Here is a 142,781-nt window from a genome sequence, read left to right on the forward strand (position 1 = left end):
TTTTTTCGCTTCATAGCTTATTTGTTCTCTTTGATCTACAAACAGGTCTGAATCTGAAAGCCTGAGATCGATTGCTTCAGTCGCCTAGTCCCGCCCTACTGTGTCCTACAGTGCTCTGATTGGCTTGAAGTCACCGACTCGACCCATGCTCTCACCTTAGCTTCCAATCACAAGGACGCGTAGAGACTACTAGCCAATCACAGCACAGCAGGGCGGGACAACACAGAAAGTCGCGGCATATTTAATCTTTGCTGAAGAAAACATCTCCACTCTCTCGTGACTCTTTCTCGACACTTTCAGGGATGTTGTGGAGAAACAGCGTTAACTTGAATGTCTTGCTGACATGTTAAAGGGTGTTAAGACAAGGTTAGTGTTACATTTTGAGGACGATTTAGATTAGTAGAGTGTGTATATGTGTGTGTCTGTACATTTAGCTGAAACTGGTAGCGAGTGTAGCCGCCATTTGGTGCCGGCTGAAACGAGTGTTTGGAGAGTTGAAGCCAGTTTTTGCATCGAGAGTAAAAGTTACATTATCTGGTAGATACTGTGAATATTTTTGTAACTTGAGTGGAGTACTTTTTGCTGTTTTTATTTGTATATCTGTAAGAAAGTATTCTTGTAATGAATGACAGAGTTCTTTAATCTCATGGGTATTTCTGATTTCTCAGGAGAGCAACACTCTCAAACACAACCAGAGGTGAAATGGCGCAGAAAGGAGTTCAGCTGGAAGAGAAAGTGATTTCCTGTTCCATCTGTTTAGATATACTGAAGGATCCGGTGACTATTCCCTGTGGACACAGCTACTGCATGAACTGTATTAAATCCCACTGGGACATAGAGGATGAGAAGAAAACCTACAGCTGCCCTCAGTGTAGGCAGAGCTTCACACCGAGGCCTGTCCTGGTGAAAAACACCATGTTAGCAGATTTAGTGGAGGAGCTGAAGAAGACTGGACTCCAAGCTGCTCCTGCTGATCTCTGCTATGCTGGACCTGAAGATGTGGCCTGTGATGTCTGCACTGGAAGGAAACGGAAAGCCCACAACTCCTGTCTGGTCTGTTTGGCCTCTTACTGTGAGAAACACCTCCAACCACATCATGATGTACCTCCATTAAAGAAACACAAGCTGGTGGAGCCCGACAAGAACCTCCAGGAGAACATCTGCTCTCGTCATGATGAGGTGATGAAGATTTTCTGTCGTACTGATCAGCAGATCATCTGTATTTTGTGCTCCATGGACAAACATAAAGGCCACGACACAGTGTCAGCTGCAGCAGAGAGGACTGAGAGGCAGAGAGAGCTGGAGGGGAGTCGACACAACATCCAGCAGAGAATCCAGGACAGAGAGGAAGATGTGAAGCTGCTTCAACAGGAGGTGGAGGCCATCAATGGCTCTGCTGATAAAGCAGTTGAGCACAGTGAGAAGATCTTCACCCAGCTGATCCGTCTCATGAAGAAAAGACGCTCTGATGTGAAGCAGCAGGTCAGATCCCAGCAGGAAACTGAAGTGAGTCGAGTTAAAGAGCTTCAGGAGAAGCTGGAGCAGGAGATCACTGAGCTGAAGAGGAAAGACGCTGAGCTGAAGAAGCTCTCACACACAGAGGATCACAACCAGTTTCTACACAACTACCCCTCACTGTCACCACTCAGTGAGTCTACACACTCATCCAGCATCAAGATCCGTCCTCTCAAGTACTTTGAGGATGTGACAGCAGCTGTGTCAGAGGTCAGAGACAAACTACAGGACGTCCTGAGAGAGACATGGACCAACATCTCACTGACAGTGACTCAAGTGGATGTTTTACTGTCAAACACACAACCAGAGCCCGAGACCAGAGCTGATTTCTTAAGATATTCACGTGAAATCACACTGGATCCAAACACAGCACACACAGAGCTGTTATTATCTGAGGGGAACAGAGAAGTCACAAGAATGAGTGAAGAACAGTCTTATTCTAGTCACCCAGACAGATTCACTAACAAGTGTCAGGTCCTGAGTAGAGAGAGTCTGACTGGACGTTGTTACTGGGAGGTGGAGTTGAGAGGAAGAGTTTATGTATCAGTCGCATCCAAGAAAATCAGCAGAGCAGAGAGTGTGAGTCAATTTGGATTTAATGACAAATCTTGGTCATTAACTTGTGACAATTACAGTTATAACGTTTATCACAACAGTGTCAAAACTCCCGTCTCAGGTCCTCGGTCCTCCAGAGTTGGAGTGTACCTGGATCACAGAGCAGGTATTCTGTCCTTCTACAGCGTCTCTGAAACCATGACTCTCCTCCACAGAGTCCAGACCACATTCACTCAGCCTCTCTATGCTGGACTTTATGTTTATTCTGACTCCACTGCTAAGTTCAGTAAAGTCAAATAGACAGAGGTCATTTAAGGGTCAGTGAGTTAAATTCAAGTTTTAACTCTTAAACTTATTCTGTCTTCATGTTTGTGGCTGATTGTTGTGTCGTGTCTTCATCTGTCAATCAAACATTGTGGGCGGTACTTTGTCATCTGTTGTTGTGTAAATGTCTGAGTGTCTTTAGGTGGCGCTCCTTCCTGTGTGTGTTTAACCATGGAGGCTCTCACTGCTCATGATGACTTTTGTTCAGCTGAACTGACATTTGTCTGCATGAAGATATAAACTTCTCTGTGCTCTAAATGTGTGTTGAATATTTGTACTGATGTGTTTGCATGTTGTTGTTTCTCTTCCACTCCATGAGTCTAAAGAGAGAAAGCAGCAGAGCTTCATTTATCCTACATGTTTAGTTCTCATCACTGTTCATTTTTTAAATTCATCTAGAATCACATTTACATTTATTTGTTTGGCAGAACAAAAGCTGTCGTTCCGATTGTCACACAAATTCAATAATATGTGAGGAAGATAATTTATTATGTTCTTGTACGTCGCTGAGATTCAATTGTGTGGATGAAGTGAAATCATTGAACAAGAGTCATTGAACAGATTTTACTGATGGGACGTGTGAACAAATTGAAGTTTTACATCATGAATAAACCAACATGAACAAAGTCTTTTCTTGTCGTCTTCATTCCAGGGTCTCACACAGAGCTGATGGAGAACATGTGACACTAATATGAAAGTATAACTGAGGCAGTTTTCCTCCTGAAACACCACAAAGTTCATGTGTAGAACAGAACAGCGTGTTCCCGTCTGTCCTTTTAACTGTCCACACTAAAGAGTTTTCTTATCACTTCAGTTTTAACAACGTTTTGTTCAGTCTTGACACACAACACAAACATATTGTGTGCTTGAATATTATATTCCATTCTTACTCCTATTGCCTCCTAAATCCTACAGACTGGACCTTTACATGTTAAATCACTGGTGCTTTTTGAAGCTGCTCAACAAAGTTTGTATGTGAAAAAATAGATGTAAATCACAAGAGGGCGCCATCCTCCTGCTGACTGGGGATGTAAGCACAGGTTAAAGCAAACTCTAAATATGTTCATACTTTATTGTCAAACTCACATGTTAAAGAATAGTAGAAAATACATATTTTCCTAGTTGAACTTTAGCTAATGACAGTCTGAAACGAGTTTGCGGACGACACAACTCTGATGGGTCTCATCACCAAGGGCGACGAGACTCACTACAGGAAGGAGGTTAACCATCTGACCATGTGGTGCAGAAACCACAATCTCCTACTGAATGTCAGCAAGACCAAGGAGATTGTTGTCGACTTCCCGAGAGGCCTCACCCAACACCCACCACTGACCATTGATGGTGCTGCTGTGGAGAGAGTGAGCAGCACCAAATTCCTGGGGGTGCACATAAGTAAGGACCTCTCCTGGACCACCAACACTGCATCATTGGCGAAGAAAGCCCAGCGGCGCCTCTACTTTCTGCGCAAACTCAAGCGAGCGAGGGCACCACCATCCATCATGTGCACATTCTACCGAGCCACCATCAAGAGCATCCTTTCCAGTTGCATCACTGTGTGGGGCGGGGGCTGCACTGACTACAACAGGAAAGACCTGCAGCGCATAGTAAACACAGCTGGAAGGATCATTGGTGCCCCACTCCCCTCCCTGCAAGACATATACACCACCTGACTCACCCGCAAAGCAACCCCATTTGTGAGCAATGCAAGCCACCCCACACACAAGCTGTTCAGTCTTCTGCCCTCTGGGAGAAGGTATAGGAGCCTCTGTTCCTGCACCACCAGACTCACCAACAGCTTTATCCACCAGGCTGTCAGGAAGCTAAAAAAACTCTCCCCCCCTCTCACCCTCTAAAATCTGGTAAAGGTACAGGGGACACTCCAAGAAGCTGCTGCGCAAATGTCAGAAAAAGGGACCCCCGCAGAGCAGCCCAGGAGGTGGCTACACTCCTGGTGGAGTGAGCAACCACTTTTGCTGGGACCGGGAGGCCCTGCATAAAATATGCCTCAGTGATAGTATTGGAAACCCAGCGGGACAGACATTGCTTCAACACGGGGAGGCCCAACTTGTCACCACGGAAACACACAATTGCTGAGAATGTGAGCACTTCAGAGATTGAGTACGTGCAATGTAAGCGCTGAGTGCCCGCACGGGGCACAAAGTAGGGTCAGGTAAAGCACTGACCTCAATAACCTGGTTCACTGTCTGAGTGTTTACGACCTTAGGCAGAAATGCTGGGTTCGGCCAAAGAGACACGCCAGTGTCATCGGCCTTTCACCTCAAACAATCCCCACTCACAGACAGAGCTGATGTTTAGCTGAACATATAGCCAAGAGGAAAGAGGTTCTGTGAGACAGGAACTTGAGGGCAGACTGATCAAGGGGCTCATACGGGGAGGTTGAGTAAGGGACCTGGAGCTGGATGGAGCTCTGGGGGACCTGGTCGGACGCAGGCGGCAGGCCCCTTTAATGAACTGAGACACCAAAGGGTGCCTGACTACGGTAACCCCATCCTCTGCCTCATGAAAGAAAAAGATAGCAGCAGTGTATACCTTAATGGTGCTAGCAGCCGTCCCTGAGTCCAAGAGAGACTGAAGAAAACGGAGGACCAGTCCAATGGGGCACAAAGACGGGTCAACCCCTGCACATCGACACCATGTCCAAAACATCCTCCAATTCTGGTTATAATTGGCACGGGTGGAGGGAGCTCGGGCATGTCCTATAGTCCTCAGAACAGCTTCATCAAATCTCTGAGAGCGGGACTGAGGAGGGGCCATGCCCAAAGCTGCAGAAGAGCAGGTCTGGGATGCCAAATCTGGCCCCCCGCCTGTAAGAGGAGGTCCATCCTCCCTGGTAGGGCCCAGGGTTGACCGTGGACCCGGCAGAGAGAATGGGAAACCAGTGCTTCCTCGGCCACCAAGGGGCTATCAACAGCACTCTGTAACGGCCCATGGTGACCCTATGGAGCACCTGGGAAATCAACGAGAGTAAGGGAAAAGCGTACAACAACCCGTCCGAACATCACCTCCATCCCCCTGACCAGGCTCTCTCAAGCACCCTTCCCCCGATGTGCCTGTCATGGCAGGCCACAGGCCCTCCACCCTGCCCAATCTCTCTGACAGACCACGTATGGCAGCCAGAATTTGCAGTTGGGTGTCTCCCTGGCCATCCTGGCCACCTGGAGCATCCACCAGGTCGTCTGAGGGCTGGACAGCCTGCTTCCCGCAGGAGCCACGTCTTCTCTTACGGGTAGGGGAGCGATCAGGTTTACGCTTCCTGGAGCGTGTCTTAGAAACATGCACCCCCTCACCCAACTGGGAAGGATAAGGTTGCACCGCCCCCACATGAACGGACAGTGCCAGTCGCCTGGCTTTGCAAGCCTGTTCCTCCCTGGGCAGCTCGACTGCCGCCACACAGGGGTTGGCAACATCCTCCAACACATGGGCCATGCCCAAACAGGAGGGGCACTCACAATGGCCATCACGGGGGTTCTTAACACCCGGGCAAAGGTGACAAGCATGAGAGGCCATTCCTCTGTGTAACCAACAGCTACAAGTAACTGCTCAAAGGGAAACCAAAAACCAGGCTGCACACAACAGGAGAACGAAAAACAGCCTGCCCACTGCAAAAAACAGGGATTTGGGGCGAACAAAAACTTCTGCTTGCGCCTTTAGGTTTATGTACAACAGAAAATAACCCAAAAATGGGAGAAAACTAAACAAGCCCGCCTACTGCGCACAGAGGCAAGGGGGCTACCTATTCACTTAATTACCAATAAGCGGGGTTGGCAAAAAAGCACCACTTGCGACCAAATTAAGCTCACCAGCCCCACTCACTGTGCGTGAACGCATGAGGGGGGGGGGGGGACACTTGCCCCCACCCACTGTCCGAAGCGGGTGGGGGCAAGTGTTAAAAAGGGGAGATCAACAACAATACAAACAAAGGTGGAAGTGGCTTCTTAGAACTAGCTTGAAAATGCACACCTATAGAGGAGAAAAGGCTGTGAAAACGAAACCACTTACCACAAGCTGCGGGTAATGACAATCACCTGAAACAAAGAGAGAGGTTAAAATGCTGTGCACGTAGTGCAACCTCTGTCATGTTTAAAGTACATCAAATGCGCCAAGGACACAATCTACATACAATCCTCTGGGGTGCAAGGCACCTGCACAGCAGTGAGGGATTGTTAATTGTGGAGTCCAAAAACGCTTCTTAACTGCATTCTCGGATGAGGCGAGTGAGGCAAAGAGGAAGAGGCATGCTCACCTGGATGCTTTTGTAGGGGCGGCGAGTCAGTCTTCCTCAAGGTCAGTCACATGACTTTGTTGTTATATATGGTCTCGAGGATAGGGAGATGATGCATCATTCAAGGTGAAGACCATGGTGACGGTCTGAATGAGGTGGAAATAGATCCGTAGTTTTTCACTCATTTTAGTTCTAGTAAGGCTACATTGTGATTCTGTTTGCTCACAAACCAAAAATGATGACTATATTCTTTATTACAACATTCATTTAGGTTTTGACACTTGATAAGTTCCTTCCCTCCAGGTTGATTCACAGGTCCATGTGGAGGTTTCTTAAAGCTGGTTTTGTAGCCAAAGTGAATCAAGTCTTGTTTTGCTTCATGACTTCGAGACATAATCCAATCACAGTGAGGATTACAGACACTTAAAACTTTTTAGAACAAGAAAGGAAGATTGTTACCAGAAGATTCAGAGCACAGTCTCTCAATCAAAACAAAACATTGAAAAGTAACCTTGTGGGATCATGGGAGTTTCACCCCTCATTCTTAAACAACCAGAGCTGTTCACAGATTAGTTTTATATACTTTTTACATTTAGCATCTTCCTTCCTCACGTTCTGAAGTGGTGACAAAAGGTGACCAAATTGGAACACACTTGATATAACTAAAATAAATACTGTATATCTAGCAGTTTTCATGAGTTTTAATTGCAGTCGTATTCAAGAATATCGGCAGAGCAGGCTCCATGAACCAGTGCGCACTTGGATTTAACGACAAGTCTTGAGCGTTAGAGTGTAACTGCAGTAATAGTTATAAACTCAGACACAACGGCATCAAAACTCCTGTCTCAGGTCCTCTGTCCTTCTTTACGTCTTCTAATTGCGTTAATATAGCTGCAAACAGGATTTTTATCCTGATTGTTAGACAACATGTGGCTATAAAATGACCTGGTGCCAAAGATACCAGACTCCATATGCAGAAACAGACAGTTTGTTATCCTTAAACACACTGAATTTAAACTCTAAATTATCTTGTGATTTCTTTCAACTATTCCATCAATTATCAACTGTGCTTTTATCAAAATAAAACCTTAATTCATTGTGTAAGATGTGAAAATAACCAGAGAGGAACGAGAGGGAGGTCAGAGAAACACAATGATTTCACAGCAAATGATGTGCAGTGAGGGTTTAGTCAAACTAATGCAGAGTTGATGATCGTTGAAATAGTGTAAAATTCAAAGCCAAGGTTATTTTGATGAGTTTCATTTTGAAGTTTGTGTTTTAAGATATCTTCATGAAAGTGCTGTTTCTGCAAATGGAGTCTGGTGGCTTTGGAGAGCGTCTCTTTCTGTTACAACAAAAAGGAGCTTCGCTGAAAGATCTATTGCTGTAGTGCTACAAACAATTTAGCATTCTTTTATTCACTATTAGCTTCTTAATGGTCATCGTCAATGGCTCGGTGCTACCAGCAATGCATAGTCATCTCACCTTTACTGGCCAGAACCTGTCTATCCAGTCTCCCCTCCTCCATGCATGTAAATTGTGTCTTTCAGCCTGTTGAGAGCAAACATTCATTTTCTGTATGACTTGTTTAAATGCATTGAAATTACATTCTTAAAAAAAAAAAACAACTCCAATCAAATAACATAGTTTCATATGTTATATATATCTATATATCTTATATTATTGGAGCTTCATTTTTTTTACAGCAGTTATTATTTGTATTTCTTAGAGGATAATTGTACTGAAACTGCTGTAATCAATAAAAAGTTTGACTAAACTGATTTGACAACGCTGAAAACAAGGGAGCCATCTCCAAACCCCCTGAAACCATAAATATAGTTTCTAAACACTTTAAGAAATTATTAAGATGCTGAAAAACAAGTAAATGTTTGAATTTTTTGCCTTTGTTTTAATTTGTTCTCTTCGATCTACAAGCAGGTCTGAATCTGAAAGCCTGAGATCGATTGCTTCTGCTGCCTAGTTCCGCCCTACTGTGTCCTACAGTGCTCTGATTGGCTCGTACTCATCGACTCGACCCAGGCTTTCAGTTTAGCATCCAATCACAAGGACTCGTAGAGACTACCAGCCAATCACAGCACAGCAGGGCGGGACAACACGGAACAACACAGGAAGTCGCAGCATATTTAAGCTTTGCTGAAGAAAACGTCTCCACTCTCTCTGTGAGTCTTTCTTGACATTCTTCAGGTATGTTGTGGAGAAACAGCGTTAACTTGAATGTACTAACTTGCAAACTTGTTGAAGCATGTTAAGATGAGGTTAGTGTTACATTGTGACGACGATTTAGATTAGTAGAGTGTGTGTATGTGTGTGTCCATACGTCTACCTGAAACTGTTACCGAGTGTAGCCGCCATTTTGTGCTGGCTGAAGTGATTTTTGGAGAGTTTAAGCTAGTTTTTGTATTGAAAGTAAAAGTTACATTATCTGGTAAATACTGTGAATACTTTTGTAACTTGAGTGGAGTACTTTTTGCTGTTTTTATTTGTATATCTGTAAAAAAGTTTTCTTGTAATAATGAATGACAGAGTTCTTTAATCTCATGGGTATTTCTTTTTTAGGAGACCAACACTCTCAAACACAGCCAGAGGTGAAATGGCGCAGAAAGGAGTTCAGCTGGAAGAGGAAGCGATTTCTTGTTCCGTCTGTTTGGATCTACTTAAGCATCCGGTGACTATTCCCTGTGGACACAGCTACTGCATGAACTGTATTAAATCCCACTGGGACAAAGAGGATGTGAAGAAAGTCCACAGCTGCCCTCAGTGTAGGCAGAGCTTCACACCGAGGCCTGTCCTGGTGAAAAACACCATGTTGGCATTTTTGGTGGAGGAGCTGAAGAAGACTGGACTCCATGCTGCTCCTGCTGATCTCTGCTATGCTGGACCTGAAGATGTGGCCTGTGATGTCTGCACTGGGAGGAAACGGAAAGCCCACAACTCCTGTCTGGTCTGTTTGACCTCTTACTGTAAGAAACATCTCCAGCCACATCATGATGTACCTCCATTAAAGAAACACAAGCTGGTGGAGCCGTCAGAGAAGCTCCAGGAGAACATCTGCTCTCGTCATGATGAGGTGATGAAGATGTTCTGTCGCACTGATCAGCAGTGTATCTGTTATCTCTGCCCAGTGGATGAACATAAAGGCCACGACACAGTGTCAGTTGCAGTAGAGAGGACTGAGAGGCAGAGAGAGCTGGAGGGGAGTCGACACAACATCCAGCAGAGAATCCAGGACAGAGAGGAAGATGTGAAGCTGCTTCAACAGGAGGTGGAGGTCATCAATGGCTCTGCTGAAAAAGCAGTGGAGCACAGTGAGAAGATCTTCACCCAGCTGATCCGTCTCATGGAGAAAAGACGCTCTGATGTGAAGCAGCAGGTCAGATCCCAGCAGGAAACTGAAGTGAGTCGAGTCAAAGAGCTTCAGGAGAAGCTGGAGCAGGAGATCACTGAGTTGAAGAGGAAAGACGCTGAGCTGAAGAAGCTCTCACACACAGAGGATCACACCCAGTTTCTACACAACTACCCCTCACTGTCAGCACTCAGTGAGTCTACACACTCATCCAGCATCAAGATCTGTCCTCTCAAGTACTTTGAGGATGTGACAGCAGCTGTGTCAGAGCTCAGAGACAAACTACAGGACGTCCTGAGAGAGACATGGACCAACATCTCACTGACAGTGACTCAAGTGGATGTTTTACTGCCACAACCAGAGAACAAGACCAGAGCTGGATTCTTAAGATATTCACGTGAAATCACACTGGATCAAAACACAGCACACACACATCTGTTATTATCTGAGGGGAACAGAAAAGTAGCATATGTGACTCAACCGCAGTCTTATTCTATGCACCCAGACAGATTTACTTACTGGTCTCAGGTCCTGAGTAGAGAGAATCTGACTGGACGTTGTTACTGGGAGGTGGAGTGGAGAGGAGGACGAGTTGATGTAGCAGTCGCATACAAGAATATCAGCAGAGCAGGGAATGTGAGTGTGTTTGGACGAAATGACAAATCTTGGTCATTAGTTTGCGGCAATGACAGATATAAATTTTACCACAACAAAGTCCAAACTCCTGTCTCGGGTCCTCGGTCCTCCAGAGTTGGAGTGTACCTGGATCACAGTGCAGGTATTCTGTCCTTCTACAGCGTCTCTGAAACCATGACTCTCCTCCACAGAGTCCAGACCACATTCACTCAGCCGCTCTGTGCTGGACTTTATGTTTATTCTGACTCTGCTGAGTTCAGTAAAGTCAAATAGACAGAAGTCGTTTAAGGGACAGTGAGTTAAATTCTGAGTTTTAACTCTTAAACTTATTCTGTCTTCATGTTTGTGGTTGATTGTTGTGTCGTGTCTTCATCTGTCAATCAAACATTGCGGGCGGTACTTTGACATCTTGGATGATCATTTATTTATTTTATTTTTTTAAATTTGAAGTATTTTTTTAGCTAAACGGCGCCCCTTGGTAGATCATTTATTATGTTCTTGTACGTAGCTGAGATTCAAACAAACTGATTGTGTGGATGAAGTGAAATCATTGAACAAGAGTCATTGAACAGACTTTACTGATGGGATGTGTGAACAAACTGAAGCTTTACATCATAAATAAACCAACTTGAAAAAAGTCTTTTCTTGTCGTCTTCATTCCAGGGTTTCACACAGAGCTGATGGAGAACATGTGACACTAATATGAGAGTCCCTTTTTAACTGGCCTCACTAGAGACTAAAGAGTTTTCTCATCACTTCAGTTTTAAAGAAGATTTCTTCAGTCCTGACACATGACACAAACAGATACAGTGTGCTTGAATATTAGATTCTATTCTTACTCCTGTAGCCTCCTACAGACTGGCCCTTCACATGTTTTATCACTGGTGCTTTATCAAGCTGTGCTGTGAAGTTTGTATGTGAAAAAACATATGTAAATCACAAGAGGGCGCCATCCTCCTACTGACTGGGGCACAGGTTAAAACAACTTTTGAAATGTGTTCATACATTATGGTAAACTCACATGTTAAAGAATAGTAGAAAATACATATTTTCTTAGTTGTACTTTAGCTAAAGATAATCTGAGACGAGTATTTACTGTATGCATTTCTTCAGTATGTAAGGGTTAAGGAAACCCTCACATACTGTTCATATTTCACACCTTCACAGTATGGTCCGCGTCAATTTTGACGCTCTGACACGTCCTCCTCCAAATCACTATCCACCTCACCTTGGAAGACTAAATCAAAGGCCTGTATGACATTGAGTCTTGCTGCCATGACGTTAGTCACTGAAATGGCAGCTCTGGTACCTTTATTATGTTTTAGCCCCCCACCCCACCCCACCCTTCAAATTTCAAAATTGTTACTTTTATTTTGTTACATTGCAGGTGCGGGTGCAGCTGTGCTTGCAGGTGCAGATCTTGTGTCTGTGTCAAGGCACCCCCTGACCTCTGATGACTTCTGTTCCCTTTGTGCATATGATCACTCCTATGCTGTTTTACTATTTCACTGTTTTGAGGTTCCCCCATGCCCCCTCTAAGACCAGCAGGTGTCTTTCGCAAATTTGGTAGGAACACAGGCAGTTCTCATGACAGTGTTGAGCTCCCCTTGAGCCACTGTCACCACTGTCCCACACAGAATGCACAGAAAACATACCCTGTATAGTTTTACAGTTTCAAAATTCCCTAAAACCACAATTTTCCTTGATTTGACCCACACTGGTAGATCTATAATCCATCTAAACAGATACGGGTCAAATTTGACCCGAAACAGCCTCAGTGTACAAAAATTTGTAGCACCTGTACAAAAGTATGACATTTTTGAATATTTTCATTTTTGTGTATTTTGGGTCACTTTTAGAAAAGTCATCTAATTTCAAGCTAAAAGAATGATGTTTAGAGTATTTTTACTGCTGTCAAATGTCTAAACAGGTCAAATTTGACCCGAACAGTATGTAAGGGTTAAGATCCTCCCCTCAGGATTGATTCACGGGTCCATGTGGAGGTTTCATGAAGCTGGTTATGGAGCTAAAGTGAATCAAATCTTTTTTTACTTCATGACTTCGAGACATTATCCAATCACAGTGAAGATAACAGACACTTAAAATTTTTTAGAACAAGAAATGAAGATTGTTACGAGAATCTTTAGAGCACAGTCTCTCAATCAAAACAAATCAAACAAGGCAACCAGTGTCGGATTATGGGAGTTTCACTCTTCATTCTTAAACAACCAGATTTGTTCACAGATGAGTTTTATATACTTTGTGTCTTACATTCAGCATCTTCCTTCTTCATGTTCTGACTCCTCACGAAGTGGTAACAAAAGGTGACCAAATTAATATGCACTTGGTATAACTAAAATGAATACTGTATATCTAGACGTTTTCAAGAGTTATAATAGCAGTCGTGTACAAGAATATCAGCAGAGCAGGCTTCATGAACGAGTGTGCACTTGGATTTAACAACAACTCTTGGGCGTTAGAGTGTAACTGCATTAATAGTTATAAATTCAGACACAACCGCATCCAAACTCCCGTCTCAGGTCCTCGGTCCTCCAGAGTTGGAGTGTACCTGGATCACAGTGCAGGTATTCTGTCCCTCTACAGCGTCTCTGAAACCATGACTCTCCTCCACAGAGTCCAGACCACATTCACTCAGCCTCTCTATGCTGGACTCTGGTTTAGTGGTTATACTGGAGCCACTGCTGAGTTCTGTGAGCTGAAGTAGATGATAGATTGTAAGCTGTTTAAGTTTTATCAAACAAAATAATAATCCCTGATTTTAAAGAATGTGTTTAGATCTGCAGGTATCACAGCTGTCACAATCAAAAAGTATTTGACTGTGTTTTCATTCAGGGGAGAAATAAAAAGCTGCAGCTTCACCTTTTTCAGACTGCAGAAATCTCTGTTGTGTTATTTTGTTATATTGTTTAACTAACATCTCTGTTAATGTGATATTTCTTACATATCCACCATTGTAGGGTCTAATCATGACCAGATGTGGGTGAGATACTCAGATCCTTAACTGAAGAAAAGTCATCATAAAGACGAGACAACAAATGTTTTGCATGCAAAATCCTGTTTCAAGAAAAGTACAGAGCAGTTATCAGTAAAATTTACTGAATAAAAGTTTCATGTCTCCTGCAACTGATGTTTTATTCTTTGTGTTCTCTTGAATTGTTATTGAAATGAAGTCGTCAGGGAAGTTTAGAGGGCGAGTCTCTGTTTGGTGGTGCTAACAACTCATTAGACGTCTAAAACATGATTATTAGGCCAGACGGTTTTTTGTGCACGAGATCACAAGCCAGAAACTGTTAGAAACAAGTGATTTAATCACAAGAAACACACTGCATTTTATGTATGTTAATTTGACCTGGTATCTTTGTATCCTGGTATCTATGACCTGATTTAAAGTGTGTTTCAGGACACTAAATTGTTTCTGAAATGGAGTCTGGTATCTTTGGCACCAGGTCGTTTTATAACCACATGTTGTCAAACAATCATGATAAAAATCCTGTTTGCAGCTACTTTACTTTTGAAAGTCTAAAGTAAAATAAAAGCAAGGTAATTTAGCTGTGAACAGGATTTTCATCCTGAGTGTTTAACAACATGAGGCTATAAATTGACCTGGTGCCAAAGATACCAGACTCCATTTGCAAAAACAGACATTTTATGTCCTTAACACACTGAATTCAAACTCTACAGGAGCTAAATTCACCAACATTATCTTGTGTTTTCTTTCAACTATTCCATCAATTACCAAAATAAAACCTTAATTCATTGTGTTAGATGTGAAAATAACCAGAGAGGAATACTAGGGAGGTCAGAGGGTTTATTCAAACTAATGCAGAGTTGATGATCGTTGAAATAGTGGAAATTAAAAATCAAGATTATTTTGATGAGTTTAATTTTGAAGTTTATGTTTGAAGATATCTTGATGAAAGTGCTGTTTCTGCAAATGGAGTCTGGTGGCTTTGGGGAGCATCTCTTTCTGTTTCAACAAAAAGGAGCTTTGCTGAAAGATCTATCTCTGTAGTTCTACAAACAATTCAGCATTCTTTTATTCTCCATTAGCTTCTTAATGATCATCGTCAATGGCTCAGTGCTACCATCAATGCATAGTCATCTCACCTTTACTGGCCAGAACCTGTCTATCCAGTCTGCCCTCCTCCATGCATGTAAATTGTGTCCTTCAGCCTGTTGAGAGCAAACATTTGTTTTCTGTATGACTTGTTTAAATGCATCCAACTTACATCCTAAAAACAATAAAACAATTAAACAACTAGTTTCATAACACTTTCTTATATTATTGGAGCTTCTTTTTTATTCACAGCAGTTATTATTTGTATTTCATGGAGGATAATTGTACTGGAACTGCTGTAATCACTAAAAAAGTTTGATCAAACTGATTTGCTCAACAACTCAGTAACACTGACAACGAGGGAGGGTCCGTGTATCTCCAAATCTTCCTAAACCATAAAAAATGTTTATAAACAGTTTTACAAATCATTAAAATGCCGAAAACGGGTAAAAATGTAAATATTTTGCTTTATTTGTTATTTTCGACCTACAAACAGGTCTGAATCTGACAGCCTGAGATCGATTGCCTTTCCCGCCTAGTTCCGCCCGACTGTGTACTACAGTGCTCTGATTGGCTGGTAGTTATCGACTCAATCACAAGGACGCATGGAGACTGCTAGCCAATCACAGCACAGCAGGGCGGGACAACACGGAACAGCACAGAAAGTCGCAGCACATTTAAGCTCTACTGAAGAAAACATCTCCACTCTCTCTGTGAGTCTTTCTCGACGTTCTTCAGGTATGTTGTGGAGAAACAGCGTTAACTTGAATGTACTAACTTGTTAACATGTTGAAGGTTGAAGCTTGTTAAGACAAGGTTAGTGTTACATTGTGAGGACAATTTAGAATAGTAGAGTGTGTGTCCGTACGTTTACCTGAAACTGTTGCTGAGTGTAGCCGCCATTTTGTGCCGGCTGAAGTGAGTGTTTGGAGAAATTAAGCTGGTTCTTGTATTGAACATTATGTGGCAAATACTGTGAATACTTCTGTAACTTGAGTGGAGTACTTTTTGCTGTTTTTATTTCTATATCTGTAAGACAGTATTCTTGTAATAATGAATGACAGAGTTCTTTAATCTCATGGGTATTTGTGATTTTTCAGGAGAGCAACCGACTCAAACAAAGCCAGAGGTGAAATGGCGCAGAAAGGAGTTCAGCTGGAAGAGGGAGCGATTTCTTGCTCCGTCTGTTTGGATCTACTGAAGGATCCGGTGACTATTCCCTGTGGACACAGCTACTGCAAGAACTGTATTAAATCCCACTGGGACAAAGAGGATGTGAAGAAAACCCACAGCTGCCCTCAGTGTAGGCAGAGCTTCACACCGAGGCCTGTCCTGGTGAAAAACACCATGTTAGCATTTTTGGTGGAGGAGCTGAAGAAGACTGGACTCCAAGCTGCTCCTGCTGATCGCTGCTTTGCTGGACCTGAAGATGTGGCCTGTGATGTCTGCACTGGGAGAAAACGGAAAGCCCAAAACTCCTGTCTGGTCTGTTTGGCCTCTTACTGTGAGAAACACCTCCAACCACATCATGATGTACCTCCATTAAAGAAACACAAGCTGGTGGAGCCGTCAGAGAAGCTCCAGGAGAACATCTGCTCTCGTCATGATGAGGCGATGAAGATGTTCTGTCGTACTGATCAGCAGTGTATCTGTTATCTCTGCCCAGTGGACGAACATAAAGGCCACGACACAGTGTCAGCTGCAGCAGAGAGGACTGAGAGGCAGAGAGAGCTGGAGGGGAGTCGACACAACATCCAGCAGAGAATCCAGGACAGAGAGGAAGATGTGAAGCTGCTTCAACAGGAGGTGGAGGTCATCAATGGCTCTGCTGATAAAGCAGTGGAGCACAGTAGGAAGATCTTAACCCAGCTGATCTGTCTCATTCAGAAAAGACGCTCTGATGTGAAGCAGCAGGTCAGATCCCAGCAGGAAACTGAAGTGAGTCGAGTCAAAGAGCTTCAGGAGAAGCTGGAGCAGGAGATCACTGAGCTGAAGAGGAAAGACGCTGAGCTGAAGAAGCTCTCACACACAGAGGATCACAACCAGTTTCTACACAACTACCCCTCACTGTCAGCACTCAGTGAGTCTACACACTCATCCAGCATCAAGATCCGTCCTCTCAAGTACTTTGAGGATGTGACAGCAGCAGTGTCAGAGGTCAGAGACCAACTAGAGGACGTCCTGACAGAGACATGGATCAACATCTCACTGACAGAGACTCAAGTGGATGTTTTACTGTCAAACCCACAACCAGAGAACAAGACCCGAGCTAGATTCTTAAAATACCCACGTGAAATCACACTGGATCCAAACACAGCACACACACAGCTGTTATTATCTGAGGGGAACAGAAAAGTAAAAAGAATCAATAGAAAACAGTCTTATTCTAGTCACCCAGACAGATTCACTGACTGTCATCAGGTCCTGAGTAGAGAGAGTCTGACTGGATGTTGTTACTGGGAGGTGGAGTGGAGAGGAACAGGAGTTGAAATAGCAGTCGCATACAAGAATATCGGCAGAGCAGGAAGATCTGATGAATGTGTGTTTGGACTAAATGACAAATCTTGGTCATTATATTGTGACAATGGTGGTTATAACTTTTATCGCAATAATGTTGAAACTCCCGTCTCAGGTCCTCGGTCCTCCAGAGTTGGAGTGTACCTGGATCACAGTGCAGGTATTCTGTCCTTCTACAGCGTCTCTGACACCATGACTCTCCTCCACAGAGTCCAGACCACATTCACTCAACCTCTCTATGCTGGAATTTTAGTTTATTTTGACTCCACTGCTGAGTTCAGTAAACTCAAATAGACAGAAGTCGTTTAAGGGACAGTGAGTTAAATTCTGAGCTTTAACTCTTAAACTTATTCTGTCTTCATGTTTGTGGCTGATTGTTGTGTCGTGTCTTCACCTGTCAATCAAACATTGTGGGCGGTACTTTGACATCTTGTCATCTGTTGTCGTGTAAATGACTGAGTGTGTTTAGGTGGCGCTCCTTCCTGTGTCTGTTTAACCATGGAGGCTCTCACTGCTCATGATGACTTTTGTTCAGCTGAACTGACATTTGTCTGCATGAAGATATAAACTTCTCTGTGCTCTAAATGTGTGTTGAATATTTGTACTGATGTGTTTGCATGTTGTTGTTTCTCTTCCACTGCATGCGTCTAAAGAGAGAAAGCAGCAGAGCTTTATCAATCAAACTTTTTTATAGAGCACTTTTCATACATTGTAATGTAGCACCAGTGTTGGGGAGCAACGAATTACATGTAACGACGTTACATAATTTAATTACAAAATTAACGTAATTGTAATCCGTTACATTACTGGGAGAAAATATGTAATTAAATTACAGTTGTTTATAGAAATTTCAATGATTACAACTTAAGTTACATTTGAAAAATCACCGCAAAAGCTCGGATTTATCAAATTCTCGGATTCATGTTTGTTTTTAGTTTTTTTTATATCAACATCCTCCTTCCAAAACTGACGCTTGTGATTGGCTCTGTCTGGTCATGTGCCATTTGATTTAACCGACAAACCGTACGGCGGCAGTCAGACTCAGCAGCAACAGTGTCGGCGGCGCACAAGATGTTCCTGGGCTGGAAATACAAAAAACACTTCATACAGACAGAAGCCAGGCTTCCCTGTATTACAGAGGTGGCTCTCTTTTAACCCGGCTAGATCACCATGGTAACTTATGCTTAGCTCATAACCTGGTCCCGACCAGGTTCTGTTCAGAGTTAAATCATAAAATCAACTGTTTCACTATTTAACTCATTTACAGCTGGCATGACCTTTACTTTGAAAGTCCAGTGGATCCGCTGCTCTTTACTTTCTCTCTGAGCGTCTTCGCCTACAGATGTTCAGCTGAGGGGACACGCTGCTCAGCTGTTGATCTGACTCGCGTCAGGAGGTCATTTATTAGGCTATAGCCTGTTTACTTTTATATACAGTCAGTAACCACTGAAAGTGTGCTGCAGCTCGCAGCAGGACAGATAATTTAACTTAATGTGGCCATGATTGATTGTCAGCCCGTTGTCACTCCATTTAGTGAGGAAGTGAGCCTCCTTCAGTACAGGCCTAAGATCAGACTCATAATATATGGTTAAACCTTTGAGCTGAAAGGTTTATCACACTATAGGTCTTAAAATGTGAAAATGGTTAAGAAAAGTTCAAAATTAAGAAAAGTAATACAATTTAATTAAATGTAATTAGTTAAATTACTTTGAGAAAGTAACTGAAATAGTTACACTACTATTACATTTTCAACAGGGTAACTTGTAATTGTAACCAACTACATTTCCAAAGTAATCTTCCCAACACTGTGTAGCACAAAGTGCTTTACAGAATTAAAACAGCAACAATTTCAACATCCCTCCCATACACACACACACACACACACACACACACGTATCCAGCTACTTAAACACAGTAAGTGAACTAGACAAGAGAGTGAGTAATAATAAATGAATAAATGGTAATAAACAAAACAGGGCACTACAACAGGTATTGCAGAACTGAGGAAACGCTATTATTGATGTATTTCACTGAGGAGACACTAGAGGCAGTAAAATAAGATGAAATAATAAAACACTAAGCCTAAGACTGATAAAATAGGTTTTAGGTTAAAAGTCTAAAACCGCTGTGAAATCAATAATATAAGTAAATCATGAATAAAGTAAAACAAGATAAAACAGAATAATTCAAGTAAATAGATGAGTGAGTGAATAGATAAATAGGATAAAACCAGGTTTAAGCAGAATAAGAACCAATAAATAAATCAAATTTAGCTAAAAGCCAGCCTAGAAAGGAAGGTCTTGTGGTTGCTCTTAAAAGTATCAACATTCTCCAATGCCCTCAGGTCCTCTGGGAGGCTGTTCCACAAACATGGACCGTTGTAGTGAAAGGCAGCCTCATTGTGAGTTTTTGTTCTCACTTTTGGAATAGTTGAATGGCCGTAACCGGAGGACCTGAGGGTTCTGGAGGGTTCATATGATAAAAGCAAATCTGACAAATAAGTTGGCCCATGGCCATTAAGAGCTTTAAAAACTAATGAAATGATCTTAAAATCAATCCTGAAGCAGAAAGGTAGCCAGGTGCAGAGACTTTAATATTGGTGTGATGTGTGCTGTCTTTCTGGTCTTAGTCAACACCCGTGCTCCAGAGTTTTGGAGCAGTTGTAGTTGAGCTATGTTCTTTTTTGGAAGACCAGAAAGTAGAGCATTACAATAGTCAATACAACAGGTGATGAAAGCATACATTAGTGTCTCTCTACTGGCTTTGGAAAGGAACGGTTGTACTCTGGCAATATTTTTTAGATGATAAAAAGCTGCCTTAGTTATGTTTCTGATGTGTGGGTTAAAACTGAGGTCTGAATCTAAAATAACTTCAAGGCTTTTTACTTGGCTAGTCAGGGTTAATGCCAGGGCATTCAATTGTATATTAATCCTCTGTCTTTGAGCTTCAGAACCAATAAATAAGACCTCGGTAAAAAAAAAAAGGAAGTGTGAATGGGATCTAAAATGCAGGTTGTTGGTTTTAGTTGGGAAGATACTTTGGCAAGCATCTCAGCATCAACCAGGACAAACTTCTCTAGTGTGTCTTCATGTAAAAATAAAGGTTATGTAATAATAAAATTGAGATTCTGATGTTTGGATAAAAGTGATCTAATATCATAAATTTTACTACTGAAGTGATCTGCAAAATCTTCACATATAGAAATGGACGACTCACTGCTAGACTTGATAAAAACAGGGTTAATAAGATGGTCAATTGTTGTGAATAGGATTTTGAGGTTGTTCTGGTTGTCAGCTATCAGTTTGAAAAATGTGAGTGTCTTGAATCTTTAATTGCTTTATTATAGGTGTTATGATGTTCACGGGAAAATTTGGTAGTTCACTGTTAATTTGTCTTTTCTCCACCTTCTTTCGGCTTTTCTACAGTTTCTCTTTAGTTGTCTATTTTTTTTTTATTTCGCCAGGGAGGTGTTGGAGTGGTAATGGTCTTTTTCAGAGTGAGTGGAGCAACTGTGTCAAGGATTGACCTAATTTTACTGTTAAAACTCCATCCATCCATCTATTTTAGTCCGCTTATCCGGAGCCGGGTCGCGGGGGCAGCTGCCTGAGCAGGGACACCCAGACTTCCCTCTCCCAGGACACTTCCTCCAGCTCTCCCAGGAGGATCCCAAGGCATTCCCAGGCCAGCTGAGTGACAGTCACATGTCCTGTGTCTTCCTCGGGGTCTCCTCCCGGCAGGACATGCCAGGAGGCATCCGAAACAGATGCCTGAGCCACCTCAGCTGGCTCCTCTCTATGTGGAGGAGCAGCGGCTCTACTCCGAGCTCCTCCCCGCTGACAGAGCTCCTCACCCTATCTCTAAGGGAGCGCTTTGCCTGGGATCTTATTCTTTCGGTCATGACCCAAAGTTCATGGCCATAGGTGAGGGTACGAACATAGATTGACCGGTAAATCGAGAGCTTCGCTTTTTGACTCAGCTCTCTCTTCACCACGACAGATGATACAACGACCGCACTACTGCGGCCATTGCACCACCCACCTGTCAGTCTCACGTTACATCCTGCCCCCACTCGTGAACAAGACGGTCGTTTTCCGGTTGAGAACCATGGCCTTAGATTTTGAGGTGCTGATTCTCATCCCAGCCACTTCACACTCGGCTGCAAACCGCCCCAGGACATGCTGGAGGTCCTTGCGCCTAGAAATTCTGTCCATAAAAATAATGAACAGAACTGGTGACAAAGGGCAGCCCTGCACAGGGCCCTGCACTCTGGTCATACAGGGACCATACAGCCCCAACAGAGGGCCTCCGAACCTGTACCCCTGAAGCACCTCCCACAGAATGCCACGAGGGACACGGTCGAATGCTTTCTCCAAGTCCACAAAACATATGTGGACTGGTTGGGCAAACTCCCATGAACCCTCGAGCATCCTGTGGAGGGTATAGCACTGGTCCAGTGTTCCGCAGCCCGGCAAAAACCTGCATTGTTCCTCCTGAATCCGAGATTCAACTATCGGCTGAATTCTCCTCTCCAGTACCCTGGAATAGACTTTCCCAGTGAGGCTGAGGACTGTGATCCCCTGATAGTTTGAACAGCCAAGACAGACTTGAGGTACTCTGGGCGGCTCTCATCCACCCCCAGTGCTTTGCCACTGAGGAGCTCCCAGACTACCACAGTGACTTCGGCTTGGATGATGAATGGGTCAAGCTCTGAGTGAGGTCAGATGACATGACCACAAAGTCGATCATTGACCTCCACGCCCGCTGCCACGTGCACATGTGGACACCCTTATGCTTGAACATGGTTTTTGTTATGGGCAAACTGTGACTAGCACAGAATTCCAGTAACAAAACACCACTCGGGTTCAGATCGAGGAGGCCTTTCCTCCCAATCACACCCCTCCAGGTAACACTGTCGCTGCCCACGTGGGTGTTGAAGTCCCCCAGTAGAATGACGGAGTCCCCGGTTGGAGCACTCTCCAGTACACCTCCCAGGGACTCCAAGAAGGCCGGGTACTGTGCACTGCTGTTCAGCCCATAAGCCGAGACAACAGTGAGAGTCCTATTCCCAACCCAAAGGCGCAGGGAAGCGACCCTCTCGTTCACTGGGGTAAACTCCAACACATGGCTGCTGAGCTGAGGAGCTAAAAGCAAGCCCACACCAGCTCCAGAGTAGAAGAGAGTCCAGCCTCTCTCAAAGAGTTGGGGAGATCTGAGGCAGACCGGGATGTCCAACTGTTCCTACCACGGACCACCACTTCGGCCCATGACTCCAGATGGTTAGGAGTTGAGCAGGAAGAAAGTCGAAGGTTGGCGGCAGGGTCCTATTTAACGGTGTCCTGGATGGTTGCGTTGAGGGAAGTGATTTGTTTGGAATGCTCGGATGCCACTTCCATAAAACTGGACAGAAGTGAGTCCTTCTTTTTCAGTTCATCAGAGAGCTGACGGATGTCCTCTTTCAGGTTAGCAATCTTTTTATTTGCTTTATTAAGGACTTTAAAGTCCTCACATGGCATGGTAGGCATAGTAGCTTTGGAGTGTGAGTGCGTCTGCCTGTCTGTGAGTCAAACCAAGCTAGTAGCTAATAGCTACACACACACTTTGCGTCTGCCTCATGACGTCCCTTGGCTCTTGATGATTCTTGTGGTTGAAATGTTTCTTTCTTTCTCGTTACGCTGTGCTTAGGTTTGCACACAAAATCCACTTGGTTAAAGTTAAGACAGCATTATGGTTTAATACCTGTTCCGCTGTGAAAGTGAATGAAGTGAAACCATTGAACAAGAATCATAAGTAGGTTCCTCCCCTCAGGGTTGATTCACGGGTCCTTGTGGAGGTTTCATGAAGCTGGTTATGGAGTTAATGTGAATCAAATCTTATTTTACTTCAGGACTTCAAGTTATTATCCAATCACAGTGAAGATAAAAGACACTTAAAACTTTTTAGAACAAGAAATGAAGATTGTTACGAGAATCTTTAGAGCACAGTCTCTCAATCAAAACAAATCAAACAAGGTAACCAGTGTGGGATCATGGGAGTTTCACTCTTCATTCTTAAACAACCAGATCTGTTCACAGATGAGTTTTATATACTTTGTGTTTTACATTCAGCATCTTCCTTTCTTACGCTCTGACTCCTCAGGAAGTTGTGACAAAAGGTGACAACTTAAAATGCACTTGGTATAACTACAATGAATACTGTATATCTAGAAGTTTTCAAGAGTTATAATAGCAGTCGTGTACAAGAATATCAGCAGAGCAGGCTCCATGAAGAGTGTGCACTTGGATTTAACGACAACTCTTGGGCATTAGAGTGTAACTGCAGTAATAGTTATAAATTCAGACACAACCGCATCCAAACTCCCGTCTCAGGTCCTTGGTCCTCCAGAGTTGGAGTGTACCTGGATCACAGTGCAGGTATTCTGTCCTTCTACAGCGTCTCTGAAACCATGACTCTCCTCCACAGAGTCCAGACCACATTCACTCAGCCGCTCTATGTTGGACTCTGGTTTAGTGGTTATACTGGAGCCACTGCTGAGTTCTGTGAGCTGAAGTAGATGATAGCTTGTAAGCTGTTCAAGTTTTATCAAACAAAATAATAATCCCTGATTTTAAAGAATGTGTTTAGATCTGCAGGTATCACAGCTGCCGCAATCAGAAAATATTTGACTTCGTTTTCATTCAAGGGAGGAATAAAAAGCTGCAGCTTCACCTTTTTCAGACTGCAGAAATCTCTGTTGTGTTATTTTGTTGTATTGTTTAACTAACATGTCTGTTAATGTGATATTTCTTACATATCCACCATTGTAGGGTCTAATCATGATCAGACGTGGGTGAGATACTGTTGAGAGATGTGCTCTCATTAATTTACTATTGTGCCCCTTTTGAATGAGATTGGTTTTGTTGCAGCAACCGCTGATTTATGTTGATAGCGTAATGTGGCCATGTGACCACCATGTGACCACCTGTTCTGTTGATTACCTGCAGCTGTACAGAATTAAACCAGTTTGTGCAGTGATTGCGGTTGTTCACACAAAGAGTGCAAACGTGTGCAGTGTGATACGTTAAGCTGTGAAAGAAAACTCTGTTAACAGATACTCAGATCCTTAACTGAAGAAAAGTCATCGTAAAGACAAGACAACAAATATTTTGCATGCAAATTCCTGTTTCAAGAAAAGTGCAGAGGAGTCATCAGTAAAATATACTGAATAAAAGTTCTATGACTCCTGCGACTGATAATTCATTCTTGTGTTCACTTGAATTGTTATTGAAATGAAGTCGTCAGGGAAGTTTAGAGGGCGAGTCTCTGTTTGGTGGTGCTATCAACTCATTAGACATCTGAAACATGATTATAAGGCCAAATGGCTTTTTGTGCACGAGATCAAAAGCCAGAAACTGTTAGAAACAAGTGGTTTAATCACAGGAAACACATTGTATTTTATGTATGTTAATTTGATCTGGTATCTTTGTATCCTGTATCCTTAACACACTGAATTCAAACTCTACAGGAGCTAAATTCACCAACATTATCTTGGGTTTTCTTTCAACTATTCCATCAATTACAAAAATAAAACCATAATTCATTGTGTTAGATGTGAAAATAACCAGAGAGGAACAGGAGGGAGGTCAGAGGGTTTATTCAAACTAATGCAGAGTTGATGATCGTTGAAATAGTGGAAATTCAAAATCAAGATTATTTTGATAAGTTTCATTTTGAAGTTTGTGTTTTAAGATATATTGATGAAAGTGCTGTTTCTGCAAATGGAGTCTGGTGGCTTTGGGGAGCATCTCTTTCTGTTTCAACAAAGAGGAGCTTTGCTGAAAGATCTATCTCTGTAGTCCTACAAACAATTTACCATTCTTTTATTGTCTATTAGCTCCTTAATGATCATCGTCAATGGCTCAGTGCTACCAGCAATGCATAGTCATCTCACCTTTACTGGCCAGAACCTGTCTATCCAGTCTGCCCTCCTCCATGCATGTAAATTGTGTCTTTCAGCCTGTTGAGAGCAAACATTCATTTCTGTATGATTTGTTTAAATGCATCAAACTTACATCCTAAAAACAAAAAAACAACAATTAAACAACTAGTTTCATAACACTTTCTTATTATTATTATATTATTTTACAGCAGTTAATATTTGTTTTTCATGGAGGATAACTGTACTGGAACTGCTGTAATCAATAAAAAACGTTGATCAAACTGATTTGCTCAACAACTCAGTAACACCCCCTGAAACCATAAACATTTTTTTATAAACAGTTTAACAAATTATTAAAATGCTGAAAACGAGTAAATATTTAAATGTTTTGCTTTAACCTCCTGACGACCAGGAAAAAAAATATTGTCCAATCACAATTTTTTTAAATTCCCCAATCTTTGTAAGGTAATTAGAATACTGAAAACATTTTCTTTGAAAAAAAAAGCTTTTATTTTTAAGATATCATATGTCCATGTTACGACCCTCTAGTAACAGTCCACTACAGTGGACATCAGAATGCCATACAACTGAAACTGAACCTTGATGGCAACCAAGGTGCTTCTGAGAACGACTCACTTTCTTTTCATTTGAAAAAAACAGAACAAAATGGAGGAAATAACTACAAATGGCCACTACTGGGGACATTTTTAAACACTTAAATACTATGCTAAAATACAGTTAAAAAATTCAGACAATGTTTTAATGTGTTGATAATAGACTTATATAAAATATGCCAAAAACATTTCAAGCCAAAATTTGCTCAGTAAGAAGTTTTATGCGCTTACTTTTCCTCTTCCCATAAAATGTGCTTGCCATTTTCCTAAATAAGGAAGAGAAAGGTACCAAAGCCCCACCCCTTCACATTTGGTATTATTGAAAAGCCCTAAATGTCCTCTGTAGATAGCGAAAGGAATTAATTTAGTAGTATCCAGTGGGTGGGAGATATTCAGGTTTAGAAATGTCCTCCACAGAGGACAAATTTGAACTACCAGAGGATTTATAGTTTATTTGTTCTCTTCCATCTACAAACAGGTCTGAATCTGAAAGCCTGAGATCGATTGCTTCTGCCAACTTGTCCCGCCCTACTGTGTACTACAGTGCTCTGATTGGCTGGTAGTCATCGACTCGCCCCATGCGCTCAGCTTAGCTTCCAATCACAAGGACGCGTAGAGACTACTAGCCAATCACAGCACAGCAGGGCGGGACAACACGGAACAACACAGGAAGTCGCGGCATATTTAAGCTCTGCTGAAGAAAACGTCTCCACTCTCTCTGTGAGTCTTTCTCGACGTTCTTCAGGTATGTTGTGGAGAAACAGCGTTAACTTGAATGTCCTAGCTTATTAACATGTTGAAGAGTGTTAAGACAAGATTAGTGTTACATTGTGAGGATGATTTAGATTAGTAGAGTGCGTGTATGTGTGTGTCCGTACGTTTACCTGAAACTGTTGCCGAGTGTAGCCGCCATTTTGTACCGGCTGAAGTGAGTGTTAGGAGAGATTAAGCTAGTTCTTGTATTGAACATTATGTGGTAAATACTGTGAATACTTCTGTAATTTGAGTGGAGTACTTTTTGCTGTTTTTATTTGTATATTTGTAAGAAAGTATTCTTATAATAATGAATGACAGAGGTCTTTAATCTCATGGGTATTTGTGATTTTTCAGGAGACCAACCGACTCAAACACAGCCAGAGGTGAAATGGCGGAGAAAGGAGTTCAGCTGGAAGAGGAAGCAATTTCCTGTTCCGTCTGTTTGGATCTACTTAAGCATCCGGTGACTATTCCCTGTGGACACAGCTACTGCAAGAACTGTATTAAATCCCACTGGGACAAAGAGGATGAGAAGAAAACCCACAGCTGCCCTCAGTGTAGGCAGAGCTTCACACCGAGGCCTGTCCTGGTGAAAAACAACATGTTGGCATTTTTGGTGGAGGAGCTGAAGAAGACTGGACTCCAAGCTGCTCCTGCTGATCTCTGCTATGCTGGACCTGAAGATGTGGCCTGTGATGTCTGTACTGGGAGGAAACGGAAAGCCCACAACTCCTGTCTGGTCTGTTTGGCCTCTTACTGTGAGAAACACCTCCAACCACATCATGATGTACCTCCATTAAAGAAACACAAGCTGGTGGAGCCGTCAGAGAAGCTCCAGGAGAACATCTGCTCTCGTCATGATGAGGTGATGAAGATGTTCTGCCGTACTGATCAGCAGTGTATCTGTTATCTCTGCCCAGTGGATGAACATAAAGGCCACGACACAGTGTCAGTTGCAGTAGAGAGGACTGAGAGGCAGAGAGAGCTGGAGGGGAGTCGACACAACATCCAGCAGAGAATCCAGAACAGAGAGGAAGATGTGAAGCTGCTTCAACAGGAGGTGGAGGCCATCAATGGCTCTGCTGATAAAGCAGTGGAGCACAGTGAGAAGATCTTCACCCAGCTGATCCGTCTCATGGAGGAAAGACGCTCTGATGTGAAGCAGCAGGTCAGATCCCAGCAGGAAACTGAAGTGAGTCGAGTCAAAGAGCTTCAGGAGAAGCTGGAGCAGGAGATCACTGAGCTGAAGAGGAAAGACACTGAGCTGAAGAAGCTCTCACACACAGAGGATCACACCCAGTTTCTACACAACTACCCCTCACTGTCAGCACTCAGTGAGTCTACACACTCATCCAGCATCAAGATCCGTCCTCTCAAGTTCTTTGAGGATGTGACAGCAGCTGTGTCAGAGCTCAGAGACAAACTACAGGACGTCCTGAGAGAGACATGGACCAACATCTCACTGACAGTGACTCAAGTGGATGTTTTACTGTTGAATCCACAACCAGAGCCCGAGACCAGAGCTGGCTTCTTAAGATACCCACGTGAAATCACACTGGATCCAAACACAGCACACACACAGCTGTTATTATCTGAGGGGAACAGAAAAGTAAAAAGAATCAGTAAAAAACGGTCTTATTCTAGTCACCCAGACAGATTCACTGACTGTCATCCTCAGGTCCTGAGTAGAGAGAGTCTGACTGGACGTTGTTACTGGGAGGTGGAGTGGAGAGGAGCAGGGGTTGAAATAGCAGTCGCATACAAGAATATCAGCAGAGCAGGGAGATCTGATGAATGTGTGTTTGGACTAAATGACAAATCTTGGTCATTATATTGTTACAATGACGGTTATAACTTTTATCACAACGATGCCGAAACTCCCGTCTCAGGTCCTCGGTCCTCCAGAGTTGGAGTGTACCTGGATCACAGTGCAGGTATTCTGTCCTTCTACAGCGTCTCTGAAACCATGACTCTCCTCCACAGAGTCCAGACCACATTCACTCAGCCTCTCTATGCTGGACTTCATTGTAATTACATTGACACCACTGCTGAGTTCATTAAAGTCAAATAGACAGAAGTCATTTAAGGGTCAGTGAGTTAAATTCTAAGTTTTAACTCTTAAACTCATTCTGTCTTCATGTTTGTGGCTGATTGTTGTGTCGTGTCTTCACCTGTCAATGAAAGACTGTGGGCAGTACTTTGACAATTTGTCATCTGTTGTTGAAAGGTGAAGGAGGGGAGGAAGTGGGAGAGGGAAAAGTCAACAGTCAGTCACGTGCAGCAGATTGTACAGCATACTGTACATTAGCCACAAACATGCGGCTATCCAGCGTGTTGGGATGGAGTCCATCACTCCTGAAGAAGGCTGAACGCCCCCAAAACAGGTTAAAATTGTCGATAAAACCAATGTTGAGGGCTCTGCAGGCTGATTGGAACCAGCTGTGGAGACTGAGCAATCTGCTAAAACACCCTGCTCCACGAACCACTGTGGGGATTGGGCCAGAAATAAAAACAGATTTTCCACGGGCACTTAAAAAGGATAAAAGACCATTAAAATCCTTTCTGGTCAGCTCTGACTGCTCACGAGCTAAGTTGTTGGTCCCGACACTAACTATCACCTGACTGATAGAGGAGGGGAGTGAGAGCAGCTGTGTCAGAGGTCAGAGACAAACTACAGGACGTCCTGAGAGAGACATGGACCAACATCTCACTGACAGTGACTCAAGTGGATGTTTTACTGTCAAACCCACAACCAGAGCCCGAGACCAGAGCTGGATTCTTAAGATATTCACGTGAAATCACACTCGATCCACACACAGCAAACACAAATTATTACACATTATCTGAGGGGAACAGAAAAGTAACATTTGTGGGTCAACAACAGTCTTATTCTAGTCATCCAGACAGATTCACTTACCATCGTCAGGTCCTGAGTAGAGAGAGTCTGACTGGACGTTGTTACTGGGAGGTGAAGTGGAGAGGTGGAGTTGATGTAGCAGTCGCATATAAAAATGTCAGCAGAGCAGAGTACTCCAATGAATGTTTGTTTGGAGAAAATGATAAATCTTGGACATTAGATTGTAACAATCACAGTTATAACTTTTGGTACAACCGTGTCAAAACTCCCGTCTCAGGTCCTCGGTCCTTCAGAGTTGGAGTGTTCCTGGATCACAGTGCAGGTATTCTGTCCTTCTACAGCATCTCTGAAACCATGACTCTCCTCCACAGAGTCCAGACCACATTCACTCAGCCTCTCTATGCTGGAGTTCGGGTTTGTTATTCTGACTCCACTGCTGAGTTCAGTAAAGTCAAATAGACAGAAGTCATTTAAGGGACAGTGAGTTAAATTCTGAGTTTTAACTCTTAAACTTATTCTGTCTTAATTTTTGTGGCTGATTGTTGTCTTCACCTGTCAATCAATCATTGTGGGCGGTACTTGGACATCTTGTCATCCGTTGTTGTGTAAATGTCTGAGTGTCTTTAGGTGGCGCTCTTTCCTGTGTCTGTTTAACCATGGAGGCTCTCACTGCTCATGATGACTTTTGTTCAGCTGGACTGTCATTTGTCTGCATGAAGATATGCCAAATCCTGTTTCAAGAAAAGTACAGAGGTGTTATCAGTAAAATATACCGAATAAAAAGTTCCATGTCTCCTGTTACGTATTATTCTTTGTGTTTACTTGAATTGTTATTGAAATGAAATCGTCAGAGAAGCTTAGAGGGCGAGTCTCTGTTTGGTGGAGCTTACAACTCATTAGACGTCTGAAACATGATTATTAGGCTAGACGGCTTTTTTTTGCACCAGATCACAAGCCAGAAACTGTTAGAAACAAATGGTTTAATCGCCAGAAACACATTGTATTTTATGTCTTTACACCTTCTAATAGTGTGAATTTAGCTGCGAACAGGGTTTTCATCCTGATTGTTTAACAACATGAGGCTATAAAATTACCTGGTGCCAAAGATGCCAGACTCCATTTGCTGAGCTATTTTATTGTCCTTAAACACACTGAATTTAAACTCTGCAGGAGCAAAACTTACCATAATTATCAAGCCTTAATTTATTGTGTTAGATGTGAAAAGAACCAGAGAGGAACAGGAGGGGGGTCAGAGGGTTTATTCAAACTAATGCAGAGTTGATGATCGTTGAAATAGTGGAAATTCAAAGCCAAGATTTTGATGAGTTTCATTTTGAAGTTTGTGTTTGAAGATATCTTGATGAAAGTGCTGTTTCTGCAAATGGGGTCTGGTGGCTTTGGAGAGCGTCTCTTTCTGTTTCAACAAAAAGGAGCTTCGCTGAAAGATCTATCTCTGTAGTTCTACAAACAATTTAGCATTCTTTTATTCTCCATTAGCTTCTTAATGGTCTTCATCAATGGCTCGGTGCTACCATCAATGCATAGTCATCTCACCTTTACTGGCCAGAACCTGTCTATCCAGTCTCCCCTAAAAAAAAAATCAAATAACACAGTTTCATTATATTTTCTATATTATTGTAGCTTCATTTTTTACAGACAACAAGGGAGCCATCCCCAAGCCCTTTCAAACCATAAAAATAGTTTATAAACATTTTGACAGATTATTAAAACGCTGAAAACGAGTAAATGTTTGAATGTTTCGCTTTATATTTTATTTTTTTTCTTTGATATACAAGCAGGTCTGCCAGTCCGCCTAGTCCCGCCCTACTGTGTCCTACAGTGCTCTCATTGGCTCGTAGTCACTAGCCGGTTTAGACAGAGCACCAAGCCTCCAATTTGTCCGTCCTTTTGGCGGCTCGGTCCGCGGTTTTAGACAGAGGGCGGCAAATTGGGGGTCTGTTGTTGTCCGCCGATTTTCCGCCTCGGAGGGTACTATATTTCCGCCTGGCCTGCTATCTAAAAACGAGGCAGCAATGTGCCGGCCTCTGCTTGAAGTGGGCGGAGGTGTCGATGACCTGCACTTTCACGCGACCCACAGCCGGAAGTTTTAAAACCAAGAAACAGCTGATCACAGCAGTCAGTCCATCACTTCATCCGAGGACATTAAGATGAGCAACTGGACAGCCGCTGAGAGCCAGGAGATGCTAGCATCTCCTCGGTCTCTGTAGCTGTTTAGTTGTGTTAGCTTGTTGTTGTGTCCGCAAACTAGACCGGTCGCTACTTTCAAATTAAAAGCCCCCCGCTAAGAACCCAGTTCTAAACTCCAATGGGGTGCAATGTAAAGCTCTTATTTTGAAGACAAATTCGTTGTCACCGTTCACAACGCAACTTCGAGCTTCACGTCACGTCACATGTTTACGCCTACCTCAGAGGCGGCTTTTGGAGAAGGAGGAATATTGCACCTCGATTTTAAAAAGACAGGCCGGCACATTGACGTCCTTACCTTGGAGCAAATATGCCGCCTTTTCTATCTAAAAAGGGGCTACTGACTAGACCTATGCTCTCAGCTTAGTTTCCAATCACAAGGACGCGTAGAAACTAGTAGCCAATCACAGCACAGCAGGGCGGGACAACACGGAACAACACAGAAAGTCGTGGCATATTTAAGCTTTGCTGAAGAAAACGTCTCCACTCTCTCTGTGAGTCTTTCTCAACGTTCTTCAGGTATGTTGTGGAGAAACAGCGTTGACTTGAATGTACTAACTTGTTAACATGTTGAATGGTGTTAAAACGAGATTAGTGTTACATTGTGTGGACGATTTAGATTAGTAGAGTGTGTGTGTGTGTCCGTACGTTTACCTGAAACTGTTGCCGACATGCCGAGTGTGAGGGCGGCAAGATGGCGGAGGGAGCAGACGCGATGTAAACTGCTCCGAGTAGCAAAACCTTTAACATGTAAATACCGTCTCAAAACTCACAAAACTCTTCTCTGTTCGAGACTGAAAAGTCAAAATACTGAAGTCAAGTTAAAGCCGCTCAACTTCTAGTAAGTAATTCCGGACATTTAACAACACAAAAGACTACATGGCTAAAGCTAATATCAACGCTAAAGCTCGCGCTCTCCCACAACACGACTACTGCGGTCCAGAGAACATGGAAACAAACGCCAAAGGCACAAAAAACGAACTAACATCGCCTTCTAAGCCACCAGCTCCGCAGAAAAAACAACAAGGAGAGGAGAGCACGTTTGCAGGAACCCGTGCTGAAGATGCTTCAAACGCTGCTATCCTGGCTGCAGTTGGGACACTTCAAAACATGATGGAGAACTTCAAAAAAAAGAACAAAAACAAAACACACTCACCATGGCCAGCATCACAAAAGCAGTAGAATTTAACTCGGCTGAAATCAAAGAATGCAAAGAAAAAACGAGTTGGGGAATAGAAGTGAAACACCATAAGAAGAAAAACACAGAGCTGGAAATGAGAGCTGGAGAGTTGGAGAGATACAAAAGTTTAAGACTAAATGGCCTGAATGAGGAAAAAGATGAAAACACACGTCAGATCATCAAGGACATCATCGTAAAAGATCGTGCCACACTGGAAGGAGAACATGGACTTCATCATAGACTCTGTGCACCGTCTAGGACCATATAACGCCGACCGTCCTCGCCAGATCATCATGCAGTTCACTGGAAGACACTTCAGAGATGAACTCTGGCGTACTACCGAACATCACTCAGTCTGCAAGGAGCTCTACATCTGCCTCACAGAAGATCTCAACAAAGAAGACAGAGAGGCCCGAAAAGCTGTATGGCCAAAGATTGAACAAGCAAGGAAGGCAGGTCTTAAGACTATGTTCCGAGGCCCCCATGCCTTCATCAATGGACAGAGAGTCACACCATGATCAAAGTAACATGGGATTTCTAATCCTACAAGCAAGTGAGTTTTGATAAGCAAATTGACATGCTTACGGTTTTGCTACCATAATATGCTAGTATCCTTAAATAAGACCGCAATCTTGTTTCTAAAACAGTTAAGTTAATTCATCTCAATTTTTGTTTGATTTGACTCATGTTCCAGTTGAAAAATGATATTTCTCTGATGTCTGTTAATGCAAGAGGTCTAACAAACATGACCAAAAGAAAAAGCTTTTTTCTGTTTTGTAAAGGGAAAAATGCTAATATTTTTTTTTTTTTTTACAAGAAACGCATTCCAAGATAGAAGACATCACTTTCTGGTCTAAACAATGGGGAGACAAAGTTTATTTCTGCCGTGGTACTTCAAGATCAGCAGGGGTCGCCATCCTACTGAAAAAATTCAAAGGTCAGGTTACTTCTCATATGGCAGATGTTAATGGTCACTGGCGAATGCTCATACTAACCCTTGACAATTTCAAATTCATATTAATCAATATTTATGGGTACAACGGGAGCACTGAAAATAAAAACCTATCAGAACAAATTGGCTTACAATTAGATAATATGAAATTAACATACTCAACTGATAACGTGATAATAGGTGGTGATCTTAACTTAGTCCATGATGAATTTTATGATACATTTCCTACTAGATTCTCTGCAAGTCATCCAAACAACACCTATAAACTTCTGCAATGACCAAAGCTTAACAGATGCTTGGAGACATTCAAATCCAGGAATATTTAAATTCTCATGGTTCAACTCCAATTATAAATCCAGAATTGACCACTGGTTAATTGCAACCCACTTGCTATGCTATGATATCAGTTCTGATATATCTGCTGCTCCACTTACTGATCATAGTGTTATCTATATATATATGTGAAACCTAACAACAGTAGAACTTGTTCTAACAAATCTTGGAAATTTAACTCTAGCCTAATTAAGAATAATGATTACTGTCAAAAGATTCAATCACTTATTACTGAAGTTGTAAACTTGGAAGAACGAACAACGCCCGTAAAAAAAAATAAAAAAATACAAAAAATGGGAATATCTTAAATATAAAATACGCCAATTTACCATCTCATTCAGTGAAAAAATTAAAGATTTAGAAAAAAAAGAACTAGACATTATCAAACAATTGAATGCTTACTGCAATAAACTCAACCCTACTTAAGACGATAAACAGAAAATACTAAGTCTTCAACTTAAACTGGATGAAATGTATATTCAAAGAGCACAAGGGGCTTTCATTAGATCGAGAGCTAAATGGATAGGGGCGGAGGAAAAACTCAGCATATTTTTGTGGTCTTGAAAAAAGGAGACAAGGAAAAAAATAACATCAGTTCCTTGATAGCAAATGATATAGAAATCACAGAACCAAAATTAATCTCCTCAGAAATCCTCAAATTCTATAAACAGCTTTACAGCTCTAAATTCTCTAATGAAGACTGCCATACATTATTAAAGGATATAGAAAAATATATTCCTAAAGTTGAAGATAACTTCAAACAAATATGTGATAGTCAAATAACAATTACTGAATTGACCGCCTATCTCTTAACAAGGCACCGGGTTGGGACAGACTCACAGGAGACTTTTATAGACATTTCTGGTAAGATGTTTAAAAACTGCTACATCAAATATTCCTGGAAATATTTGAAACTTGTATACTTCCACCCACTATGAGACATGGGCTCATCATCTCAATTCTGGATCAGAATATCAACAGCTGTGTCATGCTACCTTGTGGCACCACCCCGAGTTTTAATGTTAATGTAGGAAATCCACAAGGTTGTCCAATTTCACCATATTTATTCACATTAGTTACAGAAATGTTAGCAATTTACATTAAGAATTGTAATGAAATTAAAAAAAAAAAAAAAAAAAAAGTCAGAAATTAAATACCTAGGAATACACCTTACAAGTCAATACTTGAATGTAGAAAAAAAAAGGGTAAAGCCAAATTAAACTCATGGCTCCAAAGAGACCTCTCAATACTCGGCCGAATTTACCTAACCAAGATGGAATGTTTATCACGGTGCATTTACCCAGCCTACTCTAATGCCATTTCAAATAAACTAATCAAATCTATTAACCAAATTAATCTGAATTTTATGTGGAAAAACAAGCCACACTATATGAAAAAAAGCAATATGGTTAAAGAAATTAAAGATGGCGGTTTAAAAGTTATTGATTTTGATTGCCTCAATGGAACCTTCAAGATTAATTGGCTGAAATCTTGGATCAAACATAGCAACTCATTTTGGTACTCTGTTCCAAATTCCCTATTCAATAAGATTGGAGGTTTAAAATGTCTTCTTATGGCAGACTTCAACATCGATAAATTGCCTACCATTGTCGGAGTTTCATAAACAAATTCTATTATATTGGAAAATGCTATATGGCATAACTTTTCACCCCACACTACTATGCTTTGGAATAATAGACATGTGTTATACCGAAATAAATCATTATATTATCAGGATTGGTATCGGAGGAATATATGGTCTGTGATTGACTTAATGGATGCCAATGGTAATCTCTTAGATTATTAACAATTTTGCACTAAACATAAATTCAACCCTTCCAAATCAGACTTTATTGAATTACAAGAAGCACTTCCTCATGGATTTATATTTCTACCAAAAAATATATTGGCCCACCAATTTATAATACCACAACTGGGCCCATTGTCAATACAGGGGATTTTAATCCTGGACAAAAAATGTAACAATCATTTTATAAGAAACTGCCTCACTGAAACGTTGTTCCCCCGGCAGACAAAACAAAAATAATATCTTACATAAATTTGATAATAAATCAATTGATAAACTAAGAACAATGGGCCTCATTCACCAATATCTTCTTAAGAATCTTCTTAGATTCTTTCTTAAGTTGTTCTTAAGAGGTTCCTTAAGAAAACCCTACGTCAGATTCACCAACGCGTTCTTAAGCCTCAGAATTGTTCGCAGCTGTGTTCTTACATTGATGAAAGCCGCAGGAGCAATATATATGCCATTGTTTTGCGGGCCTTGGATGGAGAAATGCCACGTATAAATATGGTGGGGGGGTTACTAATTGATGGCATGTTTCCAATTTACTTGATTTATCTAAAATCATTGGCACATTTAAATTCTTTGTAAATTACCAAAAATATGAAATAAAGAAATGAATGAATAAATATGACAGAATTATCACTGTAATATTGCATTTTATTGAACTACACAAGAGAAGAAAACACAACCATGCCAACATTTCGGCACTGAAATGTGCGTAAGAGTACTCCTGAGTGTTCGTAGGATTTGTTCTTGTCTAAGAAAAAATCCTAGATAAGAAAAAATTCATGAATGCCACAATCTTCGTAAAATCTTCGTAAGTGGGACTTAACAAATTTGTTCGTAAGAATGGTTCATGAATGAGGCCCAATGTTCCTAACATTTCCTATACCCCCCAAAATGAAAGAAACACACTTTAAAATTATGAACAACATTTATCCTTCTAAAGAATTACTTAGACTATGCTTTAATATCGGTGACAATTTATGCACATTCTGTGAAAATGACATTGAAACCACGGACCACATCTTCTTCTTATAATACAAACATTCTGGCCTAACATTCACAATTGGTTCAAACAAAAAATAGTATTATTTCCAGCTGCTATCTCTAGAGATGATGTCACTTTCGGTATGATCTTGCAAAACAAAAATGACGAACTCTGTTGCAATGTAATACTTTGTCTAGTCAAATTTTTCATCCACAAGAATAGAGTTATGAAGTCATCCCCCAAATGTATTGTTTTCATGAATGAATTTAAATTGTACATGAAATCTTTAAAAGAGAAATGAAGGCACAAAAATTACATAACTTATTTTCCCACTGAAATACATAGTTAAAACTGATTTGAATCCCCCTTATAAAATCAATGTTTGTTCTATTTTATATATTTTTTTATTTTTGACTATTTATTTTGATTTGTTTGTTTTAATTTTATTTCAGTTGCTCTGAATGTATTATATTGAAGCACTAATGTGTATGTTCTTATTGTGAGTTGACTTGCACTAATGTTGGATGATGTTCACCTGGCATTCTCTTTACACTTGCGCAATCTATGTACTATGAAAAACATGCCAGATTTATTTATTTTTGCACTGTTTCAATAAAGCATAAAGAGAGGGGAAAAAAACTGTTACTGAGTGTAGCCGCCATTTTGTGCTGGCTGAAGTGAGTGTTTGGAGAGATTAAGCTAGTTTTTGTATTGAGAGTAAAAGTTACATTATGTGGTGAATACTGTGAATACTTTTGTAACTTGAGTGGAGTACTTTTAGCTGTTTTTAGTTGTATATCTGTAAGAAAATATTCTTGTAATAATGAATGACAGAGGTCTTTAATCTCATTGGTATTTCTGATTTTTCAGGAGAGCAACACTCAAACACAGCCAGAGGTGAAATGGCGCAGAAAGGAGTTCAGCTGGAACGGGAAGCGATTTCCTGTTCCGTCTGTTTGGATCTACTGAAGGATCCGGTGACTATTCCCTGTGGACACAACTACTGCATGAACTGTATTAAATCCCACTGGGACAAAGAGGATGAGAAGAAAGTCCACAGCTGCCCTCAGTGTAGTCAGAGCTTCACACCGAGGCCTGTCCTGGTGAAAAACACCATGTTGGCATTTTTGGTGGAGGAGCTGAAGAAGACTGGACTCCAAGCTGCTCCTGCTGATCACTGCTATGCTGGACCTGAAGATGTGGCCTGTGATGTCTGCACTGGAAGGAAACGGAAAGCCCAAAACTCCTGTCTGGTCTGTTTGACCTCTTACTGTGAGAAACACCTCCAGCCACATCATGATGTACCTCCATTAAAGAAACACAAGCTGGTGGAGCCCTACAAGAAGCTCCAGGAGAACATCTGCTCTCGTCATGATGAGGTGATGAAGATTTTCTGCCGTACTGATCAGCAGTCTATCTGTTATCTCTGCTCTGTGGACGAACATAAAGGCCACGACACAGTGTCAGCTGCAGGAGAGAGGACTGAGAGGCAGAGAGAGCTGGAGGGGAGTCGACACAACATCCAGCAGAGAATCCAGGACAGAGAGGAAGATGTGAAGCTGCTTCAACAGGAGGTGGAGGCCATCAATGGCTCTGCTGATAAAGCAGTGGAGCACAGTGAGAAGATCTTCACCCAGCTGATCCGTCTCATGGAGAAAAGACGCTCTGATGTGAAGCAGCAGGTCAGATCCCAGCAGGAAACTGAAGTGAGTCGAGTCAGAGAGCTTCAGGAGAAGCTGGAGCAGGAGATCACTGAGCTGAAGAAGCTCTCACACACAGAGGATCACAACCAGTTTCTACACAACTACCCCTCACTGTCAGCACTCAGTGAGTCTCCACACCCATCCAGCATCAAGATCCGTCCTCTCAACTACTTTGAGGATGTGACAGCAGCTGTGTCAGAGCTCAGAGACAAACTACAGGACGTCCTGAGAGAGACACGGACAAACGTCTCACTGACAGTGACTCAAGTGGATGTTTTACTGTCAAACCCAGAACCAGAGCCCGAGACCAGAGCTGGATTCTTAAGATATTCACGTGAAATCACACTGGATCTAAATACAGCACACACACAGCTGTTATTATCTGAGGGGAACAGAAAAGTAAAAAGAATCAGTAAAAAACAGTCTTATTCTAGTCACCCAGACAGATTCACTGACTGTCATCAGGTCCTGAGTAGAGAGAGTCTGACTGGACGTTGTTACTGGGAGGTGGAGTGGAGAGGAAGAGGAGTTTATGTAGCAGTCGCATACAGGAATATCAGCAGAGCAGGGGAGGAATGTGTGTTTGGACTAAATGACAAATCTTGGTCATTATATTGTGACAATAACAGTTATTACTCTTATCACAATGATGTTGAAACTCCCGTCTCAGGTCCTCGGTCCTCCAGAGTTGGAGTGTACCTGGATCACAGTGCAGGTATTCTGTCCTTCTACAGCGTCTCTGAAACCATGACTCTCCTCCACAGAGTCCAGACCACATTCACTCAGCCTCTCTATGCTGGAGTTCATGTTTATTCTAAAACCACTGCTGAGTTCAGTAAAGTCAAATAGACAGAAGTCATTTGAGGGACAGTAAGTTAAATTCTGAGTTTTAACTCTTAAACTTATTCTGTCTTCATGTTTGTCTCTGATTGTTGTGCCGTGTCGTCACCTGTCAATCAAACATTGTGGGCGGTACTTTGACATCTTGTCATCTGTTGTTGTGTAAATGTCTGAGTGTGTTTAGGTGGCGCTCCTTCCTGTGTCTGTTTAACCATGGAGGCTCTCACTGCTCATGATGACTTTTGTTCAGCTGAACTGACATTTGTCTGCATGAAGATATAAACTTCTCTGTGCTCTAAATGTGTGTTGAATATTTGTACTGATGTGTTTGCATGTTGTTGTTTCTCTTCCACTGCATGAGTCTAAAGAGAGAAAGCAGCAGAGCTTCATTTATCTTACAGATTTAGTTCTTATCACTCTGTGCATTTTTAAATTCATCTAGAATCACATCGTTGTTCCGATCGTCACACAAATTCAATAATGTGAGGAAGATCATATATTGTGTTCTTGTACGTAGCTGAGATTGAAACAAACCGAAGCTTTACATCTCGAATAAACCAACATGAACAAAGTCTTTTCTTGATGTCTTCGTTGTTGTCTTAATCCTACAGACTGGACCTTTACTTGTTTAATCACTGGTGCTGTTTGAAGCTGCTCAGTGACGTTTGTATGTGAAAAAAATAGATGGAAATCACAAGACGGCGCCATCCTCCTGCTGACCGGGGCACAGGTTAAAGCAAATGTTCTAAATGTGTTTGTACATTATGGTCAAACTCACATGTTAATGAATAGCAGAAAATACATATTTTCCTAGTCTGAGACGACTGTCATTAGCTTCCTTAAGTTCCTCCCCTCAGGGTTGATTTACTGGTCCATGTGGAGGTTCTAATCACAGTGAAGATCAGAAACTTTTTAGAACAAAATAGGAAGATGGTGACCAGAAGCTTCAGAGCACAGTCTCTCAATCAAAACAAAACAAAACAAACAAGGTGTCCATTCTGGGATCATGGGAGTTCTGCTCCTCATTCTTTAACAACCAGAACTGTTCACAGATGAGTTTTATATTGTTTTTGTTTTACATTCAGCATCTTCCATCCTCACATTCTTACTCCTCAGGAAGTGGTAACAAAAGGTGACCAAATTGAAATGCACTTGGTAAAATGAAATAAAAATACTGTTTATCTAGAAGTTTTCAAGAGTTATAATGGCAGTCGTGTACAAGGAATATCAGCAGAGCAGGCTCTATGAAGAGTGTGCACTTGGATTTAACGAATGAGTGAATCAAAACTCCTGCCTCAGGTCCTCTGTCCTTCTTTACGTCTTCTAACAGCGTCAATTTAGCTGCAAACAGGATTTTTATCCTGATTGTTTGACAACATGTGGCTATAAAATGACCTGTTGCCAAAGATACCAGACTCCATTTGCAGAAACAGACATTTTATTGTTGTTAAACACACTGAATTCAACTCTACAGGAGCAAAAGAAAAAAGCAGAGAAAAATGTAAGTTATGACTACTAAACTCCAAGAAGCTGTTGCACAGATGTTGAAACAGGGACCCCCCTGCAGAGCAGCCCAGGAGGTGGCTACACTCCTGCTGGACTGAGTAACCACGTTTGCTGGGACCAGGAGGTCCTGCATAAAGTATGCCTCAAAAATATTATTGGTTGGCGCGCAGGTACTCGAGTGGTTAGAGCGCATGCCATAAACATTTAACTGTGTATTGTTTTGTTGTTAAAGCACTTTGTGACCCTGGTCTGTGAAAGGCGCTGTACAAATAAAGCTAACTTACTTATTATAAACGCAGCCGACCCCAGTTCGATTCCGGCCGGAGGTCCTTTGCTGCATGTCACATCCCTCTCTCTCTCCCATTTTTCCTGACTGTCTACTGCTTCATAAAGGTGTCTATGCCAAAAAAAATCTTTAAAAAAATAATATATTTATTGGCAACCCAGCGGCATAGACATTACTTCGACATGGGAGGCCCAACTTGCCACCACAGAAAATACAAACAACTGGAAATGTGAGCACCTCAGAGATTGAGTAAGCGCATTGTAAGCCCTGAGTGCCCGCACTGGGCACAAGGTAGGGTCAGGTCGAAAAGCTCTGACCTCAATAACCTGGTTCACTGTCTGTGGGTTTAAGACCTTAGGCGGAAATACAGGATTCGGCCAAGGAGACATGCCAGTGTTTCTCATGAAAGAAAGAGATAGCAGCAGTTTACACCCTAATGTTGCTAGCAGCCCAAGAGAGACTGAAGTAAATGGAAGACCAGTCAAATGGGGCACGTAGACGGGTCGACCCGCGCAGGTTGACACCATGTCAAGACCACCCTCCACTTCTGGTTATAATTGGCATGGGTGGAGGGAGCTCAGGCATGTTTGATAGTCCTCAGAACAGCTTCATCTAATCTCTGAGAGAGAGACTGAAGAAAGGCCATGCCCAAAGCTGCAGAGGAGCAGGTCTGGGATACCCCCTGCTTGTGAGAGGAGGTCCACCCTGACCGGTAGGACCCAGGATTGACCGTGGACCAGGCGAAGGAGCGTGGGAAACCAGTGCTTCGACAGGAGGACTGGTGATTCACATGAAGCACTGTGGAGGAACTGTCTGTGCGTACCAGGACATGCCTGCCCTGGATGGAAGGAAGGAGAGCCTTCAACGCCAAGTCAGCTGCCCTCAGTTCCAAGACGTTGATGTGCTCCTTCCCCCAAGGTGGTTCCCAGGCACAGTGCACCATCCTGTGTTCCCACACATCCTGTGTTTCCACCGCGTCAGGGAGGCATCTATGATTACCACCGTCCTTCTCTAAGGAATATTCCCAAGGGGAACACCCTGGAGCAAGAGCCTCTCATCCCTCCACGGGTGCAAAGCACGGAGAAATGTGCGCGTCACCCGAACCTTTGCATGTCTTTGCAACTTCGGGTGGAGGCCGAGAGCATTCAGCCATCTCTGCAGCGGCCGAACCCTGAGGATACCCAGAGGAACAACAACCACTGCAGCTCAGATCATGCTCAACAGTCTCTGGAACTGGACCAACTCCAGTCACCTGCCGAGGCGAAAATGGGACAGGAGGGCCAGGATGTTCTCCACCCTCTGAGAGGTGAATGACACAGACATTGTGACAGAGTCCGGGCGGAGCCCGACAAAGACCACCTGCTGCCCTGGCTCCAGGTTGCTTTTCGTCCAGTTCACTTTAAGCCCTAGGGACTGGGTGTGGGAGAGAACCAATCCTGTGTCCTGTAAAACTTGGTCGCGGGACGGGGCACAAATCAGCCAATTGTCCAAGTATGGCAGAATCTTTATTCCCAACAGCTGGAATGGGGGCAAAGGTGCTCCAATCACCCTGGTAAACACCCTTAGTGAGAGGGAAAGGACCTTGAACTGATAGGCCTGCCCTGGAAGAGGGAGAAAGGGTCTGTGGTCTGGGCAGATGGGAACGTGGAAATAAGCGTCCGTTAGTGGATCCTGTACCCCATTGACACTGTAGCCAGCACCCAGGGTTCCAAAACCCTTTCTTCCCAGCTGTCCAGGCAAAGTTGGGAAGAAACTTGCCCCAAACGGGGCACCGACTTGACGTCCCGAGCCCCTCGCGGGGCGCCTCCTTTGGGACGCCTCCTTACCAGGAGAACAGAGCTGGAACCACTGCTGATGGCGTGACGGTGTTTGTGTACCACTGGGGCCAAGAAACCAGCATGCTCCGCCACAGCTCCTGAATGCTGGGGAACTTTAGGCCCATACCTGGGGGCTGTGGGTCTCCTAATGGTGTGCTGCACACAGTCTCTAGTGCGGCAAGACTGTTCAGCTTTGTCCAACACACCCTGAGATTCAGGGTGAAAAACATGAGCAAGCACCTGGCAAGTTTGTGAGCTCCTTCCTAATGTTCTCTGGAAGGGATGTCTGCACCAACCAAATCTGCCTCCTTGACATCATGGTGGATGACATAACCACACCCACATCCCTTGTAAGTTGGGAATGAGTGACAAGAGCAGACCTCTCGGTTAGCTGTCCTCCTGAGGGCCGCCAACAAGATGGTAAGTGCATTGCCAGAGCGGGCAGCCCTGGTGGCAGAATTTTAACATCAAATCACCAGACAGTCAGTCTTTTCACATTCCTTTACAGGACAGCGGGGGTTAGCGGTCACCGGTTCTGGGCCCAGAGATGTAAGGGCCGCCATCTCCCTCTCCACCGGGGGCATTTCCCCCATGCTGGTGTCAGGAGCATACAGCACCTTTGTCAGCCTCCGGGATCTAGCATTAAGTTGCAGTGCACCACTCAGGGCAGTCCATGATTTCCTGAGCATCTGCAAATAATCTGCCGCCACAGGAACAGATATGGGGTGCTCAGACTGTGAAATACCAGCCCAAACACCATCCATTGGAGCAGGTGCCAGAACTGGGATGTTAAGTCCTATAATCTTTGCCGCACTCATAATCTTTGGAATTTACCACCAGTGGGGTTGAGCCATTCGTCTGACCCAGCAGCATCAGAATGTTAACTGCTCCCAAAAGGCGAGCCCCACGCACAAAGGGAGATATTGTCTGGACTATCACCTTTATCCCTCTGACCAGAGGGCAACTCTTCAGGGGAGGGCTCCCTCAAGTGCCCCTCCCCCGGTCAGCCTGTCATGGTGGGCCACTGGGCCTCCACCCTGCCCAATCTCTCTGACAGACCACATATGGCAGCCACCATTTGCAGTTTGGTGTCTCCCTGGCCATCCTGACCACCTGGAGCATCAAACGAGGCATCTGAGGGATGGACAGCCTGCTTTTCACCAGAGCCACGCCTTCTCTTATGGGTAGGGGAGCGTTCGTGTTTACGCTTCTGGAAACTTGTCTTAGGAACATGCACCCCTTCACTGACTGGGGAAGGGTCAGGTTGCACCGCCCCTGGATGAATGGACAGTTCCAATCGCCTGATTCTGCAAGCCCGTTCCTCCCTTGACAGCTCGAATGCAGCCGCACAGGGGTTGTCAACATCCTCCAACACATGGGCCATGCTCAAATAGGAGGGGAACTCAGGATGGCCATCATGGGGGTCCATAAAACCCCGGCAAGATCAACAGACATCAGAGGCCATTCCTCCGTGTGACCAACAGCTACGAATAGCTGTTCAAAGGGAAACCAAAAACGAGGCTGCACACAACCAGAGAACAATTACAGCCCACCCACTGCAAAAAACAGGGATTTGGGGCAAACAAAACTTTCTGCTACTGCGCCTTTACGTTTTTATACAACAGAAAATAACCCAAAAACGGGAGAAAACTAAGCAAGCCCACCTACTGCGCACAGAGGCAAAGGGGCTACCTATTAACTAAATTACCAATAAGCTGGGTCGGCCCACACCTGCTGCAGACAGCAGGTCAAAATGAGGAAATCAACAATCATACAAACAAAGGAGGAAGCGGCTTCTGAGCATACATAACTAACTTGACAATTCAGACCTATAGAGGAAAAAAAGGCTGTGAAAAAAAACACTTATCGCAAGCTGCGGGTAATGACAATCACCTGAAACAACGAGAGAGGTTAAAACGCTCTGCACGTGGTGTAAACTCTGTCATGCTTACAGTACATCAAATGCGCAAAGGAAACAATCTACATACAATCCTCAGGGGCGCAAGGCACCTGCACCGCAGTATCAGATTGTTCATTGCGGAGTCCCAAATTGCTACTTACCTGCGGTCTCAGATGATGCGAGTTGAGGCAAAGAGGAAGAGGCGTGCTGACCTGGATGCTTTTAAAGGTGGCGAGTCAAGCCTCCTTAAAGTCAGTCATATGACTTTGTTGTTATATGGTCTCGAGGATAGGGAGATGATGCTATCATTCAAGGTGAAGACTGTGATGACGGTCTGAGTGAGGTTGAAATAGACCAATGATTTCAAAACAAATGATGAGCAGTGAGGGTTTATTCAAACTAATGCAGAGTTCATGATCGTTGAAACAGTGGAAATTCAATGCCAAGATTATTTTGATGAGTTTCATTTTAAAGTTTGTGTTTGAAGATATATTGATGTAAGTGCTGTTTTTGGAAATGGAGTCTGGTGGCTTTGGAGAGCATCTTTTTCTGGTTCAACAAAAAAGAAAAAGGAGCTTTGCTGAAAGTCTATCTCTGTAGTTTGGTGCGACCATCAATGCATAGTCATCTTACCATTACTGGCCAGAACCTGTCTCTTCAGTCTCCTCTCCTCCATGCATGTAAATTGTGTCTTTCAGCCTCCTCAGAGCGAACGTTCATATCCTGTATGACTTGTTGCATCAAAATGATATTCTTTGAAAAAAAGAAAAAACCCTAATCAAATGACACAGTTTCATTATACTTTCTTATATTATTTTAGCTTTTTTTTATTTATTTTTTTACAGACAATCAGGGAGCCATTTCCAAACCCTCTGATACCATAACAATTTTCAAAACAGTTTGACAAATTATTCAAATGCTGAAAACGTGTAAATGTTTTCATTTTTATTTCTTAAAATGTGTATTTGTTATCTTCGACGATCTACAAACAGGTCTGAATTTGAAAGCCTGAGATCGATTGCTTCTGCCGCCTAGTCCCGCCCTACTGTGTATTACAGTGCTCTGATTGGTTTGTAGTCATCGACTCGACCCATGCTCTCAGCTTAGCTTCCAATCATAAGGACGCGTCGAGACTACTAGCCAATCACAGCACAGCAGGACGGGACAACACGGAACAACACAGGAAGTCGCGGCATTTTTAAGCTTTGCTGAAGAAAACATCTCCACTCTCTCTGTGAGTCTTTCTCGACGTTCTTCAGGTATGTTGTGGAGAAACAGCGTTAACTTGAATGTACTAACTTGTTAACATGTTAACAAGTATTAATACGAGATTAGTGTTACACTGTGAGGACGATTTAGATTAGTTGAGTGTGTGTATGTGTGTGTCCGTATGTTTACCTGAAACTGTTACCGAGTGAAGCCGCCATTTTGTGCCGGCTTAAGTCAGTGTTCGGAGAGTATTGAAAGTAAAAGTTACATTATGTGGTGAATACTGTGAATACTTTTGTAATCAGTGTTGGGGAGACGTAAACTTTATGTAGTTTAACTACATAGCTTAACTACAATTTGCTGTAACTTACTGGTAGTTGAGCTACATTCATATTTTGTGCTGCATCAAGTATTTCAACTACTTTTTGGGTCACTTTTTATAGTTTACCTACTCAATTTACAAACTAAAATTTTTGCCAATAAAATGAAATATTTTTATAACATAAATTTTATGTTATTTTTCTTTGAGAAAACTCATGAAACATGTCATGACATGCTAAGCCAACGCTGCCTCTGATTGGCTCGCCCTCGCAGCATTTAAGTGCTTTACAGAGTGGGCGGGTCTTTTTGCCAAGGAAGGCAGAGCTCATATGGCACAAGCTCGTCATGGACAACCCTCCCACTACCCCTGATGTGCCCCTGAACACACCAGTCCAACCAATGCCATATTTGAGCATGTACATGTTGGATATAGATGCATCTACAGACACGACCTACGTGTTCACACGTGAGCTCTGCAAGATGAAAACAACAATCATTTGACTTTTTTTCTACTTTTTCCTCTTCAGTTGAGAGGCATATTTCTTCTGGCATGTGAATTTTTTGTAGGCTATTATATGTTGTTTCACATACACGATATGTTGATTTATTTAACACCGAGTTAAATGAGTATAATAAGTATTATTAGTAATAGTAATAAGTAGTTGCTAAAGCTACTTTTTTTAGCAGTAGTTTTACGAACTACATTTCTCCAGGGGTAGAAATGTAGTTTGTTCAAACTACTGCCAGGCTGAACTACATGTAGTTTTACAAGCTACGCTTGCAAAGTAGTTTCCCAAACACTGCTTGTAATAATGTATGACAGAGCCCTGCTGGAAAATCAGCATAGACTAGCACCAAAACACAACATATGCTGGCCTGGTGACCAGGCACTAGCAAGACAAACATATGTTGTGTTTTGGTGCTAGTCTATGCTGTTTTTTCCAGCAGTGAGTTCTTTAATCTCATGGGTATTTCTCATTTTTCAGGAGAGCAACACTCTCAAACACAGCCAGAGGTGAAATGGCGGAGAAAGGAGTTCAGCTGGAACGGGAAGCGATTTCCTGTCCCGTCTGTTTGGATCTACTGAAGGATCCGGTGACTATTCTCTGTGGACACAGCTACTGCATGAACTGTATTAAATCCCACTGGGACAAAGAGGATGAGAAGAAAACCTACAGCTGCCCTCAGTGTAGGCAGAGCTTCACACCGAGGCCTGTCCTGGTGAAAAGCACCATGTTAGCATTTTTGGTGGAGGAGCTGAAGAAGACTGGACTCCAAGCTGCTCCTGCTGATCACTGCTATGCTGGACCTGAAGATGTGGCCTGTGATGTCTGCACTGGGAGGAAACGGAAAGCACTCAACTCCTGTCTGGTCTGTTTGGCCTCTTACTGTGAGAAACACCTCCAACCACATCATGATGTACCTCCATTAAAGAAACACAAGCTGGTGGAGCCCTACAAGAAGCTCCAGGAGAACATCTGCTCTCGTCATGATGAGGTGATGAAGATGTTCTGCCGTACTGATCAGCAGTGTATCTGTTATCTCTGCTCTGTGGACGAACATAAAGGCCACGACACAGTGTCAGCTGCAGCAGAGAGGACTGAGAGGCAGAGAGAGCTGGAGGGGAGTCGACACAACATCCAGCAGAGAATCCAGGACAGAGAGGAAGATGTGAAGCTGCTTCAACAGGAGGTGGAGGCCATCAATGGCTCTGCTGATAAAGCAGTGGAGCACAGTGAGAAGATCTTCACCCAGCTGATCCGTCTCATGGAGGAAAGACGCTCTGATGTGAAGCAGCAGGTCAGATCCCAGCAGGAAACTGAAGTGAGTCGAGTCAAAGAGCTTCAGGAGAAGCTGGAGCAGGAGATCACTGAGCTGAAGAGGAAAGACGCTGAGCTGAAGAAGCTCTCACACACAGAGGATCACAACCAGTTTCTACACAACTACCCCTCACTGTCAGCACTCAGTGAGTCTCCACACCCATCCAGCCTCAATCTCTGTACTCTGAACTACTTTGAGGATGTGACAGCAGCTGTGTCAGAGCTCAGAGACAAACTACAGGACGACCTGAGAGAGACATGGACCAACATCTCACTGACAGTGACTCAAGTGGATGTTTTACTGCCACATGAGCCAAAGACCAGAGCTGACTTCTTAAGAAATTCACATGAACTCACAATGGATCCAAACACTGGACACGTAAATTTGTTATTATCTGAGGGGAACAAAAAAGCAACAGTAATTAGGGCGGAACAGTTTTTTCTGTGTCACCCAGACAGATTCACTGATTGGTGGCAGGTCCTGAGTAGAGAGAGTCTGACTGGACGTAGTTACTGGGAGGTGGAGTGGAAAGGGGGGGCAATTTATATAGCTGTCACATACAAAAGTATTTGCAGAGAAGGGAGGTGGAACGATGCTTTTCTTGGATGCAATGAAGAATCTTGGGCGTTAAGATGCGACAGTTGCAGTTATAAACTTCATCACAACAAAGTTCAAACTCGTGTCTCAGGTCCTCGGTCCTCCAGAATTGGAGTGTACCTGGATCACAGTGCAGGTATTCTGTCCTTCTACAGCGTCTCTGAAACTATGACTCTCCTCCACAGAGTCCAGACCACATTCACTCAGCCTCTCTATGCTGGAGTTAGGTTTTCTTATTATGGAGACACTGCTGAGTTCAGTGAAGTCAAATAGACAGCATGTTGTTGTTTCTCTTCCACTGCATGAGTCTAAAGAGAGAAAGCAGCAGAGCTTCATTTATCCTACAGATTTAGTTCTCATCACTCTGTACATTTTAAATTCATCTAGAATCACATTTACATTTATTTGTTTGGCAGAACAAAAGCTGTCGTTCCGATCGTCACACAAATTGAATATGTGAGGAAGATCATTTATTGTGTTCTTGTACGTAGCTGAGATTCAAACAAACTGATTGTGTGGATGAAGTGAAATCATTGAACAAGAGTCATTGAACAGACTTTACTGATGGGACGTGTGAACAAACTGAAGCTTTACATCATGAATAAACCAACATGAACAAAGTCTTTTCTTGTCGTCTTCATTCCAGGGTCTCACACAGAGCTGTAATCAATAAAAAAGTTTGATTAAATTGATTTGCTTGACAACTTGGTAACACTGACAACGAGGGGGCCATCTCCAAACCCTATGAAACCATAAAAATTGTTTCTAATGAGTTTAAGAAAGTATTAAAATGCTGAAAAACGAGTAAATGTTTAAATTTGTTTTGCTTTAAAGCTTATTTGTTCTCTTCGAGCTACAAACAGGTCTGAATCTGAAAGCCTGAGATCGATTGCTTCTGCCGTCTAGTCCCGCCCTACTGTGTCCTACAGTGCTCTGATTGGCTCGTACTCATCGACTCGACCAAGCTCTCAGCTTAGCTTCCAATCACAAGCACGCGTAGAGACTACTAGCCAATCACAGCACAGCAGGGCGGGACAACACGGAACAGCACTGAAAATTGCGGCATATTTAAGCTTTGCGGAAGAAAACGTCTCCACTCTGTGTGAGTCTTTCTCGACGGACTTCAGGTATGTTGTGGAGAAACAGCGTTAACTTGAATGTACTAACTTGTCAACATGTATAGGAGTGTTAAGACGAGATTAGTGTTACATTGTGAGGACGAATGTTTGTCGAGATAAGTCGAGTATGTGTGTGTGTAAGAGACGTTCTACTCGAGGGACTTTGGTGTAAGGCAGTTGGTATGTTTACCTGAAAACCGTTACCGAGTGTAGTCGCCATTTTGTGCCGGCTGAAGCTGAAGTGAGTGTTTGGAGAGTTTAAGCTAGTTTTTGCATTGAAAGTAAAAGTTACATTATGTGGTTAATGCTGTGAATAATTTGGTAACTTGAGCGGAGTCCTTGTTGTCTTTATTTGTATACTATTTAACTAAGTGTTCTTGTAATAAGAGCCGTTTGGATAGTGGGCAATAAGCCGCCCATTGGCCGTCCTTTTTGCGGCTAGGTCCGCGGATTTAGACAGAAGACGGTAAATTGGGGGTCTGTTTTGGTTCAGTTTAAACTGGGACAACAGCACATATGTTTTTGTTTTTATGCCTTTTTTTAACATAACCAAGTACTGTTATTTCTATTGTAGCGTTCTGAAGTGTAAAGGGCTTCTAAAATCACTCTTACTTGCTGACAAAAACTCATTAACAGGTTCTTTGGAGCTGAGCAACACACTCCGTTTATTCACCTCTTGCACCCGCGAACTCTGACGCAATAACAATGTCGCATCTTGATGACATCACACTTGTGCGCCCTACTCTTAAACTATTGAGATTGAGGAGTCACGTGCTGATTTGGGTTGATTTGCAATAATACCCAACTGCAGCCACTGCGACCCCCGAAGCCACTACAAACCACGCCCCATACAAACCACGCCTCTACAAACTACGCCTACGTGTTGCTACGGTGGCCGGGAAGGACGATTAAACTCACAGCAGCAAATGCAAGCAGTCAAAGAAGAAGAAGAAGAAGGCAAATGCAGCCAAGACAAGACGGCAATGCCAGTTCAGGTGAGACGCATTTATATTATTTTTAAGTTCCCGGTTAGGAGGTGTAAACATTGAACACTTAATGTCATTTTAACCGTACGTTCGCCAACCGCAGTTGTCAGCAGCGCCTGTAGGCAGACAAGATGGAGATGCCGTTTCAGGTTAGGTCGTTTACATTTTGGGAAGATGTTGACGTTTAATTTAATGTTTGAGACGTCTTTTGCCAGGCAGAAAGAGCATTAATGACTGTTTTTCAAAGACACCGGACTATTTGTAAAAAAAAAAAACAACACATTTCGTCAAACCGATACACTGAAAATGTGCGTAAGCAAACCCATTTTGTGTCGTCTTTTACGTTATGAAAATCAGGTTAATGACTGAGCAAGGGATGATAACAGAAGTATTGAGGGAACACGGCACGTAGACGCAGAATATTGTCATTTAACTCAACATATCAATGTGTTATTTTGACACACAAAAACATTAAAAAATAGGGTCATGTTTTATATCACTTCAAATAACTGTACTGGCTAGAGATTTGTTAACGGTGACGTTTAAGTGCATGTCAGAAAGTGACATACAAATACATTTATTGCAAAAATGACAGATGTATTCTTGAATCCATTTAAATTGTTCATGTTGATCTGTTTATTGTAAAAAGCAGAAAGTTTGTACATTTTGTCAATAAACCTAATTTGCAATGGGGGTGCGATAATTTTAAGTGCAAATGTCAATCCTCCCTGGATCCCCATAAAACAAACTGACACAATTATGGTTTGCTTTCTTCAGAGTCCACAGGACATCGACCACATGTACAGCAAGAGGCCTTACAGCTTTCCACCCAGAGAGCATGTTAATGTGAGTGAAGATTAACCCAAGAGAACAACATATCCAGTGTTCACAGCTGTGCACTAAGCCATGACTTTGTGTGTCTTGATTAAGGACTATAATGACAGCATGGACTAACATGATGTGGTCACCACAACCAGAGACGTTGGGATCCTGAGTGAAGACGCATCTTTCCACAGGCTTGTGGTGAGGACATGCAAAGGATCAACAAACAACAAATCTTATTTGATATACTTAACCAGAATAATTAGGTTTAACATCTGAATGCTGTTTGATCAGATTTTAGGAAAGGGCTCAGCAAGCTGAACACCATAGAAGAGTCACTAGTGACCTTCATGTAACGTTCATCACTCAGGATAACGGTCTGCTGCAACATCTTGAAGTGAGTTTGAAAATGGAATTTAAGTTACATAGTGTAACTCATTTTGGTCCAAATATGTTAAATGAATGATTTAGGTGAAACATTTTCTGTTAGCCTAGTGTTCGTACATTTATTTTGAGCATTCTCCTAAGAAATATATATATTTACAGGCGGTCATCACATGAAAAGTTGCATCCTCCTGGGCAACATCAAAGTGCAGGGTGATCATCTTTGAGGAGGATGAGCAGCTGGACAGAGTGCTGGGCTTCTTCACAAGCCTGGTTGAAGCACAGACAACCAGGTGTCACAATCACGTGGCATTTGTTATGGATGTGCTTCTGCCAGAGGTAAATTATGAAACTTTTTTATTTATTATATTAACATATTTTGTATAATTGTTATTATTGTCAGTCTTTAACTTATGGTTAATATCTTGTTAACTGCAACATGACAGACAACTTAAATGTCTAAATGAAAGATGTCCTTTTGTTCACCTCATGACACAGGCAACAGTCCACGCCCTTTCAGCTGTCCATGCATGTTCCATTGACAGAGCCACAGAAGTGTATAAATGTGGACTGCAGTATGACTTGAGGTATGCTACATACATAAGGAGAGTGCTAATACCTATAAGTATTGTTTTTTACCTTGTTTATGACAGCCTTTCCGTGTTAATTTCCTTTTACTAATCGCTATTTTCTTCCATTTTGTCTCATCAGTGAAAAACGGCTGTTGGCTCATTACATGACAAACAACATGAGCAAGGAGGCAAAACAGCAACTAGAAAAATATGCTGAAAAACTCAGAAGAGCTCTGGACTCTGAGGAGCTTTTAAAGAGGCTTTAGTATGTATGTACGGTGAATTAAAAAATAGTCTGTGAAATGATAATGTTTTATTTTATTGCCAATAAAAGTTGTTGCTGGCTAATTCATTTGTCTCAACTTTTGTGTTTTGAGGTACATATTTTAAAGACCTGTGTATGGTCATATTTATAAATACATAAATACATTTTATTTGTGTCAAAGGGCCAGCAGTCTTTTCTGTTAACCCATAAGAAATCATCACCTTAGAGTGATAATTATGGCATCTGATGTAGTAGGCCAAGCTCTGTGACAGTGTGGCTCTTACAAAAACGGCTGGTGGAAACAACATTTTAATCGAAATGACTACTACTAATTATTAGGGCCCGAGCAGGGAACCTGCGAGGTCCCTATTGAAATTGTAATGATTATTCTTCTTCTTTTTTTTTTTCCTTTGTCGAAAATGATCGCATTTTTCACTGCCTGAACATATCCCAAAACTCACCAAACTTGGAATATAAGTCAGACCTGGCGAAAAATTTTATAATCTATTGTCGTCCTGAATTTCCACCACTAGGTGGCGCTGTTATTAAGGAAAGCGCGTTTTGGCTAATAACTCCCATAAACTTTGTCGCACATTCAAAAACCTTACATCCACGCGTTCAGTGGATTGTGCTGAATCTCGTGGTATAGGCCACGCCCATTTCCGCCTACCGTTTTTTTTCGCTACGTCGCAAAATGTTGAAAACCTACTTTTTCGAACTCCTCCCAGGCGATTTCACCGATTTGCACGAAACTTGGCACACAGCATCTGTGGACCCTCCTGACAAAAAGTTAAGGTCCCTATTGAAATTGTAATGATTATTCTTCTTCTTTTTTTTTTCCTTTGTCGAAAATGATCGCATTTTTCACTGCCTGAACATATCCCAAAACTCACCAAACTTGGAATATAAGTCAGACCTGGCGAAAAATTTTATAATCTATTGTCGTCCTGAATTTCCACCACTAGGTGGCGCTGTTATTAAGGAAAGCGCGTTTTGGCTAATAACTCCCATAAACTTTGTCGCACATTCAAAAACCTTACATCCACGCGTTCAGTGGATTGTGCTGAATCTCGTGGTATAGGCCACGCCCATTTCCGCCTACCGTTTTTTTTCGCTACGTCGCAAAATGTTGAAAACCTACTTTTTCGAACTCCTCCCAGGCGATTTCACCGATTTGCACGAAACTTGGCACACAGCATCTGTGGACCCTCCTGACAAAAAGTTATTAAAGGATTCTAATTAAAATAAATAATTTTGAAGTTATTAAATAACAAATTCCTGCAGATTTGGCTCAAAACAGGAAGTGTTGGATATTTCCACAGTAGTCTTATCAAATGACATGAAACTCAGGATACTACTTCCCCATGAGCCCCTGAGGCCCTGTGCAAAATTTTAGGTGATGACCACAAGGTGGCGCTCTTTAAATTGATGTATTTTATATCTCCACAACGGTGCATCGGAATAAGACGAAACTTGGTAGATTTATTGTCAGTGCCCTCCTGAGGACATCTGACAAAGGGTTTACCGATCCAACACTAGGTGGCGCTCTGGCGTCACTTTAATTGTATAATTGGCCCTGTGCCCACACCATAACACTTATGGAAATGAAATTCATAGAGGTGCTATAGAATGGCCCCTGTGACTCACTCACCGAAAATGACCACCAGGTGGCGCTATTTTCAATGCAAAAGCGTTTTTGGCTCATAACTCCCACTTAATATGTTGCATATTATAAAACCTCATCCCTTCGTGTTCCCTGCATTCAGCTGAATTGTTTGGTGTAGGCCACGCCCACTTTTGCAGTAACTTTCCGTTTGCAAAATCGCGACAAAAGAAAAACGTACTTTTTCGAACTCCTCCTAGAGAATTTGACCAATTTGCACCAAACTTTGCATGTAGCATCTGTAGACCCTCCTGACAAAAAGTTATCAAAAGAATTTTGATAGGCCTTAAAACGCCTGAAATATAACATGACAAATTCCTGCATATTGTGTTGAAAACAGTCAATCTTGCATATTTTTACAAAATACTATCCGATCATCACATAAATGTTCATAATTGTGTGGTATCGCCTATTGATGGTCTGTGTAAAATTTGGTGCAAATCGGCCCTTAGATGGCGCTCTGGTCGCAGTCTAATCATTTTGAATGGAAAGTAAATGGGGAAATCTTCAAGTCCTCTTCAAAACTCATCGACCTTCAACCTCTCCTTATCCCTCATACTTTGAGCTAGACACACCATTCTAACTTTTAAAGAGTCAGAAGACCTCAAACTATTGGGCATGTATTCAGTTTTTAAAGCACACGTTAGCCACACCTGGCCTGCTATCATCATCAACAGCGTCAGCAACAGAGTTTTGTCCAGTGTTAGTTTTGTAGAAGCGTGTGCCTTTTAGAGATGCTTCATTAGATCAGAGTTGCTTACAATGGACGTGGACAAATGAGATTAAAACAGTGTCTGTACTTCCATTTTGAAAACATCAACTTTCCCTCCGGACTCGCCATAGCCGCAGTTCCCCTCTGCTAGTTTGAGTGTGTGATGCTGCTGTGTGCGTGTGTGGCTTGTGTGTAAACAGAACATTGCCACTGATTGGCTTAAGAACTCTCACTCAATGTTAGGGAGCCAATCATCATCACTTATGCGGTTGTCTCGCTCCTCCCTCCTCCCTCACCGGAGGAAAAAAAATTTCAGACCATCGACTCAGTCTTTGTCCGGGGAATTATGCAGCAGTTCGCACAATTTTTCTGACTTCAGCGTGCATTATTCACACCGACAATAGCAGGCCACCGAATTATAAAGCAACGACTTCCTCAGCGGAAGGTGTTGCTTGAGCAAGCCCCGACGGCAGCAAGCCCCGACGGCAGCATGCATCGACAGCAGCAGGCCCCGACGCGCGTGGACTGCGAGGGCCCGTTCAACGCTGCTTGCAGCTTTAATTATTATTATTACTGTAAATATTTTATTTTATTGAGTTTAAAATAACCTTGTGCACATACATTAGTCACTTATATAAAAAATGAAAAGATGCATGCACCAGATTTAGCAGGCCTATCTAATCTTTTATCAGATTAATCTTTTATCCCAATCTTTTATTTTTTTTATTACTTAACTTTCTATTTTTGTATATATTTATTGTTTCAAGCACATTGTTTGCATTGAAAAGCATTTAATGTTGTGAATCAACCGTTAAAGTTGTTAAAAATGATCTGGTTATTGCTTCGTTTCCTTTGTGTTTGCTTTCTAAGTGCTCAGGGCCTCCACAGCCACCGTAGTGTTGTATGGGCGTGTTTTGTAGGGGGCGTGTTTTGTAATGGGCGTGGTTTGGAGCGGCTCTGGCTTGGCTGCGGCTGCAGCTAGACCCTTCTCTTGATTTGGGCGGGGTCTGAGCCGGTCGGCCATGATGGTAGGAGACGCTATCGGTTGTCAGGGGCAACGCCTGCAGAACTTCACAGAGGCGCGACTAAACAGTCCAGAGCTCTTTAATTTCTGCGCATTTATTATTTCGGCGGGACAGAGACGGATCTACGAATACGAGAAAGAAAAGGAAGAAAGTAAAGCAATGCAAAAAGATAAGGCGAAAGAAAAGGGACCTTACAGGAACAAGCTCACACCAAGCGCATAACAGCGGTATTTGGAGAAGCTCTCGGACATCCAAAATATCGACCCATACGAGCTCCCTGCAGAGGAATGGCACAGAGACCTGGATCATTTACCTCCATGCACATACATGGACATCGTCAGTTACCTTGTTTTTGGTGTAAGTTACTACACAATGCAGGAGTTTAAAAGCCACAAGTCTTTGGAAAGTTACGAGACTTTCTGCTGTGGCTGGGTGCAGGACTTGGCCATCTACAAGCCTCCAGGTGGTGAAAACAGCGTTGTACTGGCAAAAAGACATTTTTAGAGAACGTACCCGAGTGTAAATGCAGAGGCAATACTGAAGCAGTTTTTAACGCAGCAGTGACTACCAGGCATGGTAAAACAGTGCGGAATTGTAAAAACCTCCTCTACTACAGAGTTAAGAACACACGTAAACAATCGTGTTTTGCCGCCGGCATCCTGCCATCATGGCGGAGAGGGGGAAGATCCCGCGAGATCGAGGGAGGGGCTTTGTACCATGACGACAACTCCTCACTCTCAATAAGTAAAAATATATTTGCGAGAGACTTTTCATTTCGAATATTACGGACTTTTGGAAGAAAGTGTGCTCATTCATTTATAGGCTAAATATAAATAGCTATTTTATCATATTTGTCTTAAATCCAGCTTCATGATAGCAGGTAAAGCACATCCTGACAGCTTGGAATACTACTGTCAGATATTGTTTACTCCTGACTTCTTTGCCCACACACGATAAGTCATGTGATTTTCAGGCTGATATTATTCAATTTGACCATTTAAAACAGGGGGCTCAGACAAGCATTAAAGACTTTAATAACATTAAACAAAAAATAAACATACTTTTTAAAACGTAGAATTATTATTCAATTCAATGAAACATTCAAAATCAAGGAAAAATAAACTGAATAGAACATTTCTTTTGATACATTGAACATCCTAAGAAATAAGTTCCTTTGCCTCAGCATGCTGCACACACAAATTTGTCCGCAATTCCTTGAAACTTGGAAAATAGATACGAACACAGGACCACATTCTATACATAAAGTATAATACCCATGTCAGCTCTGCTTCTTCACTGTCATCCGCATTTTCCTCCCCTAAGTTGAGGCAAAGGTTTGTCAGATCGTCTGTCAGAAGTATTTGAAAGAGGCCAACATTTTTGAGGACAAGATCATTTCTTCTGAGTCTGATCCCTGGCAATTGTATTTTTCGTAATTTTCAGAGACAATAACCCGAGTAGTCAAATGTGTTTTCATTTACGACTTGTTGGGTAGGGTTTAATATATAACGAAGAAGAGTTGTGGCAATCTGCCAACTTAACTCTGCCACATCATTTTGGCCAGCAGGGAATTTGACCTCTTCATTTGAACTGATATTAAAAAACAAGTTATAATTTAGCTACACATACAAATCTAAATAGGTAGTTTATCTGGGAAGCACAGCTTTATATCTGCACATCATGGAGTAGAAAGCCACCATTTTGTGCCAACTGAAGGGAGTGTTGAGATTTTAAGCTAGTTTTTGCATTGAAAGTAAAAGTTACATTATCTGGTAGATACTGTGAATACTTTTGTAACTTGAATGGATTACTTTTTGTATATCATGTAAGAAAGTATTCTTGCAGTAATGACTGACAGAGTTCTTTAATGTCATGGGTATTTCTCATTTTACAGGAGACCAACACTCAAACACAGCCAGAGGTGAAATGGCGGAGAAAGGAGTTCAGCTGGAACGGGAAGCGATTTCCTGTCCCATCTGTTTGGATCTACTGAAGGATCCGGTGACTATTCTCTGTGGACACAGCTACTGCATGAACTGTATTCAAAGCTACTGGGACACAGAAAATGAGAAGAAAGTCTACAGCTGCCCTCAGTGTAGGCAGAGCTTCACACCGAGGCCTGTCCTGGTGAAAAACACCATGTTAGCATTTTTGGTGGAGGAGCTGAAGAAGACTGGACTCCAAGCTGCTCTTGCTGATCTCTGCTATGCTGGACCTGAAGATGTGGCCTGTGATGTCTGCACTGGGAGAAAACGGAAAGCCCAAAACTCCTGTCTGGTCTGTTTGGCCTCTTATTGTGAGGAACACCTCCAACCACATCATGATGTACCTCCATTAAAGAAACACAAGCTGGTGGAGCCGTCAGAGAAGCTCCAGGAGAACATCTGCTCTCGTCATGATGAGGTGATGAAGATGTTCTGCCGTACTGATCAGCAGTGTATCTGTTATCTCTGCTCTGTGGACGAACATAAAGGCCACGACACAGTGTCAGCTGCAGCAGAGAGGACTGAGAGGCAGAGAGAGCTGGAGGGGAGTCGACACAACATCCAGCAGAGAATCCAGGACAGAGAGGAAGATGTGAAGCTGCTTCAACAGGAGGTGGAGGCCATCAATGGCTCTGCTGATAAAGCAGTGGAGCACAGTGAGAAGATCTTCACCCAGCTGATCCGTCTCATGGAGGAAAGACGCTCTGATGTGAAGCAGCAGGTCAGATCCCAGCAGGAAACTGAAGTGAGTCGAGTCAAAGAGCTTCAGGAGAAGCTGGAGCAGGAGATCACTGAGCTGAAGAGGAAAGACGCTGAGCTGAAGAAGCTCTCACACACAGAGGATCACAACCAGTTTCTACACAACTACCCCTCACTGTCAGCACTCAGTGAGTCTACACACTCATCCAGAATCAAGATCTGTCCTCTCAAGTACTTTGAGGATGTGACAGCAGCTGTGTCAGAGCTCAGAGACAAACTACAAGATGTCCTGAGAGAGACATGGACCAACATCTCACTGACAGTGACTGATGTGGATGTTTTACTGTCAAACCCACAACGAGAGAACAAGAGGAGACCTTGGTTCTTAAAATACTCGCGTGAAATCACACTGGATCCAAATACAGTAAACTCATATCTGTTATTATCTGAGGGAAACAGAAAAGTAACATTTACGTCGAAAGAACAGTCTTATTCTGATCACCCAGACAGATTTGCCTGGCAGCAGGTCCTGAGTAGAGAGAGTCTGACTCGATGTTGTTACTGGGAAGTGAAGTGGAGAGGAGGGAAAAAGGGAGGAGTTTGTGTAGCAGTCACATACCAGAATATCAAGAGAAGGGGTGGATGTGGATTTGGACTTAATGACAAATCTTGGTCATTAGATTGTAACAATGACAAATATAGATTTCTTCACAAGGCAGTTGAAACTCGTGTCTCAGGTCCTCGGTCCTCCAGAGTTGGAGTGTACCTGGATCACAGTGCAGATATTCTGTCCTTCTACAGCGTCTCTGAAACCATGACTCTCCTCCACAGAGTCGAGACCACATTCACTCAGCCTCTCTATGCTGGACTTTGTGTTTATCGTGATGGCTCCGCTGCTGAGTTAAGTAAACTCATATAGATAAGTCATTTGAGGGACAGTGAGTTAAATTCTGAGTTTTAACTCTTAAACTTTTTCTGTCTTCATGTTTGTGGCTGATTGTTGTGTTGTGTCTTCACCTGTCAATCAAACATTGTGGGCAGTACTTTGACATCTTGTCATCTGTTGTTGTGTAAATGTCTGAGTGTCTTTAGGTGGCGCTCCTTCCTGTGTCTGTTTAACCATGGAGGCTCTCACTGCTCATGATGACTTTTGTTCAGCTGAACTGACATTTGTCTGCATGAAGATATAAACTTCTCTGTGCTCTAAATGTGTGTTGAATATTTGTACTGATGTGTTTGCATGTTGTTGTTTCTCTTCCACTGCATGAGTCTAAAGAGAGAAAGCAGCAGAGCTTCATTTATCCTGCAGATTTAGTTCTCATCACTTAGTACAGTTTTCACCAGCCTATTTCTTCACGTTCTGACTCCTCAGGAGGTAAAAACCCATATTGCATTTTGGATTCCCTGAACTTTGCTGATCACTCAGGTCAGCTACCACTGAGTATTAGAATTTTGGGCACAAACAGAGTTGAGTATGTGGGCGGGGCTTCTTTTAAACACAAAATGAGTGAGACTGATTGAAAGTTAGCTGGGATTAAACCAAAGATCCCCAATTGTTGGCAACATTACACAAAACATAACTGGTGCCGTAAAACTTGGTTAATAAAATTTTGTTTTACTTTTCGTTGATTTTGTTCATTTTTGTGTTTTCCTAAAGATCCATCCTTGAGTTGCATCACAACATCCACTGAGATGTTGCTGAAAATGATGTATGTATTCAAAGTTCTTGAATAAAAAATTAAAATAATCAATAAAACTACTTGATTAATGTGTCTGTGTACCGAAGCGTAGAAGCAAGGTGAAGAACGATATTCAAACTGTCCAGTTGCATCTGTTATTTGTCGTTCAGCGTCTTCTTCTGATATGACGGAATAACTATAAAAATGAATAAAATGTAATAATGAAATGTAAATGTTATATAATGCATAATATAAACAGTAAGAATATAAATCATAATTATAAACACATCAATCATCAACAATCAGCCTGCATGGTATGTGACGGGGCGCTAAGAGACCTGGATAACAGGTCACATTTTTTTGCGATTCGATGTTGATTGACAATGGGAGTAGGGACGACAATTAACACTGGACATGATGATTGGCACCAGGGCACCCTAGGCCGGAGGTCAATGATCAACTTTGTGGTCATGTCATCTGACCTCCGGCTGTATGTCTTGGACAGTCGGGTGAAGAGAGGGGCTGAGCTGTCAACTAATCACCACCTGGTGGTGAGTCGGATCCGCTGGCAGGGGAGGAAGCTGGACAGACCTGGCAAACCCAAACGTATTGTGAGGGTCTGCTGGGAACTTCTGGCGGAACCCTCTGTCAGGGAGATCTTTAACTCCCACCTCTGGGAGAGCTTTGGCCAGATCCCAAGGAAGGCTGGGGACATTGAGTCTGAATGGACCATGTTCTCCACTTCCATTGTTGACGCGGCTGTCCGGAGCTGTGGCCGTAAGGTCTCCGGTGCCTGTTGTGGCGGAAATCCCCGAACCTGGTGGTGGACCCCGTAAGTAAGGGATGCTGTCAAGCTGAAGAAGGAGTCCTATTGAGCTTGGTTGGCCCGGGGGACTCCTGAGGCAGCTGACGGGTACTGGCAGGCCAAGCGTGCGGCAGCACGGGCAGTCACGGTTGCAAAAACTCGGGTCTGGGAAGAGTTTGGGGAGGCCATGGAGGAGAACTACCGGTCGGCCTCGAAGAAATTCTGGCAAACCATCCGGCGCCTCAGGAGGGGGAAGCAGTCCTCCACCAACACTGTTTACAGTGGAGGAGGGCAGCTGTTGACCTCGACTGGGGACATTGTGGGGCGGTGGAAGGAATACTTCGAGGATCTCCTCAATCCCACTGACACGCCTTCCATAGAAGAAGCAGAGGCTTGGGACTCAGAGGTTGATCCATTCATCACCCAAGCTGAAGTCACTGAGGTAGTCTGGCAGCTCCTCAGTGGTAAAGCACCGGGGCTGGATGAGATCTGCCCTGAGTACCTCAAGTCTCTGGATGTTGAGGGGCTGTCTAGGTTGACACGTCTCTGCAGCATCGCGTAGCAGTCAGGGACAGTGCCTCTGGCCTGGCAGACCGGGGTGGTGGTCCCCCTATTCAAAAAGGGGGACCGGAGGGTGTGTTCCAACTATCAGGGGATCACACTCCTCAGCCTCCCTGGGAAAGTCTATTCCAGGGTACTGGAGAGGAGAATTCGGCCAATAGTCGAACCTCGGATTCGGGAGGAACAATGTGCATCCGGGCCGCGGAACACTGGACCAGCTCTATACCCTCCACAGGGTGCTTGTGGGTTCATGGGATTTTGCCCAACCAGTCCACATGTGTTTTGTGGACTTGGAGAAAGCATTCGACCGTGTCCCTCGTAGCATTCTGTGGGAGGTGCTCCGGGAGTACGGGGTCGGTGGCCCTCTGTTAAGGGCTGTACGGTCCCTGTACGACCGGAGCAGGAGCTTGATTCGCATTGCCGGCAGTAAGTCAGTCCTGTTCCCGGTGCACGTTGGACTCTGGCAGTGCTGCCCTTTGTCACCGGTTCTGTTCATTATTTTTATGGACAGAATTTCTAGGCGCAGCCACAGGCCGGAGGGGGTCTGGTTCGGGAGCCACTTGATTTCATCTCTGTTTTTCGCGGATGATGTGGTCTTGTTGGCTCCTTCGAGCCAGGAACTCCAGCATGTCCTGGGGCAGTTTGCAGCCGAGTGTGAAGCGGCTGGGATAAGAATCAGCACCTCCAAGTCCGAGGCCATGGTTCTCGACCGGAAAAAGGTGGCTTGCTCCCTCCAGGTTGGGGGAGAGTTCCTGCCTCAAGTGGAGAAGTTTAAGTATCTTGGGGTCTTGTTCACGAGTGAGGGAAGGATGGAACGGGAGATTGACAGGCGGATCGGTGCAGCGGCCGCAGTAGTGCAGTCGTTGTATCGGTCTGTCGTGGTGAAGAGAGAGCTGAGTCGAAAGGCGAAGCTCTCAATTTACCGGTCAATCTACTTTCCTACCCTCACCTATGGCCATGAACTTTGGGTCATGACCGAAAGAATAAGATCCCGGATACAAGGGGCTGAAATGAGTTTCCTCCGCAGGGTGGCAGGACGCTCCCTTAGAGATAGGGTGAGAAGCTCTGTCACCCGGGAGGAGCTCGGACTAGAGCCGCTGCTCCTCCAAACCGAGGATCTGTTTCGGATGCCCCCGGGACGCGTTCCTGGCATGTCCTGCCGGGAGGAGACCCCGAGGAAGACCCAGGACACGCTGGTGTGACTATGTCACCCAGCTGGCCTGGGAACGCCTTGGGATCCTCCCGGAAGAGCTGGAGGAAGTGTCCTGGGAGAGGGAAGTCTGGGTGTCCCTGCTCAGGCAGCTGCCCCAGCGACCCGGCCCTGGATAAGCGGACGAAAATGGATGGATGATGATTGGAGAATATAGCTATTAAATGTATTGTGATTGTACATAATTTAAATTATAAAACACCTACAAAATATTTAATTCAAAGACACATACTGTCCACATAACTGTTCTTAATGAGTCAAAAAAACACAGACGGCGGCTCCTCAACAGTGCCTAAATCTTTATTTTTCAGTAAGCTACATTTTTTTCTCCAAATTAGACAGTTTTACATCATGACACAGTAACTTAAATTACCTATAGCTGACATGTACGCTTGATTCCAGTCTCGATGGAAGAATAGACCCAACGAAAAAACAAAAGAAGAAAATAAAAACAAAAAACAAACGCTAAAAAAGAAGCCCTCTTGAACGCAAACCTCCAATCCACATCTGTTAAAGGTGTCGTTAGGCAAAAATTATCTGTCCGAACCCCCAACGTAATGGAGTCATCGATTGTCCACAGCTGTAAGCGTAGCATGGTAAGAGTGTTAATGAGTTAAACCACAGTGAGTTGATAAAGAGATCGAGTCTTGTTCCAGTCAGTTGGTGTGCATTCGTTATTATATCTTTGAAGGGAAAAAAAAAAAAACTACCACAAGGGAGTCCACTTTTACGACAAGATGCAACCCTTGAGGAAAAAACAAAACCAAAAAAAAATAAGAAACCCAATGGCACTGTCAAAACGTGCGAACAGGAAGGAGACTGAGAGCTGAGGCGACCGACAGGCTGATATGAGGTGTTGACGCTCCATGCAGAAGTCCATGAGAGAGAAGGAGCTCCTCTAAACGCCACATCGTGAGCGTTTGTGTTTAATGCCAGCGATACAGGAGAGGCGTGCAGAACTTGCGGCCACCTCGCCGCCAAAATAAGAGATCCCTTGAAGCGGTACCGTCCAGTCTTGAGGTACCACGCGTCAGAAAGAGTCACCTTTTAACATCGGTCTGGATTTCTGGGTGGTACGTTTATATTTTTTTTTCTCCCCCCACCCTGCACATGCACACATTCACAGTTCAGGGATGTTCAGTTTGTAATCAGCGTCTGTGTTTTTTGTTTTTTTTTTTACGTCTCAAGAGTTCGAGGTCAAACGTGCCTCAGCAGGGATCGACCGCAAGTTACAACGCACGAGAACCGCTCCTACAGTCAGTGGTGTCACATTGTAGATTTCTCCAGACGTGAGACGTCTTATGATGGACCTTCAGTAACAAGAAAATCTCATCTTTCAAAATAAAACACGAAAAAAAAAACCCAACTAAAAGCCCGAGATGGCAAGCGCTCAGCTATGTACAGGTTAAACTGCCCAGTCAAGACAAAAACAACAGTTGTATAATGGCACAGTTATTGGTTTTCTTTGCCACATCAAAATGCAGTCCACATGTGATCAAATGGTTTTTAAACAGACATCTCAATCGGAGCATGTTAATGTTCTGTATGTGCCAGAAAAACTCACTCTGAAACACATGAAAAAGGAAAAAAAAACAAATGATTCCAGTTGAGCCTTCGCTTCTGTCCCCCCCGAACAAAACAAAACAAAAAAAGCACATAAGAAAATTATTTGTACATTTATTTCTCAGGAGAGGAAAAGTCATGAAAGCTGAAGAACATGAACAAGAACCCTCAAACAGATAAATCAGGAGAAGGTCGAGACACAACAACATCTAACAGGTTTGAATGGTCTCTTTTGGCTGAGTGGAAGTCTCGTCCGGTAGCTGCAGCGACGCTCAACGTGGGGAACTTTTAGCTCAACAACAAATCCAACATTTTAACCTCCTCTGTGTCGCCAAAATGTACAATCCCCAGGTCTGAAGTTCTCCCACGTCGAGTGTCGTACAAGCTGAAGCTCTGAAATGTGCTTTGAGTGTGCTTCATTTTGATATCGTCCACTGGGAGTCACACAATCGGATCGCCTTCAAGCACAGAGTGTCTGAAGACAGAAGACAAAGCTGAGACGTGTCCATCAGGCGTCGCTCTTTTTTTTTTTTTTTTGCCGGCTAGAGGAGGAGCAGCTCGTAGCGAATAGTAAGCTCACACCGACCCAGTACGTCACCGGGAATATAGATAGAAGTCCTGCACGACTTTCTGCTTCTTCTAGCTGTCGGTTGTTGGATTTTATCGGAGATTTTCTTTTTACGCATTTATCTGAAAGGCTAAATCAAGTTTCTGTGGTTTTCTATCCATAATAGAAACCAGATCACACACCGACCAGAGAAATTTTTTTTTCTGAACCTACAATCCTAAATCTGACCCAATCGGAAAGGAAAACGATCCGAATTGTTTCCCGACTCCAGTTGGAGTCCAACAAAGACAAACGCAAAATTTACTGGCATGCAACATGAGCCTCAGCTGTAGATAGACTATCAAAGCTCACGGGTAAGAACTTATATCCAACGTCAAAACCTTTTTTAGTACGGAACAAATTGTGAAGCAGAATCAAAAAACTGTCTCGTTTGATTGGTCAGACGGTTCCTCTCTTTCTTCTGTACCTTTAATACAAAGCTGGAGCCTGGACATGGTTAGCCTAGCTTAGCATAAAGACTGGATACAGTTGGAAACAGCTAGCTTCCCAAACAAGTCAAAAAAACGCTTCAAGCATCTCTTAAGATCGCTAATAAACACGCGTCTTGTTTGTTTAATCTGATTTTAGCCAAAGTTATGTGCCAGAACTTTTCCTTGGCACACGGCCGGATGTAGTGATGGTTTCTCAAAGCAAAAAATAATAATAAATAATAATTTAAACAACACTACAAAATTGTCATTCTAACATTTTTGTTTTTGTGTTCATATAAAGCTGGAAGGATTTGTGTTTATGCTTTAAACGTGTTTGTAAATGCTCCGTTTCCCATCTTTGTGCTAAGCTAGGCTAAACACATCCCGACTCCGGCTCCAGTCAGTAACCACTCCCTCGATGACTTTTACAATCCACTAAACTTAAAGAGGATATTCATTTATCGTTGAAACCAAACAGAAAACCACAGATTCTTCAGAGTTTTCTGCCTTCCAGCATAACCAATAACAGAATCGATTAACGCGATTATCGTGCCGAAGAACTTCAGATCTCTACTGTCTGATAATTTTCCTAAAACACTGACTTTAATTATTCTAATTACCTAAATTCTTCTATTTACTTTCAATACATGAGTTCACAGTAAAGGGTCACATTCAATAAATTAAATACTCAGAAGACAGAACAACCAAATTTAAATTCCCCTCAACTTTACAAGTAATAATCAAATAGAAACTTGAAAAACTGCATTAAATGTGACACTTTACTAAACTTATGTCATAAAAATTGCAGAAAAAATTAACACGTAATTAAATAACAAAGTCGACGTTTCAGGCATAATTCTTCTATTCTTAAGGTGCGTTGTTAACATTGTTTAACATTAAATATCGTCTAGTCATGCTGCCCACCTAATGTGGACACAGTGCAGTTTGATTATACTAAACTGCTGAGTTGTATAAGTATGAACATGTCATAATCGTCACATATATATCGATGTTGAGTATTAGTGTCACATTCTACACGAGGCTGCTTTCCTCCTCCACATCCTTACAATCCTCTTGTTAAACATGAATATTTTTAAAGCTGTTTATCGTAGCTTTTAAGTTACATCTATTAAATTCTCTCGGTATTAGAACGGTAATATTTCAAGACGTCAAAAACACCTTTCATCAGAAAAAAGTCTGACGAGTAGTGTTTTGTTTTAGCGCATTTTTTAGATTCCTGTGCTAAAAAAAGCGAAAAGAAGCCGAAGCTTTAAAAAGAGGACGTTGTTGGACACGCAGCTTTGTACGTTACGTTAATAAGATGCTCGTCAGTACCACAGGCTCTTCCCAATTAGTGCACGGTGAGGAGAGGGGGAGGGGTCTGAGGACACACCTGTACAGCCAGGTGACCACACAGGGACGAAAAATGGAATGAAGGACAAAAAGAAAAGGAACAAAAAACACAAAAGAGTTTACAATCAGACGACCTGCCCAGCCTGCAGCGTGGAGCAGAATTCAAACTCCGCACACCCAAACTAAGAATACAAAAAAAAAAAAAAAAGAGTTAAAGAAAAATATTTCCAAAAGCACAACATTAAGTTTTTTTTTGTTTTTATATCCTACATCCAGCTCGATAGCGACATTAATAGTTCAACAAGATCAATATATTTTTTATAATCATTTTAAGGTACCTCTTATATTTTTCTGAGTATTTACAACTGTACAAGCAAAGCACACACTTCAAAGTGCACAAATTTAATACAGTATTGACTAGTTTTGCATTTACAAGGTTTATATCCCCCCCGCCCACCCAAAAAAAACACACAACCTGAAACTATTAAACAATAAAACAAAAACAATCGAAACAAGTCTTTTTCGTACAGTTTACAAAAACCAAAAATAAAAAGGGGGAAAGAAAGAAAACGCTGCTAGATTTGTACTCTCTCTCTCTTTCTCTCAGTAAGACTTGTGACGTCCAGTACGACTAAATATTTTCCACGCGTCACGCTTCGTTAGCATTTTGGGGATTTGTTGTTTTTTTTTGTTGTTGAAAAGAAATAAACTCTATGCTTGTCTTGTATAAAAGTTAAGGCAAAGTCATTTTTCAAGTTTAAATAAAATTCAAGTTTCTCAAACACTGGATGGAAATATTTTCTTTTCTCTTTACATTTTGCGTATACATTAGAGACCTCGATGCATCTCTATCTCTTTTTTTTTTCCTCTTCTCCCTAAAAAAGAAAACTTAACGATATTTCTCATGGAATAAACAGCATTGGTTTATAAATAAGTGGATATGGTGCAATTTTCTCTTTTTACCATTTCCACCGATGAGACAAAACAAAAACCAAAAAAAAAGAAATTCGACTCATCCAAGTGCATCTCAGTCCTTCAAATAATCCCAAAAAAATATATATTATCAACTCAAGATTTCGCGTCCAAATCAAAAGCAGCTATGAGCAGGAGTACAGGCTCTTTTTAATGAAGCGTTCCCTGCGCCAGATGGGCTCCTGTTTCCTCTTAGTGGGATTACCCAGAATGCTTCTTGATGCAGGAAGACTTTGGCGAGACGTGCAAAGGTCCCACGTGGTTTTTAGGTTTGTGTCCCCCCCCGAACAGATATCGTGTATAGTACAGTGGTTTTTTTTTATTATTTTTTATGTGTGTTTTGCATCTTTAAAAAGAAGAAAAGATTGAGCCGAGCACACGACAGGGAGGGAAACTCACCTCACAGTCCCACAAAACAAACTCCTGACTTTTCCATAATTACAGTTTAATCATTTAACTGTCATCTTCAGTCACCAATCGTATACCAATAATTCTTTACATTTCTCCAGCCAATTACATCTTTAGAATACAGTAAATATCTCAGTTGGTTATCTGCCAGAGTGGCTGCTACAGTAGACAGACCTCCCAACCCAAGTTTGAATTTAAACAAAATCTGACCAACAAGTTTCCTCTCCTTGCTGCTTCACTCCCCCGACAAACATCTGTCATCCGAAATGCTTCTTGATTGAGTCCCACTGAGCCCCAATTAGTGTGGTTTGTTAGCGTCTCCGTCCGGAACCACAATCTAAAGGGCTCAAGGTGAGTAAAGGATGTGAATGTTTTCCTTTGACTCTGTGCTTTTTTTTTAAAAAAAAAAGGTGCAGTTTATAACCCAGGAACGCAGGAGTGAAGCAGGAAGTGTGCTGGATCAATCTTTTTCCAATGTTTTTAGAAGAAAACCAAAAACCAAACAAAAAAAAAAAAACTCAAATCAAAAAGAGTGCAAACTCGAACTAGAAGGATCCGACGAGGGAGCATGCGGACAGAAAAACATAAAACGACAAACAACTCTTGTGTTAAAGACTCGAAGAGGAGGAGCTGAACATCTTCACCCCGAGGATGATTTCACACCACAGTTTCAGACGTCCCTGCTGTAAATCCGCCCGCTCTCGTCTGCTTGTTAACAGTTTTTAAATTTCTCTAAAGGACGTTTGGTTCAACACAGTTCACACGAGCCCCGACGGGGGACTCCCGACAAAAACCTCCTCCACACTCCAACATGGCAAACTACATTCCAAAAAAGCCCACTCAGCGTTTACCTTCATCGGTTTAGTTTTAGTAAAATGTTCTAGGTCTATTCAACCGTCTCACTTTCCGCGCTCATCACTTCTACGAGCACTCTGCAATGAAAATCCTTGAAGCCAAACTCCAAAACCACAGCATGCCTATAAAAGCGCCAAACTCCTTGAGGGAAATAAAAAAGAAAAATTTTTGCACAATATAACAAGCCGATCCACTCTGCCAAGTCATGCGACGCTGCCTGAACGTCCATCCTTCACTACAGTGTGTTCAACAGGCATCCACAAGGCAGAACAACAAAACAAAAACACTCGAGCGATTGTGTCAACAGAGATGTTGTCGCGAAGGTTTGATTTTCTGAAGGTTTGTTTCCTCTTTGACTTTTAAAGGATCAATTCCCTTTTTACGCTTCAGCCAGGATAATGAAACCTTTGCCCCTCCGAGTCCGAGGAAACACGAACAGTGCAATACAGTTATGTAGATGTGAGTCTAGTTTAGCTAGATGAGCTGTAGTAACAGATTCCAGGATTCCACGTCTAGCACCATATCTAGAGGAAAGAAGCGGAAACATCCCGCGGTCACGCCTCCGTACTCTAACTTCAAACTGAACTCTGAACTTTTTGTATCAGCAGATATTCAGAACAAGGTCGCCTTCTTGTTGCGGCCGCGAGTTACCTGTCACAGTGGTAAACTGTCAGAGCATCTGAATGGTAGCTAGTGTTAACTTCCTCCTTCCTAATCTCAGCTCGCCAGTGTTTCCTCACCTCCAGAGTGAACGGACCAGCCTCAGACGAGAGGCCGCCGTTTGATCATCACAACTGGATTTGAAATGTCAGCCTGCTTCGACATCACGTGCCTGCGAATGGATTCATTCCACAGTTTTTTTTTTGTTTTTTTAGCAGGAAACGAAGAGAGAGGAGAGCGCCGCAGCCATCAAAGCTTCTCAAGCTTTCCCAAAAACACAATGCCATGAAAACTGAGCTTCCCCTGACTCATCACACACACACACAAACACCTTAACCAACTTTCAGGCGTTTCCAATGGTCAGATTTTGGCCAACAACAAACAACAACAGGTCCAAGATGCCTTTTTCTCAGCAGTGATCTCCCATTTTAGACACAAGCTACGCAATACAGCTAGCCAGTTAGCAGTGTTAGCAAACAGTAAAAAAAACAACAGCAGCAGAGAGAGCCGATTCTTTACAGAGAAACTTATCAGAGGAAGAAGAACGATTACCAGCAGTAACTGTACCGACAGACGACCAACGAAGCTGAGCTGCTGAAGAAGAAATACATTATCAAAATCTTCAAGAAAATTCACTTTGAGGCGATGTAAACCGAAGGATTTGAGTCTTGTTGCGATGAGATTCAGATGTTAAGTTTTGCATATGGATGTGAATATGTATTAAAATAAAACACATCTGCTAATTAGGACCCATAATGAAACTACATACAGTTGCACAACGGTGCCACTCGACATGCAAACAAACCCCTCGCTATGAGAGCCCACACAAGGCGGAGTCTGTTGTACGCGCTCTTTCCCATCATCCACTGGGGTGGCGTCCAACAATGCCCCTGCTGCTTCACACACACACACACACACACACACACACACACGACTAATTTAATCCCACAAGGCCATTTGGACAGAATGAATAAATTTCAGTGTCGTCTGTGCCGACTTATCGGCTGACACAACTAACGCAATGCAAAAAAAGAGAAAAAGGAGAAATAAAACTGAAAATAAAAAAAAAAAAAAAAAAAAAAGCAAATAAATAGAATAAAAAGAATGAAACGGTGCTCTACATGCACAGTAAAGTGCTTTTTGTCTGCAAGCCCTGATCCAGAAAAGAAGGCGTCCTCTATGCTTGTTGTGACTGGTGAGTCTGGGATATAAGTATTGAGTAGCCCTGACTTATATTTCCTTTTTTTAACGCATCAGTGGAGCGTAGTGGGGGAGGCTGGAGGACACAGGGAGGCGCAGAGGGGAGTCGCCCTACTGCGGGGACTTGGGTGGGGTGTGGTGGGGATCTTTGCTGGGGGTTTTCCCTGGATGTGGGGGCGGGGACGCCCACCGCCCGGCCGGCCTTCGGGCGTCCCTCGGGGGTCTGCCCGGGGTGGCCGAGCCGGGTTTAGAGGAAGGGGGGTATGTCTCTCGGGCCTTGGCCTCTCCTGCCGGGATGGAGGCGTCGGGGCACTTCCTCTCCTCGCCTGCGGGGGCAGCGCAGGCTGGCTTGGCTTCCTTGGGGGTCGGCGGTTGCTGTAATGTTGGGGCGTCCTTCACCCGCTGGCAGATCTCAGCGTAGGAGGGCTTCCTCAGCTCCTGGGGGGGAAACAACAACAACAGAGACGTGAAATATTCAGCACAGCACCTTCACAATAATCTGCCGGCCTCGACGTAATATTAACGAGGAGTTAGCACCGCTAGCGTTCCAGCTCCGTCACCAAAGTGAAATCAAGGCAGCTGGTTCCCAACACTAGTTTTTGGAGGTTCAGAAGTTCAATCTGTTTCTTTTCATACCTATATATGGTTTTATAGTCTTTGTCCAATCATTACATCTGATTAGCTGCAGGTTTAGCAATTTTTTTATGTTCTATTGTGTGCATAAGCTCAAGGTTTTTCCTCTTGTACTGATGCAGAGGTTTGTTTTTTTCCTTAAAATGACATTATTTTTCTACAGAAACCTTCTGCTGATCTCTTCTCAGATAAAAACTTTCCTCGCAGTTGTTTCAAGTAAATCTTTCAGACTTATACCTTATCGGTTTTGAAAACACAGAACTTTATTCCCCAGGAGGAGTCAGAAATTTTCTCATCTATAATCAAAATCAATATGAGACGGAGCAGAATTGAGGAACGATTCATTTTACCACCTTTTGTTCAACCCAAAACCAATTTATCTGACGTCTTACAGGAAGTAAGACAACAACCAACAACAAAGGAGGAGAAGTGTTGGAGACTGACCGTGGCAGCACCGTTGACTTGCACCGATTTGCTTGCAGTGGACAGAGTGCCGGGAACTCGCTCCACAGACAACTGCACCTCCTTCGGCTTTACCTCCGTCACCTTCACCTCCCTGAAGCCAACGCAAACAGAAGACAAGAAAATTAAAAACAGTGTGTGATGCTCAGAGCTGCCTGCAGTTTACCACCAGACACACAGTTCAAATCAACAAAGACAAAATACAGCAGAGACGCAGCGAGCAAACACCAGGAAACTGAAGTTTTCCAGGTGCACGAGACACGATTGATGCATATTATTGATCGACTGAGCCGGCTTCCCTTCGACTGACAATTTATTCTCTTCTATTTTCAGTTTGTTTGTTGGTCAGTTCATCAGCAGGACTGAGCAGAAAAGAATTCAACAGATTTGAAACATGTTGGATGCAGGATGGGTCTCAGCCCAGAATAGACCTCATTAAACTTAAGAAAACAGGCCTCCTGTGGGCGGCCCCCCGCTGGCTGACGGAGACTGTTGTCTCTTCAAATAAGAACCACGATAGAACAGAATTAATTTTCCATTCACAGCAGGAAGCTGAGACGTTCTTCTTCTGCATCAACAGGTTGGATTATTATATTTTATATTTAGTAAACTTTGACCTTTAAACTCAATACTTTCATCATTTATTATCGTTTATAAACTTCCATAACCTTTTAGCTTTGGTTGTACAGATTTCAGGGGTATGAAGCCATTTTGATGAAAACAGTCAGCCGTATTTAGGTGGCTGGTGTCTAATAGTGAGTACAACTTGATGCAGGTCCTAATAACAATCTGGATCTAGACGTCTTAACATGTTTTCATGGAGGGAAGTTGTTTTCCATCTGCTATGGAGTCACAAAGTGGCAAAGGAACCATCAGTGTGCAGCTGAGATTATAAAGATTCAGAAAACACCCGGTGATTTTCAAACAGTTAACAGTTTTAGAAGTATATCCAAACAGATATGACAACACAGATCCGTGGGGAGAATAACCCAGACTCCTCTCAGCAGCTGAACATTTTGTGAACGTTTCCTCTTTTATTTGATTCCATCTGCATTGTTTTGTTGTCCTACTGGTCGGCTGCTCCAGATCTGGTGAGGTTATATTATGGCAGAGAATAAAGTGATGCCAGACAGAAGAATAAAAAGATCTTTTAACATTTGTTAAATCCGGAAACATCCCACTTTGGTAATGACATTGAAATCCCAGCATGGTGGGTCTCTCACACACCTGCTGCCTCACAACGGAGGAAATATAAATATCTACATCTCGGGTCTGTCAGACCCTGCAGAACAGATTCAACACCATCAGTGTGGTTCTTACGCTGCTGGGAGGGAGGGAGCGGGACTGTGTGGCGGGCCGGCAGCTGGGGTGAGGGTCGGGGCTGAGGCTGAGGCTGACACTGAAGCTGATGCTGAGACTGAGGCTGAAGCTGAGGCTGAGGCTGAGGCTGAGGCTGGGGTCGGGGTGGTCGGCGAGGGCTGGAAGCTTGTGGGCATTGGGGAGGTGGAGGACCGAAGAGGCTCTTTGGGGCCCGCTGGAGACAGAGCGCCTCCAGTGCTGGAGTCAGCACTTACATTCTGCAATGAGAAAACAAGAAGAGACTGAAAGTGAGGCATTAAAGCAAGTAATTTTATTTCCCTTTTTGTAGTCGCAGCAGTAAAAGTATTTATCAAATCTCCAGCCTCTGTGCTGCAGCTGTAGAGAACACGTGTTGACAGTCTGCAGGGGAGGTTTTCTGTCCAACAACAGTAATAAATGAACAGCAGATGTCGGCTAAATGATAACACAGAGATACTCTGTGAGTTAGCTCCGTTTTAGCGTCTGTGCTTACCCGTTCCTTTGCGGATCCGACGACGACGCTGCTGGCCAGCCGGTTGTCGAACACGTCGTCGGTCTTGAGCTGGCCGGCTGCTCCGGGCAGGGGAGGGAAGCTGGAGAGGCCCAGCTCGAAGCTCGGAGACGGGGGTTTGGGAGGAGGAGGCGGCGACTGAGGCGTCACTCTCTACATGAGGGCAACAAACGCAGTGAGCAGAGGACGAGTGACAGGGAACAATCTTGACACACAAAGTCAGGACGACAAACTGAAGCTAAATTCACACCAGAGCTACATCATTTATAGATATGAACGCAGGAGGACACCAGGGAGGTACTTACTGTAAACTTTTCGTCCCTCTTTTTCCTAGAAGCAGAAACATTTTTCCTTTAAGAAAGAGAACACTTCAATTTACAAACATCCATTCTAACTGAAACAATGACTTCACCCTGCACATGTACGAAGACAAATCAGTTCTCGGGACGCAGGATTTAAGCCTGCTGCTTCTCACGGCTGATACGGGTAAGATCATTTTACATTTTTGTATTTTAAAGAAAACCAGACAGACGATTTAATATTCCACAGCTCTGAGAAGATTTGTGTTGTCGTAGATTTCTCTCTCCTCTCTGAACCCTAACTGAACATCTATTGCAAATTTAATTTGTGTTTTCTTCCTCCGAAACTTTCCGAACCCGGAGAGACGAGGACCGATAATAATATGAGCAGATATTGGCCTGTCTGCTCATATTGTCTCTCTAATATCTGTATTGTAGTTGCCCCAAAAATCCAGGATCCGTCAGGTGACAGTATTAACAGTACTTGTGAATTGCAGCGGTGTCTTACCTTCCTCTGCCGATTCCCAGAGAGTAGTCTGTGGTGGCGGGCTCCGTTACTCGCCCTGTGCCCACGGTGTCCCTGCGTGGGAAGGCGGTGGTGGAGGGTAACCTGGTTCTGGGCTGGCTGGTGGGGAGTCGTGTCGGTGGACTGCTGCGGACCCCGTTGAGCCTCTCGCTGGGGAAGCTGGGAAAGAGGCCCGGGTTGTCGAGGAGGCCGGCGCTGCGGTCCACTGTGGGGATGGTCGGCCTCAAGTGAGGTTTACTATGATTCCTGCAGGAAACAGGAACACTTCAGTCAACACGTGTGAGAATATCACATTAATTAATTTAAAACATGTAACCACATTCAGGACTGTTGGCTCAAATGATACGATCTAAGAAGTTCTGAACGTTATCGTACGTCAGACAAACCAGAAGCTTCGTCTCCTCCTCCTTCCCTCCCTGCGAGCTGATAGATATCTCACTTCTCAGAATGTTTCTATTAATAGTTGCTTGTTTTCCATCCCTTCATTAGTGATAAGAGAAAGCACAGACACGAACCTGTTCCTGGGCGAGTAGTGTCTGACGGTGAGGGGGGACGTCGCTGGTTTGAAACTGTGTGATGTGGTAAATCCATTGATGAACTGGTTGTTGTGAAATGGTGCAACCTAATGAACAGAAAACAGTCACCAGCAGCGTTAACAGGGAGTGGAAACATCTTTTAGGTAACAAAGTGAAGAGTGTTTGCAGTGAGACTGGACCTTTATCTTCGAGACACTGACAGAGATGCTTCGAATACAGAACAATCTTAATGTTGTTAAAGGTTTTACTGCAGAATCACCATCATCGCATATTCAATGTTTAAGAGATCTTATACAGTATTCTCTTAAAGGTTTGACTGACAAGTTCTATAACCCATGGCAGCCATTTTCATGAGAGAAGATTAGATTAGAATAATTTAATTGTCAAACTTGAGGAGGAAAATTGTCTGTTGTCTCACCGAGGACACTAAAAACACAAAACAAGACGCATCACGTCAGTAAAACAAAGATCTGTCAACTTTACATCTGTCAGTGTTCGGCCTGAGGGGCGTACACACCGCTTGATTTTCATCATTATTATTTGTTTATTTATTTTCATTGTCTGCACTTCTTTCTTCTGATTATTCTCATTATGACTTTGATAATTCTCTACTCTCTTAAAAGCAACATTTTCTTTTTCTTTCTGTCTGTTGGCTGAAATAAATAAAGCTTTTAGAAGAAAAGTGTGACACGCTTCCCCCTGCTGGTCATCCTGTGCACATGTTGTTGACTCATGATGTCTTGTGTTCTCTTCCTTTTTCTTTTTTTGTTTTCTCCTGATGCAAAAAAGACAATAAAGACGGGGCAGGAACTTTGGCTCTGTGTCTTCGACCTCCCAACGTGACAGCTGTGTTGGTCTGGAACTGACCGACGGCGGTTCAGTTTTGGTTGTTTCCTTTTGTTTTTCTGATGAGTGCGGTAGTCCTATTTTTTACGGCTTGATTTAAAACGTTCTTCCTGCTGCAACTGGATTAGTTTGATTATGTTACACCTCTTCTTGTAGTCAGTCTGGGGGTCGTACATACAAACACTTAACCAACCGATTCTGGGAAGCATGTTCGAGATCATAACTATTTTAACTTTGAGACCAGCTGGTAAAAAGAGTTTAACAGATTAGAAAAGGAAATTAACCATTTACATTTGCATTTAATAAACCAGATGCCATGAAAACAAAACATGTTATATTGTAAAACCTCTTATCCACATGCATGTTGACTTGTACATAAAAAAGCATTTTAAAATGTGAATTTAAGCAATAAATTTGACTTTGTACTGCTGCTTTGTTTACATTAATGTCCAGCTGTTTCATGCAAACACTTTTGCTCGTTTTTGAGGACATAAATGTTGATTATTTTCTAGTTCTTATCCAATTGATTAAATACAATTTTCCTTTTGCCTCAGAACCGTATCAACAGCATCATAATCATTGCGGTTTGCAGTCTCTCGTTTAAATTCTGTCAGCTGGTTCTTACCAATGTGGGGTCGATGAAGCTGTGTGTGGCGGACCAGGCCTGCGGCGTGATGAGGCTGTATAAGGGGAACTGCTGCTGGGGGCTGTAAACCGGCGGGATGTAGTAGGACGTGTAGCGCTGCTGGGCGTACGGGTTCACCTCCACCGGCCGGTAACCGTTCTTTGGCATGAAAGTGTTGATAGCGATTGCCTTCGCCTTTATCCTCGCCTGGTGGACAGAGACAGAAGAAGGGAGGGGAATCAGACTAACGACAGAACTGGAGCACGAAGTGAAAGAAGGATTTTCATCTAAACCAATTTTCCACTTGAAGTTTGATAATTATTGGCATCAGTCTACATCTTCTTTGTTTAATTACTCCTCGTTATTGAATATGTGCTCGTGCACCAGACAAAAGTTTTGTTTATCAAAGTTTTGACCAGAATTTAAGCATTAATTTAGACAGTAACAGCTGGCAAATAGCACAGGCAGCCAATCAATTAATCAACAAGTTCTCAACTAATTTGCTAAACAATTAATTGTGAATATTTCCTGGTTTCTTTCCTCCTCCGTGAGAGTAAACTGAAAAAAAAAAAGACATTTGAGGATGTCGTCTTCGGCTTTGGAAGGCTTAAATCTCATATCAATTAATTCATTATTCAGTACAGCATGTGGCTGAGGAACAGAAGTTACCTTTGTGCTCTTTAACTGAATGTTTTCATTAAGTGTAAATCACAAGCGGTAATGAAAGAAGCTGTGTGCAGCCTGACAACACAGTACAGAAACAGCTCCGATGAGTCAGACTCTTCTTCTGTGGTGTTAATAAGGATTTTCATACATTAGTAGAACGACTTCCAGGTGTGACGTCACCTGACCTCTGAATGAACCTCTGAAGTGAAGACCTGTGATTCCTCTGAGGTGTGTTTCTTTGTGACGGTGATTAATTATTCATGAGGAAGTTTATCTCTGTTCCGTCCTTCACTAATAAAAGTTTCCCTTTCGGACTTTATGAAAGCGCAGACTGTGACCTGTCGTCCTATCAGCCTGCAGACTGAAGCACTGAAGGGTAGGTGAAATTAACAAAAAGAAAGTGAGTGACCCTCACTTGAAACCAGAGAGCTCACAGCGTAGATGAGCACTTTATTTAGACTCTCTTTCATGAAATTGGGCGACAATTGACCAGAGATCATCTGATTTGCTGGCAGCAGCACATTTCAAACTAGTTGGGCGAGCAGCAACAACAGATTGGGAAAGTTCTGCGTCCTCGAAAGACTCAGACATTCACTAACAAGGACGGGACGAGGTTCACCACCACCAACACATGATCATGGAGAGGAGATCACTACTCAGGGACGGGTACACTTCCTGTTTTTATTATGTTTTACTCAGCGTCCAAACTGTTTTGGAGTCAGGGTTGTATAGACTGTAGGATTTAGTGGCATCTAGCGGTGATATAATGACTCTAGATGTGTAGATGTGTAGATATTTAAGAAGGTCTCTTACCTTAATAGGCTTCCCTTGGAAGGTCTTCACCTCCTCACGCAGATACTGATATGCCTTCATCAGGAGAAAGTGGACAGCACAGCGTTAGGTGAGCGGTTGATTATAAAACAAAAACTGACAACTTGAGCCATTAAAGTACCAGATGGATCTTAAAAAGCGCAGCAGGCAGGATTTAGTGGCATCTAGCAGGGATTTTGCAGATTGGATCCAATTGAACACTATGCTACAGTAGAAACATCACAGTGCAACATGTTGGACTCTGTTAACATACAGAAGGTTCATCAACCCATATTGAAAACACAGCAGCTGTTAGTTTCAGGTGATTACACACAAATTAAACTTAATCCTACACACTGGACCTTTAACAGCATCATCACTCATACAAGGTCAAATAACAGATACCGCTTGTTTTTGCCTAATAATCGTTAAAAAAATATATTTGAGTACTTTACAGCAGCTTTTCTACATCTTCTCATCTACTAAAACAGCTGTAAAATGTTTTTGATAACTCCTTCTTTCCCCAAATCTCTTCATTCAAGTTCCTGTGGATAACTAATCTTTAACTCAGGGGCAGTTCTACAAATGTATCTAAACCAACATGTGGGCAGACCATCTAACTCCACCTTTTACATAAAACAAGACCGTTAGCTCGAGGAATCAGTAGCTAGCTGAGCAACATCATGGGAATGCTCAGGTCCAATTGACCCGTATCCTAATCCTACTGATCCAACAACGCAACTCCTTGTAATTAACACCCGTCAACATATTCTGCCTCACTCTGAGAGACGTCACATCACAGGACATAAAGAAGGTTTGTCGCATTTCACTGTGACTTTAAGGAGAAGATGTTACCTGCTGTGCATCTGCTTCTGATTCAAAGGTGATGAACCAGTTGTCGTTGTAGGCAAATTCACAGTTGATGAACTTGGGTAAGTTGTCCCCTTTAAAAAGAGCCTCGACCTCCTGCAGAACAAACCGGGAGAAGAAGTTATTGCAACAGTGACACACAGTGATAAAACCAGCTGCAAATAAAACTCAAACCAAAACAATTAAGTATTCGTTCCTACAGGAAAAAAGTATCTGCTGGTTTGACCTGAAACAGATGTGAAAGCTGCGAAGTCGAGACTTTTACAGGTCCAATTTGTCTCGACTTCACGCTTGTTTTGCTTGAAAACAGAAAACAAAACTGACTGTTGTTTCCATTTCCTTTCACACATACATTCTCTGTTGCCACACCCAAATAAACCTCTTTAAATGTTCTTAAAAACAACAACAACAACAAAAAACACCAACCTAAAACAAAATACGCCAGTAAATTGCTGTTGGCGACGGTTCTTTCTGAACTTATTTGTTTGCGAGAAAGAAGTAAAGGTCAATTATCATGTCTGAGTCCTGTTGTAAATTATTTAGTTGGCTGTGAATACTTCATGTGGCTCATAAATTCAGGTATGCACCAGGTCCTGCTGCTGGTGCCCAATACATAAATCACGTAGTAACACGAATAACAGAACCGACGATAAAGGTCAAAATTAAGTGGGGAATGAAACCTGAGTCAAGCTAAAAACATCCAGCGGCACATGATAAAGATTCAGACGAGAATAAGAAAAATCTTCCTTAAATCTTCCGTCTGCAGCTGCAGTTCCTCTTACGTCCTCCTCGTCTACTGCAGCTGAGGTCAACACACTGTCACATGTTCCGCCATGTTTACCAAACGTTCACATCAACTGATACAACAACATTAAAGATCGCACGGGAAAAGATTTATCTGCCACACTCCGGAGCTGAAACTGTACTGCTGTGAGAAGCCTCTTCAGCTCTGAGTCCTCTCAAGCTGAGCAACATAAAGATTACTGCTCTGATATCAATCTGTAAATATTATACAGCTGCTGTTCAGGATGTTTCAGTGGCTGCTGCATTAGCAGGAAAAGGATATCGAAGTAACATTAAACCTCCTGAAATCTGCACAAACACTGTGGGTAAAGCCTCTGTTGTGGCTGCATTAGTGAAAAAAGGATGTGGAGTTTGTCTCCGTCTTTAAGTCCTGATCAGGTGTCGGGGTCAACAGGTGGGCTGTTTTATTTTAAATGTGCTCTCTCTGCTGTCACGGTTTATTCCACTGATGGTCTCCTGTCTTAAAATGTTTCTGGCTCACAAGTTACTGATGTTAGCTAAACCAGTAACGCACACACGTTCCAGGGTTCCCACACCTTCTAAAACGTCAAATTAAAGGACTTTTCAAGGACTTATCAGACCAAATTCCCTCCAATTCAAGGAGCCAACACAGCACAGTCTGAGACCGGGATCAAGGTTAATTACTGTTACAAAACTGAGAATTTTTATAATAATAGCAGTACTATCGGCTGTACAGAAGCTCAGAGACAACAGAGAGAGACGCTTGAATGTGTGAACACTTCTCAGTCGAGTCGCTTTCCCTGAGCTGCACCAATTAATAAGGCCAGAACATTTATTTGCAGGATATTATGATGTCACAGTGACCTTTGACCTTTTGGATGCTAAATGTCATTGATTCATCTTTTTTTCTCTCTTAAACTTTCGTCTTAAACATTTTGTCGTACTTTTCATTTGATTTGTTGGACAAAGATGTTTTACTTGAGGTCACAGTCACCTTAGACATTTATACCAAATGTGTGTTTTGTCTGTGAAGCATATCTGAGTCAAGACAGCAAATAAAAGTCTTGCCAATGATGTGAACGAACCATGAAGTCAAACTATCGATTACACGTGTGTCATGTTTGTCTTTAGGGTGTGAGCAGATTCTGTAAAAGTGTGTTTCAGTGGGATAATCACACATCTGGTCTGGGACCAATCCAGTTATTGTCACAGTGCAAATCAAACAGCAGGAACATCCACTGACCTCTATGGGCGTGCTCTCTGGAACCTCTCTGAGGATCACGATGCAGCGGTTCTGATTGGGTCGCACCTTTTCCCCCTTCTCATCCACTTGGACCAGTGGCAGCGCTGGAGATCGGAATGACAGAAGGAAGAATTCAGACTTTAGTTTTTAATAAAAGCCATTTTTAAAACGGTATCCTCTTGTTCTGTGGTCGTGTCTCGCTGGAGCTGCTGCTGCTCCTTTAGTTTGTATCCATAAGCTTTTAGAAAACTGGCAGAAACACAGAAATGAACGCAGGGTTCGACCAGAAGGCTCTGTTTTTATCTGTATACAACGCTGAGCATAAATGAGCCTTGAGAGAAAGATATTAAATACTACGACACGATGCACAGCAGCATAAATAAATTACAGTTTGTTTACACTATCTGAGAAAAAATCTTGACACTGCTCACATCACTGAGCCATAAAGTACAAGTGAAGCTTCAAGCCAGACAGGATTAATTTAAGTAGTAAATAAGGGATGTGAATGTATCAGACACAAGCAGGTGAGACTCTGCTGAATGCACTTTAACAAGCTCTCCTGGGAAATCAACCCCAACCTCATGCTGTTAAACATTCACAGCGCCTGTAAGTTTGTCTTCTCGTTCAGCCTCCTCAGCAGGTGAGCGGCCATCATTAAAGTCCGGCTCTACTCCCAGATTGTATTCAGACGGTGTAATCATGAGGCTGATAATAAACGATGAAGGACGAACACTAAATATTTTACTTACATCGCAAAATGTCGACGATCAGCTCCACGTCAGTGCTGAGCTTTTTGACGTGGTCCAGGTTGGCCACCGTCACTATTGGCACATACTGGTCACTGTCCATCTGGGAGATGAGGTACATGTCACTGGCCAGATTCTCCCTGAGAGACAAAAGAAGAAGCAGAGGAGCTTAGTGACACTTCAGGATGCAGCTCAGACATGCGGGAGGTGGAATTATATCCACATTTACTAGGGGTGTGCCAAAATATCGATACTACGATATATCACAATATTCCGTCTTGAGGTACGTTATCGATACACTGGTGCCAAATATCGATATTTAAAAATTTAAAAAAAAACAACAAAACACCACCCCTCTTCGGTGGACAGCTTTATCTTTATTCAAACATAGGTATACAACCAAATAAAATTTAAAAAATGGTTTAAGCAGCTCTGAAACCCACACATATAGATATTTAATGATAGTTGTGTGTCAGTGTGTGTGTTAAGAAGAGACACTGTGCAATATACTCTTTGTTTACTTGGCTGTCATTCATGTGAAATTGATTGACAATGTTTTGTAATTCCTGTGAAATGGATTCAGTGAAGTCAATAAATTCTGAATTTCTTCAGCGACACAGATATCGTGATGTATCGTGGATGAAATTTCTTGCAATATATCGATTATCGCAGAATCGCTGTATCGTGATATTATCGTTATCGTGGGCAAAATATCGTGATAGTATCGTTATCGTGGGCAAAATATCGTGATAGTATCGTATCGCGAGGTACCTGGTGATACCCAGCCCTAATATTTACTCAGACAAATGCACAGTAATACCTGTCGTCACCTCAGAGGTGTCACATTAAACTACAGCATACACTGAATATCAAGCAGCTTTGTTTAGGAAACCCAACAGGAACCAATGTGGGAATGTGTACCACAGGTGAAACTCTTGAACCTCTCAGCTACTTCAGTCTACAGCCGTTGCACACTTGGCTGCTTTAATTATGCAACTGTGAGCCGACTGGTTTTCTCAAAAGGAAAAGCAACGCTGCTGCTCATAGTTTCACTTTCTCTAAATATTTTCTCATCCTGCATTTCATAACCAAACAGCATCCTCTGGTTTCTCTGTCTCCCTTTCACAACTGATCATTGTCATTTTGGTTTTGCTGCTTCTACTGTAGTTTTGCCAGGAGATGAAAGTCTAGCGACCTGTACTTGATGACTCGCTCCGAGTTGATTAAGGGGAGAAAAACAAAAGCCACAGCCAAACTTTGTGAGAACTCAATTCCCTTTAAAGCAGCAGCTAAACTGCCGCCACCAACGCAACGACATTCAACAGGATGAAATAAGGCTTTCATTCAGACCACGCCTGACGCCCACAGAGAGAGGGAGGGAGGGAGAGCGAGAGGGGAGAGGGGGAGGGGGAGAGGGGTGAGAGAAGGAGAGAGGGGAAAGAGAGGGGAGGGGAACAGACATGAGAGAGAAGAAGGGAGAGACGGGAAAGAGATGCTGGATCAGCTAATGAAAATTAGCCTGTTCACCGGGTTACAAACACTCATGACGACTGCAGAGTCATTAGACGAGGGAATGAAAGCCGAGTGTCGCCTTTCTCACTGAAGACAGAAGCCAGATGTTACTGGTTGTTAATAGAGTGGGGACAAAATAACGATATGGCAATATGTTATTGATAGACGAATATTGATTCTCCCCTGATAATCTAATTTACCAGACATTAACATTTGAACTGCTCTCTGCCAGGTCAAATCACTTTACTGTGATAATATCGTGTTGTTAGCATGTATGTTGTCTAATTTTGATTATTAGACAGAAAATGCGATCTTGTTACAGTCGATCTAATCTTGCATGAAACATTTAAACATGAGTGTTGTATGATAAGGAGAGCAGATGGTCACAACACAACAGAATTATGAGCCACAGACTGACACTGAACTTCTCGTTATCCGACGTATTAAATATCTCCTTCTGCAGCTGAGGTTGTTAAACGAGCGACCGACGAGCTGCTCGGCTGCGACGCGTTAGACAGCACGCAAATGTCACTTTGTTCCGGTTACATTCTGGTGAGGTTCTTACCCTTCAGTACCTCTAACAACACAATTTCTGCTCCATGGCATGTAGACTACAGAGCAGTTTACATGATGGATACACACACAGTTTTGTGGACCCTACAAGCGATGCAGACATGGAAATCATACTTTTAGCTCGTCTTTCGAATGTGTTAAAAATACTTATAACACAGTGGGGCGACCTGTTGTGCTGCTGGTTTCAGGACGGATCAACAGTATTTCAGGAGACAGAATAACCAGAGGGGGGAGATTCCACTGAGTCATCCACAGAAGCCTTTCTTCTCTGCCTCTTTAAAAGGTCGCTGAAGAGTGGCCATTTTTCTTGCTGTGGCTCAATGTAAGTGCTTTTTTTCCTTCCTATTAACAAGTGTGAAACGGCTGCTGAGCGATGAGAGAGGCGGACGGCGTCTCAGATTTTAGCGTGATGCTGCAAGTCCTGAACGATCTGAGGTTTAGTTTCAGAACGAGGGAGAATTCTGCAACATTCTTATTCATTTTCTTTTTAGGAGGTACTTATAATTATACACCATGACAAATATTTCCTGAAACCTCTGTTAGGAAACCTGCTCATAGTCTTAGTCATGTGTAAAATCACTGAGCTAAACTCACCGGGAAAGACAGAACTCCAAGGTCTTCTTCAGGTGCTCCCTCAGGCCCTCCTGGGGATTCTCTTGCTGGGGCTCGCTGCCTGCTGACACACGGGAAAATGTTTCGGTGAATTAAAGAACAACTTGACTAACGCCTGAAACACTGGGAGTTAAATATGATTCAAATCAATGAAATGTAAGGTTGAAAATAATGAATTAAAAGCAGGATGTGGGTGGGGGAAAGCAGAGATGCTGAGCAAATTATTCAAGGATTGCTTGTATGAAAACACAGAAGAAAAATAGTTTACTTATATTTGTTCGCAGTTCTACAATAACGTTAATGAATCGCCTCGCAAATGTGCTCACTGAGGGAACTTTAACTGAAACTTCAGGAGTGTTTTACCACCGTAAAGCTCAGGGTACCATGCCTGCCAAACATTTTTACAATTAATAAATCAATGGGGAGTAGAGCTGTAATGATTAATCAATGAATCCATTAGTTGTTAATTATTAATCGCCAACGTCCAACTCTCTGAATCCAGCTTCTTAAATGTGAATAATTCTTGGTTTCTTTCCTCCTCTGTGACAGTAAACTGAACTTAACTAACTAAAATCTATAAACGAGACATTTGAAGAAGTCATCTTCGAACACGAATTGATCGCTGACTTGTTATTAGAGCGTAACAAGTGATCGACAGTCAAGAAAATAATCTTCAGATGAGCTGACGATGAATATAATTGATGGTTGCAGCCCTCATGTGGAGGCAATCTTGGAAAACAAACAATCTCAAGACTTCAAATTGGATAAAAACATAATGGTTCAATTTTGTACTTTCTCCTCTGTTCTCTCTCCACTTTACAAGCGGCTCACAACACATTTGAGTCGGTCTGTATTCATTTGCCTCCAGAGGACAATCAGAGCTCAGGCTAATCTGCAGACGAGTGACTCCTGGAGCTGCTCATTTACTGGATGGAGGATGGAAACAACAGAATGTACATGTACAGTGTTTTGTGATATTTCTCTCCCTTCAGCTTCAGTGTTGTTGTTGACATTTCTTTCAGGGAGAGGACATTTTGAGATGAATGTCTCGTCTCGCACCGTGTCCGGCAGTGGTCAGTGAAACTTTAACGCTGCCATAAATAAAACATAAAACAACAAGCAGCTCTTAAGCGGTCGTTTTCTGCTTTCAGACATAAATTCTGCTACTTACGGTTGAGCACAGCTCTTAACAGGATGGTGCAATTTTAATCTAATCAATTAAACGTCAACAGCAAAACAAAGAGACATTATTGCTCATCAAGTAGCTGTGAATAATCACTTCACCTGCCGACCAGAGTAAGTAGAAACAGTCTCACCTTATATTTCTGTCTCTTTTACAGTAAACGCACCCTTTTTAAAGCCTCAAATTATTTCTTTACAATTACATTTCAATGTTTTTAGCCATTGTTTGTTTCTACGTCACTGTGTCGTCCTCCACATATTGATTCAAACAAAGCAGTACACCGGGTCAGATCACTAATAACATCGTCCCCGTCTGGTTGAGGGTGCCACAGAATAAACTTCCTGTATTGTTTGGAAACCACAAAGTCTCCGGAGCCTTGTAGACACAAGGATACTGACCTGCGACCAGCCCACAGCCTGCTCCGACAAACAACCAATCACTAACCAGCCCACCTGTGCGCCCTGGTTGCCCGGGCTCGGGGTATTCTGTGAAGGCGGGCTCGGAGCCCTCCAGGGTGACGGAGGCCACGGGGGCCGGCTCGGCCAGCATTACTGGTGCCGGTGGAGGCTCATCTGGGTCGGTTAGTAGAGGCTCCTTGTAAACTTTGTCTTCACTGGCTTCATAGCCTGTGACAATCAACAAGGGGAGGTATGATAAGTATTAAAAAGTTGGAAGGATAGGAAATTTGAAAAGCCATTTAGATTAAAAGTGGTGACTTTCAGGACGAAGTGCCTCAAATCTGAGCCTCACCTTCAAATTTAAAACTAGCAAAGATGTTGGCTGGAAGTCATGAAATGGAAAAATTAATCCCCATTAATTCCTGAAACTTTCTATGCTATGGCATCTATATTCATCCTTTTTAAGTACTTTAGTGAACACCTAAAAGATGTGAGGACCATCCAGTTTGCTCCTGCTGAATACATTTATACATGAGGAATTAAACCAAATCAGAAAACTGGTCATGTCTTAATAACTCTTGTAAGAAGGTTAGTTTTTTAGTTAAACAAAACCTTGAGTATGCTCTTCTAATAGTTCTCCTATAAAGTAACACAAAGCCTCAAATTACAACTTTTTATCTCATTATCATGGGGATTTTTTTTGTTTTTAAATAAGTTTTAAGTTGTTCTTTTTCTTACTGGTGGGAATAGGCTTCCACACCTCTTGTGTTAACAAACAGAAATCTGCTTTTTAATGAACCAATACTTTCCATTTTTACTCTGCTGTTTCCTCTATCACTATGAAGGTGACTGTCAATGACATTTAAGACTTGAGATTAAATGTGAAATGTCTGTGTAGGAAGTGTTGAGTTTCACTGTACCACAGAAAACAAAAAACAGCAAAGTGGAAGTGACTTGTGAAAGAAAACTGAACAGAAATTCAGGGTGAGTGACACATGAACAGGTTGTCGTTTTAATTTGAGTGAGTAGAGTTTTTAAAAACCAAGAGAAACTGGTAGACATGGCAGTTGACAGCAAATTAAAACATGATGACATCAAATAACAAAAACATGATAGAAACAGCTGTTTCTGTGATGAGGTAAATGAAAGGAACATGAAGTATTTGTAGATTTACAGTCAGGTAGCAAGACACAATTCCTGCTAAAGCGTCAACGATATTAAACAAAATTGTAATACTGTTATTATATAATCCTTCAGGATCTTGTATTTCCTATTCAAAGACAAACAACATTCAGCAGTAGTTTCCTCTGACAAGCAGGAAGCCATTAATTTGATCTTGTAGATTGGTTTGAAATAAATGAGAAGACCTCAGTAGCAGTCGCCATGGCAGGACAACAGACGGTGCACTTCACCAACACAAAATAAAGCCTGACATCAGAGCGCCGCTCCCACCGCTTGATTGGCAGCTAATCTAAGGAGAGTGCAGTGTGTCTCTGACCGTCATTCAGACACCCAAGTTAAACATCCAGTCATCATCTTTTTTAATGTATCAAACTCACAACATTTAATCTCAAACTGTCCGGCAGCTTTTCGTGTATTCTTGAGAGAAACGATCAAAATTCAGAACCGCAGCAGTGGACCACTTTCCAAAGAGCAACGCAAACACTGACGACAGAGTTAACACACAAAAGTGCTGAAGTGTTGTTGAGACGGTTAAACCAAACACAAATTAAGTCTAATCTTTAGAGTAGGCGGCAATTAAAAGGAGAAATTGGAGCGTGCACCTGAATGCAACACATATAAGACGTGTTTAAAATGATTACATTTTCTGACTAGTTTTGAAAGATTCTCATACAAGATGATGTGTAGTTAGATTAGCGGCATCACGACTCCAAACAACAGAATTAAAATCAGTTTATGTTCTGATTTTCTCAGCCTTTATTCTTCTCCTACACACCTGTCGCTCCACAGGTGTGCAAAAAGTTTACTCAAAATACATCAAAATGAGCATTCACTAATCAAACACGAAACTGGGGATTCTTCCACTGTTTTCTCTCTCCACAGGCAGCACAGCATGGTAGTACTGTGTAAATAATCCAACGCATCTTCAATAATTTGTTTCTTTCCATTCTGTTTCCCAGCAGCCATAAAATGAAAAGCAGAAGAACTAGCTAAATAACTAGCCGTCGCACAAAATCATGGTGGATATGGATTATGAATCTAATTATTGATATAAATTTGTTTTAATCTAACTTTTTATTCGCTTGCTTTGGTTTTTAATGTCTTCTAAGTGCCATTTCTGATGTTTTCTTAATGTTTTAACATCTGATTTTGATGCATGTCTATGTCTCTGCTATATTAATAAACTTGCCTTGCCCAATATTGTTAATTTGTGACAAAATTTGTGACATAAAATCAACGTTATCCAACTGTTGGACTGTTTTTGAGAACAAAGTTGTTTGTTTATTGAGAATGTTGATCCAAAAAAAGAACAATCGTATGAATGTTAAGCATGGGAGAGAGCAGCGATGGCAGTTGATGTGGGCAGCTTCCATTTTTAAATGTCTGAATTAAATCCAGAAGCCAGTCACGGTGCTGAGCGGTCAACACTGTCACCTTGATAACACCATAAAAACTCATCGCTGACAGATCTTTATTTCCTCAAAGATAAAAATACAACCATCCATTTGCAGGTCAGACTATTGAGGAACACAAGTTTCCTTCCCTGATGGTTAATTTACGATAACCCTGAAAAAAAAAAGGCCTACTGTGTGAATGTCTAGACTATATTAAGTCTCCGGTCGTCAGCGATGAATGTTCCATAAATGTCCTCACAGATGTAGGAGATGAAGTAGGTCAGGACGTCAATCAAGAGTCAAACACAGACTAATCAATAATTTCTGTTTCGCCACCATATCCGTGTTGCGTCCGCATTGGCTATACTTGGCCGGGCACATTAAAGTGAGTGATTACGGTCATTTGTGTAGCGGGGACGGTGACTGTGGTTGGAATATTCATAGCTCGTACTAAATTGAGTATGAATGATTTAAGAGGCGTCTCGCCATGACGAGAAAAGTGACGAGAATGGACAGACGCAGGCTGCAAAGTACAAGATGGGTTTTGTGATCAGAAGCTAACGCATATTTCAACGAGCCAACCGTGTTGGACAATATTGGATAATTACAGATATACTGTACTGACTTATATACTGGCAGAAAAGCAGTAAATAGGATGCATTCAAAGACTTCAGTTCCTTTCAGAGTTTATCATCACAGAAAACAAAGTTAAATTCTTACTGCCACTTCATCTTCTCAAAGTGCCTCAGCTACACATTACTCCCACACTGATACATCTCGAAGGAATCGGGAAAGTTTAAAAAAACATTAAACTGCAGTTTAAAATCATGAGTGTGTGTATGGCAGGTACACAAACTGGAATTATAACTGTGCCTGAACTCCAACAGTTGTTCAACATTTCAGCTACTTTCAGAAATTCACCTACAACTGACAACTTCAATAAGTTCCTGGTAAAGTGGCCACTGCACTACAAAAACAATGAAAGCGTAACAAGTCACTACAGCTTATGCTAGCGGATGCTAAGTATGAAAGTGGTGAGAGAATTTTGCATGTTAAATCACTGGCTGACCTTCTGGGCCGGGGTCGGCCGAACTATCGCAGCCTTCCTTCCATGGCTGCAGGGCAGCAGTTGTGGTGTCAGCACTCCCGCTGGGGTCCAGGCTAAACATGTGGTTGGCCCATGCTTTCGCATTGGGGTTGAGGTCTGAAACCTTGGCGGATTCCTGCAAACAGAACACAGAGACTGGTAAGAACAACAAAAACAAATATTAACAAAGTAATTGTACTTGATAATAATTCTGACCCACAATAGAAAAAACATGTCCAGTATAAATGGTCAGTAAACAAAAAATACTCATATTTAAGAAGCTGGGAAGGCAAATGATTGACACTTTTTGGTTGTTCACAAAATAAAAGTATGAAAGATGACAACTGGCAACTAACGAGACTGTCACTGATTAACTGTTAAATCAGTTAAATTATGACAGTTAAAACATTGTTACAGAATACCACGAGTTATACTGTAGTCTGTGATGCTTTTTGCAGATATAGTTCCTTTGTTATTGTTATTTTTCTTTCCTAAATATTGTTTTATAAAAGCACTGAAGCTGAATACATAGTCAACCATTTCTAGAACCCTCCAATACATGAGTTTGGGGGCTGAGATTAGGAAGTAAAATATTGTGAAACCGAGACATCAACGGAAATACAGATATTTTTTGCAAGATAGCCCAAAAATGTCTCAGTCCAACAGACACATTTTTTACTCCCAAATAACAATATCAGAGCATCTTTTTCTACATTATAGTGTTTTCATCTACTGTATATACAGAGATCTGTGACAGGTCAAAATCGGCCAAATGATCGATCTAACTCGCTCGACTCATTTCACCATTCAAGCTAAAAAAATCTGCAATGAGGTTCTTCAAACATATGACACATTCTGAACACTGAAACCGGAAAGTGTCCAGAAGCAACATGTTATTATTTGATGGCAAAGTGGGAAATGGTTTGGGAACCCCTTGCTTGCAAAACCACATTTATATGAGTGTTTTGTGACAAACTGCATCATCGGGAAAAACCCATTATTGCAAAATCAAAACAAAACTGAAAATATAAATTGGGGACCAAGGTAATTTCCTCTCTGCTAAGCTTTCTGTCAAATAAAGGAAAAGAATGGCATCTGAAGGACTTCTCCACCTTAACTGAATCATTGCACAAGTAAACAGGGCTCCGTTAATCACCCAGTGTTTTAATAACTTTAATGTTTATTACCAAATAAACTGACTCCAAGTGAAGTGAGGAGCAGAAGTGTGTAACCAGGTTGGTGGAACCTGTTATGCTAACAGATCAGACAAAGACAATAAATTAATATTATGCAACTATATTGATAATCTTGAACTGTTTTGAGGAATTGTTTTTAGGGAAAAAAATCAAAACACTCAAACAAACTGCATATCTTTGGGATGTGGACCAAACAAGACATCCGAACACGTCGTTTCAGCTTTTGGAAACGCAGGTTTTACACAATTTTCTGGCATTTTTTGGCTAAAGAACTAATCCATTAATCAAGAAAACAGAAGATCAAAATCATCATTAGTTGCAGCTCTAAAAACACATATAGAGTCAACAGAAATGTCCACAATTTGAATGTATTTTCTGACAACAGAGATCCTTTAAGACGCACTCATCAATCATGTCATGCGACCGCCTGATCTGCCAACAAGACTCCTCAGACCAGCACCGTCTGACAGGAGCTGATTCAAACAGACAGACACTGGTACAAGCTGACAGGGACCAGGCCCATAAACCTCTTCTTCCTGCTGGACATACTCACAGGATCAAAGCAGCAGTTCAGCATGCATGTCTCACAGGCTAACAGACTGTAACCCAGAGCCGTGGTCAGAGCCAGCGTCTCATTGAAGTCCTGAGGCAGAGCGGGCCAGGCGCTTCCTGGCGGCGGTGGTATAAGGCTCCACTGCATCCAATCCATGATTAACACATATAAACAGAGTCTAAGTATCTCCACAGACAGGCAGAGGAACACTCCCGTCCAACATTGTCTGTCTTAAGCCATAACCCGGGCTCCTTCAAGTGAAACCGCCAGCACCACACCTCTGAGTCGTCCCCGTCAAATCACAGCCGCTGCCACGCTCTGTCTGGCCCCTCCGATCCGAGCTGCTGGGTTGATTCAACAAATGTGATGACAGCACTGAGGCTCCAGAAGCTCCGCTGCCCCGGTGGGCTTGGCTGACGTTGCAGAAGCTGACTGGCTGTCTTGCTCCTGTTAAGCAGCCGTCTCCGCTTTTGTTTTGTCGCCGTTGCACTGAGTCATTCTCCGGCATAATAGGAGCTGTAGAGGGAGTGTGGAGTCGCACACCTGAGCTCAAAACGAAGCCTGCTCCAGTGATCCACGTGCTAGATCAACCCCGAGGCATCACTCAAATTAAATCAGCTCTCTTGAGCCTTGGTTTTAATAGATTATTCAGCTAACGAGTTGCTGAGGCAAAAGAGAGGCTGAGAAAACTTCCTTCTGATCTACGTCGCAGCAATCTGAGACACAAGGAAAGACAGATTCAAGGAAAAGAGTTGTGGAGAAAGGGAGAAAAAGAGAGATAAACCTGACTTGATAGAAGATGAGCAGCAGGAGACATTGTCCCTGGGTCGTATTTCACAAATGCTGCACTACGAGATCATTCGGGATGCGTCTGGCCAGACAGACAGACACACACACACACACCACCACTGCTTATAATCCAGCCCTGCACGAATGTAAAACTCCCACTGCTGTCCGAGCCGGCTGCCATAGAAACTGTTGCTGACATCACCGGATGTGTACGTTCTGGACGCTTGACCTTTCCAAATTTTTAAATGTTCCCTTCCTTCACAGAGGAGGAAAAAGGTTAGCTGCTTCCCTGATTGAGGGTGTATTTCGGGAGGAGACGAGAGGATGTGATTCATCATGAACCTCGGACGGAGACGAGTTATTGTCGGTGTCATCGGAGGGCAGCCGGCGTAGGGCTAGGTTTTATTGCTCTGCCCGTCTGATGGAGGCGAGCTCGCAAGCAGCTGACAGAAAGACAGAGACAGCAGCCATGCAAGAGTCCTTCAGGGGAGAAAACAAAAACAGCTGAATTTGGACTGATCTGTCCGTCTGCAGACCTGAGGCTCTTCTTCCCTGTGTGACAGCCACAGAGCTGAGGGGGGTCGGCGGGCCAGATGAGTGCTGAGCAAATGCTTCATCCTGAGCCATTACACTAATACAGCAACAACAGACGTGGGTCAAGGTGATGAGCCATTAACAATTCAGTGCCTCTAAATGTGAGCTAGCATTCAAAGCCAGTATCTCTTTTTTGGCAAGTTTTCAGACACGGCACAACATCCAAAAGTTATCAACAAACCTTCATCACATGTAGATGAAAAATGTGATCTATTGTTCACAAAATTAGTAAATAAGAGCATTCCTCTAAAAGCGAGCCAGCAGTTTAAATTGTATTTCAAGACACGACCGTAGAAGCTGGTGCAAGAAATTAGTCTGGAAGCCCGGAGAAATAATGGAACAATCAGAGCTTTGCAGGCAGGAATGACTATGAGGACATTATCTTCCTGCAACGCTCGCAAGCTAACGTCTTCATCCATGGACAAAGTGTTGAAAACATGGCCAAGTATAACACAAAGTATTCTTATTCCTTCAAAAGGTCTTCAACTAAAATCAAGGCCCGCTTGTCAATGTAACATTCTGACAATGAGATGAGGATCTGATCCCAGTCTGAGTCGTCCTCTCTTTCTAGCTTTAGTCAACTGATTTGATTTTACACACAAGACTATAAATAGGTCATGTTCAATTTCTAGTCTGTTTCTAACACATATGTGCAAAGCATATGGTGCATCATTCTGTTTCTCTGTGTGCATGTGCGTGAATAAGGAATGAGGTGGGAAATGCACGAGGGTCTGGAAGCACAACATGGATCGTTGTGTTACTACTGGGTCTAAACTAGGTTTTATTACCGAGATAAAAGAAGATTTGAATCTATCTGGTTCTTAAATGTATCATTTTATTTTCTTAGAAAACGTGAATGTTACAATTAGAGCTGCAACAATCAAGAGAAAATTAGGTGGCAGTTACTCTCATAATTGATTTATCTTTTCAGTCATTTTAATGCGACTATATATCAAAAAGATTGCTGCTTCCAGTTTCTTAAATCAAAAGGATTTGCTGCCTTTCTTCAACATTTACAAAATAAATGAAGAGTCTCTAGGTTTTTTTCACATTTTTTTTTCCATTTTATAGACCAAGCGATTAATTAAATAATCAACAGATTAATCAACAATGAAAGTAATCATCAGTTGCAGGCCTAGGTATAATTAAGTACAACTGAGAAAAGAGGTGTAATTTCCCCATCTTAAAAAGGGACATTATGTGGTTTTTAAGAGGAAATTCAACCTCTGAATTATGCAACAACATTTTGTACTACAAACAAATATTTACCTTTTCTTCAACTGGATAAACAAGCTGTACTCTGACGCTAGAAAGGATATAAAATACACATAATATATAAAGTAAAACAGTATGAAACTGTGTTGTCCTTTAAGGTCACTTTGTTTATTCAGTTTATTAAATCATGGAACAAAGAGTTTATTTAGTTTGTTTTGTCTTCCAATTAAAATACGTAGTGCGCCTTCAAGATCTATTCGGTGCTGCTAGCTAAATTAAATGTTTTACTAATAAAAGATAAATACTTCCTAATGAATAATTCTGCCATTTTAATCAGAATTAAGTGTGCAGACTCAGCCGTCCATCTACATTTTAAGAGAATTACTGACAATTTGTTTGTGGGTTCAAGCCTCAATGTGAAGCACACTGACAGCAGCAGTGAAGAGAATAAAATGTGTATTTACAAAGACAACTTGGACTGAACTGAGACTTCTCTGCAGACTTCTTGTTCATTTCATCACTTTAAAACTGACAAAGTATGTGGGGGAAAAGATTTCCTCCAATTTCTCAGACTTTGCTCAGGGACCTTGACATCCTGAACTGTGTGTATTCAACCCTGGAGGCAGTATTTTGGTTCTCTGACCGCTTTTCCCACCACTAATCCCAGCTTGTAATGAGACCTACAGCCTGAAGCATTAGCCCACTGGACTCAGTTGGAGGGGGGAGGTTTGCCACTTCCTTTATGCTGCCAATCTTCTTTCCAATCTTGAGTGTGTGTAAATGACAGTGGAAAAAAGACAGCGGGCTCTTTCCATTTCCTAATTTTGGAGCTCTCGGGAAAAATAACTTTTTCTCCGCCTGAAGGCCATCCGCTTGCTTCTTACCCATTTCCTTAGTTCCACATTCTTTCCTATTTGAAGAGGTTGATTGAAAGCCATCAACGTGGAGACACATCTCTGTGCTTGCTTTCTGACAGTCACAGGTTCACTCTCTCAAAACACCTCCCTGCATTTCCTCTGTCCTGACGCAGCAGCAGCGCTTCACCACTCGGAGTAAATTACCATCACTGCTAGAAAGTTCAAGTATGTCCAAGAAAGATTTTCCTCTTAAAACACAGAAGCATAATCTCTGATCCGAGGAAGAATGATTTAAGGTGCTGGAGCCTGCACTAGAATTATAACTGCGACCTAAACAGGGAGTGATCTGGAACCTGCACATTTTCCTCCGTAGGCCGTGGAGTTGGTGCCAAATCTGCAAAAGTAAAACTGACTTTCAATCCAAACCAAAAGCCGAGTGACGCCACCAGCCAGGAAAACCAGCCACCCAGACACCAGCGTCACAGTCACTGTTCAGGGAGGGGATGAATTAGAAACTTGTGTTGTTAATCTACCTTACACAGCTACTACAACTCACCGCCCACCTCCAGCCTAACCAGCCCCGTCTTGTCTAAGGAAGGAACCAGAAATCTTAACGACACTCGGAGAAGTGGCTGGTGGGAGAGGAGAGTTTACTCGTCACAGCCAGAATTTACCAGTATTTGGCTGGAGGCTGGTGTAATATCCCACTGTGGTGACCGCATTTAGCCTTGACACTCTTTGCAGAAGTGTCACATGTGCTTCCATCAATCAAACCTGCAGGGTTGTGAGGCACCCTGGCAGAATCATAAGCCTCACAGACTGTGCAAATGAACTGAGGAGTCAGTGGGTATAGCGCGAAGGATTACCTACACCGGGAGGTCTGTGAGAAAACACACAGACATAATCACCTTAGTGCTTCCCCTCTGCAGTACGCTTTGAACCCAAGGATGTTTCTGCTTCATTTTTACTTCCTGTATTTACGGGATTTTGGCACAGTCGCTGCGTTTCAAAGCTAGACGTGCCACATTTTCGTCCCGGGATAGGTTTGGGTACACAGAAATGTCTTTACACAGTCCGTCATTGGGACTACACATGTTGTACCACTCTTTATAAAAAATAACAACTTCAGTTTATTGTTGATTGCATGCAGCAAGCATCTGTATGTGATGTGTTTCAGGACACCAGACACCAAGCTGGTGAGACATTATGTGCTTCAGTGCTGCCAAGAAATGTACTGATAAAAAATATATACTTTTCATGGATTTTGTGATTTATATTCTTTTAGTTTTACACACAGCAGTTCTCACCATTCTTTGGGCGATGCAAAGGGAATATAACATTGCCATGGAGTCGGCCGTGGGCTTAAAGGTGCCATAAAAAGTCATGCTGCATTAACGACAGGCAGCTCCTGTTCACATTGTTATCATGGAGGTACATACGCCTGACATGTTCACATCATCCCAGAAATAACGGTCATAAATTATATCATCATCATTTTAAAGCCATTTTACGCCACTTATATAATGATAATGAACTTTCAATTCTTATGATTCACACACAGGAATTGGAAGATGAGAATAAAAAAAAATTAAAATAACACTCAATAAATATAACAAAATAAATAAAACAACGCAACCAAAACAATAAATAAAATGTGAGAAACTGTTTAGTTGCTGAGCCCAGGTCACATTAAAGTAGGTAAAACCCTGATAGTTATTCTGGTATCATGTTGGCTAAATGTTGATGACAATTCCATGTAAACAAACACATGTTAACACAATATCGAGGTCAGGAAAGGTTCCTGAACTATTGTGACGGGGCGAGAGGCACAGACTCCAATCGTCTGGGTTACATTTGCTAAAAAGTCTAATTGTCTGTTTGTGTCTATTAAGCTATAACAAGAGTCTTTTAATATGATCTAAAAGCACATTTGTTTATGTTCATCTTGGATGTACACTGACAAAAATGATCTCTGATGTAAAATGGATCAGTTGTCTGCTAAAGCTTGAACAGCTGGTAATCTGCAGTCCTTCTCATTCTTTGCCATTTGTCGTTTCCTGATAATTGTACCATTCGGATTCCCATCAGTAATCAGCATAAATTGATCATGTATATGCCAATCCACGTTTTCCAGCGCAAAAAGTAAGTTGTGACTCCGGGTTGTAGCTGATGTCACTGACAACAAGTGAATCTATCAGTTAAACGAAGACAAATCTTGTTACCCGTTTAAGACCACAAACTCTCTCTGAAGACGAGAGCATCAAATCAAAGCCAATGATCGCTATAATTTATATCAAACAGGCTCCTAATTGGTTGTACGGTCCATTACTCCAAAAATTCAACCCTGCCACATCTTTTCCTCACTGTCTTAGTTTGAATCTTTTTTAACCTGAGGCTCACAAAAGGCGTGAGGCAATCACAAAGAGAAAAATATGCATAAAGACATAACAAAAACTGTAAAGCCACTGACTGCCCAACACGCTCACAAGTTCTTCATCAGAGCTTACAACTGTACTGTGTTTGACCCGAGCTCAAGTCAGCCACAAGTTTTCTGATTCTTCTTAATCTGTTTAACTTTCTCAGGCGACAGGAATAGAGCTCAGTCGTGTCGGTGAATGACCAGGTTTCAATCTACAGGTCTTAGCCAGTAAATATTGTTCAAATTGTGCTTTTGTCTGCCCCAAAAGAAGTAATAGAAACTTTCTCTGCAGCTCGGAAAATTGTCTAGTAAAGCCCGTTTATGTTGACCCGTTTATATCAGCTGAACCTCTGAGGACAAAGTGCAGCCATGACTGATGACTGCATCGAGATATTGTTTGGTCTGTGTGATGGATGATGACAGGCAGAGCACCAAACTATCAGCTCAGAGGAAACAGAGGTCCTGATGCGACGCTTCTAAAAATAATCTCCAAAATAAAAGTTCCACAACTCATCTAGATGTTTCCCCTCCTTAACTACCACTAAAACTACTGACTTTGTCTGATTAACACATTCCAGACGTGCCAATCACAAACATTTGCTGTAGGTTCATTCTCAGTCACTAATGAAGATGGGAGTCACGTGGCAGATACGACATGTGTAGAAGACTCCATGAGAACATTTCAGACACTTTACCAGACAAAGTAAAGCACTCGTGGTAGCCCGTCTACACCCAGTGGAACAATTCAACAACGATAAGCTGCTCATGGCTGCTGACTTTAATCAACTTACAACACAACTCAGTAAAGAAGCTTAGAACACGAGATGTGTAAGAACAAATATATTAACGTCCTTAAAAAAAGTGTTTCCCACACATAGACTTCTAGGCCAGTTACAAGGTTTTTACCGTAAATTGGTAACATTGATCACATTTGAATTACAGTTATATGGTATCATGTGCTTTAATAAAACTACATGGAAGAGAAAGAATGCAGAGACCTAGACTGCAACTAATGATCATTTTCACTGCCGATAAATCTGTCGATTACTTTCTCACCGGTTGTTTGGTCTTTACAATGTCAGAAAATTGGGGAAAAATGTCGATCAGTGTTTCCAAGAGCCCAAGATGACGTCCTCAAATGTCTTGTTTTGTCCACAACGCAAATCTATTCAGTTTACGGTCACAAAAGAGGAGAGAAACCAGAAAATATTTACATTTAAGAAGCTGCGTCGCATTATTGACTTTTTTCCTCTCAAACCGATTAATCAATTATCTACATATATAAATAACAGTACAGGGGGACAAGCTTTTAAGACTACTGAAAACATCTGTATGTATCTGTAATGTCAAACTTTGTCTTGCAGCCTGCAATCATTCCTAAAGAGTCTTCCATCTTTATGAACCTGCTACTGATTTTCTGTTACTTGGTGTTTACTGAAATACGACAACAGTAAATTTCCCAGAGTTTTGTCTAGTGAATAGTTTTTAATTATCCAACATTTAAAATATATTACCATCAGCCTCAATAAAGCCAAAAATGTAAAAACACTCTCTGCTTTCCACACACATGCACATCAGTTTCACATACAACCTACAATTACGGTTGGCGGCTAACCCTGTATTAGGAGGGAAACACACTAATGGAGGTGTAGACGACGTGTTATGGCTCTGATCCGTTTGGAGGTAATACTACGTCTAGGTCTCGACAGCAGGAGGAAACAGCGTTGTGTGTTGCAAACTTTTCTTAAAGCGGCAGCTGTTGTGAAACAATTCAGGACTCCTTCACAATTTTAATCTGTGTAACTGAAACCTTAATGGATCAGTCAGTTTACAGAGAATGAGTTAAGGATTGTTTTTGATGACTTAACGGCAGTCAATAATCAATAACCAATATTTGTTGGTTCCAGCTTCACAATGATTTGCTGGGTTTGGAATTTCAATCGTATCTCATTGTCGAGTGAATATTTGGGGGTTTTGGACCACTGATTGGAAAAAAAGCAATTTGAAGAAGTTGATTCGGTCTCTGGAAAAATGTGATGCAGTTTTCCCTCTTAACATTTTATAGATTAAACAATTTAAGAAGAAAATGGCACAGTAATTGACAATAAATGTATTATTAGTTGTGTCCTAAAAATAGAACCGCTTTGAAGAATGTCTGAAGAGCTGCGATTCAACGTCTGTCAGCACCAGAACAAGCAAAACAAGACAGGAGCTGCCAAACCATCTTAAAACAACTTAATGTAATTGTGATAATAGTAAATAAACACTGTGTTTCCTCAGTTTGAGCTCCAGTAGATGGTTCGTTATGTTGGTGTCGTCACTTCCAGTGAAGGCATCAGAATTACAATCTCGACTGCAGATCTACTGAACCCAAGATGTACATCTCTATTTTCAGTCCTGGCATTCACGCTCCAACAAGAAAGAAAATGCCACACCTGTGATCAATAGTGCCACTACAGACTTATGAAAAGAAATGAAATAAAAACAGGTCATAGTTATTTAGTTACAAGAGCTGGTTGGTTTTCTGCCTCGTGTTTCTTTGTGAAGAACTTCTCTATTATTCTTAATCTGTGTGGGAAATCGATGCCAGTCAAAAGGGGGCAGAGGCTGATGTGATCCATCAGCCAGTCTGGAAGTGAACTGATGACGACTCCGAGGATGTTTTCTAAAAAATCTAGGTGGTTGGCACTCGGCCACTACGGCTGATAAACAACAAAAATGTTCAACTTCCAACCCTCTAGTTTCTCCAAGTGGTGTTATTGTTGGCACCGCTGACGCAAAGACAACCTGATCGTTTCTTTTTTTCTCCTCAGAGTCACAAATACCAACAACACAGGACAAAATGAGCGTTTATTCATTCATTTAGTCTATAATGGAGACGTGAAAGCAGACAGAAATGGTGTCAGTCAGCCTCATTTTCCAGGGAGATTTCGTGCCCGGTGGCAAAAACAACTGCGCATTGAAAGTGATGTTTATAAGGAATCAATCTAAACCCCAGTGGTGTCGTTGCTCTATAGCCATTACATTGTGATATGAACATTTCATTTTATTATAATAATTGAAGAAAACAAATATTCTATTGCCAGTTTTAAGTTTAAGGTCATCTTTCATCGATCCCTGTGTGGTAACATGACACCACTTCATGTGGGTTCACCAGCTAAATGATACAGATCCAATATGGAAAACATAAATGAAAGCAGAACTGGAAAAAATCTGAGAATAATACATGTAAATACTTTCAGTCCTGACATAAATGTAATGTAAATTCTAGGAGGATCACAACACAAAAAAGTGACACATTTCTTTATATCAGATAGGAGAAAGGTTGGCATGATGACATCAACAAGACAAACACACTACTACAAGTTAACAGCTTGTATTGACATAAAAAACAAAGCTGTCATGAGTCAAACTCACTTTAAAAGGGCTGTTAAAACTCCTGCTGCACAATTTGCTAGAAAATTTTATGTAAACTTCTGCTCAACAATATTGACACTAAACATCTGAAGCGAGACAGCTCGCGTGTCTGCAGAGCCGACAGACAAACAAACAGACATAAACGATCTCCAGCCGCATGTGTTTAGTCTAAATTCAAAGTCCACTTCAGTGTTTAACTCTAATTCAGTCTTGATAAGAGTGTCGACTGCCACCTATAATCAGAAGGTCATTCATCAATCTGAGGCCACATTATCCTCAATCACCAGCAAATGACTGCAATAAAAACACGCAATGACTAACCGAGTGAGAGGTTCGACAACAGGCACCTCACGCTGCACTCTGTTGTTTGTCTGGTTATACAAATCAAAATGTTGAGGACTTGGGAATTATGTGAAACATCAATGAAGTTTAATTCCCCAGAGCGTGTTGTAAGGCTGCACAATAGTGTTTCAGCATCAACATCACATATAATGGTCACATCACACGGCGTGTAATGTCAAGTTAGACAAATCAACAGCTGCTGCAAGTTCGTTGCTGATGTAAAGTGAGAAAATACACATTTGTGAAACACTGTAATGTTCATATTGTCTTAAGTTCACGTTTAACATCTTTGGGTGAATACAAACATTGTTGGGAATGTTGCCAATCATTGCACAGTTATGCTTACATTACATTTTTACACAGTTTTTGAGTTAATCCTGATTTGTCAGGTATTAAACTTTGAAAATAAGTTTAATTATCTACTATTTCAATAACTGATGAATTATTGCTGTCATTTTTTAGTCACTATAAATTGAGAAACAGCAAAAAAATTAATCAAAGATTGAAATAATCTTTAGCTACAACCCAAATTTAATTTACTACAGTAACCAAAGACACACGTCCCTGTTTGTTTAAATTTTTTCATAAAGAAATTGGATAGCATCACAATATATACGCAGCAATATAAACTATTAAATCACATACACCATGAGAAAAGCATTTTACCCATAATGCCCCTTAAAAAGTGGGAAATGCTTCAACATTGCCCATCAATCACATATATTATTATTCTCATGTGTGACAACCTCATCTGTCACTTTCAGGGAAAAAAGATAAAAGGTTTAATTAATAAAAAAGATATAATTTTCTTCCTTCAATCATTTTTCCACAAATTGAGAACATTTTCATGATGACTGGAGAACAAAACGAACATGTGTTGTGAGTAAAACAGTTGAAAAGCCGGACAAATTGTTCATCACGTGTCGGTAAAAACTCACCAAATGAGAGTTCTCTTTTGCCTCTTGCACTTGCTGCACCTGTGGTTCAGCTACAACTTTCGTGTCCTGGTCAGAAGTCATGAGCCGTCTGCTTCTTGGCTCCTCAGGGAGAAGTCTCTGTGTCACCAAGTAAGCTACAGGGGGGCAGAAGGGACAAACAAGTTAAGACTCACGGATGGATGTTTGTCACAGGACTGTGGCAGAATATCAGTTGATACACGTGTAAGACGAAGAAGGCCAGAGGTTAACGTCCGACAGTGACTCTACGAAAGGCCGTCTCTGCCTCCTCACAGAACTAATTACACAGAATATTATGCTTCTTCATACATGTGTGACTTGTTTTCATACAGTTTGAATAGAAAGATGGATGAATTCGACTAAAACAGGACCGCAAACACCCACTCCAGACGTTAAATTTTAACTGTCAAGGTTAAAAACACAATAAAGCTGCTGGTTTAATTTCCATTGTGGTCCTCGTTAAGATGAGAGAAAGGTTACATCACAAGACCTTTGGGTTTGTAAAGAAAAGACACAACAACCACACGACGACACCGGTTAGTTACCACTTGACTTTTGCTTCTCCAGCGTGAGAGATTTGTTTTTGTTAATTTGCGACCTCGACTCGGAGTGATTTATCCAAACACAATTTCAACCAACCCTTCGGCAGGTGATCGTTTTAAGACCCTGACAGAAGTGACGAACACATTTTAAATTTATGTTTAACGTCAAGATTACGCTGCAGTTAAGCAGCTCTTGCCAAAAACACATTGTTTTCTAAAGCATGTCTGCGTTCAAACCACTGCGGCGACAAGATGAACCGAATCAACTCTCGCTACAGGAAGCGAGGAGGGACAATATCTGACAGTTTGACAGATACTGCAGACAAACCTGTACATTCAACAGATTTTAAAACTGGTGACAAGAAAGAACGATAACACACAGCCTTTACTATCTACACTGCATTTACTTGATCTTCATTTAATGACACTGTCACCTGGAATCACTGTCGTCATGTTGAAAAGTATGCTGCGATTCCTGTTGCCTGAGGAAGCCGTTCACTGACTTACAGTAAATGAGTTTCTCTTAAACCAGCTGAGCTCAGACACGCCTCAGGTAACACGAGGTGGAAATAAAAAATGAGAAGAGAGAAATTCAAAATACCCAAAAGATATTCAGTTTTACATCCACAGCATTCTCCGTAACAACTTAAGCAGATGGAGACTTGTTTTTAAGACGCAAAAACAATAAAAGTCTCGTAGTCCAGAAATGTTTTGTGGACGACGACACTTCACCTGACTTTACATCATCAGGAGGAGGAGAGGAGGTGGTGACTGACTTTTCCATTTGTGGGGAACTTTTCCTTTAAGAACTGGAACCAGCAAATAATCGATATCTTTCTTAGAAAAATAACCGAAACAATTAACAGATTATCAAAATAGTCTGCAACTAATTTCCTTTCAATCAAGTAATCGACTATTATTGCAGCTCGACCATCAACCTCCACAGTCAGTAACGTGTCTGCAGTTCTGTCTTCTCCATCGGTGGCGTCGTGTGATCAACATCATTACATCATCTCTACGTCCAGTTTCAGCACCAGCCGTCTTACTGGTTTAATCCCTTTTACTCCATCTGTCCTCAACGTGACATATTCACAGAGAAACAGACGACCCCACCGAGTCCCAAACATCCCTGGAAACACCTTCCTCTTCTGTCCAGTCGGAGCCGTTTGTAAAGCGGTGATAATCCGACCCAACAATCGGGTGCCTGTCTCTGACACGGGCCCTCGCTGTGTTTGCATACAAAGCAGAAAAAGAATGGCATGGCTGTAAAGCTGGCGACCTTTGATCCACATACTGATTCCCATACACGACGTGTGTGTGTGTGTGTGTGTGTGTGTGTGTGTGTGTGTGTGTGTGTCATGCACGGCGATGAATGGGGCTAAACACTCAACTCTCCATCAATGACAGCCAGCTAACCAAACAGCTGTTGTACGACACACTTTTCTGACCGCTGGATGTGAAACCTGTTGGCCAACTGAAACAGAACTTCTTTTGGCGAAATATAAATATTTTTCTGTGCATCTTTCAAAAGTGTCTCGGCAAAAAAAAAACCCTCCTACTGATCTAAACTCGGCTGTTTATATCCTGCTGTGCTTTAGGAAACGACGCACAGCTCCTGTCAGGTATAAGCTGTGTAAACTTTAACTTCATGAGGGATTATATCCTCCTGGATGAGTCACAGAAACCGTTTTCATCTGTTTATCCCCTGAATTAAACACACCAACGGTTTTAAGATCCACGACTTCAACTTCTGCCGACAACACAGAGGAGGGAAGTATCCGGTTTGATCACAATGATCGGTGTCACGTTGTGATACGATCATCGCCATCAGAAGTGTTTTAGCATATCAAAAAGTAGTTAGTTAAACTCACAACACTTAAGGTACATCCTGTTCCAGCTGTCAGTACCACAAACATATGGGAGGTAAACAAATCACCCCAATTACTCTGCCGTCATCGGCAAGAACCGACACAAACGTCTTCATCTGCTCCCACCACACGAGGAAGTGACGACCCAGTGGATTAACGTTTGACAGACATGATGCTGACATGGACAATGTTTGTATTAATCATTTTACGAGGCCCAGCAACTTAAAATCAGGACACGGTTCAGAACTCAAGCTCAGGGACGGATCGTTCAAACTTGCAACCTGAAGTTTTCCCCTTTTTTGTTTCTTCCAGCAGAGAGGAGCAATGTCGGAGTTTTAAGTATCAAGAGTCCACTGGCACATTAGTTGCTGATATTATTGTTATTATTGTCCATTTTGCATCAACATAAAAACTTTTCCCATGAGGTGATGATGCAGATTACGATGCCTGAGGTTGTTTATGGTAAGTGAATTCCCAGGGAACACTTACGTCATTTTCAAATATAAAGTTCTTAACATCGGCCCAAAAACCAAAGTTTGGTTTGTGCTCTAATTAAGCGACAGTCTGGAGAAACTGTGCGAACATTGAGCTTTGGATTAAACAACCGGAGGAGAACGTGGGTAGACGTGGGTCGCCGTTTTTCATGCTGCACTTTTTGCTACTTAATACGCTAACACGAGCTCAGCCGGCTCTGTTATTCACGTCCTTCTGCTCCGTGGTCGTCGCCACGATGTGTTTCTGTTGCTGCTTTATGTAAATGATCCAACAGACCTGCCCTGTGGTTCACTGACACAAATACACTTTGGGGTTTTTCTACACATAACATTATTCATCGAGCTATACTTGTGGGCCTATAACTAATGTTTACTCCTCTTTAAAGTCATAATCACACATTTTTAATATTATATTCTTTCTCACGTCATCTCTGACACTGCCAACAGTGTGGAAAGAGGTAGAATAGTGTTTGAGTAGCGTTTTTGCTTTTATTTTTGACCTACTACGATATTAGTCTGAGGTCTTATCGTCCACCTTTAGTCCCACGTTGTAATTCTAAACTGTTCAGAGTCGATTCCTTCGACACACACACACACACACACACACACACACAGCATCTATCCTGCTTCAGTGAGCGACCAAGTCTTGGCATTTGTGCAACACAGGCCAGAGGTCGATCACAAGACTCCTGACAGCATCTGCAGTGTTAGTTTGACCCCCGATGCATCCAGCAGAACAGAATGACCCCGGTTACAGCACATGTCATCTCCTCTACGGATGCAGTGAGTCACTTCAGATCGTCTAGACAAGGCCTGAACCAAAACACAGCTCTGCTCGGTCCTCCTCCTCCTCCTCCCTTGTTTCCACCCTGCATAATCACCAGAGGAGATTTATAACCCAAATGAGACTCTTGTTGGCCCAAAAATAAGCACCGAGGTTCGTAAAAAATGCAACAGGGGGGCCAGGGAGTGTATTTATAGCCGGGGTGGGTACCTGCTGGTGGAGGATGGTCACCAGGCATCTTACATGTACCCTGTGCGGGATGTTGAACCGGTGTTCATCTCCATCCCGCATCTCCACATGCGTGTGTTTGGCTCAACTTCACCAGGCAAAAACACCCGCAACTTCTACCAACAGACGCAATGCAGGCGTACTTAGTAGCTGACACAGCCGAGAAGGACTGCAGCTCACATGCCATGCCCATGCCAAGGGGCCATGCACACAGCGACACTCCTTCCCCACCAAACAAACACGCAGACTGGCTGAGAGTGAAGCCTGGATGTGGGTGTTACGGCGAACGAACATGGAGGCGTCACAGCCGTTAACAGGCCGCAACGGTGTGTTTTAAAGTTAACTCGGGGGGCTAAGAAAGTAACAGCCTAGTTAGCTAGCTTGCAGCAGCATCCAATGAAAGATGGCGACCTCCGGCGTGATTTCGCGGATTCCCCAACCCCCCCTCCTCCTCCACCGCCTCCTCCTCCCATCGTTTTGAATCAGGCTAATATTTAGTTAGCAAGCGAGCTAACTCCACCGGACTGCACAGAGCTGCGATGTGACAGCGTGTGTTCGTTGACCCAATGTCAACTAACTTTAAATACAGTTTCTTTACTCACCTGTCAACTCTCACTGCACGGCAATGCAAATACTCTGGTGGTAGTGGCAGCTGATGGTGGTGCTGGACTGAGGCCTTGAATTGGCTTCCAGGCTAAATACGCAGGGTATTAGCTAGCAGGCTATATCGAGCACGCTAGCTAGGAACAACCGGCTTACCGATATGAACCTCACCGCAAATAGTCTTAAGATTTCAGGGGAAACAGCCACGAGCAGTTGCAGGGCAGTGACAAAAAACGACGCCCCCAAAACTGTCCGCAAAAAACGGGTTCCCCCGACCAGCACTGCAAGCTAGTTAGCAAGTAAGCTAGCTAAGAGTTAGCTAGGTGGCTAGCTAGCTAGCTTGCCAATCAACTTTGTGCAGTCGGGCTCGATAAATCTGGCGCCTGGAATTTCACGCGAAGCAAATTCCTCACGGTCAACAGCAGGCTTCCGCGGGGAGGGGAAGTCAGAAAAACAACCACGAAACCCTGAAAACCGAGGAATAAACGTTACTCGTCTCAAAAGCTTCCGATCGATCAAACACTCGTTACGGCTAAAGATGAGAGAGAAGGGGGGTTTGGAATGGAGAAGTCGCCGTTTCCTTTCCCTTTCGTGTGCAGCACAAAGATCGTCTATGGTGCCGTTGATGGAGAACTCCAAGTGGCCAGTGTCCCACTCCTGTCTGCAAAAAAGTGCCCTTTATGGAGCCCTCATACAATCACTCCACTGTTGGAAACACAACGACAATGTTTTAATACAGTAACACTTACAAAATAAGGATTGTAATTAAAAATGCGACCAATGTTTAAACTATTCATTAAGAAAAAAAAAAATAATAATTTATAAAGCTTTTATTTTTCCAGGTTTTTCTGCCAGTTTATTTTTGTACTAAATCTCTTTTTGTGGCCCCACAGTGACGGTGGTCCTTTACTCAGAGGGGAACTTCAGTGATTTAACATTGGAGCTCCATACTGTTGGTTTTTTTTTTTGCTAAAAACAGATTATAGAATAATTATAATAACCAAAACAACAGAGGCTGAAATATCCTGCTGTCACACTTCCCATTATAAAACTAAGAGCGTCTCTCAAATTAATAAATGCCCATATTTTTTAAAACTCCACACCTTTGGCTCACTGTAATACATCATATAGTCTCAAATTTAAACTTGGATAACCACAATAACAAATCAGGACTGATATGGATTATACAACAGCACAGATTGGGATTAAATAAATTGGACATAGTGAAGCTCCCCTTTATTTTAAGGTAGGGATGCAATGATGTAGAAACTCTCAGTTACATGTTAAAGTCCTGCAATCAGAATCCTGGAAATCCTACTTAACATAGTATTCTAAAGACTTGGATCACACTGAATGAGCCACTTTAAAATGAGTCCCTTTCCTTTAAACTACAGACGTTTTCAGAAAAACATTATATGAAAAGTAAAAGTACTCATTAAGCAGAAGAATGGCTCCTGTCAGAAGGTGATTACATTGATATTATATGATATTACTGACGCATAGACAACATTTCCACGTTGCAGCAGGCTGCAGTTTGTACTGTTGAGCAGTTTAAGCCATTAAAGGTGCACTACGTAACTTTGGTGTATAATTTATATCCTCTGCAGGACGTCCAGATGAAGTGTGTGCTGTTTTTCTCCTGTAATGTGTAAACATATGGATGTAAAGCACATCCAAGACTCATGCTAACCTTTGCAAACTGCAGTTCCACATATCAAGAGTTTTTTGGGTTTTTTTGCCTTTTTTTGGTTTACAGGCCTGCAAACATTTTCATCCTGTGTCTTTAAAAAGCTTCATATTTTGTATGATTTTAATTTAAAGAGTAGCTGGTGACCACAGCTTTCACATTAATGTAGCTAATATTTGCTTTTGAAATACAAATACAGTATAAAATAGCATTTTATGTAAACACTCATGAAAAGTAAGTTTAATTTTTTCATATAAAGGAAATAGGAACCTTCATTTTAAAATGTTTACTATTTTTTATTGAATTAAAGTCAAGTTGCTATTAGTTTCATAGAGATCTGACAAAGCAGGCTGTTTTATCTTGTTTGTATTGTGAATTTGTAACCATCCAGTATTGTATTAGATTTATATTGAACCCAGAATATGGAGGGAGTCAGTTTAACAAGTGGGCGGGTCGCAGGATCAGTGAAGCTGCAGCAGAGTGAGACCTCTTCGTGTTCGCCCTCTCTCTGGTGCAGCACTCAAACCGGAGCTGTCACACACGGCTCGAGGCCCCGCCCCTCCTCCCCCCTCGCTCTCACAGCGGGCCGTCCTGATTGGTCGAGACTGAGACAAGTGCGCGCACGCGGATCCACTCGTGATCGGCGGGAGTGGGTGGGGCCTACGCACACAGTCGACCGCTGATTGGCTGATTATTGATCACCGCGGATCACAACAAATATGGAGGGGAGTCGTTTCCGGGTTGGGAGGTGTCTTTCATAATAACCCCAAATAACTGTTTTAACTGGAGTTCCTCTGATTTTTAAAGTGTAAATGGAGATTTAAAAAAAAATACTCTTCAGTGGAGATGGGATCCATGTATGGTTTTCATGCAATTGTGTCTATTAGCTCTCTGTCAGTTTCAACTGTTTTGTTTTTTCTCACTACAATTTTTTGAAAATTCAGTAAAAAACAATTTGAAATAATAAAACAAAAAACCTTGGACCGTTCACAAATGATTGTGATAATTTTTTTATTTCATATTAATTTACAAAAATACAAAAACAAAAATTAGAATTTACAAACGTTATGGCAACAATTATCATAGTTTAAAATATTTTTTAGAGTGAACAGACACTCTGAACACATAAAATAATACATAAAACATTAACACAGAGACAATAACATGTGATAAATACAGGCTAAAACAAAATTATCATTAAAAATGTAAATAGGATTAGATTATCAAACCATTAGATCTATTAATTAGGCCATAAATAACACTATTATGATGTAAACAGGCATTGTTGTGATTTTGTTTCCAGAACATTTGGGTTTAACTGCAGGACAAAGAAAGATGCCCTGTTGTTTCAACATCACTTTAACAGAAGATGTATTCATTACTTTGTGGGGTACATCTTTTGTTTTGGGCAGAACTTGATATCCCAAACCCATATTTAATGTATAATAACAAGTGTTTTTTGTGTTTATCTTCTTCTTCTGTGAGTCAGAGCTCCATATTCGTCCAAACACTATTAGAACCACATTTGTTTACTATAAAGTGTTTTGAATTTCTGATTACAGTGTCCTTGACGTTTTATGTAAACAAGAAAGTCACCATAAACAGATTTTACTAGTATCAATTTCCTCCTGATATGTGCTAGACTTGATTTAACTGTATGAACACTTTTTACATTATTTTTATTTTGATGCGCTTTACGTGATTATTGTCTGCCACTTATTGCCTCCAGTCCACCATGTTTTATTTGCAAATATTATACTTTTACCTTATATCAATATCTTTTCATCTCTTTTACTATTTGTATTATTATTTCTGTATGTATATGCATGTATATTGTTGTTGTATATGATACTTTTAATGCACATATTGTTTACAGTTGCAGTTATATTTTAGTATGTTTTATAATTTTGTACTTTATATATCTTATTCTAACTCCATCTTTTCATCTTTCTCTATTCTGATAATTAAGTAGGCTACATTAAAACCAGATACATGGTGTGTTTTGCTTTTACTCAAGATTAACTTGAGTATATTGATATATATAATATATTGTATATTATCTTATATTACAACAACTTTTCAGTCACAAGGAAGCAGCTGTAATCACTTTTTGGCAGGTGAAATACAGTTTTTTATGAGTTGTATTGTCCCTTTAAAGATATGTCAACAGGTGTGAAGGAGTGGATTGGATGTAATCTATCAAATGTAAACACCAAAGTCAAATAAAGTCATTTTGATGCAGAAACAACCTTTCAGTCACAAGGTAGGAGCTGTAATCACTTGCTGTCACCTCCGGCCGTCAGGGGGCGCTGCGCAGAAAATCTCGCGCAACTATTTCCAGCGTCTCTTCCGGTCCAGCGGAGCGAGGATCGATCCTTTCCCCGTGCCGTCAGCGGACCACAACGTGTCGCGACAAAATGGCACTTTATAACTTTAAGAAGATTATGGTGGTTCCCACCGCAAAGGTGAGTTTTTTTCAACTTCCTTAACGTTTTAAATCGATGTTGTTTCGTTCGTGTCATTATTGAGCGCTGAGAGACAGAAGAAGGTATAAAAAAACATGGTGGGACTGATGTGAAGGAACACACGTGCTGAGCTGTGTAGAGAGACAGCAGAGGGTTTCCATCTGTCCACGTACTGAGTTATGACTTTTATTATCAGAGCAGGATACAAGAGGGGAAGAAGAACAACACTAACTGTGCTGTATGTCGAGTATGAGTCGATGAATGCTCTCTCTGTACCGTAAATGAGTGCTGACACAGTTGTCATGTTCCCTCACCAAACTCCGTCTGAATATCTGGACATTTAAGCCTCCAGTGAGAAAGGATACTTTACCCAGCCCGGTGTATGTGTGACATGTACTGTCCGTCAAGCAGCACATATTAAAACTCAACTCTAACTAAACTAAACTAAACTGCTTCTCACCTGTTACTCCATCAGTGTTGGCCCATTTAAATACCACGTTGCCATTTATATGCGTCAGAATGAAGTCTGAAAAGTTGGGCTCTCCCCAGCAGACAAACCTGCCATGTGTATTATGTGTATGCCGAATTTACAAGAAGACACGGATTGCTGTTGGACATAATACTAAACGTTGTTTTAAGGGGTTTGCTTTGGCCGACAAGCGATTTAGTTTTAAAACTGACAGATATGCTAATGAGGTTCGGCAGGACTCTCCATGAAACGGTTTACAAGAGATTTTGCCAGGTGGAAGCAGAGGAAATGGCATTTTTGGGTGGATGACTGTTGAGTAACTGCTCAAGTGCACGATAAACATAAAATACAAGCAATGTAGTACATATTAAAATGTTTTTAAAGAGCAAAAGTTAAAACAGTAAAGGTGGTAATGAGTAGCTTCGTTATGCGATTTTCTCTGAAGTGAATTTAGTTGAGGATAAATGTCCCCTTCACTAAAACCCTGTCTCTTTCTCTGCAGGAATTCATCGACATCACTTTATCCAAAACACAAAGGAAGACGCCCACAGTGGTGCACAAGCACTACCAAATCCACCGTATCCGTCATTTTTACATGCGAAAGGTGAAGTTCACCCAGCAGAACTACCATGACCGCCTCACACAGATCCTCACCGACTTCCCCAAGCTCGACGTAAGTCAAGAAAAGTTTTAAGAAAAGTGTCTTGCACAATTTAAATAAGTGTCTTCTATGAGCAGTTTGTAAAAATGTCGTTTTCCTTCAGGACATCCATCCATTCTACGCTGATCTGATGAATGTGTTGTACGACAAAGACCATTATAAGTTGGCCTTGGGGCAGATAAACATCGCCAAGAATCTGATCGATAAGTAAGTTTGTTTAAAATCTTCTGCTTGTTGTTGTGGTTGAACATTTACTGTGGCGTGTCACTGTTCATGCTCACTGTCCAGTTCTTTTCTAACGTTCCAAAAAGAAACCGAAATGTTAAAATGTCAGTTTGTCCCATGAGTATTGAAGTGTTTGGGTCCGTTAATAAACGCAAACATACGTGAAGAAGAAGAGTGCTGAAAACCAAAATCAGTGGACAAACTTATCCTCTTTCCTTCTCTCCAGTGTTGCCAAAGACTACGTGCGTCTGATGAAGTATGGAGATTCTCTGTACCGCTGTAAACAGCTGAAGAGAGCCGCTCTGGGTCGTATGTGCACCATCCTGAAACGACAGAAGTCGAGTCTGGAGTATCTGGAACAAGGTAACGGAGACGAGAGGATGTCCTGCAGCAGGAGGGCTTTACAGAAGGCTTTGTAGCTTCACATTGTTCAAATGTATCCATCAGATTTAGTCTTTATAACTATTGTCAGGTTGATTTCTTTGTGGTTTTTGTGAGCCTGTTTTGACACTTAAATCTGTCTGTTTTAATGTCAGAAAATAATCTCTTGTTGTCTCTCTTCAACAGTTCGTCAGCATCTGTCCCGTTTGCCGTCGATTGACCCGAACACCAGGACCCTGCTGCTGTGTGGTTACCCCAACGTCGGCAAGTCCAGTTTCATCAACAAGGTAAATGTTTCTCTCAAATAATAAGATAACAGCTGTGTGCAAGTTGGCGATGTTTTATCAGGGTTTGTACAAAGTCTTCAAAGTTTGAAAATGTTTAGTTTCAACTGTTAAGATAAGAAATATTCTTGAAATTCTTGAGTCTGGATATTTTTGGATTAGTTACCTTGAAAGTGCTTGAAATGAATTCTAAAAAAGGTCAATAAACACGGGCAGGAATTTGGTATTTAATGTTTCATAAGTGTTTATTTTTGCCGTCAGATTACTCTGATGGGAAAAAACAAAAGTCTTATTCGTAGTTTTATTCTCAACATCTCTGTGAATTGTTTGCGGAGTCTGTGTCATCAGATTCAGGATGTTTCAGCACCCGGACCTCCTTTTTATTTGAGGTTCTAGTGAACACGCTGTAACTGTTTACTGGTCGTCTTTGTCAGGTGACCAGAGCCGATGTGGACGTCCAGCCGTACGCCTTCACCACAAAGTCTCTGTTTGTGGGTCACATGGACTACAGATATCTCCGCTGGCAGGTGAGACGCTGCCGCTGATATTTTCGGCTTCACATGTGTTTTTGTGATGAAGTAACTTATAACTAGATAAGTGCAATAAAAAGAATTTGGGCATAGTGATGTATTGTTGTTGTGTTGACTCCCGGGATCAAGTAATCAGGTGACCGGAGTCCACAGTCTTTAAAAAGAACTAATCGTTTTACAAATATCAGGACAGAGAAGTTACTAGATTGTGTTAAATAAGAATTGCAGACAATAGAATATTGTCCTCAGTGATCTTAATCCTCATCTTAAACTTACACCTGTCAGCATGTTTTTATAAGATAGGGATCCATTTAAAGAACAGCTGTTAGGTCATTATTTCCTCATCAGAGGTCTAAAAAAAGACTCAACAAATGTATAAACACATCACTTTTGTTTTTGCTCCCATTTTTCACGAGTCTAAGTGAAATATTGGAGACTGTTCAATGCAGACAAAAGATTTAATTCTCTAAATATGTGCGCACAAATGTGTTGGTTTGTGCTCAAAACTGGAGAGAAATAAAACATTTTTCAACTGTTTCTTGAGCTTGTGAGAAGTTGGAGCAAATGCAAAAGAATTGTTTATGTTTTTGTTGTGTAGATCAACTTACTGCAAAGCCATTGTAATGTACTGTGCCAAAACAAGTGTCAAATAGAAACCACAAAACTTATATATATAAATATGTAAACTGTGTAGGTGGTGGACACCCCCGGTATCCTGGACCACCCGCTGGAGGAGAGGAACACCATCGAGATGCAGGCCATCACGGCTCTGGCTCACCTGCGAGCGGCGGTTCTTTACGTCATGGACGTGTCGGAGCAGTGCGGTCACACTCTGCCGGAGCAGCTGGAGCTCTTCAACAACATCCGACCGCTGTTCGCCAACAAGGTTAGACCGCTGTCAGGATCTGTGAGAGTAGCACAGACTGCATTACTCATCACGTGATGATGATGTCATGAAACTGCAAACTGCTCTTTGTCTGATATGGTGGAAATATTTCAGCGAATGTGAGGCAGATTAGAACTGGCTCTTGAATCCATAATGTTGAGAATCACTTGGAATATCCTGCAGAATCAGCAGGTCTGTCTGCAGTTTGGTTTGACAGTGTAATACGTTTGAGTGCATGTAATTGTAGTAACGCTGGTGTCTCGCTCCCTGCAGCCTCTCATCGTTGTGGCCAACAAATGTGACGTGAAGAAGATCAATGAGCTGTCTGAGGAGGACCAGGTGGGTGATTTACAGTTTGGATTTAATCTCTGTAAAACTTCTCACAGGCTCCAAATGAAACTTGGTAGAAATGAGCCTGGATGAACCTCCTGTTTGTTTTCAGTGACATCTAAACATTAAACTCCAGAAATGTGCCGTTTATTGTCTCTCTTGTGGTGAGCACCAGGGCTGCAGGTTAACGTTTGACTGTTTGTTCCTCTCAGAAAATCTTTGCCGATCTCACCACTGATGGAATCTCTGTGATTGAGACCAGCACTCTGACCGAGGAGGGAGTCATTCAAGTTAAAAATGAGGTGAGACGCAGCAAACTTCAAACTCGCTCTCTGTCTTGTTCTGGACGTTGTGGCTCACGGTCTCTCGTGTTTGCAGGCCTGCGACCGGCTCCTCGCCAACCGCGTCGAGACCAAGATGAAGGGCAAGAAGGTCCATGATGTTCTCAACCGGCTCCACCTGGCCATGCCCGCCAAGAGAGATGAGAAGGTGAATATTCAGAGAGCTGCTGCTTCTCACTTTAGCTGTTTGTTTAAAAGTATTTGTTTAAATTTTCTTTCGTCTGCCATTTCCAGGAGAGGCCTCCGTTCATCCCTGAAGGAGCCCTGGTGCGCAGGAAGGCGATGGAGGTGGACGCACCCAAACGCAAAACGGTACATCTGGTGTTAACTTCAGGGTAAAAATAAAGCTAAATGCAACACATTGAACAGCTCTCTGTAATGAAACATTTTATTGTTCACTGTGCAGGAGAGAGATCTGGAGGTGGAGCTTGGTGATGACTACATTCTGGACCTACAGAGTAAGAAGAGCTATTGTTTTACTAATAATGCTGCCACTGAGAACTTGTAAAATGTAAATGGTCACATCTTCACTGTTTTGATTTTTTGATTTTGATTTTTTTAGAATACTGGGATCTGATGAACGAGGACGAGAAGAACGATAAGATCCCTGAAGTGTGGGAGGGCCACAACATCGCAGATTACATCGATCCTGACATCATGAAGGTGAGTCTCTGCATCTCCTCAGGGTAGAATGTAACTACCACAAACACACGGCTGTTTAAAATGTTTCCTGTGGCTGAAAAAATAAAGTCACATGTCAAACCAGAGTCTTAAAACACAAGTTACTGGTTCAGATCCAGTGGTTTCTGCTAAACTGTATTTAAGTGTTAAATTCACAGTAAAACTAAAGATGAGAGCGGCTAGCATGTTGACGTTCGTAGCACTAACAAGTGTTGGAGTAACTTTCCATCTTCAGAATTTGGGTGTCTACTTCAGGGGTTGTTGTTTGCTGTAGCGACAGGGATTTTGTGACACACAGTCTGACAGAGGCATGAATATATTTTGTGTAAGTATATTCTTCCCAAAAACAAGTCAGCAGCTTTTCCCTTCATTCCTGGGACTTGGGACTTTAAACCTGTATCGGCTGATTTTGTCCAACAAAAAAGGGATCCAGATTCCCTTTTTCCTAATTTCCAATTCTTTAACAATTATGTGTCCATCTAATTAACATCCCAATGTCTTTATTTCCTCTCTCACAGAAACTGGAGGACCTGGAGAAGGAGGAGGAGCTGAAGGAGAAAGCCGGAGAGTACGACTCTGACGAGGAGAGCGAGGACGAGGAGATGCAGGAGATCAGAGTTCTGGCCAAACAGATCAAAGAGAAGAAGCAGCTCCTGGTCATGGCGTCGAAAGAGAAGGACGTGCACGGACCTCGCATGCCCAGGACCGCCACCAAGGTGAGAGCAGCCAGAGCTCATCAACGGCCATATCAGCATTTTGTGTTTATGTCAGCTTCAAAAAGTAGAGTCATCTTTTAAAAACTGTCTGGTATGTCTTAAATAATGCAACTACACATACATGTTGACCAAGAGAGAAATCTAACTTAATGTATGAGGAATTTAAGAGTTAACCATCAGACTTCAGGAATATGACATTTTTATTTTGAAAGGCTCTTCGAGTGTCATGTGTGCCTACATTGGGGTGTCACCTAGTGGAGACTGTTACACAAAGTCTCCCACAATTCCTCCATTTTAGATGATGTGAAGTCTACTTTGCATTCGGCCCCTTTACCTCAGCAGTGATCATGCTGTGTTTTGTAAAATGACTTGTTTACTTCCTGTAACATGAGCTGACATTTGACTGAAAACTCACAGCTAACCATCTCTGTGTGTCTGTGTTTGTGTTTGTTATGTACAGGTTGAGAGAAAGAAGCTAGAGAAGCAGATGGGTGGCCTCGGCCTGGACATGGATGACAAGGACGATGTAAGTTTCTTTTTTGGTCATACAATAAGTTACAAGATGTGTTAAGACTCGTTAGAGCTGCAGCTAACGATTATGTTCTCTATTTATCAATATCTTTCTGATCTTTTCCAATGTCGTATCTCAACGCATGTGACAAAATCGAGTCTTTCAGTAAATAAGACCTTGTAAATGTCTGAAATCTGCCGTGTACAGAAATTGTTTCTCACACAGTTTTCTCTCATGTTTTCAGAGCCACTACGCTCAACAGGCTCGGCGGTCCCGAAGCGTCGCTTTGAAGCGTAAACGTGAAACTTCAGCTCCTCCAACCTCCAAAACTCGCAGCCAGAGCGCCTCCCGTCCACCAAGAGACAAGTCTGGTTTACGGGATCCGAAGGTACGTGACAACGTCTTTAAATTACTAAACTATGCTGCAGTTAAATTCGCCTGTAAGGCAACTTCCTACTTTGTCCTCAAATGTTCTACTTTATTTTGTTCCTTAGATGGCAAAGAAGGCAAAGAAGATGATGAAGAACTCCCAGAAAGACATGAACCGGCATGGCAAGAAGGGGGAGGCGGACAGACATGTGTTCGACCTCAAACCCAAACACCTCCTGGCCGGCAAGAGGAAGTCTGGCACCAACGATCGAAGATAAAACTGATTTTATTTTCTTTCTCTGGACTTTTGAGACGTGGACACTCTTTTGTGAAAGAGTGGCTTCTGTGTGGAGACATCGTAGTGTTTGTGTCTTCATCCTGTACGAAAAATAAAAAAGAATCAGGAGAAGAACATGAAATCTTTTTAAACGAGCAATCAGGTCCCGTAATATTGTGACGAGAGCGTCGGCCTTGAGGATGGTGGAGTCCTAGAAAACTGTCAAGCTTCTCTGGAAATACACCAAACCATTTAAATCATTACTAATTATGATAATAGTGTCTAATGTCAGCTTTTGAGGTTTTAGTCACAGAAGTAAAGCTTGCATTTCTGTGAAGATATCAAAAACAGAAGTATCTGGAAAAGCAGAGTCGAAAAAACAGTTGTTTAATGGTTAATGTATTATTTTGTCTCAGTTGCCATGATCACACGTAGCCCCTGATTAACATGTAAAGTGTATGTCAAGTATTCTGTTGTTCGACTGATTTGTAAGTGATTCCACTCGGCTGCAGCAGTCAAGTGAACTATGCCTTACAGCTTGTTTGTGGCTGGGCTTACTTTGGATAAAGTGATGATGATACTTCCTTTGAAAGTCTCCCTTTGAGAAATATTCATCAACAAGGGAGCCAAATAAATATACACCTGAACTAAACAGTCCGTCACGTTGTCTTTGTCATTTGCATGATGAAATATAGTTTGTTTATCTTGAAAAATCAGTGCCATCTGTCATTTCACTTGACCTTTATTAAGTGGCAAATATTGGTTATTATCATTTTGCTATTGTCTCATCTCTGTGGTAGCTGCAAAGTTTGTTTGATGAATATTGATGGTACCAAAACCAAACTCTATTTGGATTTTTAACAACTTTGGTGTTTCCTTTATTCTGCCAAATTTCCAGGCATGGTCAAATATGACCTCACATTTTGTACAAATCCGTCAAAAGCAACTTTTTAATTCGGCATGTGTTTAATTCATTAAGAGAAGTCTACAATAACTAACTTGTGCTTTTCATGCCTGTGTGTGACTGTTGATCACTCAAAAATGTGGATTTTATGTAATTATTTGAATCATTCAAGTGGTATCTTATAATGCCGAATTAACAGGAAGATGCCATTTATTGATACAAACGTTTTAAAGTAAATTAAATTAGGCGCTGGATCGTGTAATACTCAATAAAACAAGAAAGTAGCCAATTTTGAAAAGGGAGTGTAGTTTCACCGTGGGCTTTTATTGTGAAAAACCTCGGGACCGGAATTGGCTTCGTTATCTTTTCTCCCGGAGCTCGTCAACTGTCAACACGGACACCGGACAGAACCTGCGCCGCTTTCACACCAGCCGAAGAAAATGATACAAAGGGCGACACTCCCGACAATATCCCGGAATCAAACTTCGCATTTGTAGACTTTCTGGTAAGTTGTGTTCCGTGTTTTTGGAGGGGTTGTCTTACCGTTAGCCTATTAGCATGCCTGGCACCGCCAGCTAATGGGGATAACGGTAGCATCGCTTAGCTGCTTAGCTAATGTTGAGCTGTAACAAGGCTGAACATTGTCTAGACCCGCGAAATGTCTCACACTCTTATCACAGCCAGAGGTTTCACAATCAAGTCTTAATAATCCTCTTACGTGTTATTCCTCTAATAACATGTACCCGAGCCGTGTTTGTGTTTGTGTTCACTGCCCGGTCACAGTGACAGTCAGCAGGAGGAACTAACGGCCAGCCGAGGAGGTGACAGACAGCAAAACAAGGCAGTTCCTTTTATTCAGGAGAAGCAGGCAGACATGTCTGCCAACGGTCACAGCCCGGGCAGAGCAGGGGAAACTCCTCATGTATGTGCCCGGAGACCTGGTGTCAACTCAAGGGCAAAGATCTGTGACAGCTGGAGCTTATGTTGTGTCATTACTGTGTCATGAGCATCCATAACACACCATAACCCCTCTGACCCCGATACAGACCAGAGCCCTGCGTGTCCCTGCAGGCCTGATCTAAAACAGAAATCAGAACATTACATGACGTTTTATCACAGAAACTGAGATCTGCATTCATTTAAAGTCATGGTTCATAAAAAGCAGACAACATACAGGGTTTTAGAAGTCTTTAAATACATGGTACAGACATGACATGACATGATATCAATTATAAGCTTTTATCATCTGTTGCTGTAATAGAGCTGCAGTTAATAATCGATTGATTCATTAGTCTGTCCAAAGATAATTAGTCATCAACTATTTTGCTAATTTATTTGTTTCTAAAATAATTTTTCAGACATTTTCTTATACACTATAGTTCTGTATATCGGTTTACAGTCTCCTTTATTTCTAATAAGCAGTATTATTAAGAATTTACCTAATTTTAAGAATTGATTAACTGATTAAAGTCATTTTTCAAGCAATAATATCAACATTTTTTTTTTGATTTTGAACATTTAGTTGGACCAAAGAAACAGGCTGAAGACGCGACTTTTGGCTCTTGAAAGTTTTGACAAACATTTTAGGTTAAGCAATTAATCATGTCAATAATTTGCTTATTAAATAATAATACAATTGGTAGTTGCTTCTAAAAAATATACATTTAAAGTAATTGTTCATAAAAAGCAGACAACATACAGTTGCTGTTATAGAGCTGCAGTGAATCATCGATTAAATCATTAGTCTGTCCAAAGAAAATTAGTTGTCAACTATTTTCATTATTGATTAGTCTTTAAAATCATTTTTCAAACATTTTCGTTGGGTTTTGAACGTTCAGTTGGACGAAAGAAACAGGCTGAAGACGCAACCTTGTGCTCTTGAAAGTTGTGACAAACATTTTAGATTAAGTGATTAATCATGACAATAACTGGCAGATTAAATTATGATAAAATAATAACAAAAATTGGTACCTGCATCCCAAATATGTACATTTAAAGTAATTGTTCATAAAGCAGACAACATACAGTTGCTGTTATAGAGCTGCACTGATTAATCAATACATTTATCAGTCCGTCAAAAGAAAATTAGTCCGCTATTTTGATTATTGGTAGATCGATTATCGTGTGAAATTAATATTTTTTTGCGATGATAAGTGTCGATGAAGTGCCACTTTGCCTCTCACAGTGTCCCGCCTTGAACAATTATTGATTGCTAACACGGCACAATTAATAGGCTATAAATACTGAATAACCCGATTCTCTGAGGTAACTAGTAACTACATGTAGTGGAGAGGAAATATAAAGTAGCAGAAAGTGGAAGTACTCAAGTAAAGTACCTCAAAATTGCACTTGTTCTTAACAGGACTTTGGTTAATTTCACCACTGAGTTCCTTTTTTTTCCTGCAAATGAATATGAGTCCTATATATCCTATGTATTCAGTGTCCTTTTTTTCTAATAAGCAGTATCAATATTTGCCCTGAAAAACTATATTGGTTGACCCCTAATTTTAAGAATTGATTAACTGATTAAAGTTAATTCTCAAGCAATAATGTCAAACATTTTCTCTGGGTTTTGAACATTCGGTTGGACCAAAAGAAGGAATTTGAAGACGTCACTTTGGGCTTTAGAATATTGTGACAACCTTTTTAGATTAGGTGATTAATCATGTCATAAACTGGCAGACTAACGTTGTGTAACAGTGTGGGATTTTTTAAATGTTGTGAATCATTTCAAACAAGTTATTTGCCCACATAAAAACAGCACCGCTCCCTGAATGATGCATAAACGGCGAACATATACCGGCTCTACCAATTTTTTGTCTTTGATGTAATTCATATATTTACACAAAGAATCATTATTTGCATCCCAACCTTCAATATATCTTTTGATTCGACTGTTGGTTGGTTTGAAGGTGTTACTAGTGTTGTTTATTTTCACTGAACTGTGAGGTGATGGAGGAAGACGGTCTCCTGAGTATCCTCGTGTTTTTGTAGCTCATCCCGAGTTACAACATTTCATCTCATCCAACAAAACAGTGAAAACAGGAAGAAGAGATTCTGTTATTGTTGCACACTTCTCTTCCTCTTCATCTTGTGCCACCTTAAGGTTCTCACCAAGGGTTTGTTGAGTCTGTACGCTCAGCGGCACTCAGTTTCACACTCCTCCACTTTGTCATTTCACACATTCACGCGTGGAAGCTGCCAAACACAAACACAGCCAAGTGCAGCACAGTTGCCTTCTGTGCCGCAGAGTGAAGCAGATCATCTCAACCAGGCCTTTTGTTTCTTGACCCCTCAGTCACCGTCTTTCCTGTGACTTTTCTTCTTTCAGACTGTGGTTACATCTGGTTTTGGAAGCAGCGATGCCGGTCGAGAGCGGGAGCAGCGCCGCCGCCCGCCAGCAGAAGCAGAAGAGGAAGTCCCACAGCCTGTCGATCCGCCGGACCAACAGCACCGAGCAGGATCGCTCCGGCCTGCAGAGGGACATGCTGGAGGGACAGGTGAGGACTCGCTCGTTTACACCGAGACAAACACACGACAACAGGAGGAGAGAGTCCAGAGAGAGTGTTTAATCAGTCGGTGCCGCTCTGGAAGTGTGAACTCCACGCCTTCCCCCGTCTGTCATCATTAACTCGCCGGCCTGCGACTGCACTCTGGTTGTAAGCCTAAGCCAATTAGGTTTTAATGCACCCATTTAGAGGGCACATAATGGTTTATATTGTTGTGGCTTAAGCATGCTACAATTACTGCTGTGAGGTTATTTCAACTCGGTGGTTAAAACAGATGGATTCAGAACAGGTTCAGACATTTGTACTTACAGGCGGATCCGTTTGTGCATCAGAATTTGTGCACAGTTGAACATAAATAACCTTTTTTTGGGGGGATTATGGCCAGTTTTCTAACCGAACATGGTGCCTACAGTTTAATCCCTTCCTCATGACTTTGTGTTTTTTCACTCTGGTCCCTTTTGGTCTCAGTCCTCTGATAATCTGGAGTCCCTCATGAGACTGGAGGTAAGTTTCAGGTGTCCAGTCCTCCGTGTTTCAGACATTAGTGTGACTCCCCGAATAGTTTTTAGAGCTAGCTTTACTTGTGTAGGATTGTGTAGGATTGATTAGTGTTTAGCGGAGGTGTCGTGTGGTAGTTCTGAAAGTGATTTCTTTACTTAAAATCATCTTTTCCCCTCAAAATGTGGTTTCTAGACATTCCAGCAACATTTAGAGTTCAATCACACCTACAGTTGGTTTTCTTTTGCTACAGAAGTGGAAGAGTAGACGTAACTTTATCTTGTTTGTGGTGCAGTTACATCCGCACAGTCCAGTTAGAAATAACTGACGGCTTATTACCCAAGATTCTGAGATTTCCAGATTTCAGATTCAGGACCATCTTGGTTACACGTTACATATTCCTTCTCCTAGTGTGTTTTTTTAATTTCTGCATAAAAAACAAGAGTAGAAAGTGAAAAGTCATCACTCCCTGAGAATGATTTCATGATGTTGACATGATAAAGTTACTGTTTTCATATAAAGTGTGATGGAAACAGGCACAGCGGTTGAATTAAGATTGTTCAGATACAGATACTGTTATCAGGAATGCCTCGATACGACATGAAGCATTAGATCATTTTTACACAAAGTTTCTGTGAGTACTTGAGTCTCTGCACCACATATTTTATTCATTAGAACTGAGACCCTGCTACTTCCCAGCAGCGTCCTGCACCCCTTTATACAGCTAATTCACAAGTAATTGCAAAAGTGTCTTGTGTAACTTCAAGCACAGCATAACATCCATTCAAGGTTATTAGTATAGAGCTGTTCCAGTTATTCTGATGTGTTCTCTGTGGCACAATCCTGCCCACATCAGCCTGTGAATGCTAACAGCACACTTGACTGATTTCTTTAGAAAATAATGTAGCTGCGAGCGGCAGTTCAGCTCAGGCAGCATCGCTTTTATGCAGCGCACACAGCTCGAGTACAAAGAGGTCCGTTTCATCCTGATTGGACAAAGCTGGAGGAAGCGATGGCCCACTTCTTGTTTGTGTCTTTGGTGCCGACTCGGTCACAACAGGAAATATCTTATCTGTGATAAGTTGTGTTTGTGGCAGAACTGCAGAAATGTTAAGTATTCACTCTTTTTATCATCTTCTTCCCCTTTTTGTAATCCCTTTATTTGTTTTTGTTTTTTTTTACATGAAGCTATATCCTTACAAACTATTCTTTCAGACCTGTTAGTCTCCACAACCCTTCTACTGATTCTTTCCTTTTATGGAACATTTTGTTGACTCTCTCCTGTTTGAAAACAAAAGTTCTCAGTCGTAGTGAGTTGTAGTTATTTCCTTCCTCGTGGTTTTGTTTGTGTCATCAGAGTCATTTTTTATTTGTATTTTTAATATTGAGTTATTATCTTTGATCATGCTGTTTGTATTTATTTAGCAATTTGAGATGTGGAGGTTTTATTTTAAAAGGTTTGTTCTTTCTCAGGGATGAAACTCCTGTTGAAGGTTACAGAACGGTCAACGGTTTAAAATAGCTGCTCACAAACTTTAATTTCATGGGACCTCTCAGCAGACTAACCCACATTTCATACGACTGCCAAAAGCTCTGCGTCCCAGCTGTGCCCTCGTGTGCTCTGACAAACTATTTTAATTTTCTTCTTCATGTGTATGGCTTATTTTAGCCCCATTATACTTAACAATAATATATCTGAACACATGAACGTTTTCTTTTCTGAGACTCAACAGACAGACTGTGGGATAAAACAAGGGATTTGAAGATGCCTCCTCAGGCTCCGGGAAATTATAATCTGTATTCTACTATTTTCTGACATTTGATTGAGAAAAACAATCGATTAATCGAGAAACTAATTGGCTCTCTGGAAATAGCTTTTAGTTGCAGCCCTACATACACGTTGAAGCCACTCAGTAGTGCTGCATGATATGTTAGAAAAACATCATATTGCTGTTATTTTGACAGATATTACAATTCACAGATCATTTTTGCATCACAGCGACAAAACAAACATGTTTTCTAACATTTGGAGAACAATATTTTTAGAGTGGGGCATCTCTGCAGCGCTACAGTTCTTCTCTATAATACAAACTTTACCTTAATCATAGAAAATGCAGCTACTGCGATTTTTGAAATATATATTTTGATTAATTGTGCAGCGCTATGACTCAGCATTTGAGCTGAAACATCCCACGCTTCTTTTATCTCTGTGATAAACTAGGATTTGTGTCATGTTGTTCTTTTGTTTGCCTGCAGGACTCCAAGCTGCCTCTGTCTCTGAGGAGCAACCTGCTGGACCTGTTCAGTCAGATCGAGAGGGAGTTTGAAAACCTCTACATAGAAAACCTGGAACGTGAGTCATCACGAAGGTTTAACTATTCTATTAAAAAAACAGAGGATGAATAGAGCCAGAACACAAAGCACACATGCTGATTCTTTCTGCTGTGATACTGACAGAGGTAACGAGTATCAGTTTTCTACTCTCGTATCGAATCTCAAATTTCTGGTATTGTGACAAAAAGTTCTTTTCATCCAAAGCAGCCAATCTATAACTGTACACCATGTTGTCATCATCATCATTACCTCTATTTAAACAGGCAATGATGCCCTGATAACAACTCATGATATAAAGCGATACACATTTCAACCATTTAAAACATAAAGCAGCAAATGTAAAATCAATCCAGGCACAACATCTACAAAGATAAGGTTCATTGTCTATTTAAAGAGGCTCAGAGTGATTAAAAGGGATTTAAACATCCACATTCTCACTCTTTAATATCTATTAAGAGATTCTGTGATGCAAATCTTTACAGTAATTAGCATTACTATTAGCAATGATTGCTCAGGATAGAGAGAGAGATAGTTATACGTTTTAATTCCATTACAAGCACACACAACCTCGGTCTCGTTCTAATCTTTGGAGATTCTGTCTTGAAGAGTTCACTGCAGGACTTTTTAGCAGATTAATTTCAGGACCAGCTTCATTAGCCGCTCTGTGTCACCTTCACCATCGATTCAGAGTGCAGTTCTTCTAACTCGTGACCTGTTTGACTCGCAGTACGCAGAGAAATCGAAACGCTGAACGACCGCTTGGCTGCAGAAGGTCAGACGTTTGAAGGGGCAGATTTAGCCAAAGGAGCCCTGAAAACCAAAGGTGAGACGCGTTTAACTCTCCAAAATGAAATCCTTTTTATTGCTGCTGTGCTCATTTTTGTCTTCTTTTCATTTTCTATTTATAATTCTTGTATTTCTGACTGTCCACAGCGAGTCACAGCACCAGCCAGCTGTCACAAAAACTAAAGACGACCTACAAGGCTTCAACAAGCAAGGTACACACTGATTTATAATAAATACTCATCATAACACTTCAATAACACAAGTCTGACTGTTCATATTGATTGTTGTTGAAGTTAACTGTCCATCGACTTGGAAGAAAAAGTACAACATGTAAAATGAATTGTTGTTTTCTAGCTGGTCGCTGCTCCATCACGTGTCTTGTGAATGTTAAAGAGAAGAACTGCTTGTCTTTTCTTCACCTTGTTTCTGCTCGTAGCCGCGTTCAAACTCTTGCCATGCCAGAGTAGGTGGATCCCGCAACTTCAGCGTAACCAGTTGGGATATGTGGGGTGGAGACTCATGGGTAACTTGTTGATTTCTCCCCCTTGTGTGCCAATATGCATGAACAGCCCAGCCAGGGGGTCGACACTCCCTCCCCAAGAGACTTGGTCATTCAAATGTAGGAGTTTGAGCTTTTTCTATCAGTTTCTGTGTGAGATACAAAAAAAACAACAACAACAGGACATTATTATCTCACTAACAGGCCCTTTTCAGTTGCACCTCCTTGGTTTTGGTTTAAGTTACTTGTCGGCATTCATGTAATGGTACACTGTGGAGACGTCTGTAACATGAAGCAGCCGCGACCTCAGAATGCTTTTTGTGCCTTGATTGATGACTTTAATCAAGGTAGAGGAGCATTTGTCGGCTGTTTTTAGATTAATTAAGGCGAAGAGTGTGTGGTCTGCTGAGAATTGCCTCAGATTTTGCTTTAGTCTTTTATAATTGACTTATTTTATGACTATCACAGAGTTTCACAGAGCTTATAATACTTAATTGGCACAGTATCATATCTTGGATTTCACCCAAACCTATAAAACAGGATGTTGAAGCTGATGTTTGTCAGTTTAAACATCATATAATGACATATATTGTGGCCTATATTACATTCTTTCATAGAAACACAGCAGCTGATTACACAGAGACACTTTGCTAGAAATAAGGGACGAATTTTCAGATAGTTTCTTCTGTTGTTTTTACCGGCAGCTGGAAATAACACGATCCCACCAGGATCTATGAACCCCAGAGATTATTGATTAGCATGTTTCCTACTAGAAATGCAGGAAACACGTTGTTGTTGTATTTTATGGCTCACCTGTCGTTCTCTCCTCTTCTGCTGCGTGTCATTATGTTTTTCAGCAGTTTTTAGAGGTTGAGCACGAGGTGTTTATTATAAAATAAGCAAAATCTTGATGTGACTCTTGCAGACTGCACACTGAAGCCACAGACTGTAGATCATTAACTGCTGGCTGCGTTAGATTCACTGCTCAGACGGTTACTTTTTGAAGCTTATTTTTTGCAGAGCTTTGCATTTCCTTAAACCTCTCAGTCCCTCTTCCCCTTTTTATTTCTCTTATAAAGTGTAACATGTTGCATCAGTGTTACATTTAAACAAGTTATGAAATCATCACAACACACAGATTATGTTTCATCCAGAGCTTTCCACTAATTTTGTCACATTTGCATTAATTTTGCAACATCATCTTTCACTGAATGTAGATTAAAGACAAAAAAACGCTGTTTCATATTCACGTCGTCTAAATCTCAGTTTGCTTTATAGGTTTTATTTTTTAAGAGAGAATCTGCTCTGCTGCTTGTTAACAACCAGCTGGTACTTGTCGTCATATCTTCAGTGTTGGTTTTTATGTTTTATTTTCACTATAATTTCTTTTAACAGATAAATTCTCTGTTGTTATCTGTCAGATGAGTGATGGCGCTCTTTATGATCTCCTTTCAGTTGGAACTTATTTAGCGGTCTGTGTCCAAAACGAATCGAGAGTCCAGTTTGTATCATCCCCATCTTTAATGTAAACACCTTGAAAATACACTTTGATACAACTGATAATAATTAACTGATCAGTTTCTTCTGCCTCACCATAACTCAGTGTTTTTGCAGCCTCTTCCCTTTTCTAGATTTTTCTTTCTTTATTGCGGTTTTTGCATTTATAATAATACTGGAATGATAAATATACGCTGTACAGTACTGATACGTCTGTTGGTGTTTGTTTTAAAGCACTTGCAGCATCAGATTTGTGGGATATACGACGCTTAAAACAAACACCAGTAAAGATTGTTTTTGTTAAAGCAGGTTTGGTATAAAGCTTTTTATCCCCGGCATACTACAAGGACCCTGCTGAGCAGCTCCTCAGTTCTGCTGACCCGCTTCCTCCCTTATTCTAGACAAGGGTTCCTACACGTGTCTGCAAGATTGAAATGTAATAGTTTCCAGGCCTCAGCATGATTTTTGAATGTGTGGCGAGATTTTAAACCTTCATATTTTAATTGAACTAGACTTATTGGAGGTATAAATAGAATTCAAGCATCAACATCTGGCATTTAAAGTCACTAATTTGACTCAGTTTGACATTTACAGCCTTGAATTTAACCCAAAAAGTCTTTAAATTTGATATTAGAGGAAAATTAAAAGTCAGTCATCATATCTTCTCCTCCATGCTGATGAAAGTCAACAAAACATTTCTGGAGCTTCACAGTTAAACAGTGTAGAATTGAAGTAGCTGGAAACACAACAAAAATAAAGCCCATAAAGTCGTAATCCAAGTCTCTATAAGCCTTGGATCACAAATAAACTCTTCACTGTAGCTGGTAAATTTAAATCATTAGCTCACAAGCTGTCTGAAACTCGATGGTGTGAATAACGTTTGTGGACAGGGAAAATTCCCGACTATCCATCTGCATTGGTGAGAAGATAATGACTGAATTTTCATTGTTGTCGATCTGTTCCTTGCTGGAACAAAATCCCAAAACAAGTCAGTCTGAAAACCCATCAAACAAGACGATGTAGAAGAATCCGTTATGAGGAGTGAAATGTGCAGGAACCCTGTCAGGTTTAGTGCGTCACTCTCATTTCTCCTGTGTATTAACGTGACTTCGATGTCGGTATCAGATTGTGTCCAGTTTCAAAGCGACCACGTCCAGAGCGGTGTGCCAGCTGGTCAGGGAGTATGTCGGCCACAGAGACGGCATCTGGGACCTGAGCGTCACCAGGACGCAGCCTGTGGTGCTCGGGACAGCGTCTGCAGGTATCCAACTTGTTTTCTGTTATTTTGCCCTTTTTTCTTCGGCTCAATCTTCAGTCTTTTGTCTGTAACACATCTTATTACTCTACTCTCTGCACCATGTTGAAGGATAATTGGTTTATTTCATTCTTAAATTAAATGTTTTTGTTTTTCACAGTTCTGAATAATGTCAGGGCTTCTTTAACCTTTTTAGAAATGTATTAAAAAGTATCTTTTTCTTTTAATTTAACGGCTATCGATCCACGCTGAGAAAACAGTTAATTTCATGCTGCATTTCACTTAAGAAACTTTGTACTGGAGTATTTTCTTTTTTAGTGTGTATTCATTATGCATGCACTGTTGATTGTAGACAGTTGTAAAAATGCTTTAACTCTAAATCAGATGTTTTTATTCCCTTGCTCGTGTCTGTGATGTCTGAACAGACCACACCGCCATGCTGTGGAGCATCGAGACGGGAAAGTGCCTCCTCAAATATCTGGGCCATCAAGGATCAGGTAGAGTTAGAAAATATTTACAGTTATAAGAGAAATCCTGTAACAACATGATGACCTGCTGAGTGTACAGAACATTATTAGAAAATGTTAATTTCCTTCTAACTCAGACTGAACTCGGGGTTATGATGTTACGTAATACATCTATTTCTTTCTGTCTCTGCAGTCAACTCCATCAAGTTCCACCCCACTGAGCAGATGGCTCTCACAGGTAATTATCCAAAACTCAGACATCCTTAATATTCTCGCTGGTAAGCAGCCACACAAGTGGTTTTACCTGTATGTTTATTTAGTCCAGCAGCTGCAGAGTTCTCAGCGCCAGAAATATCAAATCAAAATTAAATTCTTTGTGTCCCAGAAACGTCGTACCAAGTTTCACCTGCTTCAAATGAGAGTTATACGAAGCTGTTAAAACTTAAAAATGGGCTCAGGATTTAAAATGTCAGAATTCACCTCAACATCTACAAGAAGTTGTTAGAACAGTTTCACACAGTTTGTCTGGAAAAGTGATATTTTTAAGAAAAGCTTGTCTGATTGTTTTTGCCTCCTCCCTGTCATCCTCAGCCTCTGGAGACCAGACAGCTCACATCTGGAGATACATGGTCCAGCTGCCGACTCCACAGCCCGTCGCTGATATTAGCGTAAGCAGCAGCAGCACCAGAACCTGTTTTTGTGTGTCACTGTTGTCTGGAAACTGATTTCCCTCGTCACTGCCTCCCTGACCGCAGCAGACACCCTGCGAAGACGACGTGGACTTCTCAGACAAAGATGAGGCCGACGGAGAGATCGACGGTCCAAACGACTGTCCTTCTATCCGTGTGGCGACCACGACTCTGCGCAGCCATCAGGGTGTTGTGATCGCTGCCGATTGGCTGGTCGGAGGCAAACAGGTGGTGACGGCCTCGTGGGACCGAGCCGCCAACCTGTACGACGTGGAGACATCAGAGCTGGTCCACTCGCTCACCGGTAGGAAGAAGGAAACGTTACAAGAGAGCTTCAGCCTCAAATAGTGTGAATACAGCTGGTTTATTTACATGATGTGTGACTGTGTGTGTGTGTGTGTGTGTGTGTGTGTGTGTGTGTCCAGGTCATGACCAGGAGCTGACTCACTGTTGCACACACCCCACCCAGCGCCTGGTGGTCACCTCATCCAGAGACACCACCTTCAGACTCTGGGACTTCAGAGACCCGTCCATCCACTCCGTCAACGTGTTCCAGGGACACACTGAGTCAGTCCCACACACACACACACACACACACACACACACACACACACACACAAACACACACAAACACACACAACACACACACACACACACACACCTACACACACACACACACCTACACACACACACACACACACACACACACACACACACACACACAGTCCTCCTCAGTACTTTTATCTGTCTGTGTTCTGGTTGGCAGCACGGTGACGTCCGCTGTGTTCACGGTGGGAGACAACGTGGTGTCTGGGAGCGACGATCGAACCGTCAAAGTGTGGGACCTGAAGAACATGAGGTCTCCCATAGCAACCATCCGCACGGACTCCGCTGTCAACAGGTCTGAGATCTGTACATGACATCACAGCAGCACATGATTTTAAATGAATGAAGCTAAACAGACCTGTGCAGTTTACTGTTCATTAATTTATGTCTTTTACACTTAATATGTCATAGGAAGCCTTTTTTTAATGTATTTAATTGATAGAACATATTTGTAAATAACAGTTGAAGCCTTTAAAGCAGTAACAGTCCAGGTTCTGTTGATTATTCATTTAATCTTTTTTTGCATTATTCTTAATTTGGCTAAAATGTCGTGGAACAGCAAATGTTGAAGCATTTATGAACCAGTTGTTGGTCTGATAGGAAACTGATACTGAAACAATCATTATTCGATCAGCAGAATTAAAATTGTCATCGTTGATAGATATGGTTTACTATTTATAAAACAAAATGCCTGAATATTCATCTTTTTATTGATTAGTATATTTGTAAATCAAATATATTTAGGTCTTGAAATGTTGGTCAGACAGAACCAGATGTTATCTCGGGCTTGGAGGAATTTTGTTGAACATCATTCAATATTTTCTTAAACGTGCTGATGAATTTTAAAAACTAAAATATTTCGTACTTGTATCTCCTCGTTGGATTGAGAGTTTATTGAGTGTACAATATATAAAAAGTAGGAAAAAAAGACGTATTTCTTGTGGAGATTTGTGCAAATAGTCATAACTCATGTTGGTGTGTTGATACAGTGCCATCTGTCCTCTTTCACGCTGAGTCGTCTTGCTGTTGTTGTGTGCAGGATCAGCGTGTCGGTGAACCAGAAAATCATCGCTCTTCCTCACGACAATCGGCAGGTCCGGCTGTTCGACATGTCCGGGGTGCGACTGGCTCGACTCCCGCGAAGCAACAGACAGGTCAGTGGAGGGAAAGTTAATTTACCACCATGACGTGTTTTTTTTAGCTCTTTTAACATCCCCGTTCTTCTTCTGAGTTCAAGTGAAGAGTTTTGGTGTTTCCTCTCTGTCAGAATGTTGCACGAACATTTGTGACTATAGTACGAATTAATTTATAGATTTCATGGCGGCAGAAATACAGTTGTAACATCCTCAGTTTACAGTGTGGCGAGGGATCTTTGTTGTCTGTCATATACGGCAAAATAAACATAGAAAAAAACATACAAACAGAAGATTTTGTATTTGTAATAATCAGGAACAAACAGTGTGTGTTGTCCCGATCACAGCAGCTCTTGTCCTCAGTGGTGAACGGTCGTTGTCTGTCTTGTTTCAGGGTCACCGGCGGATGGTGTGCTGCTCCGCCTGGTGTGAAGACAACACCTCCTGCAACCTGTTCACCTGCGGCTTCGACCGGCAGGCCATCGGCTGGAACATCAACATCCCCGCCCTGCTGCAGGAGAAATGACCTCCACCTCCTGCTGCTGTCACCTCACAGTGAAACTCCACCCAGAGTCTGTGTGTGTGTGTGTGTGTGTGTGTGTGTGTGGAGCTTCAAACACTCCTGCAGGCTGAGAAGGTGGCGTTAAACAGTTCAGTAACACATGTTTCTGTGAAAGTGAGGTTACAGACTTTTAACAGCCGTCTTTTGAGTCTACGGGAGGTCAGTGTTTGACGCTTGAAGCTCCCTGAGGTCTGAGAAAAGGACTCGCGCTCGCTGTCTACTCAATCTGTCACGCTCTTTAACTCAGCACGCCAATTTACACAGAACACATTTGTGAAGTAACTTCTTCACATACAAAAGAAAAGAAAAACAAACAGCCGCGTACCACTGATGAAAAAAGCACAGATACGTAACACAGGAGGCTTTTTGTCTTCTTTGTTGAAAACTAAAAACGCACAACAAGTTAGATAAACGGCATGCTGCGCTAACATGCTAGATGCTAATTGAAGCACAAATACAGTAAATCTAATCTGTGCCACTAAGAACGACAGGAATTCCACTCGTTTCATATAGAGGGTTGGTGTTTTGTGTATTTGAGGAGTAAAATCTGTGATAACATTCAGTTTTAGCTCGTTTTAGTTTAATTTCCTGATGTCTGAGATCATAAATGGCAGCTCGAGAAAGAAGCGCTCCTGGAAACTACTTTAAAAATCTTGTTTTAGCATCAAGGGGTCTAAATTGTGTTTGGCTAGTTTTCTATGTTGGTTAGCTTGTTGTTAAAAGTGGATTTCATTCCAAAATGTTGAGTTTGGCCCTTGAGATTCAAAACTGAAAGGTGCAATATGTAACAATTAGCTAAAATTCACTGAAATTATCACCAGTATGTACATAAATCACAGTTTTAACGTTACGTCTTTGTATAGCACAGATATTTATTGAAGTTAGCATGCTAACCAGCTAGCCTTTAGCCAGCCTGATGCTGAATAACACCGACACTCCCCTGGTGAGCTAATACAGCCGCTAGCTACAGTTAGCTGTCGATAGCTACAGTTAGCTGTTACTCTGCTGATGCGCTGCCCTGTGTTTGTTTGGAGTACGAATTCTTACATATTGCACCTTTTAACATATTCGTATTCAAAGCTCGTAAGACATGTGGCACTGTCCCTTTAATATGAGTGTTTCTCTCTGCTCTTGTTTGTTGTTTAGAGGTCCAGGAGCCGCTGTGTGATTCAGTAATGCACCTTTTTTAAAAATACCAACAGCTGTTACAGTTTTTTTCCCTTTTTGTCGCCTTTGCAGCTTCTGTAAATAGCCAACAGAGCCAGAATGAAAAAAAATAATCAGTCGACAGCTCAGTGCTGGTGAGTCTGTCGTCTGCACAGTCAGATGCTTTGGTGCAAAACCCAAACGGGTTTCATGGTCCTGTTCTGTTGTATAAAAAAATCACAGTGGCTGATTAAGGAACTGAAACTAGCTGCTTTCTCTGCTGTGTCAACCTGGAAAAAACAAAAAAAGAGTCAAACATTTCCTGTGCTGGCAGCGGTGCTTTGTTAGATCTGACTGTGTGTTCTTTATGGACCGAAACGTCTCCACTGTCGTAGGTTTTTCTCCCGTTCGACCTCCAACAGGATCTTTGCTGTGATCGGTCGCTCTGCTCACAGTGTCGCCGTCTGGATATGACTGTGTTTCTGCTTCCATAAAGCCATGAACCAGCCACTGTGTGTCCAGTAGACAAAAAGAAGTCGACTCCCTGTCCGGTTGACAGTTTTGTTGTTCGAGGCTGATAAAATGTGTAGACGCTCGTCGCTCTCGTCTGTAGGGAGGAAACGGCGATTTCAGTGTTTCTGTACGTCGCAAAAAATGAAATCCTTGGTCTCTAAAGAGCAACACCTGTTGAAACGGTTGTAAAGCAGGGCTGGGTGCTGAGGCGTCGGCCACACTTCTTATTCTGAAGGATTACCTGGACAGGAATCATGGAACTTCAGCTGTGGTTTGACCTGAAGAACCAGGGTCCAAATGTATTTCCTGGGTCGAATCGGCAGCCACACAAGTATCAAGTCTCAAAGCATTAAGTCGAGATCAGTATCAGTTTAAGGACGAGGGAAGGAAATGTGTCGTAATGTTCACTGATGTTCAAATTATGTGGTGGGATTCTTACACATTAACAGAATGTTCTGTTTAATCAGTCATCGGACTAATTTCCTGAATCGTCAGACTTTTAGTTCCTGAGTTTAATTTCTGGCGCTCCTCATTTTAATTGAGTATAAAATGAGCACGCCACAATTAAACCATCAACATACATCAGCTCGATTATAAAACGTGGCAGGAAAAACCCGAGGAGGAAGAAAATGAGAACTGTTAGCTGCTTGTCGTAACTTTTAATGAACTTCTATAATCGTGCACTTTGAAAATGATCTTTTTGGCCTTTTCATGGCTTTAATTGATCGATCAGCTGGAGAGAAACGGGGTGAGAGAAAGGAGGGATGACGTCAAGCAAAAGGTCCGATTCGCACTTTAATAAATTATATAATTTTAGCAGCAGTTTTGTTTTCTTAATTCTCTAGTGGCTCCTTTTATCAAATAATATTGATCTTAAACTTAGACAACTGTTCTAAGTCTCTCCATGTTTTAGTCTCATTTATCCGCCTGTTTTTAACGACATGTACATTAAAAAGTCGTCACTGTGAAAACTCTCGGTACAGAAGTGACCGTTAGACAAACACTCCCACCCCGCCGCCTTCAGAGTCGCTCAGAGGATTAAAATGAGTCTGCTGTCGAATCGGATTCATTCAACTTAAAGAAAAACATAAATAAAAAACTGTGAGATTTGAAATGTTGTGTGTCTGATGTTCCCTCGGCCGCCCGCCCTGCTGTCACACCGATACTTGACATGATTGTAAAAAAAACCTTTTACCTGTTTCAGTTTCTCGCAGTGCCCTTTAGTCGTTGGTGTTGAAACACTGTGGTGACGATTCTGTCAGTGACATGTTTGTAACGGTACTTAAAAAAAAACAAACTCGTGAAATCTCTGAAGAGTGTCGTGATGCGTTCGCTGCCACCTGCTTTGCTTTTCCCACTGCCACTAAAAAATACTCTGCCAAAGCTGCGTTCAAGTGAACGGGAGAGGCTGTAGTGATGCGTGTGTGTGTGTGTGTGTGTGTGTGTGATGATTTCACTACAAGAACAAAATCTGTGTGTGTCTAAAAAACGTGTTTGATGTTGTGATGCGTTCGGACGTTAGTGCGACCGTCGTACTCTTGTGTTGCAGCAGCAACACGACGAACGAGCACACCTTCATTTCCAAAATGATTGTTTCGAAGTCTAGCTTTAGATTTGTGGAGCGTCGTTTCGCCGGTTTGTAACAAAACAAAGTGTTCATTCAAACTAAAAAACATGACATGATGAACATTTTCTCCTCTCGGTGGGTTAAAAGCACATTTTTCTGTGAGCACCCACAGTTTTTATGTGTATTAACACTTTACAGCTGCACTTTTCGCCCTTGTGACACGTGTTTGTAATCCGTACGTTAAAGATAAGTGAGGACAGCTGTTGTCAGAAGGCAGATGTAAAGTGTTAAACCTCGTCTTACTTTAAAACCATAACATTTGTATGATTTAAATTGTAATATATGAGGAGAGTAGCTGGTTTTGGGGCTGCGTAGTGTTTTTCCAGCTGCAGCAGTTTTATTATTAGCCTTTATAACTCGATGACATGATCGCTCCTGCAGCTCACGTGTTTTTATTTGGTGTAAATCCAGTTTTATTGCTTCGTGTCGGATGATTTTTTTTTTTAGTTCACGTGTGTCAAAAGGCTTTGCATTCACGTTAAACAGAGTTCATTTTGTCATTTGAACCAGAGACGGCGAATAATTATAAATTAGCCTGATGCTACATTTTACGTTATGTTAAAAGTTATTTTTATCAGACTTCTGGTGTGAATTTCTAATCATATTGTTTGGAATCATTTGAAATAATCTGTGGCTTCATTTCCTCTTAATTCAACGTTTGATTTGAAGTCGTCGTCTCTGGTTTAACTGACGAAACAGTTTGTTTGTGTGAAGAACATTTAAAAACTGTGTTATGAGAATGTTTGAAGCCCCGAACAGTCGCGGGGTCGAACGTTTTTCCTCCGCGTTCACGTGATAACGAGATAAATTTGACTTGTTTTCTTGAGATCAGGATTAATTTCTGTCATCATCCATGAAAAGGTTTCTTCTTCTCTTGTCTGTTATTACTTACAGCTTCATGTTTGTTACGTCAGCTGTGCCGTGCCAGCATACATGGCATCCTGACAGGTGAAGCAACTGATTTACGAGTCCTAACTTCCTTTTCTCAGGAAAACAAGTCAAATTTAACTCATCATAGAGAAAAAATAAAACGTTCGACCCTCGGCTGTTCAGGGCGTCTGTAGATCTTTAGTTTATTCAGTATTGTTTTTTCTTCCTTCGCTGCATTTTCTACCAACACTGAGCCACGTTCATAACTCGCCTGTTCTTTAACTGAATGTTCAGTCGCACTGTTCACATTCTGGATCACATCGTCACCGACAGTCGGCCGGCTCAGATCTGCCGTCTGGAAGCCTTGTTAAACTGTGGCTCTGTGGTGTAAACAGTGTTGTGTGTGATCAAAGTGGTTGATGTAAAAACGACGAACACCACAGCTCAGTTCTCAGAAACAAAAAATAAAAAGATGGAGATCTGTTGGCTGACAGCAGTTTTGTGGATTATATCTGTGTAATACGGAACAAGCGTCTGCTTGTGAAATCAAAATAAACCTTTTCGTGCTGTTTGAACGTTTTGTCGAGTGTTTTTTGGGCTGAATGTTGGATTCAAACTCAGTCAGCTGCGCACAACCTGCTCGTCACTAAACAGCAGCTACACATCAAGATAGTTTAGTTTTCAGGGGCTGGTGGAGACCAAAGCAGAGCTCAGAGGAGACGGAACACTCATCAGGTGAAACACAGTCACTCCTCCAAATACATAATCTTTCTACTGGTGCTGCATGTAAGTCAGCTGTAAGTGAAGATGTAAAATATATGAGTATCAACAACATCAGCTTGATTTCACTGTTTCCTCTCGGAGCGTTTTGAGCTCAACGTCCTGTTTCTGTTTTCATTCCCGTCACTCGTGTTGAAAGTGTGACGTGGACGAGGAAATGTCATGAAGATGAAACGAGGAGTTATCTTTACAATCCTGTCTTCTTCTAGGACTTAATAAGGAGATTATCATCTCAACCCGTCTGTTTCAAAACTACAAAGGTAGGAAGGTTTATTATTAGCAAACTGATTTGATCCTTTCTTTACAAAGATAATGTTAAATGTTAAAGATAATCGCTGTGCAGTCTGTTTGGTTCGAGGTTCAGTCAGTCGCAGTCACTTGTTGGAGGTCACACAGCATTTCTGATGAGTTTAACTGGAGACTAAAGCATTAATTTAGTGTATTTTAGTGTTTGGAAAATCCCAACTTCATTTGAACTCAGCATACTTTGCTCATTTATTTCAAATCGTCTCTGTCGCTGTTATATCAGCTCATGAGACGATAAACAGTTTATTTTATATTATAAAACAAACATCCACTGATCGTCTACAACTGGAGTAACTATCATGTTTTAATGTCGGGTTCTTAAAGTGATGTTATAGTTTAATATAATATATATATAGTATTTATACTTTGTACACATTGAAGATTTGACACCTGGAAGAGTTTTAAATTAACAGGAAACACAAGAATTAGCACAAATAAGATAATTTATTCCCAGTGATAAAAATAGTCATGACCAATATAGACGACATCCTTTCTGCAAACGTAATAATAAAAGTTTACATCGCATTCAAACCTGTCGCCTTCAGGTAAAGTCCTCTGTTACATTCCTCACCTCAGAACAGTTTTTTTATTTAAACACTCACAAAGCAACACTGACTAAATAATATATTAATAACATGTCTTTTTATGGAAAATAAAAGCCTTTGGAATATTTGTAGTTACTTATTTAGAGAGATAAAAGGTAAAATCTGAAGGATGAATAAAGAAAACAATCTTGTAATGCTCGCTGAGCTCCACCAGGTGGCAGCAAGCTTCAACTCCTGAGCCTCAAACACACTCATCATCATCAGAACTGAACAGGTGAACAGGTGAACAGTCACAGCAGATTATTGACACAACAACACAGATTAATCTAAACAAAACAAACTATGCAGGAGTGAAATTATAAATATGACTTTCTCTTCCGTCGTATCTATAAAACTGAGTTTGCTTCACAGTCGGCGGGTAAGTTCTGTTAATCACATCATGAGGGATATAAATCTTCTCACAAATCTTTCAAATTTAAGGTTAAAAGTGGGTTTTTGGTCAATTTAGAGAATAAATCAGGGTTCAGCATGTAGCAGGTATATTTATAATTAAGGTAATTCAACAAGGAATCGATAGAAGTCGAGACAAAGTCGTCCTCAGTGACAGAAACACGTCTTTTATACGTGCGTCTGCCACTGTTCTGTTCAAGAGGATCAATAACGACTTCAGACCTCATCAGACTGAGAACGTTGATCATTGATTACAATGATATTCTTACGATCAGTCGAGTGTTATTCAGCTCCACTGTAACTCACGTGTGCACATCCAGCTGTTCACTGTGCTGAGTTTCTTTGACAGTTAAAGGACGAGTTCACCTAAAAATTTAATCCAGTCAATATCTCCCATGTGAGTGGAAAGTCATGTGACATAAAATGGCTCCAGACGCCCCGAGACCCCAAACTGATTTGTAAAGATGATATTTACACCCTTTATTAACCTAAAATCCTCACTAAAGATGCTCAAATAAAAGTGTTAGCGTGCATATTTTCAAATCAATGTGGGATCTTCGAGCCTCCAGAGCTGTTCGGAGCAGTTTGTTGTTTTAAAAAGTACTTCAGAAACGAAACGTCACCTGACTTCAGCTCAGATGTGAGTATTTAACGCTTACATTTGTATTTTCGGGTGAACTGTTCCTTTAACGATTGTCTGAATTAGCTAAATGTGCCTCTAACACTGTATATTGCGTAGTTAAACTTACTTCCAGTGAGCTAGCAAGTTCGCTAAGGTTAAAGCTAACCAGACAAGCTAGCATTAGCAGCCTTGAGACGACTTAAACTGCTTAAATGTGATTTATTTCCTGTATGCGTTGTGCTTAACGTACGTGTCTCCACTCAGGACACTTTCCTTCAGTTCATCTCTCTCACAGAAGATACATGAAGGTGAAACTCCAAACTTTCTCCTCCTGTCACACTCTTTACATCCACACAGAAACAACACGCAGAAACTTCTCTCTCATCATCTGGATTCAGTCTTCAACACACACTGATGTTAAAGTGACCCAGTTCTGGAGGTTTTCTGAGCCACGTCCCGAGTCCTCCGCCCTGCAGAGCGCCAATAAACTGCTGCATCGCCCTCTGGTAGCGCCCGGCAGCCATCTTGGAAGCAGAATATGTCACCTGGGCGGCTTCAGTCCCGTTCAACTGAGAAATAAAGACAGACGCATGAAGAACACATTAAAATAACATCTGTTCATCATCTGATGTTACATTCTGCCAGATACGTGTGTAGAAACAGACTCTGGTAAAAGTAGAAGTACTGATTCAGCTTGTTTACTCCAGTAAAGTAATAGATTACAGGCTCTGACATGTACTCAGAGTATCAGAGTAAAAAGTCTCCCTCTGAAGGACATTTGTGCTCAAAGCTAACTGAAGCTCACGTCATATTAATAGAATTCAAAGACTATTAAAGTTAAAGGTAGAATCAGTAGGATTTGTCCCAGCTGTTCCTGAACGCACCACAAAGACAGTTGATTGTTGAGTCTCATTCCCAGGACGTCAAATAGACACATGTTGGGTTGGTAAAGCGTCCCGAGCAGCAACAAAGAGAGAAAATCAGAAACTCTCTGCAGATACGAGACACTAACACGCCTTTCCTCCACATTCCAGTCTCCCTCTCTGTCTGTTTACGCCTTCTTACGGCTTTTACGTCTTTGTCTCGTCTCGCTGCGTCTGATTGGTCCACATCAGTCTGCTGATGCTGGGAAATAACAAGAATCCATAATTCACCTCAGATGCATCAAACTAAAGTAACGAGGCTGTTTGAGGCTGGACAAGTATTTGCACTTTTTTCCATCTCAGTGTTAAACTGCTGATAATTAAGACTGTAGGATGTTTTTTTCCAGCATGTTAACTTTTAATATTTAATGTTTGAGAGAAACACTTTCAGAAGTTATTTAACGTGTTTTCTTGATTCTTCTTGCTGGATGTTGCAGCAGTAAATCCAAAACAAAGCGTACAGCTGATCTCTGAACGTTCATCTACGTTGGATCTGTTGTTTTAACATTAAGAAGCTTTCCGTTCCTTTTTTTTCTCGTCTTTGATTCGTCGTCCTTCTTTCTTCTTCCCCCTCACTTCTTTTAATTCTTTATCCAGTCTTTAAAACACTTGTGTCATTATCTCATCGTTTCTCTGCCTCTCGTTCGCTCTTTGTAGCTCCGTCGGCTCTTTTCTCTTTCTTCTCTTCCCACATTGAGTCCAGTTGCTTCTGTAAATAATTACGAGTCTGTCTGCCGTCATCAAACTTTAAACCAGAGACCATTTGGTCGAGCACAAACGCTCTCGACATACATATTTTAACTCACAGTGGAAATTAAACCTGCTTTTAAAACCGTCCTGATAATGTGGTTTTTGTTTGAGACGGAGGTCAGAGACAGTTCGCTGAGATGGATTGTGCGTCTGTGTGATAATAAAGTAGTTGGTACATTGAATAAGTGAATCCTGACTGCTGATGCTTCAATAATGAACCTCCTCTTCCTGTCTGAGCTGACGTCAGTGTTCACCTGCGACCCACCTGCTGCTGCAGCCTCAGCCAGCGGCTGAACGTGGAGCGTCTGCAGAGTCGTGACGCCGTCGCCGAGTCCTTCCTCCTCCCTGTGGAGCTGCTGATCTCCTCCAGGCCGCAGTCACCGCAGCTCCAGTTCAAGCTGACGTTCGGCGCCTTTCCTGCGGGTCGAACCTCGCTGCTGCTCAGACCTGTGGACACCGAGAGGAGACCGGTGTTCACTGAGGTTCTGACAGAATCGTTTGTTGAATACTTTGATTTATGACGAGGTTTTTTTGTAAAACTGATGACATTCCCATCAGACTCTCGGTGTTGTTCCCCTCTCACCCCGAGTCCAGATCATCAAGGTTTCTAGACTCCATGATATGTTAGTTGTTAACATTTCTGCAAACCACAGACACGTCCAAGTTTGACATTAGTACCAAACGTAGAATATCGTCTTGAAATTATGTGCTTATCATCATCAGGAGGTGTCGTTATTTCAAGCTGTAGTTCAGTGTTTTGACGAGAGAGAAAAGTTCAGCTCCTTAAAGAAAAACTCTTGCCAAAATGCAACCAAGGCTTTTTTTGTGAACGTGTATGAGTCAAACAACATGAAACTTGCAGTGAAACAATGTTCTCAATGCTCGTGTTCATGTGTAGAGACCCTGGTGATACTACCAGCAAAGTTTCATGTTGTGTCGAGACTTCTTACTGTTTTAAAAATAGAGATTTTGATGCTATCGTAAAAGTGCCCGTAGCACTCCCATTGAAAATGTTTTGACCCGAAAATGCAAATACGGTAAATCTTAAAAGTGCCTCTTTTGACGTATTTATGCTTTTACACGAAGGTTTGACTCTTATACATTCACAAAAAAGCCTCGGTTGCATTTTGGCGACAGTTTCACTTTAAGGTGCATTAAACCTTTTGTGGCTCCAGAGGAAGCTGCATGTAATCTGATGACTCTAGTCATGTCATGCATTGTGGGTAATGTAGGCTCCAGGTTTTGAAAAATCTACCGAAAATGCATCACTTCCTCTTCAACTGGATTATTAAGGAGGATTAAAGGAACAGTTCGCTCCACGCTGATATAAAGGCAGGTGAAGTACCGCGGTCCAAAAATTATTTCTGGAGCTTCACAATAAAACACAGTTGCAGCGTTCTGCTGAACAACTGAAGCAGCTGGAGACTCCAGGAGATCCAAAACGGATTTGAAAAGACGGTATTTATACTTTTTTAATGCTGCTGCAGCTGTTGAGCTAAAAACGCCGGCATGAGCCGTCTGCAGAGAGTGCACGAGCTTGTCTGTGAGCCGAGGGTGAATCAAGTCTTTTCAGATCCACTTTTGGATCTCAGGTGTCTTCTGGAGACTTCAGACGAGCTGTATGGAGCCATTTTATGTTGCAGTGC

At 41.9% G+C, this 142,781-nt stretch overlaps 10 protein-coding genes across 26 annotated transcripts in view; 8 read left to right on the forward strand and 2 right to left on the reverse strand.

The window, feature by feature from the left end:
* The first annotated feature begins 229 nt into the window (after positions 1-229).
* Positions 230-3,023, forward strand: LOC115572958 (tripartite motif-containing protein 16-like). Its single transcript, XM_030403487.1, has 2 exons — positions 230-366; positions 669-3,023. The coding sequence occupies exons 1-2, from the start codon at positions 344-346 to the stop codon at positions 2,368-2,370; spliced, it is 1,725 nt and encodes a 574-aa protein (XP_030259347.1). The 5' UTR covers positions 230-343; the 3' UTR covers positions 2,371-3,023.
* Positions 3,024-8,730: 5,707 nt separating this feature from the next.
* Positions 8,731-17,817, forward strand: LOC115572959 (tripartite motif-containing protein 16-like). Of its 5 annotated transcripts, XM_030403488.1 has the most exons (3): positions 8,797-8,913; positions 9,215-10,571; positions 17,179-17,817. In XM_030403488.1, the coding sequence occupies exons 1-3, from the start codon at positions 8,909-8,911 to the stop codon at positions 17,524-17,526; spliced, it is 1,710 nt and encodes a 569-aa protein (XP_030259348.1). In that variant the 5' UTR covers positions 8,797-8,908; the 3' UTR covers positions 17,527-17,817. The 5 variants fall into 5 exon arrangements, with proteins under 5 accessions (XP_030259351.1, XP_030259352.1, XP_030259348.1 ...); XM_030403491.1 differs by lacking the exon at positions 17,179-17,817 and having other exon boundaries at positions 8,731-8,842; positions 9,215-11,274; XM_030403492.1 differs by lacking the exon at positions 17,179-17,817 and having other exon boundaries at positions 8,754-8,817; positions 9,215-11,274.
* Positions 17,818-26,905: 9,088 nt separating this feature from the next.
* Positions 26,906-28,690, forward strand: LOC115572960 (tripartite motif-containing protein 16-like). Its single transcript, XM_030403493.1, has one exon. It carries the CDS (start codon positions 26,906-26,908, stop codon positions 28,586-28,588), a length of 1,683 nt encoding a protein of 560 aa, XP_030259353.1. The 3' UTR covers positions 28,589-28,690.
* Positions 28,691-31,864: 3,174 nt separating this feature from the next.
* LOC115572956 (tripartite motif-containing protein 16-like) lies at positions 31,865-39,959 on the forward strand. 3 transcript variants are annotated; one of them, XM_030403486.1, is made up of 3 exons: positions 31,865-32,098; positions 33,577-33,696; positions 37,713-39,959. In XM_030403486.1, the coding sequence occupies exon 3, from the start codon at positions 37,745-37,747 to the stop codon at positions 39,392-39,394; it is 1,650 nt and encodes a 549-aa protein (XP_030259346.1). In that variant the 5' UTR covers positions 31,865-32,098; positions 33,577-33,696; positions 37,713-37,744; the 3' UTR covers positions 39,395-39,959. The 3 variants fall into 3 exon arrangements, with proteins under 3 accessions (XP_030259346.1, XP_030259345.1, XP_030259344.1); XM_030403484.1 differs by lacking the exon at positions 31,865-32,098 and adding an exon at positions 32,901-33,312; XM_030403485.1 differs by lacking the exon at positions 33,577-33,696.
* Positions 39,960-45,818: 5,859 nt separating this feature from the next.
* Positions 45,819-49,464, forward strand: LOC115572962 (tripartite motif-containing protein 16-like). Of its 2 annotated transcripts, none has more exons than XM_030403495.1 (2): positions 45,819-46,153; positions 47,411-49,464. In XM_030403495.1, exon 2 carries the CDS (start codon positions 47,445-47,447, stop codon positions 49,113-49,115), a length of 1,671 nt encoding a protein of 556 aa, XP_030259355.1. In that variant the 5' UTR covers positions 45,819-46,153; positions 47,411-47,444; the 3' UTR covers positions 49,116-49,464. The 2 variants fall into 2 exon arrangements, with proteins under 2 accessions (XP_030259355.1, XP_030259356.1); XM_030403496.1 differs by having other exon boundaries at positions 46,105-46,128.
* A 253-nt stretch (positions 49,465-49,717) lies between these two features.
* Positions 49,718-60,350, forward strand: LOC115572961 (tripartite motif-containing protein 16-like). Its single transcript, XM_030403494.1, has 2 exons — positions 49,718-49,969; positions 58,284-60,350. The coding sequence occupies exon 2, from the start codon at positions 58,316-58,318 to the stop codon at positions 59,990-59,992; it is 1,677 nt and encodes a 558-aa protein (XP_030259354.1). The 5' UTR covers positions 49,718-49,969; positions 58,284-58,315; the 3' UTR covers positions 59,993-60,350.
* Positions 60,351-63,612: 3,262 nt separating this feature from the next.
* LOC115572453 (La ribonucleoprotein 4B) lies at positions 63,613-107,669 on the reverse strand. Of its 5 annotated transcripts, none has more exons than XM_030402527.1 (17): positions 107,051-107,669; positions 102,515-102,648; positions 90,177-90,330; positions 86,586-86,759; positions 84,933-85,011; positions 82,257-82,393; positions 81,508-81,611; positions 79,485-79,595; positions 78,633-78,686; positions 77,154-77,360; positions 75,662-75,768; positions 75,129-75,392; positions 74,627-74,672; positions 74,304-74,474; positions 73,793-74,049; positions 72,455-72,566; positions 63,613-71,815 (listed from the first exon to the last, which is right to left on the reverse strand). In XM_030402527.1, the coding sequence occupies exons 2-17, from the start codon at positions 102,593-102,595 to the stop codon at positions 71,489-71,491; spliced, it is 2,385 nt and encodes a 794-aa protein (XP_030258387.1). In that variant the 5' UTR covers positions 102,596-102,648; positions 107,051-107,669; the 3' UTR covers positions 63,613-71,488. The 5 variants fall into 5 exon arrangements, with proteins under 5 accessions (XP_030258387.1, XP_030258388.1, XP_030258386.1 ...); XM_030402528.1 differs by having other exon boundaries at positions 74,627-74,651; positions 84,933-85,014; XM_030402526.1 differs by having other exon boundaries at positions 84,933-85,014.
* A 3,381-nt stretch (positions 107,670-111,050) lies between these two features.
* Positions 111,051-118,520, forward strand: gtpbp4 (GTP binding protein 4). The gene is made up of 17 exons (XM_030403586.1): positions 111,051-111,203; positions 112,175-112,345; positions 112,437-112,540; positions 112,785-112,921; positions 113,126-113,226; positions 113,658-113,750; positions 114,448-114,639; positions 114,913-114,978; positions 115,182-115,271; positions 115,348-115,458; positions 115,545-115,622; positions 115,717-115,768; positions 115,873-115,973; positions 116,510-116,707; positions 117,168-117,233; positions 117,463-117,606; positions 117,713-118,520. The coding sequence occupies exons 1-17, from the start codon at positions 111,156-111,158 to the stop codon at positions 117,863-117,865; spliced, it is 1,905 nt and encodes a 634-aa protein (XP_030259446.1). The 5' UTR covers positions 111,051-111,155; the 3' UTR covers positions 117,866-118,520.
* Positions 118,521-119,111: 591 nt separating this feature from the next.
* Positions 119,112-137,334, forward strand: LOC115572540 (WD repeat-containing protein 37). 6 transcript variants are annotated; one of them, XM_030402707.1, is made up of 16 exons: positions 119,112-119,273; positions 122,100-122,268; positions 125,032-125,128; positions 125,837-125,932; positions 126,043-126,107; positions 126,465-126,514; positions 127,850-127,919; positions 129,017-129,152; positions 129,572-129,643; positions 129,807-129,851; positions 130,205-130,281; positions 130,366-130,606; positions 130,728-130,869; positions 131,069-131,203; positions 131,948-132,062; positions 132,436-137,334. In XM_030402707.1, exons 2-16 carry the CDS (start codon positions 122,131-122,133, stop codon positions 132,565-132,567), a joined length of 1,611 nt encoding a protein of 536 aa, XP_030258567.1. In that variant the 5' UTR covers positions 119,112-119,273; positions 122,100-122,130; the 3' UTR covers positions 132,568-137,334. The 6 variants fall into 6 exon arrangements, with proteins under 6 accessions (XP_030258567.1, XP_030258568.1, XP_030258569.1 ...); XM_030402708.1 differs by having other exon boundaries at positions 130,369-130,606; XM_030402709.1 differs by having other exon boundaries at positions 130,372-130,606.
* Positions 137,335-138,270: 936 nt separating this feature from the next.
* LOC115572820 (double-stranded RNA-specific editase B2-like) overlaps positions 138,271-142,781 on the reverse strand; it is a 33,542-nt gene continuing 29,031 nt past the window's right edge. The window contains exons 10-11 of the mRNA XM_030403285.1: positions 141,401-141,582; positions 138,271-140,031 (exon numbers count right to left, since the gene is read on the reverse strand). Coding sequence (XP_030259145.1) covers positions 139,864-140,031; positions 141,401-141,582 — 350 coding nt within the window. The 3' untranslated portion in view covers positions 138,271-139,863. The remainder of the gene's footprint in view (positions 140,032-141,400; positions 141,583-142,781) is intronic.

This window comes from Sparus aurata, chromosome 21 (assembly GCF_900880675.1).
Source record: "Sparus aurata chromosome 21, fSpaAur1.1, whole genome shotgun sequence".
In the NCBI taxonomy this organism is placed as follows: domain Eukaryota; kingdom Metazoa; phylum Chordata; class Actinopteri; order Spariformes; family Sparidae; genus Sparus; species Sparus aurata.

Bases quoted from the DNA above. Each gene is read 5' to 3' on its own strand.
- LOC115572958 (XM_030403487.1), top strand. From the start codon at position 344: ATGTTAAAGGGTGTTAAGACAAG. The intron at 367-668 runs GTTAGTGTTACA...CTGATTTCTCAG, and splicing joins TTAAAGGGTGTTAAGACAAG to GAGAGCAACACTCTCAAACA.
- LOC115572959 (XM_030403488.1), top strand. The intron at 10,572-17,178 runs GTGGAGTGGAGA...TGTTACTGGGAG, and splicing joins CTGGACGTTGTTACTGGGAG to GTGGAGTGGAGAGGAACAGG.
- LOC115572960 (XM_030403493.1), top strand. From the start codon at position 26,906: ATGGCGGAGAAAGGAGTTCAGCTGGAAGAGGAAGCAATTTCCTGTTCC.
- LOC115572956 (XM_030403484.1), top strand. From the start codon at position 33,081: ATGAACTCTGGCGTACTACCGAACATCACTCAGTCTGCAAGGAGCTCT. The intron at 33,313-33,576 runs GTGAGTTTTGAT...TTTTTTTACAAG, and splicing joins ATTTCTAATCCTACAAGCAA to AAACGCATTCCAAGATAGAA. The intron at 33,697-37,712 runs GTCAGGTTACTT...CTGATTTTTCAG, and splicing joins CCTACTGAAAAAATTCAAAG to GAGAGCAACACTCAAACACA.
- LOC115572962 (XM_030403495.1), top strand. From the start codon at position 47,445: ATGGCGGAGAAAGGAGTTCAGCTGGAACGGGAAGCGATTTCCTGTCCC.
- LOC115572961 (XM_030403494.1), top strand. From the start codon at position 58,316: ATGGCGGAGAAAGGAGTTCAGCTGGAACGGGAAGCGATTTCCTGTCCC.
- LOC115572453 (XM_030402526.1), bottom strand. From the start codon at position 102,595: ATGACTTCTGACCAGGACACGAAAGTTGTAGCTGAACCACAGGTGCAG. The intron at 81,612-82,256 runs GTAAGTAAAATA...TCCGATCTCCAG, and splicing joins GATCGTCGACATTTTGCGAT to CGCTGCCACTGGTCCAAGTG. The intron at 72,567-73,792 runs GTAAGAACCACA...CGTTGGCTTCAG, and splicing joins GCTCCCTCCCTCCCAGCAGC to GGAGGTGAAGGTGACGGAGG.
- gtpbp4 (XM_030403586.1), top strand. From the start codon at position 111,156: ATGGCACTTTATAACTTTAAGAAGATTATGGTGGTTCCCACCGCAAAG. The intron at 111,204-112,174 runs GTGAGTTTTTTT...CTTTCTCTGCAG, and splicing joins TGGTGGTTCCCACCGCAAAG to GAATTCATCGACATCACTTT. The intron at 113,751-114,447 runs GTGAGACGCTGC...TAAACTGTGTAG, and splicing joins ACAGATATCTCCGCTGGCAG to GTGGTGGACACCCCCGGTAT.
- LOC115572540 (XM_030402707.1), top strand. From the start codon at position 122,131: ATGCCGGTCGAGAGCGGGAGCAGCGCCGCCGCCCGCCAGCAGAAGCAG. The intron at 126,108-126,464 runs GTACACACTGAT...ATGCATGAACAG, and splicing joins ACAAGGCTTCAACAAGCAAG to CCCAGCCAGGGGGTCGACAC. The intron at 130,870-131,068 runs GTCAGTCCCACA...TCTGGTTGGCAG, and splicing joins GTGTTCCAGGGACACACTGA to CACGGTGACGTCCGCTGTGT.